General features: G+C 43.4%; 6 protein-coding genes, 1 long non-coding RNA gene and 1 pseudogene across 9 annotated transcripts; 5 read left to right on the top strand and 3 right to left on the bottom strand.

Annotated features, from left to right (window-relative positions):
• Nucleotides 1-17494: 17494 nt before the first annotated feature.
• On the bottom strand, nt 17495-24890 carry LOC106580025 (probable peptidyl-tRNA hydrolase). Its single transcript, XM_045703014.1, has 5 exons — nt 24358-24890; nt 20961-21180; nt 18468-18567; nt 18319-18364; nt 17495-18199 (listed from the first exon to the last, which is right to left on the bottom strand). The coding sequence occupies exons 1-5, from the start codon at nt 24463-24465 to the stop codon at nt 17930-17932; spliced, it is 744 nt and encodes a 247-aa protein (XP_045558970.1). The 5' UTR covers nt 24466-24890; the 3' UTR covers nt 17495-17929.
• Nucleotides 24891-37315: 12425 nt separating this feature from the next.
• Nucleotides 37316-41107, top strand: LOC106580260 (natterin-3). Its single transcript, XM_014161080.2, has 3 exons — nt 37316-37420; nt 37601-37724; nt 39813-41107. The coding sequence occupies exons 2-3, from the start codon at nt 37601-37603 to the stop codon at nt 40895-40897; spliced, it is 1209 nt and encodes a 402-aa protein (XP_014016555.1). The 5' UTR covers nt 37316-37420; the 3' UTR covers nt 40898-41107.
• Nucleotides 41108-55258: 14151 nt separating this feature from the next.
• On the top strand, nt 55259-62401 carry LOC106580026 (protein FAM163B-like). Its single transcript, XM_014160581.2, has 3 exons — nt 55259-55349; nt 58018-58133; nt 58234-62401. The coding sequence occupies exons 2-3, from the start codon at nt 58041-58043 to the stop codon at nt 58651-58653; spliced, it is 513 nt and encodes a 170-aa protein (XP_014016056.1). The 5' UTR covers nt 55259-55349; nt 58018-58040; the 3' UTR covers nt 58654-62401.
• Nucleotides 62402-66567: 4166 nt separating this feature from the next.
• On the bottom strand, nt 66568-85634 carry adamtsl2 (ADAMTS-like 2). 2 transcript variants are annotated; one of them, XM_014160582.2, is made up of 19 exons: nt 85502-85634; nt 82631-82733; nt 82092-82234; nt 81852-81927; nt 81425-81527; nt 81164-81309; nt 80822-80945; nt 80444-80524; nt 78236-78411; nt 77247-77574; nt 76166-76520; nt 72646-72749; nt 72359-72485; nt 71943-72156; nt 71495-71650; nt 71194-71364; nt 70756-70932; nt 67374-67518; nt 66568-66966 (listed from the first exon to the last, which is right to left on the bottom strand). In XM_014160582.2, exons 2-19 carry the CDS (start codon nt 82730-82732, stop codon nt 66845-66847), a joined length of 2850 nt encoding a protein of 949 aa, XP_014016057.1. In that variant the 5' UTR covers nt 82733; nt 85502-85634; the 3' UTR covers nt 66568-66844. The 2 variants fall into 2 exon arrangements, with proteins under 2 accessions (XP_014016057.1, XP_014016058.1); XM_014160583.2 differs by lacking the exon at nt 85502-85634 and having other exon boundaries at nt 82631-82849.
• A 5712-nt stretch (nt 85635-91346) lies between these two features.
• Nucleotides 91347-95249, top strand: LOC106580028 (uncharacterized). Its single transcript, XM_014160586.2, has 6 exons — nt 91347-91777; nt 92315-92429; nt 92633-92781; nt 93006-93122; nt 93309-93449; nt 93770-95249. Exons 1-6 carry the CDS (start codon nt 91643-91645, stop codon nt 94481-94483), a joined length of 1371 nt encoding a protein of 456 aa, XP_014016061.1. The 5' UTR covers nt 91347-91642; the 3' UTR covers nt 94484-95249.
• A 6936-nt stretch (nt 95250-102185) lies between these two features.
• Nucleotides 102186-107600, bottom strand: LOC106580031 (uncharacterized). Of its 2 annotated transcripts, XR_006760869.1 has the most exons (5): nt 107247-107600; nt 106223-106641; nt 105826-105955; nt 103265-103611; nt 102186-102727 (listed from the first exon to the last, which is right to left on the bottom strand). It is a non-coding gene; the product is annotated as an uncharacterized lncRNA (long non-coding RNA). The 2 variants fall into 2 exon arrangements; XR_001322787.2 differs by having other exon boundaries at nt 106223-107600.
• Nucleotides 107601-107648: 48 nt separating this feature from the next.
• Nucleotides 107649-127653, top strand: LOC106580030 (solute carrier family 2, facilitated glucose transporter member 8). The gene is made up of 10 exons (XM_014160587.2): nt 107649-108017; nt 121039-121201; nt 121397-121603; nt 121832-121931; nt 123691-123902; nt 124813-124962; nt 125194-125302; nt 125578-125745; nt 126002-126147; nt 126523-127653. The coding sequence occupies exons 1-10, from the start codon at nt 107923-107925 to the stop codon at nt 126688-126690; spliced, it is 1518 nt and encodes a 505-aa protein (XP_014016062.1). The 5' UTR covers nt 107649-107922; the 3' UTR covers nt 126691-127653.
• Nucleotides 127654-136249: 8596 nt separating this feature from the next.
• Nucleotides 136250-137404, top strand: LOC106580224 (monocarboxylate transporter 12-like; annotated as a pseudogene).
• Nucleotides 137405-144179: the final 6775 nt, after the last annotated feature.

Here is a 144179-nt window from a genome sequence, read left to right as displayed (position 1 = left end):
CCAATACTTTACATGTATACTGAACAAAAATATAAACGCAACATCAGGTAGTGGGCTGGCTGATGAAGATAAAGTTGTTTTCTGAATATCTATCTCACTGTTACTGTAAAGTTTGAAGGCTTGGACGTTGAACTATCATTGTGCTTTTCAGTAGATCCCATGTAGTATTCCTGTGACTGTAGTTCTAGTTAATGTCTGGTCGGGTAGCTAATGCAGATGGCCTGCCAGTAATTGGTTCTTCATCATCTTCTGGCTGACCTGTGACTCTGTCTCACTGTAGTAGATATCCTTTTTATCAAGGCTTGGATGTTGAAACATCAATGTGCTTTTTAGTAGCTCCCCTGTGCGGTATTCCTTGTTATTGTCCAGTGAAATACTACTGCCGTTCAGTCTAGTAGTGCTCACTTTGTGCCCTGAGAGGGTGATTCTGTGTGATGGCTTCTGGCTATTTTTCTGAAACTACAGGGGCATATCATGGACTATTTGTAAAAATGATTTGTAGCACAAAGCCCCTGCTATGAGGTTATGAGTTAGCATTCACTGTGGTTCTGAAATGGAAGTGCTTATATTGTGTGTGTGTGTGTATTTGTATTGCATTTTGAGTCTAATTTTACTGTTTGCATGAGTTACTTGATGTGGAATAGAGTTCCATGTAGTCATGGCTCTGTGTAGTACTGTGTGCCTCCCATAGTCTGTTCTGGACTTGGGAACTGTAAAGAGACCTTTGGTGGCATGTCTTGTGCCAGTAGTTCAAACAGACAGCTTGGTGCATTCAACACCTCTCACAAATACAAGTAGTGATGAAGTCAATCTCTCCTCCACTTTGAGCCAGGAGAGATTGACATGCATATTATTAATGTTAGCTCTCTGTGTATAACTAAGGGACAGCCGTGCGGCCCTGTTCTGAGACAAGTGCAATTTTCCTAAGTCCCTCTGTGGTACCTGACCACACGACTAAACAGTAGTCCAGGTGCGACAGAACTAGGGCCTGTGGGACCTGCCTTGTTGAAAGTGCTGTTAAGAAGGCAGAAAAGCGCTTAATTATGGACAAACTTCTCCCCATCTTGGCAACTGTTGTATCAATATATTTAGACCATGACAGTGTACAATCCAGGGTTATTCCAAGCAGTTGAGTCACCTCAACTTGCTCAATTTCCACATTATTCATTACAAGATTTAGTTGAGGTTTATGGTTTAGTGAAAGATTTGTCCCAAATACAATGCTTTTAGTTTTTTAAATATTTAAGACTAACTTATTCCTTGCCACCCATTCTGAAATGAACTGCAGCTCTTTAAGTTTTTCAGTAATTTCAGTCACTGTAGTAGCTGATGTGTATAGTGTTTAGTCATCCGCATATATAGACACACTGGCTTTACTCAAAGCCAACAGCATGTCGTTAGTAAAGATTGAAAAAAGTAAGGGGCCTAGACAGCTGCCCTGGGGAATTCCTGATTCTACCTGGATTATGTTGGAAAGGTCTCCATTAAAGAACTCCCTCTGTGTTTTGTTAGATAGGTAATTCTTTATCCACCACATAGCAGGGAGTGTAAAGCCATAACACATGCGTTTTTCCAGCAGCAGACTATGATCGATAATGTCAAAAGCCACACTGAAGTCTCCAAAAACAGCCCCCACAATCGTTTTATCATCAGTTCTCTCAACCAATCATCAGTCATTTGTGTAAGTGCTGTGCTTGTTGAATGTCCTTCCCTATAAGCGTGCTGAAAGTGTGTGGTTTTACCTCATCAGGATTAAGGTGGATATTTTATTTATCAATATATCACTTACCCTATCCATCAGAACTCGTGTCTTTATCTGGGACATGAGCTTGCATGCTATTTGCTGGTGGATACTATTAAGCAATGTGTCTGTTTGTTGCTTTTGTGATGAAAGTGTGACTGACTCCTGGCTATATTTTGTGGTTGAAGCACCATTGGGGAGGAGATGATTAACCACGAGGGTCTGGAGACTCGGCAGGCTGGCAGGAAGAGCAAGGAGATCAGGCTGGTGGATCTGGAGGACACCATCTCACAGGCCATGTTCAACAACAGCAGAAGTAAGAACCTAATTCACTTAGCAATCGACAGCCCATTAATTTAGAATACAACCGTTCTAAAGTTTTAACAGTTCTAAACAGTCCTGCCCTTCTCCCAGAGATTGATTCTTCCATTCCAGTATAATCCAGGAGAAGTTGTTCACCAGCTATGTGTCCTTCCTGAGCCGGCGCCACGTGGCGTGCTGTGCCCACAGGGAGCTCTGCAAGTTGAGTGAGTGTCAGCGCACTGATGTTGTGGAGGCAGTAGGGGGAGCCATTGTCTACATGCCCGAGCAGGGACAACACTTTTGTTGCACCGGCTTCAAGTCTGCCAGCCAAAGTCAACCTCTTCCCATGAGATAAGCTGAAAGCCATTGTAATTGCTAAAGTTAGAATTGTGGCCAACAAGAAGAAGGGGAAGGATGGAAGGGAACCTCAAAGTCTAATTGATTGGGTTGGATTTTATCAGATGGTAAACTGTGCTTCTGACTGATGATCATCTCTATATCCACACTACAAACAGAGGAGAAGATTGATTGTATTCAAACAGAACCTTTAAGGTGATCTGCACTGAGCAGGTCAGAGTTAACTGTGTGTCTCTAGAGAGGTATCCCCACGAACAATGTGCATAAACTTGGCCATCATTCAGTTCAAAAACAGTGGGAAAGATTTCCTGGAGTGTCCGTCCCTTCATTGTGCTCAGGAACCGAGAGCCCGCCTCTACCTCCAATCCAATAACCTTTGCTTTTAACAGCAAATTGCATTATTGAGTTCTGAGTGTGGCCGTAGGGTAAGGCAACATGGTTTCAGAATGTTGATTATTGCTGTTAGCTAAACCCAGGTTGAAAGGAGACTGGTCACTACATCTTGTCAAAATGGAACAGTGATCTATGCCCATTCAGTGTGGTGCTCTTCCTCCAATAGGGAAGTGTAATGCTGACCAAAAGTCAGGTCATCTTTTAAGGGGAAAGTCAGAGGTAATGTTAATGTAAGCATTGCAGAGGATGTATCATTTCATTAACGACCAGGTTTTGTTAAATTGAAACATAATCTGTTATTGCTTGGAAGTCAAATGATCAAGCCTTATCGTGATGAGATGACCACAACCAGTAGAAGCAGTTTGCTCCTCTTGCCAGAATGTAGCAGTAAAGGCTCTTTTAATAGCCAAGAGGAGGGATGCATCTCAAGAGTCGGTGCTTTTGAATTATTTAAGATCCATTGTTATTATTTAAATCACTATGTTTTTAAGAATATGTTTGATTATTTGTTGATGAAAAGAGAAACAAAGATGAACGAGAAGTTGGTTGATAAATGATGATATCCATACATGTATTGTAAATCTATCAATGTGTTATTTACTTTACAAGACTATTATTGGACAGAGGGAGTCTGTCCTTTCATAGTAATTTCTGAACAGCAGGCTGTGTAGTGTGTAGGTCGTCAATAATTGTTTGCTATATGAAGCGGGATAGTCAAAGCGTTGCCATTTCTATACTTGAACTATTGATTATATAATTTTTTACTGTATTAAGAACAAAACGGAACATATCATAACCCTGGCTTCTCTGTATACTTATCAGGAAATGAAACTGTTTCCAAGTTTTAGTTTTTGAGGGTCCACCAAATACATTTGTCAAAGTTAATAGCCTAAGTTTATTTTTGCTTTCATCAAGTTTTATAGAAATTCACAGAGCAATGTCCTTTCCTAATGTCCCTCCAGAGAAGGCTTTACGCCAACATTGGGTAGATTATGACTGTTTAACCAACATTAGGTTGATTATGACTGTTTAACTAACATTAGGTAGATTATGACTGTTTAACCAACATTTATCAAAAATAAGCTTTCTATCTGGATATTTGTGCCAGGCAGATATTTAAATAAAATACTGTTTGTCTAATCCTACATGGACATTATGCTCCAAAATAAACACATGTCCAGAAATGCGAAAAAGCAAGTTTTGACAAAGACCGATTGAGGTCGAAACATGTCAGCATTTAAATAAATAAAAGAGCACCTATGCGTTAGAAAATACTTTTGTTGTTGTGGTCTTTTTGGGAGATACTTTGATCAAAGAAGTGTCTTGTGTCAGCCAGCCTCAACGTTTGTCTCTTACATATTTGATTGAATTATGGGTGGGATTCTAAAATGTTCCTCCAATTTTCGCAGGCTAGCGTTTTTCGTCATGAATCTTGTTCTGAAGGCAGCTCTGCAGAGTGGTCACTAGCTGGCACAGCCACAGTCATAAAAATCTGATTTTTAACATAACCTTAACCACACTGCTAACCCTAATGCCTAACTGTAAGCTTAAATTAATACCAAAAAGCTAATATCTGGTTTCATGAATTTTTACAATAAAGCCAAGTTTGACTTGAATTGCTCAGCTCTGCCTCCAGGACAAAACTCATCCCAATAAATGTAAACTTGCTAAACGTTCATTCATTCCATTAACCATGACTCTGTCTTTATCAACTAAGTATGATGCGTTTCTGGACACGGTTCCAGGATGTAATGACGAGACCAGGTCCAGTATTCACAGTGAGTCTCAGAGCAGGAGTGCTTATCTAGGAGCAGTTTTGCGTTTTGGTTCATAATGAATCAGATTATATTGTAACGACCCTGGGTTACAATATGTACGGGGGCAACCTGAACCTAGATCAGCAATCTTACTCTGGGACGCTTTATGAATACTACCCCATAGTGATAGGAATGGCTTGATCTGGCTAGCATTTCAAATAGAAACTGACTTGCTGACATGTCATGTTGCGTTCTAAAGTACTCATTGCACCGTGTGTGGATTCGTCTGCCGATCGTTCAACACTACATGTAAAATCGATGCGTGCTCCGTTCGCAAATTACGGCCGGTGTTGTGCCCAAAATCTCCCCCCTGCCAGAATCCCCCCTCCCTTCATTCATTCTTTCTTCATTGCTGCGACTTGCTTGCTAGTTGAGATTTCTGCTCTTCGCTCCGTTGTTAGTTTAGCCTGAATTTCACGGATTTTAGTAGCAGAAAGCATTATTATTTGTGTCCTTCAAGGCAGCTGTCAATGATCACGTTAGGCTGCGGTTAATTGTATTTTTTATGTCGGTTTGATAGAGGGCGAGGCACTAATAATGTCTACAGTTTTCGGTTTGGTTATTTGTTTCAAGTCTATTAGTCTATAAATAAATCTATTTGGCAAAATTCGTCATCTCCCATGTCTTATTCGACAAGTAGTTGTTCTGAAACGTTTATTGCTTGCCTACATTTTACTCCCTCTGTGTTTAAAAAATGTCGGTTGCCTATCCTGACGTGAAGTTTGTTCTATATAAAGTATTTGACTCTGATGTGTGTCGAAATTAATAATTAATGCACGTGAGTTATATTAAATACAGAGGGAGTAAAATGTAGGCAAGCAATAAACATTTCAGAACAACTACTAGTCCAATAAGACATCGGAGAGATGACACATTTTGTCAAAGAGATTTATTTATAGACTAATAGACTTGAAACAAATTGCCAAACTGAAAACTGTAGACATTATTAGTGCCTCCCCCGCGATCAAACCGACATAAAAAATGAACCGCAGCCTAACGTGATCATTGACAGCTGCCTTGAAGGACACAAATAATAATGCTTTCAGCTACTAAGATCAGTGAAATGTAGGCTAAACTGACAACGGAGTGAAGAGCAGAAATCTCAACTAGCAAGCAACTGGGGCGGCAGGTAGCCTAGTGATTAGAGCGTTGGGCCAGTTACCGAAAGGTTGCTAGATCAAATCCCTGAGCTGGCAAGGTAAACATCTGTTGTTCTGCCCCTGAACAAGGCAGTTAACCCACTGTTCCCCAATAGGCTGCCATTGTAAATAAGAATTTGTTCTTAACTGAAATGTCTAGTTAAATATATATGTATTTTAATAAACTTGCAGCAATGAAAAATGTAGTGTTTGCGCGTTCACGCAAGTGGTGGTGGTGGGGGGATTCTGGCAGAGGGGAGATTTTCGGCACAACACCGCACAATTCAGAGGTGCTAAGTGCTCTAGGTCAGCAAATTCTATTTGGTGTGTCTGAGCCCTAACACTGTTTGCTCAGAATGCATTGGGGTTATTTCACATGTTTCCCAATATCCCCCCCTCCTATCACCATGCAACACATTAGACTGGGACCCACATTGGATGCCTTATTACAGTATACCCAAACTAGAATGCCAAGCTAGCGCTTGTGGTCTTCGTCTCTGTTGTATGGACACATTGTTGCTTTCAAAAAAAATAATGTTTTCGAAAAGATTCTCTCCATGTAATCAAAAGGGTTCTGACTGATTCAGGGCCCCAGTTTGTAGATCACTTATTGAGGATAATGTAGCACTGAGTATCTTTTAGTTAAAGTCTGTTATACAGAAATATATGTTCTTGAAAACTGATATCAAGAAATTCTAGTCTTTAAAAACGACCCTTACATTCATGGTTCTGTCTTTGTCTCCAGTGGGACTAGTCCATTTCATTGTCCGTTTGTCCACACACTGAGTGGCACGGTCCTTAGTCTGTGTAGAGAATGAATGAGAGTGAGAGCACATAGCCTGAGAGCCAGTCTGTTTCAACTCTCTTGCCAACTCCTTATGTCATGCCAAACATGACATGATAATCCCATAAGGAGCTGGCAAGAGAGCAGAAATAGACTGGTCCTCAGGCAAGAGAGAGCACATTGCTGCTGGTCACCTTTATCTAATGAATCAAAAGGAACAAGAAATGAATAGGTTGTCTACAGGAAATGAACAGGTGTCAAAGGTTCTGTTGGGGTTTGTGTGTGTGTGTGTGTGTGTGTGTGTGTGTGTGTGTGTGTGTGTGTGTGTGTGTGTGTGTGTGTGTGTGTGTGTGTGTGTGTGTGTGTGTGTGTGTGTGTGTGTGTGTGTGTGTGTGTGTGTGTGTGTGTGTGTGTGTGTGTGTGTGTGTGTGTGTGTGTGTGTGTGTGTGTGTGCATGGTGTGAATGAGAAAAGCCAGAGAAGAATACAAGCACTGCCACTAGACTCGACTAGAGTTACTCTTGTCGAGGCCAACTCTTCGCCGCTAAGACCAGCAACTTGTGTCTATGTACAACATTTGGAGACCCTTGTCTTAAGACTCTTCAGACTTCCTCACACATATATGCCAATTCTCTCCACCCAGCCCTACTGTGATGACTTCATTACCCCCTCCACCCCCAGCCCCCTGTCAGTGATGAAGATGAGGGGCCTAAAGGGTCACTGCTCTGAGTGGCCTCTTCACCCCAGCTGGAGTAAAGGACAGGCTTTTCTGTATCACCATCCCTGGACAAAAAGACGCACAGATAATTCCAGGATGACCCGTCCCCCGTCCCGTCCCATCCCGTCCCCCGTCCCTCTCCAACACTCCTGGCCTGACCTCTGGGCATGTTAGGGCCTGCGTTCACACGCTCCCCCTAGGACAGCTGGACGAGCCTGGGTCCCAGCCTTCATCCAGACCCTCTGTATGGCTATCTCTCCCTTCCGCTCCTCCATCACAAATCGGGTTTAAAAAGGCACTGCACCACCTCCCTCACTCCCCCCCTTCCTTGGGCAACAATGGGCCGCCCCAACCCCAACCCCTCTCCTCCCCCTCCTCCTCCACCACATCTGTGAGTGCCCCTCTGTCTCCTTATTCTTCCCCTAACCGCTCCATTATAGTCCCTCTTTCACTTGTAAATGTGGCCAGCGATACTTCTGATGGGTCTTTTATCCACACGGCCGGGGTCAGAGGAAAGGTAGGGGTTGGGGAAGGGAGGAGAGGAGAGGGATGCAGTGGGTAGGAGGGTGGGCCAGAGTGGAGGGACAATTGCAACAAAGAGTTAAATCCTTTTTTTGTGTGCAATCATTTGGGACGATTGGCAAACCAAACTCTTGCCTGCATTCCTGTAAGCTTCCTAGCAAGATATTGCAGAGGCAGCAGAGACAAGACACAGGACAAGCATTTGGTTTGGTTTTCATGGACACTTGCTATATCACTCCCATTGAAACCAATGGAGTGTGAGTGTAACATTATCCCGAGTGGCGCAGTGGTCTAAGTGTATCTCAGTGCTAGAGGTGTCACTGCAGACACCCTGGTTTGAATCCAGTCTGTATCACAATCAGCTGTGATTGGGAGTCCCATAGGGGGCGCAAAATTGGCCCAGCATCGTCCGGGTTTGGCAGGTGTAGGCCGTCATTGACTTGCCTAGTTAAATAAAAAAAACATGTAATTTAAAAAATCCCATTGGCCTTATTTCAAACTATTGGGATGATACTGTTGTGACTTCGTACTAATTTAACTATTCAATCATGATATAGTGATTGTTTTTTTCTGTTGATAGACTTAATTTGGGAGTAAAACTTAGTGTTGAAATATCCTGCTCAACTTGTTGATAGAAAATGTCTCACAGATTTTTCCTGTGTGGGTGCATGTTACACGTGACTGCAAGGGAGGAAGAGAAGAAGGGTGGTGGCCGTTCATGGTGTCATGTCTTGGTCAGTGTAGAGTTTATATGTTATTTTAGCTTCTGTTCTGACCTCAACAAAAACCCTCACACACAACAAAGGCGTGGTCTCTGTGGTTATAGTCTCCACGACAACAGGTGGACAAAGGGGGAGCAGTGGGGGGAATGTGGGGCGCAGGGTAAAAGGGGGTGACGGGGGGAGGACGGAGGGGGACGGGGGGCTGACCTTGGCCTCTATGTGGTCAGATGGGGTGTGAGGGCCACAGGCCTGGTGGGTTTAGGGATAAGGAGGAGTGAAGAGGAATAATATCATGATGCCTCTCATTCTCTTCAAACTTGGAATGATTAATGACAACACAAACCCCTCACCCCCTCTTTCTCCACACCAACCCCCCACCGCACCACACACCATCCCATCTGATCTCTATAGGCCTGCTGCTGCTCAAACACTACCCTGTCCTTTGACATGGTCACTTTCCCAACACTGTTGATTGATGAGTGACTCCATTCCCACCGACATGTCATGGTAATGCTGCAAGGAACGTGCAACTGTGGACCTGCCATGTCTGTGGACTAATGCCACCCAAAGTAGAAACATCTGCATCACACTTTAGGGTTTAAATCCTCTCTGCTAAAGTGTTAAAGGTTTTATACATGTTGACTAAAGTTCATTGTAGTATTTACAATGTCCTTTAGTAATAATATTGAAACAATTCTGAAGATTAGATGGGATATTGATGACACAGGCAATAAAAACTGATTGCTTCACTTTCTGTCCCTAAATATAAAATCTCTCCCCTGGTTGGGGAAATGGTTTCGCTCAACAACAAAAAAGAGCATCATGGCTGTTATTGGCTCTAATCAATGATGTCATCCCTCTCCTATACAGTCAGAGCTGTACTATAAACAGAGTATGTCTGTAACTGTGACTCCATGGACAGGTGGAACAATGGTGGAGTGTGAAGAGAGAGAAAGCGACAGGGAGAGTAGATAGTCACTGTTCTCAGAGACAACAAAGCAGGGTTCCTCTTTGGTACCAAAGGGTGGTGATGGTGGTGGTGAGGACAAAGGGGACGTAGGGGACACTGAGAGTGCTCTGGCTCTGTCAGTGGTCAGTCAGCCTCAGTGATGGCTCCAGACATCTCAGACATCTCTCCCTCAGACTCACACGCCTGCCTGCTGCCACGGACGGAAGACCAAGAAAGAGCTAGTGGCGCTTGCCTGCACAGCTGCACCGCACAATGACACATGTATATGGATGGACACAACCACACATGCATACGATAGCTGCATATTACAAACCACACGCAAGACAAGCTTACTAAAGACTTATTTATCATTTCTCTGAGAACAACAGCGTACCACCACAGAGAGAACTGGCTGGATCCAGCATAGGCGGCTAGTGATGACATATCCGGGGGGGGTATGGCGGAGGGAGGGATGGTGAGGGGGAAGGGGGTGGTACATCATCATATGGATATCTGCAGTCCCTGTCTCCCTCAGCTCTGCCATCACTAGGTAGCTGTGGTGGTATGCAACTCAGACTACGTTAGGATGTAAGGGGATATATGAAGACAACAGGCAGGGGGGAATGTACACACACAGTGTTATTACCAGGTGGTCTCTCTCAAGATATGTTACTGTGTCACTATCTATGTGAAGTATAACTGAGGATCTAAGAACAGCCTGGAGGGGTTTTCAGGTTAACCCTGGCGTTGCCGCACCATGCCCAGCACAGGAGTTAGTCCATGTGACCAGACAGTGGATAATGCTATTCGGCTGTAACGTCAGCTCAGCAGCCCTGTGATGCTCTTCCGCCTCTCCGCCATCCCCTGCTCTTACACAGTGGTGTTGTGTCACCCATCGCAATGACACAGAAGCCTGGTCACGTGACTGGGGTGTCCAAGGGACATGAGGAAGGAAGGAAAGAAGCGACTGACCCTGATCACAACGAAGGCTGCTATAGTGTCAGCCGTGTGTGTTGAATGTATATGGAACATGGTGATCCAGCAATGGAGGTCATGGTTTAAAGCAGTAGAACTGTGATAAAGATAAATAACACATTTACATTCCAACCTCATCTTTTATCATCTTATTTTCATTCACAATAATACTCTCTGTCCATATACATCGTCCTCTAAACGTACAACCAGCTTACGGAATACAAAGTCAAATTAGTGCTGTTTTCTGGCATATAAACCCTAGTTGGATATTGATAAAGGTGTTGAAAGACGAGTTTAATCAGAGCAGTTTGCAGCTGTTTCATGTTGAAGTGTCTTTCTATCATTACAAGAACGTGTTCAACAGAGAGGGCTGGGTTCAGACATCCGAAACACACTGCTGTTGAACTGTAGATCAAACAATTCACATCAAAAGACATGCTGATAGTGTACAGTATATCAGATAATAATCCCAGTCATTACATGATCTCATAAAGACTAATTGACTATTATCAATCCATTTGTTATCAATACACACTGATCACTAAGAATGCCTGTGCAATGTAATTAACTGGGCTCCCGAGTGTGCAGCGGTCTAAGGCACTGCATCGCAGTGCTTGAGGCGTCACTACAGACACCCTGGTTCGAATCCAGGCTGTATCACTACCGGCCGTGATTGGGAGTCCCATAAGGCGGCGCACAATTGGCCCAGCATCGTCTGGGTTTGGCCATGTAGGCCGTCATTGTAAATAAGAATTTCTTCTTAACTGACTTTCCTAGTTAAATACAGGTAAATAATAATAATAATAATAATAATAATAATAATAATAATGTGTCAAAATATGTACTTTAATGTTTCTATATCATCCTCTCTGTTGTAAAAGATTCAGATGGAGGAAGGTTTTTAGGCTTGCGTGTTGGGTGGGAATGAGAGGACCACACGCATGTCTGTCTCAAGCAATAATCCACTTTTTTATTATGTCATGTGCAAACTGAATAAAGAAATATCCTTGCTGAATCACACCCATTTAGCCGAGACACATTTCCAATAGATCCTCATATCTGCGTTCCATGCTTACAAGAGAAATAAGAAACGAGTTTGATGAATGAATTACTGAGAGCAGTAGTTACCCAAACTGTGATGATATTGGGATGTAAAAAGCAAATATATCACCAAGCTAGGAAGGCAAAAGCGTTTATCCCACACTGGAGACTTGGGACGAATTCCATACTGACATCTCTGATTAGAGCAACAATATTACATTTTCATGGATTTAGTTAATATTTAGTACTTTATTTCTGTTCATACTAATAATGCAGTTATTCATAACTTCCTATATGACCTTATCATGAGATGGTATAGAGATGAACGGTTGAAAAGGAAATGTCCAAAGAAGAATGGCAAAGAGTAGCCAAGAATGTTTTACAAAGCATTGACCAGCCTGCCTCATTAGCAACACTTATATCAACGATAGGCTGATATATTTTTGAGTTGATGAGTTGAAAGGCATAAACACAGGAGTTTACACATATCCATAAAAACATATTGGAATAATTGAATTAAGTAATTATTTGAAAGGTCTATGTGACTAAAACATTTGCCTGCTAAGTTAGGTCAAAACCAATGACTGGTCAAAGCAAGAAATAGTGAAATTATGTTTAAGTTTTAATGAATTAATTTGTTATTTTTCAATATCACAAATGTGCAACTCAAGCATACATGCAGTATGAAATCAACAACACATAAACAATGATATTTCCAAAAAGATCAACAAAAACACAAACAAAAAAATGAATAAACCTGGATTAATAATTGTATAAAACTATCTATACCTTGAAATAAAAGTACAAACGAATTCCCTCTTAATTGGCTTGTAATGGTGTTTTAAAACGATAAAGAGGTTGCAAAGGTCACGGTTTGTTAAACAAAATTCAAATGATACATTCCTTAAGAATTATGCAAATTGTAATCCTAAAACAGCACTAGGAGCCACAACAAAAGCTCACCAGTAGAGCAGCAATAAACCCATCCTTGCCTAGGGGCAATCGAAAGTAGGAAGAGGTAAATGGAAAACATTGAAAGCTTCTCTTCGGGGGATTGGACCGAGCTCTTCTCAAAATATACTGTAGACCTAGTTGTCTCATTTGAACAACTTGCAAAAGAAAATATGAACGTTTTTAGGCTACTATATATATTCACCAGCTTGCTCCTCCAAGAGTTATGTAGACTTAGACCTACTTAGTTCTAAATAAAGCATTGTTGATGTATAATGTTATAATGCAATGAATGTACACGTGTAGGCTATACTGTGGGCTATACAATGGCTTTTAGTTTAACATAATCGTCTAAAGCTTTTGACCGATAGTGACTCGTTTTGGATAATTGGTGGTATTATGAATACATCGAATAATCAAGACTTTAAGGCAGATTTCTAAAAAGAAATATCACGACTATGAGGACAAGACTAAGAACTTGTATTTTACGACACTGATGTGAAAGGAACCTCCAGCAACAGATGTCCAGATACAATTCTCGGGTTGTGTTTTAAATTTCACAAGAATTGCGTTTGGACAATCAACTGCAAGGGCTCAAAGTGTGTCTCTAAACGAATTGCTCTCATCATTCAAAACAGTTCTCAATTGATCAATTTAAATTCATCATACAAATGATCTTTGGATCTGTAGAATATATAGACCTATAGAAAATATGGAGGCACTATCACTAATGTCATTCCAATCATGCACCTGACCAAGGATCCTCGCCTAATTTGGTAAAATGAAATATAATCAATTGCAGGATACAGAAAAATTATGTAATCTGGATATGTGCAAGTTAAACTAATACAGTTTAAAAAGCAGTAGCCTATTGTTTTCTTATATAGCAAAACTTTTGTTTTCTCCTTTAAACATTTTATAAGTCAGCAGGTCTAGTAAGAAACATGCACATTTCAAATTCATAATATCTGCGATTTTCGATACTCTGATCTTTGATAGTCTATACCAATGGCATGATTTACCAGAAGATGTTTAAGTCGACGAAGGCCTCAACGATTATACAATTTCCCCTTCGAAAACATCGAAAACACTGTAAAAACTTCTTAATTCAATACCATAATATGACAACATGAAAACGGTTTGCTCTAATCATCAGCATCGGAATCAGAAGAAACGAGTCGTTCAAACTCCATTACGACTGCGTTTCGACATATCTGCACCTGTAAGACGCATCTCCTTGCACATATAGTTCCCACATCATTATAGAGCAGAACACAAGCATTTTAACTCGACTTCAAATTCTTCCAATCATACAAAAAAAAAACTCGATGGTTATATTAACGTTAAAACGTTATAAGGCGACAAAGCAGAACATTGCTGATGCGAGAAAGCCGAGGGGAAAATTGTTAAAACGCGAATGCACCTGCTCCTCCGCCGTCCCCAAGCAGCATTTCTTGTATACTCCAGCTTGTAGAAAAATTATAAGACGCGAAAAAAGGGTTATATGAGTCAACTCGTGGCGCTCCTTTAACTGGCTATTACTTAATATGACGACTGCACGGGAATGGCACTGCGTGCTCGCTATTCTGTTATCCAAAGGCTTTTCTTGAGCTTCACTAACAATAACGGTGTTACCCGAGATGGACGGCGAGAGGGAGTGGGGATGGTCTTCGCTTGGTACTGAATTTGAATAACACCACGGGGTGATAAATGTCCATTGTGCTGAAGAAGTAATGCATCTGCACTAGCTCTGATAGCACACACAAGCAGCTGCGAATGAAGGACCAGTAACATTTTAAAGATACAACAGACCTATTTTGACTCTCCAGGGCAATTACAATCAAAACACTGTTATCCTTGTAAAACGTATTGTCAATACGAAATGAACTCTCTATTGTTTCACAAGAATAAACCAGGGGTATTCGTACAATGTAGCCTACTAACCAGGCACTAACAAATATCAACTTGTTTATTCATTAGTTTATTAAAAAATATTAATGAATGGCCTATTGGCAAATGTATTGGCTGTTAATAACATGTTAATTACATATTAATTAGTAGAGCCTATACGACCATGAGGTCAATATGATTACCATAAATTGAATAAATGCTCGTGTAGTTTAGGTATATGCCTCATTTATCAGATAATGACATTGTAGTCGTTTTCAGGAAAATCTTCAAGACATATACTAAAGATTTCTTTACATCTGTATGACACAGGTGATTGACAGGTGAACCACAAAGCGCGCGAGGGTGATGTTGTGCTTATGGGTCTAAAATTGTGACCTCATTCTGAAACAAACTTACCAGTAACTGTCCAGATCCTCAGAAGACCTGCAACTATTCTGACTAGCCTACTATTCTTCACATTTGTTGACACAAACATCTCTTTCAAAAGGCAATTAGATCGACTGGATCAAATGATTTGCTACGTTCAATTGCTATATCGAATCACTTCCCTTATCGAATTTGCATCGCATGGTGTCGAGGAAGGTAAACCTTGCCCAAAAAGGCGTGCTACTTGCGCTTCCCACACTCCAGATGCTTTAGGCCCATCATAGCTCGGGTTAAAAGCCTACTTCTCCCTGATACATTATTAAACAGTGGTCGCCTTCGGGGTCGGACTCTTCTCCCCTTTTCCTTTAAAGACATCTCAGTTGGTTTCATCCATCGCATCGCACTCCTACAGGGGAGTGAGTTAACATTTCCTTTGCTGGGAACATCTTCTCACTGTCGATGCTCATTTGCCTCTTAAAGGGCCTGCCCGCTGCTGCCTTTTCACGGCCATGTCAGAATAATTTATTGCGGGAGGCGCGAGATCACTGGAGATTATAGCTAAAGGGAGGGAAAAGACGCATTATTAATGCTTACTTATCGGGAATGCAGGCAGGGACTTCACTGATTCACTAAACTAAACCCATTCAGTTCATTGGAGAGAAAAAAAAACTATATTAGGCCTACATTATGAACCCACTTTTTGAAAGTCATTGAATAGATATCTGTATTGGGAAGAACGATTATTATATTTCTCAGATAAATCTGTACATTTTCTTCTGTAGTTTAGTACATCATTGAAATAGCTTGAGAGCGTAACTTTTTTTTTTCTTCTTTTTTTTCAGAGATTAATACTCCTTTCATATATGTTTTGTTATTGTATGAAGTCAACTTCGGCATTTCAAAAGTTTCAATGATAGCTGATGCTTCCTAGTTCGTCACCACTAAAATGAAAAAACACATAAGCCTCTTAATTTGATCACTGTTGTCCCAGAGAATTTTGAAGCAGCAGAAAATGCAAATTGTAATTTATTCAAGGTTTAAAAATGCTTCTAAAGTTTGTAATTCCCACTTTAAAATATCAGACTTGATTTGCCCTAACGAAAAATGTATCAACCCTCCAAAAAATCTCCATTAATTTTAATCCACAAAGTAATTCATATTTCCTGTTGCTGCAGGATTATTTTCCTGCTGTGATTAACATGGTCAAATTAAGATAGTAGGTCTGTAAGGACACTCTTTCCCCAGTGCAGTGCGGATTTGAGTAGGCCTAGCCAATTTTTCAAGGTCTGAATATATAATAATATAATTTATTGTAACAATTTTTGTAAACCTGAGCAGTATATTCTAGGCCCAAAGCTTTGCCCCTTTTATTGGAAATACATTCTCTTTAGTTTTCCTTACTTTGACATAAATTCATCCCGTTTTGTAGGCTTATAACAGATACAACAATACAAACCAGGACCATAGCCCATGTGTAAATCTTAGTGTAGCGCATCAAGTTATCATATATATTTTCTGAGACCGACTGTGTTCATTTGTGGATATAGGGGAAAAAAACCTTTGCAGTCTTTAAGTGAATGGGGAAATACATTTCAGTCTCCAAGCCTCAATGTGAGCCAGTAGAACAGCATGCCAATACTGCACGGTTCCTAGGTAAAGAGAGTATAAGGTCCCCAATAAGCTAGGTGAAGGTGGCTGGCTGTGACATATGGCATCACTAAACCGGAGCCTCAATATAAGATCCTGCACTAAACCATGAGGATTAGTTTGACGGTCTTATCCCAAAGAGAGGGAAGGAAGACAGTACCCTGCTTGATAATTACAAAGGACTACATTGAGATAGTTCACCTTTACAACCAGTGAAATCGATCCACATTCCTGTACTGATAATGCCCATATTATCGTTCCCAGGTCATCTGTTGGGGATCATGGTGAATAACAAATCCACTTTAAACTCAAAGCTTAAAAAGCCTCAACCTCAAGAAATCTCTGAGGGTCCGCAATTTGAGTGACAATAATGCAGTTTGTTTGTGTGTATCCATCCCCCATCCCTGTCTTTTTGTGTATCCCTGGTCTTAGCACATCTGTGAGCTTAGGGGAAGACCCCCCACTAGGCTTTGGGCTAGTGCAGCTCAGCCTATAACTGCTGAGGGGAAGCCATTCCTGAATATATTAGCCCAGTGTCCAGCCTTATTAGTGACCTCTGACCTTTCAGAGAAAAGTTAGAGGCCACCACTGCACTCTCCCAGGCTGACCACTCAGAGGGGCTGGGAAAGTGCCCTGGTAGGTGAGATGGCTAGCTGAAGGGGGTCACAAGACAGAAAGCGAAAGGGGTAGAGAGGTGGGGGTCTGTCAGGAGTGGAGAGATTCCCTTTGAGTCCCATTCCCCACATCCACAAGTGTGGCCCTGATGCTTTGTTGTGACTCTGAGCTATGTCCAAACAGAAGGCTTCAAACAGCCCTATCCTACAATGTTTGGCCCCCATTGTTTTCTCCCCCGCCCTTTCTTTCGCCCTGCATCGCAATCTATTTGGCCCATTCTATCAGTTTTCCATTCTCTCACTGCCTCTTTCTGTACTTTTTATATGGTCCTTTCTCAGTTTTTGTGGGCTGGTATTCACTTTGGTGAGAATCCTACACTTATTGACTGTTTGCTACTACTCAGTAAGAACGCTCGTTGATTAAGAGTGTGGTTATAGGCTGACAATTAAAGGATGGAATCAATATGTTGTATCAGTAAATACACCAAAGACAATGAGTTTAGAGAATGTGAGACTTTGGGTGGCTGAAACATGAATGAACCATGTTCTCTTAACAGGAAAACCCTCAGTTTATTCACGATTAGTTCCATTTCTTCTCAATGCCATTGGTAAGATGGTTGTTTAATCATTTTAATATCAAGTATTGGTCTCTCCTTAGACCTTGCACATAATTAGACCACCAAATGCCATACACATGGTAGTTTGGGAAACTTAAAAATAAATGCATACTGCATACCAATCTAGATCTATGCGTTGATTATCTTATACATATGTAAATTCTTTATCCTTGAAACGAAGTGTGCTTACTCGGCATTCATTTCACATACATCCTAAACCAGAGCAAAAACAAAGTCATAATAAATAAAAACATGTACACACTTTCATATTTCTGCAATAGGCAGCTTTGTTTCAGCAGCAACAAAGCTACTATCCCAGAGTAGTCATAGTTTCACTGGATCTGTCAAAGTCTCTCGTCAGTCTCAGGTCTGGCCAGTGGTCGTGTCCTTTAGTGGCGCGCTTAAACGCTCCCTTTGTTTCCCAGTCTGTGATGCTGGTCTGCCTCCAGGTGGCGACAGTGGGGACTGCACATTCTCCTTGTCAGTGAGCTGGGAGAGGAGAATGTCCACACTCTCTTCTAAAACCCCACTCAGAACCTTCTGCTCCTCCTGAGAGAAGCGGCCCAGAACATGCCGGTCCACTGATGTTTTACCTGATGGTCTGCCAATCCCAACACGCAGTCTGGGCATCACCTGGGGGGGCACAAGAATGGAATAGTACTTTATTGTCTGTCTTTTTGCTCTGCCCCCTCCACCCCTCAATTCCTCCCAATGTGGGAAGGGAGAGTATGTCTGTGTGGAAAATTACTTACATCAGTCTGCAGACACTCAACACAGGACCGCACACCATTGTGACCCCTGTCAATCAACAACATATAGAATGAGCACAAAGTTGGGAAGATCACATTGTTGTCAGATAGCGTCATTACTCATGCTGATATCTGTCTGGGAATCAACTCACCTGGCGCTCCCTCCTTGTTTCATAGCAAGCTTTCCAAGAGGCTTATCCAACTCATCATGAACCAGCAGTATGTGCTCAGGCTTGATGCTGTATTTACCCGCTTGATTCAAGGTAATTAAAAACAAAATATCATTAACAATGATATCATTAATATCATCAAATATCATTAACAAACAGGAAAGCAAAGGCTAGCTTTTTCAAACAGAAATTTGCATCCTGTAGCACAAACTCCAAAAAGTTCTGGGACACTGTAAAGTCCATGGAGAATAAGAGCACCTCCCCCCAGCTGCCCACTGCACTGAGGCTAGGAAACACTGTCACCATCAATAAATCTGCCATAATTGAAAATTTCAATAAGCATTTTTCTACGGCTGGCCATGCTTTCCACCTGGCTACCCCTACCCCGGTCAACAGCCCTGCGCACCCCACAGCAACTTGCCCAAGCCTCCCCATTTCTCCTTCACCCAAATCCAGATAGCTGATGTTCTGAAAGAGCTGCAAAATCTGGACCCCTACAAATCAGCCGGGCTAGACAATCTGGACCCTCTCTTTCTAAAATTATCCGCCGAAATTGTTGCAACCCCTATTACTAGCCTGTTCAACCCGTCTTTCATATCGTCTGAGATCCTCAAAGATTGGAAAGCTGCCGCGGTCATCCCCCTCTTCAAAGGGGGAGACACTCTAGACCCAAACTGCTACAGACCTATATCTATCCTACCCTGCCTTTCTAAATTCTTCGAAAGCGAAGTTAACAAACAGATCACTGACCATTTCGAATCCCACCGTACCTTCTCCGCTATGCAATCTGGTTTCCGAGCTGGTCATGGGTGCACCTCAGCCACGCTCAAGGTCCTAAATGATATCATAACCGCCATCGATAAGAGACAATACTGTGCAGCTGTATTCATCGACCTGGCCAAGGCTTTCGATTCTGTCAATCACCACATTCTTATCGGCAGACTCAACAGCCTTGGTTTCTCAAATGACTGCCTAACCTGGTTCACCAACTACTTCTCAGACAGAGTTCAGTGTGTCAAATCGGAGGGCCTGTTGTCCGGACCTCTTGCAGTCTCTATGGGGGTGCCACAGGGTACAACCCTCGGGCCTATTCTTTTCTCTGTATACATCAATGATGACGCTCTTGCTGCTGGTGATTCTCTGATCCACCTCTACGCAGACAACACCATTCTGTATACTTCTGGCCCTTCTTTGGACACTGTGTTAACTAACTTCCAGACAAGCTTCAATGCCATACAACTCTCCTTCCATGGCCTCCAACTGCTCTTAAATGTAAGTAAAACTAAATGCATGCTCTTCAACCGATTGCTGCCCACATCTGCCCGCCCGTCCAGCATCACTACTCTGGACGGTTCTGACTTAGAATATGTGGACAACTACAAATACCTAGGTGTCTGGTTAGACTGTAAACTCTCCTTCCAGACTCACATTAAGCATCTCCAATCCAAAATTAAATCTAGAATCGGCTTCCTATTTAACAACAAAGCATCCTTCACTCATGCTGCCAAACATACCCTTATAAAACTGACTATCCTACCGATCCTTGACTTCGGCGATGTCATTTACAAAATATCCTCCAACACTCTACTGAAAATTAGATGCAGTCTATCACAGTGCCATCCGTTTTGTCACCAAAGCCCCATATACTACCCACCGCTGCGACCTGTATGCTCTCGTTGGCTGGCCCTCGGTTCATATTCGTCGCAAAACCCACTGGCTCCAGGTCATCTACAAGTCTCTGCTAGGTAAAGCCCCGCTTTATCTCAGCTCACTGGTCACCATTGCAGCACCCACCCGTAGCACGCGCTCCAGCAGGTATATTTCACTGGTCACCCCGAAAGCCAATTCCTCCTTCGGCCGCCTTTCCTTCCAGTTCTCTGCTGCCAATGACTGGAACGAACTGCAAACATCACTGAAGCTGGAGACTCATCTCCCTCACTAGCTTTAAGCACCAGCTGTCAGAGTAGCTCACAGATCACTGCACCTGTACATAGCCCATCTGTAAAACAGCCCATCCAACTACCTCATCCCCATACTGTTATTTTTAGTTTGCTCCTTTGCACCCCAGTATCTCTACTTGCACACTCATCTTCTGCACATTTATCACCCCAATGTTTAATTGCTATATTGTAATTATTTAGCCACTATGGCCTATTCATTGCCTTACCTCCCTTATCCTACCTCATTTGCACACACTGTATATAGACTTTTTCTACTGTATTATTGACTGTATGTTTGTTATTCCATGTGTAACTGTGTTGTTGTTTGTGTCGCACTGCCTTGCTTTATCTTGCCAGGTCTCAGTTGTAAATGAGAACATGTTTGCAACTAGCCTACCTGGTTAAATAAAGTTGAAATACAATTTAAAAAATGAAAAATTCATAGTACACATAGCCTACTTTTGTACAAATTCCTCAGTCAACACTTAAAATGCATAAAACGTAAAAAAGACATCAAGAAGACAAGATTCCTCACCTGCTTTGGCCACGGATACACCGTTTATGTTCATCAGTAGTCGTGGTCGGAGAAGCACGATTTGGGTGTCCTGGATGTCAGATACGATGACCTCACCGGACACATGCCTATCACCACGCCAGCTGTCAGCTACCCCAAGCCGGGAAGCAAGTGCTTCCAGCACTGCCATGCCTACGCTGTGACGTGAACTGTTCATTCCAGGGTTTCCCAGTCCCACAACCTGCACAACGACAATAAATACATATTTTCCATCTTTGCATTTATATTTCTCTAAAACGCCACTGGTGAGCACAGTGGTTCTCCTTCCACAAGAACATACTGATTTGTGTCATGTTAGTCACACATTTTTAACTAACAATAACACAAAGTCTTGTTTCAAATCTATGATCAAAATCAGTTTTTGGCTCATAATTGTGCCAGGGAGCCTTGTTTTTAGAGCTCTTCATGTCTAACTTATAATTATGAAGAATAAAAATGTAGAAGCCCCAGGTAGCCTACATTGCTGCTACCCCACGTAGCAAACTTTAAAGACATAACCCGCCTGCGAGAATCCCTTGATGTGTCCTAATACATGTGCATAAAATTCAGCAAAATGGACAGCGTGAACTAAATCAAAGGACTGATCGCTGGCGAAGCGAGCCCTTCATCACGGCTTATTGTGAAATAGACACGTAGGCCTTAGCGGAATAAACTCCACTCAGTGGTGTAGGAAGTTTCTGATGACTCCACCAACGCAGTGGAGCGGAGACCAGGCTTTGTGGAATCTGGCTCTGACTACATCAACTCGCCCAAGGTCAGTGGTTCAAAAACTGTAAATTATGAAACCCCGTCTGGTACTTGTTTGTCCTTTGTAGTTGCGTGCTTTTCTTTGTTTGCTGAAATCCATACTTTTTCAATAAACATGAATCAAATACAACCAACGACTGTTTCCCTGCTGAGATTCAATTGGCACATTCGAATTAGAGCTGATTTTCCATCTTAGAGCAACAGCCATGAACAAAGAGTTGGTGGTTGCATTTGGTTAATGTTTATTGAAAAATTATGGATTTCAGCAAACAAAAAAAGGCACCTAACTACAGAGGACAAACATAGGTACAAGGTAGGCTTTTCATAATAATAATTAAAAAAAAACAAGTATTGAACTTAGGTGAATCGATGTAGTCGGAGCCAGATTCCACAAAGCCTGGTATCTGCTCCACTCCGTTGGTGGAGTCATCAGAAACTTTCTTCATCAAATCAAATTTGATTTGTCACATACACATGGTTAGCAGATGTTAATGCAAGTGTAGCGAAATGCTTGTGCTTCTAGTTCCGGCCATGCAGTAATATCTAACAAGTAATCTAACCTATAAATTTCACAACAACTACCTTATACACACACACACAAAGTGTAAAGGAATGAATAAGAATATGTACATAAAAATATATGAATGAGCGATGGCCGAACGGCATAGGCAAGATGCAGTAGATGGTATAGAGTACAGTATATACATATGAGATAAGTAATGTAGGGTATGTAAACATTATATAAAGTGGCATTGTTTAAAGTGGCTAGTGATACATTTATTACATCAATTCTTTCATTATTAAAGTGGCTAGAGAGGAGTCAGTATGTTGGCAGCAGCCACTCAATGTTAGGGATGGCTGTTAAACAGTCTGATGGCTTTGAGATAGAAGCTGTATTCCAGTCTCTCGGTCCCCGCTTTGATGCACCTGTACTGACCTCGCCTTCTGGATGATAGCAGGGTGAACAGGCAGTGGCTCGAGTGGTGTAGGTGTCCTGGCGGGCAGGTAGTTTGCCCCCGGTGATGCGTTGTGCAGACCTCACTACCCTCTGGAGAGCCTTACGGTTGTGGGCGGAGCAGTTGCGGTGATACAGCCCGACAGGATGCTCTCGATTGTGCATCTGTAAAAGTTTGTGAGTGGTTTTGGTGACAAGCCGAATTTCTTCAGCCTCCTGAGGTTGAAGAGGCGCTGCTGCGCCTTCTTCACCACGCTGTCTGTGTGGGTGGACCATTTCAGTTTGTCTGTGATGTGTACGACGTGGAACTTAAAACTTTCCACCTTCTCCACTACTGTCCTGTCGATGTGGATAGGGGGCTGCTCCCTCTGCTGTTTCCTGAAGTCCACGATCATCTCCTTTGTTTTGTTGACATTGAGTGTGAGGTTATTTTCCTGACACCACACTCCGAGGGCTCTCACCTCCACCCTGTAGGCCGTCTCGTCGTTGTTGGTAATCAAGCCTACCACTGTAGTGTTGTCTGCAAACTTGATGATTGAGTTGGAGGCGTGCATGGCCACGCAGTCATGGGTGAACAGGGAGTACAGGAGAGGGCTAAGAACGCACCCTTGTGGGGCCTCAGTGTTGAGGATCAGCGGGGTGGAGATGTTGTTACCTACCCTCATCACCTGGGAGTGGCCCATTAGAAAGTCCAGGACCCAGTTGCACAGGGCGGCGTCGAGACCAAGGGTCTCGAGCTTAATGACGAGTTTGGAGGGTACTATGGTGTTAAATGCTGAGCTGTAGTCGATGAACAGCATTCTTACATAGGTATTCCTCTTGTCCAGATGGGTTAGGGCAGTGTGCAGTGTGATTGCGTCATCTGTGGACCTATTGGGGCGGTAAGCAAATTGGAGTGGGTCTAGGGTGTCAGGTAGGGCGGAGGTGATATGGTCCTTGACTAGTCTCTCAAAGCACTTCATGATGACGGAAGTGAGTGCTACGGGGCGATAGTCATTTACCTTCGCTTTCTTGGGAACAGGAACAATGGTGGCCCTCTTGAAGCATGTGGGAACAGCAGACTGGGATAAGGATTGATTGAGTCGGCTCAAAACAAGTGAGTTAGCCAAGGCTAGATTAAGCACGTGGAGTAATGAGTATGATTCTGTGTTTTCACATGCAAAAGTCATTACTTTTGATTTAAAAAAATGTTTTATCTGCCTTCCCAATGAAAACTAATTTGAAATTTTAACATCTATTTTATGGAAAAGAGATGTTGTATGTTTCTGGACGAGGCACCATGCTACATTGTTGACAGCATGATTTCAAAAGGGCGCTCCTCCCTCACCAAGTTTGTCCGTTAACGTCACAGGTCATAGTCCGGTGCACCGTAGCTCAGGTTAATATTGACAATAACACACAGGAGCAATTTTTTTGTATTTCACTTTTATAACGTAAACACATAGATACAGTTTGTCAAATGTACGTCAAACGTTTAAAGTGTTGGCATTTTAGCTAACCTTAACCTAATTATCCGAACCTGCTACATTAATTCTCCTAACCTGCTTGAAAAGTCAATTCTGACAAACTGTATCCAATCTAGTCAAAACAGTGTCTGCGGTGCCCTGACTACAACATATTTGGGTAGCAATAGTTTTTCTTTAATAATTAACTTACCAGTCTCCGGCGAGAATTTGTGTGGACTCCTGCTTCACTGCCCATCATTGGTCCAACGGATCCAGTCAGCAAAGCTCGATTTATCAGTTTTAATAAAAGTCGTCTCATTGTGACAAAGTTCAGCAGAGTCTTGAAAAACGGTGACACACAAAGCCAAAGTTTAGACCTACCGACAACAGTGACGTTTCCCAGGTTTTAATGTCTCTGAACGTTTCTCATAAGCACAGAAAAGGCAACGTTACAAACACTTTTACGTTCATAACTTCATGTTCTCTTGCAGTGACATTGTGAGTAGTGTCAAAAGCTTACTGTCTGTGACCACCATCAAGAGTTTAGATCCAATAACGTGCTCCTGACGTTTCAATTCAGTAATAAACTAATATATTTGAAATGTCTATAGTTTAAAAATGTCGGATCTCGCTATAAAATTGAGAACACAAAAAAAGAAACATTGGAAAAGGATATCTATATAGTTCTTTTGGTAAAAAACAGACCTGCCGTACCATGCAACTTTGACATCAGTCAAAGAGACTGGTGGACAGAAAACGGAGAGGGTTCATTGTGACCAACTTCTGATCTTTTAAACCATACCGCCACCTAGCTTGGAGGTTTATATATTCACTTACGGTGTCTTCAGAAACAATTCACACCCCTTGACTTTTGCCACATTTTGTGGTGTTACAGCCTGAATTTAAATTTTTTTAATGATCTCCACACAACACCCCATTAGTCAAAGTGGAACATGTGTTTAGAAATGTTTACAAATTAATTAAAATGAAAAGCTGAAATGCCTTGTGTCAATAAATATCCAAGCCTAAATGAGTTCAGGAGTAAACATGTGCTTAGCAAGTCACATAATACCTTGCAAGGACTCACTCTGTATGCAATTATAGTGTTTAACAGGATTTGTAAATGACTACCCCATCTCTGTACCCTACACATACAATTATCTGTAAGGTCCCTCAGTCGAGCAGATAACTATAGCACAGATTCAACCACAAAGACCAGGGAGGTTTTCCAATGGTTCGCAAAGAGGGCACCTATTGGTAGATTAGCATGCTGCAGTTATTAATTACACTTCGGATGGTGTATCAACACTAGCTCAGTTGCAGGAGGAGAAGGAAACCGTTCAGGGATTTCACCATGAGGCCAATGGTGATTTTAAAACAGTTACAGAGTTTAAGGGCTCTGATAGGAAATAACTGAGGATGGATCAACAGCACTGTAGTTACTCCACAATACTAATCTAAATAACAGAGTGAAAAGAAGGAAGCCTGTACACAATAAAAATATTCCAAAACATGCATCCTGTTTGCAATAAGGCACTGAAGTAACACTGCAAGAAAAGTGGCAAAAAATGATATTTTTGTCTTGAATACAAAGCATTATGTTTTGGGCAAATACAACACAAACATCACTGAGCACTACTCCTCATATTTTCAAGCATGGCGGTGGCTGCATCATGTTCTGGGTATGCTTGTCATCGGCAAGGACTAGGCAGTTTTTTAGGATAAAAATAAACGGAGTAGTCTGCTTTCCAACAGATTCACTTTTCAGCAGGACAATTACCTAAAACACAAGGCCAAATATACACTGGAGTTGCTTACCAAGATAACATTGAATGTTCCTAACTGTCATAGCTACAGTTTTGACTTAAATCGACTTGAAAATCTATAGCAAGACTTGAAAATGGCTGTCTAGCAATGATCAACAACCAACTTGACAGAGATTGACACATTTTTTAAAGAATAATTGCCAAATATTGTACAATCCAGGTGTGCAAAGCTCTTAGATACTTACCCCGAAAGACTCACAGCTGTAATCACTGCCAAAGGTGATTCTAACATGTATCAATTCAGGGTGTTGAATATTTTTCAAATTAAGATATATTAGTGTTTTATTTTCCGTTTTGATTCTTTTTTATCATTTTCTTCCACTTTGACATTACGGAGTATTTTGTGTATATCGTTGACAAAAAAAAATACATTTAAATCCATTTTAATCCCACTTTGTAACACAAGATGTGGGAGAAGTCAAGGGGTGTGAATACTTCCAAATGCACTGTATACACGCCTTAACACTCATAGCAAATGCACAGTGTAATATACATAGGCTACTGGTTTGGAAAAGGGATTTTGGACCTTTCAACATTGTGCAACTTTATGTGTTTTGAAATTATATTTCACTTCAATAGGCCATTGAAACGAATGATGATGATACAGCATTAGGTGCATGTACCTCAATCAGCCTGACTAACCGGTGTCTGTATGTTCCTGTAATCAAATGGATACCCAGACTATTTGCATTGTCTATGTGAGTTGTCTATGTGAAAATGATTGAGACTGTACAATACAGTACCTCATGACACACAGTATTCTACCAGTAATAATTTGTCATGTTTGCTTTCATAAAAGTTTGACTTGTGTATGTGATTAAAACTGCTATAGCGTCCTCCGTACACTTCCTGAAATAGGCTACGCTAAGCGGTGGTACTGGTAACAACCCTGTTCAATCAAAAGAGACCATGGAATAACAGTGCACTTGCACCACGCCCATTTCTTTTGACACACCCACTTATTTCAGCATGCCCACTGCTCCGAGACCAGTCCGGGAAGCAGCTACCTGTACTAGCATATGCCGCCAATGGCGATTACGTTCGTTTTACTGCTAGCCAAAATGAAGGTGATCAGGACGGCTAATATATTACATCTGAAACCGTTATCAAAGTTGTATTTCCTAGCGAAACAGGGGGTGATAAGTGATGGAAGACCAACACCTGAGCTTATGGACCTAAATCAAAGGAAGGGACAGAAAATCACACCACCATTTAAATCTGAGTGGTATCAACGGAACGACTGGCTGTGAGCCTGCGCTGCTAGCAGCCGACCCTACTGCTTCTCATGCCTGCTGTTCTACACCAGCGACAACGTGTGGACAAGAGCCAGTTACTGAAACTTGAACAACTTGCCTATAGTGCTCAACAAGCATGAAAAGTCTGTCTCATATCCAAAGCCAGATAGCTCTTAAGACATTTGGCAGCTCACTGATAGATCTGGCATTGAATGAACAACGGAGATTGAATATCAGCATGCACAATGCAAAGGCAAAAGATACAAGATTTTGAAAGACCTAATAAATGCTAGGCCACGTGCTACCAAGGTAAACAGGAGTCTGTACATCATGGCAACAATGAGAGTGCCAGATCAAGAAACGGGCAACTCTGGAACAATTATATGCCTTTGTTTCTATGAGCGATTCGAGCAGAAATGCAATGAACTGGGCCTGACTGAAAGCGAAACTCATAGAAACAGCCAATCCGACTATCTACTACAACATCCTGGACAATATCAATGTTCAGATGAGAGCCAGGTTTGACCACTGAAAAAGAACCGGTCTCCAGTTGGGTAGAGTAATAAGGCAACCTCACAGAGAGTTACTCACACTAAACAACTTTATTTCCAGAGGACATATGAGATGGATGTGGTTCTGTACAGAGAATAGTTATGAATGAATATGCTAATAAATGAATATACTAATAAACATGATAATGAATGAGTAATAAATAACACAAGAGCAATAATAATATTGATTGAATAAGGAGATAGTGACGTAAGCAAAGGACTGTATAATACATAGCATCAACTACTATTAGCAAACAGCAATAGTAACAACCAACAGTAAATGCACAAGTTTCAGTAACAACATCACTCTTGTCCACTTGGAGAGACTGAGGAGGATCTGGGATGAGCAGGCAGAACAACCCTGTCTTAGAGCATTTTGTATTAGTCTGTATGTAAATATGAAATTCTTCATGTAGTATGATACAGTATGTTACGTTTGGTATGGTTGCATAAGACAGATGGTTACTTAAGGCAAAAACAAAAGTTGGATGATGGGTGGGTGTATAATGCGAATGTCTAGCAACCCAAAGTTTGCAAGTTCAAATCTCATCATAGACAATTTTAGCTAATTTGCCACTTTTCAACTGCATACTACTTTTTAGCTACTTTGCAACTGCTTAGCATGTTAGCTTACCCTAACCTTTTTAGCTAACCCTTCACCTAACCTTAAATTAGCAAGCTAGCTAGAATTTGTAACATATCAAACATTTTTGCAAATTCGTAACGTATTGTAAGTTTTGCAAAGTCGTAACATATAATACAAATTGTAAAATGTAACATATCATACAAAATGGGTGATGGACATCCACAAATGAATACATACCATACCATACGGAACGTAACATATACTAAATAGAGTAACTCAGATTTACGCACAGAATAATATGAAATGCTCTGAGACCAGGTTGGGTAGAAGGCAGGTGTCTGGCCCCCCTAGCAACCTATCGGTGGCCCGGAAGCTGAGGTCACTTTGGGGAAACAGTTTATGATGCCCTAGTCTCTCTGGAACCGCCGGGATGGGTGGAGTGAGCTGCATGAAGTTATAAAACTCACAGTCAGGGAAATCCATAACAACCACTCTGGTGATTTTAAGTTCCTTGGCTAGTGGACTGCAAAAACATCGAAACAATGTCACAGAAGTTTGACAGCTGCAAACTGGAGAGTCTGTCAAAATATGCAAAGTACTTCGATTTTGAGGGAGTTAAGGCTGATCTTGTCTATTGTACAGTTCACAAATGGTATGAGACAAATCGCCTAGACAGCTCCTCAGCTTTTTGTTCAATCATGACCTGACACTGACTGTCCCCGAGGTGACAAAGTTACTGCAGCTGGTCCTCACTATACCAGCTACAACAGCATCCGTTGAGAGGTCATTTTCTGCGCTGAAATGGATTAAGACATACAGTCGAATCCGGGCCGATCAAGGACGACTCTCATCCCTTGCCATCATCTCTATCGAGACCGAGAGACTTTTAAAACTGAGGGCCAACAGGGAGGAGTTTTACAGTTCAGTCACTGATGTCTTTATCCAGCAGGATAAAATGATGGACTTCGTTTACAAGTAAATATAAGTGCAAGTGTTTATTTACAGTAGAGGGGTTTACTATTATTAAATTACGTGTCTATGTAAGTATATATCTCAACAGGCGCAGTTTAATGCAGGGGCTTACCAGGGCTGAAGCCCTGTGGCCCAGGCCCGTGGGGGGCCCAAGAGGCAGCAAAATAAAATAAAAAGTAAAACAATTGTAAAAAAATAATACATATTTATACACTGAGTGTACAAAACATTAAGGACACCTGCTCTTTCCATGACACCAGGTGAATCCTGGTGAAATCTATGATCCCTTATTGATGTCACTTTTTAAATTCACTTCAATCAGCGTAGATGAAGGGGAGGAGATGTGTCAAGAACTTCAACGCTGCTGGGTTTTTCATGCTCAACAGTTCCCTGTGTGTATCAAGAATGGTCCACCACCCAAAGGACATCCAGCCAACTTGACACAACAGTGGGAAGCATTGGAGTCAACATGGACCAGCATCCCTGTGGAACGCTTTCGACACCTTGTAGAGTCCATGTCCCAACTAATTGAGGCTGTTCTGGGGGTGCAACTCAATATTAGGAAGGAGTCCTTAATGTTTTGTACACTCAGTATACATATATACAGTACATATTAGATATGTACTACCGTTCAAACGTTTGGGGTCACTTAGAAATGTCCTTGTTTTTGAAAGAAAATAAAACATTTTGTCCATTAAAATAACATGAAATTGATCAGAAATACAGTGTAGACATTATTAATGTTGTAAATGACTGTCACGTCCTGACCATAGAAAGCTGTTATTTTCTATGGTAGAGTAGGTCAGGGCGTGACAGGTATTTTTTTTCTAGTTTAGATTTTCTCTGTTGTTATGTTCTAGTTTTGTATCTCTATGTCTTTTTTGGGGGGGATGATCTCCAATTAGAGGCAGCTGGTCATCGTTGTCTCTAATTGGAGATCATACTTAAGTAGTTGTTTTTCCCACCTGGGTTTGTGGGAGATTGTTTTTGAGTAAGTGTATGTTGTAACGCTTCGTCACGGTTTGTTGTTTTGTTCATTCAGTTTATTTGTATGTATTGCATAGTTTCACAGTTTAATAAAGAAAATGTGGAATGATACACACGCTACGCTTTGGTCCGCTCCTTCATCCTACGACAACCATGACAATGACTATTGTAGCTGGAAACGGCAGATTTTTTATGGAATATCTACATAGGCGTAGAGAGGCCTATTATAAGCAACCATCACTCCTGTGTTCCAATGGCACGTTGTGTTAGCTAATTAAAGTTTATCAATTTAAAAGGGTAATTGATCATTAGAAAACCCTTTTATAATTATGTTAGCACAGCTGAAAACTGTTGTTTGGATTAAAGAAGCAATAAAACTGGCCTTCTTTGGACTAGTTGAGTATCTATTCCATGCAAGATATTGCCAAGAAATGGAAGATCTTGTACAATGCTGTGTACTACTCCCTTCACAGAACAGCACAAACTGGCTCTAGCCAGAATAGAAAGAGGAGTGGGAGGCCCCGGTGCACAATGAGCATAATGACAAGTACATTAGAGTGTCTAGTTTGAGAAACAGATGCCTCACAAGTCCATTAAATAGTACCCGCAAAACACCACTCTCAATGTCAACAGTGAAGAGGCGACTCCAGGATGCTGGCCTTCTAGGCAGAGTTCCTCTGTCCAGTGTCTGTGTTCTTTTGCCCATCTTAATCTCTTCTTTTTTTGAGTCAGTCTGAGATATGGCTTTTTCTTTGCAACTCTGCCTAAAAGGGCAGCATCCCGGAGTCGCCTCCTCACTGTTGACATTGAGACTCAAATGTTTCCTTTATTTTGGCAATTTCGACCTGTTGCCTACAGTCAGGAAGGCCGCAATTTGGCCAGCATGCAGGCCAAATATACAGCTTGTTGTGTTGTAGCCATAGACATACAGTGAGGGAAAAAAGTATTTGATCCCCTGCTGATTTTGTATGTTTGCCCACTGACAAAGAAATGATCAGTTTATAGTTTTAATGGTAGGTGTATTTGAACAGTGAGAGACAGAATAACAACAACAAAAATCCAGAAAAACGCATGTCAAAAATGTTATAAAATGATTTGCATTTTAATGAGGGAAATAAGTATTTGACCCCTCTGCAAAACATGACTTAGTACTTGGTGGCAAAACCCTTGTTGGCAATCACAGATGTCAGACGTTTCTTGTAGTTGGCCACCAGGTTTGCACACATCTCAGGAGGGATTTTGGCCCACTCCTCTTTGCAGATCTTCTCCAAGTCATTTAGGTTTCGAGGCTGACGTTTGGCAACTCGAACCTTCAGCTGCCTCCACAGATTTTCTATGGGATTAAGGTCTGGAGACTGGCTAGGCCACTCCAGGACCCTAATGTGCTTCTTCTTGGCCACTCCTTTGTTGCCTTGGCCGTGTGTTTTGGGTCATTGTCATGCTGGAATACCCATCCACGACCCATTTTCAATGCCCTGGCTGAGGGAAGGAAGTTCTCACCCAAGATTTGACGGTACATGGCCCCGTCCATCGTCCCTTTGATGCAGTGAAGTTGTCCTGTCCCCTTAGCAGAAAAACACCCCCAAAGCATAATGTTTCCACCTCCATGTTTGACGGTGGGGATGGTGTTCTTGGGGTCATAGGCAGCATTCCTCCTCCTCCAAACACGGCGAGTTGAGTTGATGCCAAAGAGCTCCATTTTGGTATCATCTGACCACAACACTTTCACTCAGTTGTCCTCTGAATCATTCAGATGTTCATTGGCAAACTTCAGACTTCACGGCGTAGTGTGTTACCAATTGTTTTCTTGGTGACTATGGTCCCAGCTGCCTTGAGATCATTGACAAGATCCTCCCGTGTAGTTCTGGGCTGATTTCTCACCATTTTCATGATCATTGCAACTCCATGAGGTGAGATCTTGCATGGAACCCCAGGCCGAGGGAGATTGACAGTTCTTTTGTTTTTCTTCCATTAGTGAATAATCGCACCAACTGTTGTCACCTTCTCACCAAGCTGCTTGGCGATGGTCTTGTAGCCCATTCCAGCCTTGTGTAGGTCTACAATCTTGTCCATGACATCCTTGGAGAGCTCTTTGGTTTTGGCCATGGTGGAGAGTTTGGAATCTGATTGATTGATTGCTTCTGTGGACAGGTGTCTTTTATACAGGAAACAAGCTGAGATTAGGAGCGCTCCCTTTAAGAGTGTGCTCCTAATCTCAGCTCGTTACCTGTATAAAAGACACCTGGGAGCCAGAAATCTTTCTGATTGAGAGGGGGTCAAATACTTATTTCCCTCATTAAAATGCAAATCAATTTATAACATTTTTGACATGTGTTTTTCAGGATTTTTTTGTTGTTATTCTGTCTCTCACTGTTCAAATAAACCTACCATTAAAATTATAGACTGATCATTTCTTTGTCAGTGGGCAAACGTACAAAATCAGCAGGGATCAAATACTTTTTTCCCTCACTGTATAATCCATAGATAGGTTTTGGAACCTCTTACCTTGGCTTTTTTAGTGTTAAACTCATGGGTACACTAGCAATGGCTGTCAGTCCTGACTTGAATGTGAACTGCCATCTATGGATTATATTTCTATGGTTGGTGGTGGCTGTCTGTTTTCCTTTTGCAGATTTCAAAATACAATTGTGGGAAAACCATACAGTTGGGAAAGCAAATGCTTACTGCTGAAAAGAGAAGACTAATCGGTCTATAGAAACAATTATTTCTTAACAACTTCCAATTTTTAGCGAACAGCAGCACAGTTTTTCAAAGTACAAATGTTCCCCGTCTGTGGATATCCTATAAATGCCACTGCTCAACTGTAGCCTAAGCCACATCGCAAACGTTATTATAGGTTATTATAGGCCTACTCGTTGGCATTTGGGTTGCTGTCTGTGGTGTTGAAAGTTGTCTGTTCGTGCGGGCCTGTTGCGTGTGGCACAAGCTATTAGGGCCTGTGAATGTGTGTCTACTGGTTGCGCTGCATACCTGCTGCTGTTTGATGGTTGGTTGTTGTTGTTGTTTGATGGTTACTTTGTGATCGTGTCATACTGATGACTACCATAACAAAAATCCGCTTTTTGACTGTGCGTGTGTGAGTGAGAGATGGGGACGTGGGGGGCAGGGTGGTCATTAGAAAGGGCCTACCCGGCCTCAGACCTCACCGCACGTCACTGACACACACACACACACACAGAGCTTAGATCTGAACTGCTACACTTTTAATATTTTTTTAAATAATTTATTTTGTGAAGATTTAGCACTTTCAATTTTGTAAAATTCTCTGTCTTCTTCTTTGCAGGCATTTCAACATTAATATCAATATGCAGTCCCCATCTACAGTATTTCATACTCTTCATTCATTGCAAATAGTTCAGCATATTGCTGATGGACTGAATACATTGATATGTCCATTTGTAGGGCTTGCCTATCGTTTACTTCAGAGAATTGTGTTCTGAAATCACAAAAACTGTCTCTCCAGCTTAGAACATTTGAAATGACATTGATCGAAGCATTAGTCACTGTATTTTTATGTTCCATGAAGCAGATGAACAATAGAGGGAATCGTGATATTGGTATTCAGCACAGAGTTAACAGTGATGGTATGTGTTATACAGTAGGTAGATGTAAGAAGGCTGTTTTACCTTGACAGGTTCCTCCTCCAGTGGCTTGATCTGCAGGCCCCTGCAGCTTTTTAAACCTCCCTGCAGGATAATTGCCCCTAATAAAGCAGCCAGTGTTACGGTGGCCCCATGCCTTTTGGACTAGTACTCTTACTGTATATGAGTCTCTTGCTGCTGCTTCCTCACAATTTCTTTTAGTTATACTGTACAGTTACAATGTACATTGCTTATTGTTTTAGTGATGAAAAAAGTGAATTAAAGATGTGACTTGTGCCCATGTGTGCATAATCATCTTATGCCGTTTTGGTGCCCTTGCAGTGGTTGTCTAAGACAAGTCATGCACTGGGCTTAACTTGTTCACAAACATAATCATAGGTTGAGAGGATACCTTTCTATCCCATTACAACAGTGAACATGAGCTTTTTATATTAGTGTACACGATCTAAAGGAAATCACATATCATGTAAAATAACAGAATCACATTGCATAAGTAAGGCTTTGTCATTATGAAAAAAAACTTTGTGTGATGGTGGTGCTATTCTGATCAAATCAAATGTTATTTGTCACATGCGCCAAATACAACAGTGAAATGCTTACTTATAAGCCCTTAACCAACAATGCAGTTTTAAGAAAAGACCTAAGAATAACAAATAATTAAAGAGCAGCAGTAAATAACAATAGTGGGGCTATATACAGGGGGTACTGGTACAGAGTCAATGTGCAGGGGCACCGGTGTCGAGGTAATTGAGGTATTATGTACATGTAGGTAGAGTTATTAAAGTGACTATGCATAGATAGTAACAGAGGGTAGCAGCAGTGTCGAAGGGGGGGGGGGGGGCAATGCAAATAGTCTGGGTAGCCATTTGATTAGCTGTTTGGGAGTCTTATGGCTTGGGGGTAGAAGCTGTTTAGAAGCCTCTTGGACCTAGACTTGTCGCTCCAGTACCGCTTTCCATTTCTATTTCAGAGAGAACAGTCTATGACTAGGGTGGCTGGAGTCTTTGACAATTTTTAGGGCCTTCCTCTGACACCGCCTGGTATAGAGGTCCTGGATGGCAGGAAGATTGGCCCCGGTGATGTACTGGGCCGTACGCACTACCCTCTGTAGTGCTTTGCGGTCAGAGGCCAAGCAGTTGCCATACCAGGCAGAGATGCAACTGGTCAGGATGCTCTCGACGGTGCAGCTGTACAACCTTTTGAGGATCTGAGGACCCATGCCAAATCTTTTCAGTCTCCTGAGGGGGAATAGGTTTTGTCCTGCCCTCTTCACGACTGTCTTGGTGTGCTTGGACCATGTTGGCTTGTTGGTGATGTGAACAACAAGGAACTAGAAACTCTCAACCTGCTCCACTACAGCCCAGTCGATCAGAATGGGGGCGTGTTCAGTCCACCTTTTCCTGTAGTCCACAATCATCTCCTTTGTCTTGATCAGGTTGAGGGAGAGATTGTTGTCCTTGCACCACATGGTCAGGTCTCTGACCTCTCTATAGGCTGTCTCATTATTGTCGGTGATCAAGCCTACCACTGTTGTGTCATCAGCAAACTTAATGATGATGTTGGAGTCGTGCCTGGCCATGCAATCATGAGTGAACAAGGAGTAACGAGGGAGACTAAGCACACACCCCTGAGGGGCCCCAGTGTTGAGGATTAGCGTGGCAGATGTGTTGTTACCTATCCTTACCACCTGGGGGTGGCCCGTGAGGAAGTCCAGGATCCAGTTGCAGAGGGAGGTGTTTAGTCCCAGGGTCCTTAGCTTAGTGATGAGCTTTGAGGGCACTATGGTGTTGAACGCTGAGCTGTAGTCGATGAATAGCATTCTCACATAGGTGTTCCTTTTGTACAGGTGTAAAAAGTCAGTGTGGAGTGCAATTGAGATTGCGTCATCTGTGGATCTGTTGGTACGGTATGCAAATTGGAGTGGGTCTAGGGTCTCTGGGATAATGGTGTTGATGTGAGCCATGACAAGCCTTTCAAAGCATTTCATGGCTACAGTCGTGAGTGCTACGGGTCGGTAGTCATTTAGGCAGGTTACCTTAGTGTTCTTGGGTACAGGGACTATGGTGGTCTGCTTGGTATTACAGACTCCGACAGGGAGAGGTTGAAAATGTCAGTGAAGACACTTGCCAGTTGGTCAGCGCGTGCTCGGAGTACACGTCCTGGTAATCCATCTGTCCCTGCGACCTTGTGAATGTTGACCTGTTTAAAGGTCTTACTCACATCGGCTGCGGACAGCGTGATCACACAGTCGTCCGGAACAGCTGATGCTCTCATGCATGTTTCAGTGTTACTTGCCTCAAAGTTATTTAGCTTGTCTGGTAGGCTCGTGTCACTGGGCAGCTCTCGGCTGTGCTTCCCTTTGTAATCTGTAATAGTTTGCAAGCCCTGCCACATCCGTCGAGCGTCGGAGCCAGTGTAGTACGATTCGATCTTAGTCCTGTATTGAAGCTTTGCCTGACTAGCAAGTGAGGTTGTTCTTTGAGATATCACATGCCTTCCTTTGATAAGCAAAGACAAGAACCTCCTTCAGAATCCCCCAGATGTAATGTTATTGACCCTATTGGTCGAAGGCCAAAAACCTGGATTTGTACTGATTGGCCAAATCTACTGATGATCCCAAGTGTCAAGGCCATCTCTATAAGTCCTTGACACAGATAGCATTTATCAATTTCTTTATCACGCTAGTTCAATGTTCCTCCGCAGATAATGAAATAGGACAGGCAGTATAAAGGTCTTTACATTGATAGAATCTGTATTTGATCGTTATTTATCACCCCACTTGTCGTCTTTTTGGCCATTCAACTGTATATCAATAATGCACAAGTTACCCTTCAGAAACAATAAAGATCCATTGAATTGAATCATGCTATTATGCCCACAACTAAATTCTCCTTCCTAACCAACTTTGAAGAAAGGTATGGGAACACCGATAAGGCTGTCTGATATTTCAGGACAGTCAGCTCTGTCCTAGAAGCCTTTTACCTTTATCTCTGTTATCACTCTGTTTGCGTAATCATGTTAATAATCCCGCGTCTTCAATGTGTCTGTTCTTCCCTTCTCATAGCTGGTGTGAAAAGTGAGAGGACAGGGCAATTTGTCTTCCAAAGAAAACTGCACATCAACAAGACGGCAAAAAAAAATATTCTGAAGTGTCTAAGCTAACTCCAATTTACATTATTTTGTCAAGCACAAATATTGTCATTGTCATGGTGTGGTGCTGTCAGGGGCGTAAGAGAGAGGGGGCTGGAGAGAGAGAAGAGAGAGATTAGCTCATACGTTTCAGATGATTATGATAATGAAACCAATAATACAAATAAAACAAAAAGAAGAGAGTGTAGCATTTTACCCTCTTTCCTAATGTTTGTCCTGTCATACTATTCCATGTCAAAGCCCTGAGAGAGTGAGTGTTGTAATTTATGAGTGTCATAAAGGAGCTATCTATAAAACCCTGGAGAAACAACAGGTTCACTGCTCACTGAGGGAAGACTGTGAGGGTGAGTGCACTGGCTCTTCCACTTGTGCATTTAGGGCACTATTTCAATGGAGCTAATGGAAGAAAGAATCGATAACACAACGTTTCAAATGCAACGTCATGTTGATTTAACGTGAATCTGTGTAACACTATATTGTTATAACTATTTTACTTTTTCCTCCTCTTTCCTGGTCTTCCTCAGATGAAGCTGTTCGTCTTGGTGGTCATTTCCCTGCTGCACCTGGGGCTCTCCTGTGCCCAGGATGCAGGCTCCCCTCCAGGCAGCCTGCTGGACATAGTGAGGAAGAGCTCACTGAGACAGAAGGGTAAATCATATACCCCTTTTATTCAATCAATCCCAGCGTTCAACCTCTTAGAAAGTAAAATAGAAAACATTCAGAAAGTCAGTTGTTTCAACACAACAGTAATGGGTGTATGTTGTGACAGTGGCCGTGTCCGAATACCCATACCAGCGTACTACATACTTAAACTGCATACTATGTACCTATCGTCACATACTATTTAGCATTAACTGTTTAGTAAAAAGTATGCAGTATGCCACGGCCTCAACGCAGTACTGGCTCCTGACTGGCTGAGTTGGTGGGGAGGGGCGGGGCGGGGCCATGTGCGGGTGGATTTTTAAAAATTTTAAATAAAAATGCAGCACATTAACCAGCCTGATAATAGCTAATTTCCATAGGAGCATGCAACAGAACAGTGTCCTGTCGGTTTGTTGTTTTTATGTAATAGTTTTTATTAAATCGTTTTTAATCATAGCTTAGGTTTGTATTGCTACTGGTTCTGCGAACCAGTCAGCCTTTATGGCTGGGATCGCAATTTTTTTGTCCCGGATTCCTGTTGAGTAGCAGCTGCTAGACATCATAAAAATGGAGCAGGGTAACACTAGCAGTACTAGCCCATTGGTGTTTTATCCATGGCTGGGCACAAATGCTTCAGGTGTGAGATGATTTCCACACAATCACAAGATGAAGATAAGGTGGAACTGGAAAATGGACAGGGATTTGTCTGCCCTAAATGCACCACCATCAAGCATCTTAGGGAAGAGATTCTCCGACTGTTAGCTCAGCTGCAAGGAAAAAGGACAACCTGCTTTCTATGTACACCGACCTTGCTGTAACCAAGGGCAAACCGAATATCAGTTAATATCATATCCTGTAGCAAAGCTGTTGATGAGTCAGGTGTCGTTGATCTGTCCTAATCCAACGGACAGATGTTCAGCTCAACTGGGAGACTGGACACTCGCAAGGCGTAGATCGGAGAGGCGGTCTGGCCACCCATCTATCCGAGAAGGTCTGATCCAGCTATCAAACAGCTTTTCCCCGCTTAAGACGGACATACCAGGCCCGGGGGTCATTACGGATCCTGGGTGTATACCAATAGCCGGCGGCCGCCCAGTGGCACCCTCCCCCATGGCCACCACAGTTCAGTAGGTTGTTTACCCATCGGATTCCATCACGACCACCATCATTGTGGGCAGCTCGGTGGCGAGAGATTTTGGCCTGCCTACAGTCTGTGGACCGACCAAGGTCCACTGTCACACAGGAGCCCGTGTCCATGACATCAACTCTCTCCTGCCTTCGGTTCTGGCCAACTACTCCAATATTGACACCATCGTCACTCACGTATATTTTAACGACAAACCATATGTTCAAATCAAAAGGCCTGGTTAACTTGACATCAATAATGCAGCCACATCCCGAGTCCCTGGTGCTGACACATTCACAAATCAAAAGGTGGTTTAGTATTTACTTTAAAAGCCCTGATGAAGGCCAAAGATGACAAGAAGCACTTTTCAATTGGAGAACAGAAATCCACTTTGGGTAAAAACAAAAAAGATGTAGCCTACGATGCAATACTTGTGATCATATTAAGGAGAACAAAAACTACTTGTCCTACATTTGAACACCACCGCAGCAGCTTCGCTATTTGTCGTCTTCCCATTTAAGAAGCTTAATTTTGTTGTTTGGCTACTTGAAGAGAACTAGGGCCTATCACCCCCAGCCCACCTCTTCCAATGCATTATGGAAATGTGTGCATCAAATTCTACTAGATGAAGAGCCAAAAGGAGTAGGCCTATAACATCCTGACATTTAAACCATACTCGATTTAAAAAAAAAGTTCACATAGGCTACTATAAAATATCATTTTTTTCGCATACTGAGAATGTTTCATGCGCGATTGCGTTGTTTCCTGCTATTCGTTGATTTCAATAGCGCATCCCCATATCTCATTGATCAAAGCCAAAACGAGTATGACATGCGGGCATTTAAAGTATACTCGATTTTTCAAATGTTGCATACTATTAAACAAAAAAAATGTCCATACTCAAGGCCTACTATTTAGGACTAAAATATTGGTATTCTGACATGTCCAGTGTATTCTTTGTCTTCCAGTGTCCCTGTTAAACCCAGTGCTGGAAGGAAAGGTCCCCCCACTGTCCAGTAATGGTCCCATCCAGGGTCCAAAGAACCCGCCTGAGTTTGAGGACCAACAGAAGCCTGCTCCATTCATGTTTGGGGACAATGTCAACCTGCAGTGGCTGAGCTGGAACGGTTCTCTCCCCACCGCAGCTATGGGCATCTACAATGGCTACACCGAACGCACCGACTACATCTGCAAATACAACTGCGAAGCCGGCTTCTACACTCCTAGCAAGGGCCCGTACTGCCAATACCCCTATGGTGAGAGAGAGTACAAAGCCTCAGAGTTTGAGATCCTGGCCAACAGAGACAACTTTGAGTTTGTTGAGTGGAAGGAGGACTCATATGGCTCGGTGCCCAAACACTCAGTTAGAACGTGCTCTGGAGTGGGCATCTACGTTGGGAAGAACAAGTATGGCTTGGGGAAGGTGGTCCCTCAGTTCGAGGCTTTCTTCTTGCCCTGGGAGGGCGATGAGTACTGGTACAAGAGCTACCAGGTCCTGGCCATCAACAGAGACGCCTACACCCAGCATATCTCCCACGTCAAGTATGGCATTGATGAGGTGGAAATGTTCCACTATCCCCCTGAGACCATGCGCCTCTCTGGCGTCACCAACAACGAGTGCCAGACGGTAGTGAAGACGGTGACCATCTCCAAGACGTCAGAGGTGGAGAGCACCTGGAACATCGGACGCACCACCATGCTGGGCATCACCGCCGGCATCACAGCCAAGATCCCCCTGATCGGCTCCGCAGGGGTTGAGTTCAGTGGGGAGAAGACCCTGCAGTTCAACAGGGGCACCACCATGGTGGAAGCCCTCAGCCACTCTGTGTCTGTGGAGCTCAAGGTGCCACCCAACCACTCCTGTAGCGTGCGCATGGAGGGCCGCAAGATCACCGCAGACATCCCCTTCACAGCCAGGCTGAGCCGTACATACCGCAACGGAGAGACCCAGTGGACCTCCATCTCTGGGGTGTACGATGGCATTCAGATCGGCGAGATCCGGGCCGTGGTGGACCGCTGTGAGCCTGTCGTAGACGCCAAACCCTGTCCTTAAGACTGATCTCATCCAAACTAACTCATTACTATAAACCTAATAAGTCTATCTACACTCATAAGTGTACAGTATATGTTCCAATGTATATGGTCCGGATTTCCTGTAACTTCCAAGGCTATACCAACACTGATTAATGTGATGTAAATTTTGCACAAGTATTGTACAGTTTGTGGTTCCTGACCAACTGTAAACTACAATGCAATGGCAAAACTGACTCCTGTGATTCTTCTGTTCTAAAGCTTTTTCACAATTTATGTTTGAGAAAGGAAATGACAGCAAATACACACACGTGCCTTTATCTGTTTCATAACTTTGCCTCCATTACAATTACTATAATGGAGCAGCAGAGGGCAGCAACAGCTAATGGATTTTGGAGAGCAGGAGTAGTAGACAGCTGGCCCAAGATGGAAGTTGGGATCAGATTACACAACGTGTGTGTGTGCGTGCGTGCATGCGTGTGCGTGTGTGTGCTTGCTTGCCCGCGTCCTTGCGTGGACATCTGTGTGTGTGTGTGTGTGTGTGTGTGTGTGTGTGTGTGTGTGTGTGTGTGTGTGTGTGTGTGTGTGTGTGTGTGTGTGTGTGTGTGTGTGTGTGTGTGTGTGTGTGTGTGTGTGTGTGTTTGTGTGCATGTCCTCTCCACAGTGTCAATAAGCACTTACTGCTTACTGCAACTATACACCTGTCTAAGAAAAGAGGTGTATCATGGTTCTACATGAAAGCTGTGTACTCAGCTGCGCCCCATCCCAGAGTTGCTGTTGACAGATATTGACAGCTATACAAGTGCTTTCTTGGAGATGGTCTGTACAGTAGAGAAGACCATGATGTGGTTGATGTGGCGGCCAGTCAGGAGTGGACCTGCAGCCTCCTCCCTCCACTGTGACTGCACTTACCAGTGGGATGAATAAAATATGTCTCATGCCCTCTGTTCTCCCTCTCTCTCATGGCTGAGATGAAATGCTCCAGTAATTTTCCTTCATGTGGAATAATGGCCAAGGTGTGCTCTGTATCACTCTGAATCCTCTCCCCTTATCGATTGCGTCAGGGCTGGGTCTGGTGTCTGTAGCCGTTGGAATGGGAATGATGCTTGGACTCAGATGTGAGCTGCTTGTATGATGTAATGTTACCACAGTAACTCAGAACTATAGATTTTAGATTATTCCAGAAAATAGGACACTCTCAATCCTGAAACGTATGCTTTTTAAAATCTTCTATAAAAACAAAACACCAGAATGTAGATACGAGAATTGTTATGGCATTGACTTGATCTAACACTGTTTTTGTTTGTTTGTTGTGAAAGCCCATCCGCTAGTACAGTGGGGTCTGATAGGCTTAGCCCTCAAAGGCGCTAAAAGGCTCCAGTATGGGTGAGTGAACAGTTCCGCTGGGTGGCCAGATATTTGTGTGCATGGTGGCAGGGACAAGGCAGAGGGCTTCTTCAAACTTCACATTTCTGTATAACTTATGTTAGACATGTTAGTTTTAATGAGATCCTAACAGTATCCCTGAATGATCCAAGTGCCCATGGCATTCCTTTAGCTTGAAGTATTGCAAGGATGAAGTTTGTGTGTGTTGATTGTTTGTGTAGTCGGTAGGATCACAGCTGTGTAACCAGAAAGCAAACTGCACACTGAACACCAGCCTTTGTGTCCCGCTAAATACACACACACACACGAATGTGCACAAACACACATACACACACATGCACATGTGCGGCACCTCAGAGGAGGAAGGGAGGACTATCCTCCTCAGTGAATTTCATAAACATAGAAATAGTGAAACATTAATAAAGATTTGATAAAACTATGCTAGATGTCACCAAATAATGTATGAAAACACACTGTTTTGCAGTGAAGGTCTGGAGCATCCTCAGCAGCACTCTGTAGAGTAGCACCATAGTGTAGACGGAGGACAGTTAGCTTCTGTCCTCCTCTGGGTACATTGACTTCAATATATGGTTTTCACCCCCTTCCATAGACTTACAGAGTAAGTTTGACAACTTCCGGTGGACGTCCTCCAACCTATCAGAGCTCTTGCAGCATGAACTGACACGCTGTCCACTCAATCAAAGGATCAGAGATAGAATCTAGTACTGAAAGCATAAGCTACAGCTAGCTAGCACTGCAGTGCATTAAATGTGGTGAGGAGTTGACTCAAAAAGAGAAAAAAACGATAGTTGAACAGTTTGGAACAAATGCATTTCTTCCAAAATTAAGAAGAGAGAGATTGATATATTTACTTGGTTGTATTTTTTTTTTTACTTTCACTTAACTAGTGAATGCAGCCAGCTAGCTAGTTTAGCCTACTTAACACCCGCCTCAAACACAGCGGGATGCTATGTGAGCAAGCTGAATTTGTCCAATATCAACTCTCATTTAAAACAGTTGGACTAATGACTACACCCTAGATTAGCTGGATGCAGGCACGGGTGTGCAAGACGGTATTGAATGTGTCACTGTCTGTCACCTTGATTACTTAAAATTATCTTGACCTGTGCACCTACGTTGTAAGCTTTCATTCATAGGCTAGGTTGAAGCAACCTCATGATGGGTACGGGGAAATTTTGAGTATAGTGTAGTAGCCTAAACCTACAGATGTTACATTGAGCTGGGTGAATGAAATATGAATGACAGTCATCCAATATGCTGCAATAGACATAAGGCAGTTCATAAATTGTTTTATCATCCTCTCTCATCTTAAACGGCACCGACATGCACAGAAACACACACACAAGCTGTTTCCTGGGCCAACAGCTTCATAATCAAATCCACAAACAAGTAACTTCACTGAGACTAAATATTGCGTCTCGCTGCAACAAACTCTGTGACCTGAAATGATCTGTTACGTTTTGATCCTTACAGAATCTTACATGAATTAAACCATGAAATGCTGCATCTGAATTGTTCTCTGCTCGCCAGTGGTGCAGCTGGATATCTTCAAGAGAGAGGTGGCATCTGTGCCCGCTACGGCTACAGCCAGGGATCGGCAAAAATGGCAAAATACAATTACAAAATACAGATACAAAATAGCATAAAGATCATGTATTTTGTAATGTATTGTATTTTGTAATGTATTTCATTAAAATACATTAATTTTGTATTTTATTATACAAAAATACATTTGTATTTAGCTAGCCCGAACAGCAACAACGGTTACAAAAGCATTTTTTTGCAATGACTGTGAAATGTTGTTTATCTACCATAGATGAGTAATTCACTCTGGATAAGAGTGTCTGCTAAAAGAACAAAATGTAAATGTATCTATGAAAATGAACATACCAAAATGAACCGCAAAGCACACTGGGTATTATTATTATTGGCCTTGCTTTGGGGCGGAGCTCATTAGAACAATACTCAGCATGCTTTGCAATTTTTCATATTTACATTTGTCATTTAGCAGACACTCTTATCCAGACCGACATACAATTAGTGCATTCATCTTAAGATAGCTAGATGAGCCAACAACACATCACAATCGAATCAAGTACATTTCCCTCAATAAAGTATTTATCAACATTTTTACATATACATTTATATTTAGTTCATTTAGCAGATGCTCTTTTAACAACAGTGCTATCAGACTTCTGATACAAATGCAGGGTGAAAGCGGTCCACAAAATGTGAATCACTATAAAAAAAAATTGTATAAGAAAACCATTTTGAAAATACAAAATACAGTATTTAGAAATACAAAATACATTGCAGTGTAGTTCAGCCCAGTGTAATTCAAATGACCAAATTCGTATTTCAAATACTTGTAATATAAGTACTGCCCATCTCTGGCTACAGCACATCCCAGTGAGTACACACAAGTGGTCACTGTCACACAGCAGAAACTAAGCTGCCTTGTTTCCCATTAAATATGCATTGACTTTGTCTTTCAGCACATTGGCATTTCAAGGCCTCAATGTTTCCTGGTAACCTCCATCAGAGCTGTGTGTGTGTGTGTGTGTGTGTGTGTGTGTGTGTGTGTGTGTGTGTGTGTGTGTGTGTGTGTGTGTGTGTGTGTGTGTGTGTGTGTGTGTGTGTGTGTGTGTGTGTGTGTGTGTGTGTGTGCTACTGTACATGCATGTGAATGTGTGCGTGACGCATGAGTGTGTGTGATAGTTGCAGATCTAAACCATGAGCCTCATCATCTCAGATAAGCAATACAACTCTAATGAACTTTCTCTGCCACCTCTCTTCCCACTCCCCAGCTCAGGCAAGTAACGAATGCTGACCTGTCCTCCCTTTGAGCCAGTTCAGCCCACACTCCCCATGCCATCTGATTCATCTGCTCCCTCTCTCTTGATGCCTTTGTTTGTGTCGGAGGAAATGTTAATCTATCTGAGGAAAATGCTAATGTCATGAATGCATATGAATGAGTTTATCATTGGCGTAAGGAGTAAGGACAGTGGAGCCAGAGAGTGATGTCATAGAGACACTCTAAGGGGGTGTCAGGAGGACATGTGTCTGAGCCTGCTGGACAGAATTATCGTCTAACAACAGCTGCAGCATAACTTACCACTGTACTCCAATAGTAGCGTAACAATAACTAACATACTAGGAATGCTTTGATTCGTGGATAATACGGTCCACCATTTTGAAAGTCCAAGTTGAACCCACCCCTGACTATAACGAAATAATATAAGTACACAATGAAGCATAGTATGGTGTATGTAAGTCACAGAATGCATGTTATTGGTGCTGAGATGTATGTAGTGGTAATTGTGTACTACAGGCCAGGTGCTCTTAAGCGCTGTATACTTTAATAGCCTTCCAGTTCCTCTCCTCCAACGAGAAGTTCCTCCTGGGATGCTTTCCCATGCGCTTCAATGGATACGGGCCTGAATTCTTTGAAAAGCCTCTTCTCAAAGTAGGGGTCGCAGAACAGCTCGTAAGAGTACAACATCAAAACGGAAACATTTTGATTCATTATTTATCTCCTGTTGGTTCCTAGTTATGTGCTCTGAGTGGGTTTGGGGAGTTTGTAATCAGTTGGGACATGGATGGTCTGGGAGATTAACTGAAGTGATGTAGCTTGGATTCACAAGCTGTACTGGTGTTTGTGTTTGAGAAAAGTACTTTTTTTGTAGTTTTTTTTACATATAAAGCATGCATTTCCTCCATTTCTGAGTAACTGCTCCAGTTATGTCATAGATCATACAGTGAATAACTACAACCAACATACACACTGTATTCAGTGCTGCTTTCTTATTATGTATACTCAAAGCAAGTGAGGGTCAAATGTCAGCATTCTGCTCTGAGTAATGTTCTCCAGGGGAATTCAGGTGGAAGTCAGAGACAGCACACTTGCGGTGTTGAATTTACTCCAGTCAGTGCATTGAAACTCTTGACCCAAAACAGAAAACCATGTTGAGTGGTTCCAAAAGATATAGATCTAGCAAATTACTGGAAACAAATAAAAAGAGAGGAAAAACACCCTGAACCGCAAAGACAGGTGGAAGACAGGTTCTTACTTTGTTTTGTCTACAGGTGAGGGTGTTTTTCTAATGTCCGGGAGCTGAAAGATGTTTGAATGAATCCAGACTCTGAACCCTCATACCCAGACCCATTGGTGACGCATGGAGAGGGCGCTAAGTGGTAACCTCTCGTGCATTCTGACATCAGAGACAGTAACTCGAGGCTAACTCTATATATTTTATAAACATTGGGGTTTGGGGTTTTGGGGGCAGCTATGAGGTCTGGTATTTCCTTGCCCACAGCACTTTTGGCGATTTCAACTAAAGCCTTTTACACCCACAAAACTGAAACCTTCACACTAAAGTCACTGTCTAGCCAGGAGCCTGACCTTTAGTGGACTACCACCTATACCCCTGAAGTTAACAAAAATATAATAAAGACACACAAGTATGTGGACACCCCTTTAAATTAGTGGATTCGGCTATTTCAGCCACACCCGTTGCTGATAGGTGTATAAAATAGAGCACACAGCCATGCAATATCCATAGACAAACATTGTCAGGAAGATGGCCTTACTGAAGAGCTCAGTGACTTTGAACGTGGCACCGTCATAGGGTGTCACCTTTCCAACAAGTCAGTTCATCAAATTTCTGTCCTGCTAGAGCTGCCCTGGTCAACTGTAAGTGCTGATATTGTGAAGTGAAACGTCTAGGAGCAACAACGCCTCAGAAGCGAAGTGGTAGGCCACACACGCTCACAGAACGGGACCACCAACTTCTGAAGTGCGTAGAGTGTAAAAAAGATTGGCTGTCCTTGGCTGCAACACTCACCACCGAGTTTCAAACTGCCTCTGGAAGCAAAGTCAGCACAAGAACTGCTCGTCGGGAGCTTCATGAAACGGGTTTCCATGGCCGAACAGCCGCACACAAGCCTAAGATCACCATGCGCAATGCCAAGCGTCGGTTGGAATGGTGTAAATCTCGCCGCCATTGGACTCAGTGGAAATGCGTTGTCTGGAGTGAGGAATCACGCTTCACCATCTGGCAGTCCGACGGACTAATCTGGGTTTGGTGGATGCCAGGAGAACGCTACCTGCTCCAAAGCATCGCACCAACTGTAAAGTTTGGTGGAGGAGGAATTATGGTCTAGGGATGTTTTTCATGGTTCTGGCTAGGCCCCTTAATTTCAGTGAAGGGAAATCTTAAGGCTACAGCATATAGTGCCTTCGGAAAATATTCAGACCCCTTGACTTTTTTCACATTTTGTTATGTTACAGTCTTATTCTAAAATTGATTAAATCTGTTTTTTTCCCATCATCAACTACACACAATACCCCATAATGACAAAGCAAAAACAGTTTTTTGAGTTTTTTGCTAATTTATAAAAATACAAAATAAATGAAATATCACATTTCCGTAAGTTTTCAGACCCATTACTCAGTACTTTGTTGAAGCACTTTGGTGCTACAAGTTTGGCACACCTGTATTTTGGGAGTTTCTCCCATTCTTCATTCAGAGCCTTGTCCCAAAGCCACTCCTGCATTGTCTTGGCTGTGTGCTTAGGGTTGTCCTATTGGAAGGTGAACCTTCACCTCAGTCTGAGGTCCTGAGCGCTCTGGAGTAGGTTTTCATCAAGGATCTCTCTGTACTTTGCTCCGTTCATCTTTCCCTCGATCCAGTCCCTGCCACTGAAGAACATCCCCACAGCATGATGCTGCCAAGTTTCCTCCAGACGTGACGCTTTGCATTCAGGCCAAAGAGTTCAATCTTGGTTTCATCAGACCAGAGAATCTTATTTATCTTGGTCTGAGAGTATTAGGTGCCTTTTGGCAAAGTCCTAGCGGGCTGTCATTTGCCTTTTACTGAGGAGTGGCTTCCATCTGGCCACTGTACCATAAATGCCTGATTGCTGGAGTGCTGCAGAGATGGTTGTCCTTCTGGAAGGTTCTCCCATCTCCACAGAGGAACTCTAGAGTTTTGTCAGAGTGACCATTGGGTTCTTCGTCAGCTCCCTGACCAAGGCCCTCCTCCGCCGATTGCTCAGTTTGGCCGGGTGGCCAGCTTTAGGAAGTCTTAGTGGTTCCAAACTTCTTCCATTTAAGAATGATGGATCTGTGCCTCGACACAGTCCTGTCTCGGAGCTCTACGGACAATTCCTTCGACCTCATGGTTGGTTTTTGCTCTGACATGCACTGTCAACTGTGGGACCTTAAATAGACAGGTGTGTGCCTTTCCAAATCATGTCCAATCAATTGAATTTATCACAGGTGGACTCCAATCAAGCTGTAGAAACATCTCAAGGATGATCAATGGAAACAGGATGCACCTGAGCTCAATTTCGAGTCTCGTAGCAAAGAGTCTGAATACTTATGTAAATAAGGTATTTCTGTTTTTATTTGTAATACTTTTGCAAAAAATCTAAAAACCTGTTTTCACTTTGTCATTATGGGGTATTGTGTGTAGATTGCTGAGTTTTTTTTAATCCATTTTTGAATAAGGCTGCAACATAACAAAATGTGGAAAAAGTCATGGGGTCTGAATACTTTCCGAAGGCACTGTACAATGACATTCTAGACGATTCTGTGATTCCAACTTTGTGGCAACAGTTTGGGGAAGGCCCTTTCCTGTTTCAGCGTGACAATGCTTCTGTGCACAAAGCGAGGTCCATACCGAAATGGTTTGTCAAGATCGTTGTGGAAGAACTTGACTGGCTTGCACAGAGCCCTGACCTCAACCCCATCGAACACCTTTGGGATGATTTGGAACGTCAACTGTGAGCCAGGCCTAATTGCCCAACATCAGTGCCCGACCTCACTAATGCTCTTGTGGCTGAATGGAAGCAAGTCCCTGCAGCAATGTTCCAACATCTAGTGGAAAGACTTCCCAGAAGAGTGGAGGCTGTTACTGCAGCAAAGGGGGGACCAACTCCATATTAATGCCCATGATTTTGGAAAGAGGTGTTGGATGTGCCGGTGTCCACATACTTTTGGTCATGTAGTGTATCCAAGAGCTTCCAACAAGCAGTGTTGGGGAAGCACTCTGAAAATATAGTTTACCAAGCTACAATTACTTCACACTGGAAGAAGTTAAGCTACACTAAACCGACCCTTAAGAAAAATATAGTTTACTTTTCTAAAGTTACATTGAAAAAGTAGTTCACTACATTCAAACTACTAAGTGATGCATTATCGTATCTCATCTGATATTTCAAAGACTACAAATTATAAGACAGATCCCTCTGGAGTCAGATGTTACCATAATGTGTAATTTAGCCTATTAAACACACGTTTCAAGTGAGAATTAGGCAGGTCGGATCCCGAAAAATAAAGGAAATTCTTCCCTACTTCACACATATCTTTGCTTTTTGCAAAAAAAGTAGTATGTAGTTCCAGTAGTTAGCTACACTGCTAAATGGCAAAAAAAATTGTAATTAACTACTGAAAACACTACCAAGATTTGATTTTAGTTCAACTATCACCAAGCTACTGCAAATATGTTGTTAAATGACTAGTTGACTACATGTAGTTCACTACTCCCCAACATGGCCAAGAGGTCACTGAACTTCTCATATTGAACCTTTTACACTACTAGTTGTATGGATCTGTATCGTTTCAATCAATCAGGGAAATGGACATTGCAAACAAACAATGAAACATGTGTTCCCCAATTCTATACATCAATATGCCAGTACACTCTACCCAGACAGGTTTCAGATAGGAGTACATGACTAAGGCCAATTGGTCTGGTTGCTCATGCGATGTGACCTCTATAAAGACCTATAAGTTCATTGTAGGTTGGGAAACTGGCAAACAAAGGAGTCAACCACAGCAACCCTTCTTCTCAATAACTCTTTGGCTTCTGCGTCTCTAGTCTGAACTCTGTGAAGAACTCCCTCAAACTTGCCTCGTACCTCGTGCGTGGGTTATCTGGATGTGAATCTTTCCCAAAACTGCAGTTCATTAGAGCCTGCCTTGGGCTTGTTAGTCAAAATCTGATTGGGCAAAGCTGGAGCTGGATGCCACAAGCAAGAGGACTCATCTTGTCAGCCTTGTTATTTTGGCATTAACAAACTGCAATGTGTGCTGAAGAACTGTCAGTAACTATCATCATAACTGTGAAATGCAGCGTTGTCCATATGCCAAAAGTAATTGGTTATAAACATAGGACTATTTCTACCCCAATCTTATTCGGACAGTCACGGTACACTACCAAAATTCACAAACGATCCTTAACATTCAAATGACTTCTGACTGGTTGATGTTTGAGATAGACTCCTCAGCAGCTGTATCAATCTGTATATCTGCCAGTCGCAGGAGCTCCTCTCGTTCAGTCATTCAGTATGAGTGATCTGATGGGATGGGCAGTGCCCAGAGGGAAGTTTTATGGGCCCCGGGTGTCCATAGACTCAGCACTGCAGCACTACAAATCAATACCAGCAGCAGGGAGATAGTGTAGGGTTCTGTCAAGCCCATATCGAGCTCCGTTTTTTGTATGGCTATCTCTTATGATGGATTCTGCATAAATGGTTATTGCTATAATTATGGAAAATAAGCCTCAAGTGCAGCAGAAGAGTTACACAAGGAGGTAATGTAGTGGAGCTGCAGGAGCATCCTGCTTGCAGCTGTGTTTGTAGGCTACTGTACTGCAGTGGAGGCTGGTGGGAGGAGCTGTAGGAGGATGGGCTCATTATAATGGCTGGAATGGAATCAATGGAACGGAGTCTATCATGTGGTTTCCATGTGATGTTTGATGTGTTTGATACCGTTCTATTATTTCCATTCCAGCCGTTACAATGAGCCCATCCTCCTACGGCTCCTCCCACCAGCCTCCACTGCTGTAGTGTTGCAAGCCCGCTGTTGCGCTTGAGGTCTCTTGTATAAGGAGTCAGACATGCTTTGGGTTTAAAATCATGTTCTCCGTATCCCTCTGAATGAGTCCATGCGTGTACAACACATCAGTTCTTCGGAACAGGGGACTTGTCAGAATGAGAGACACAGGATGCGCAATAACAGTTGGTGGGTATCATTATGCCAGGCCACATTAAACATTCACCAGCTTGTTCATGCCTTTGTGTCTTTTTCTCAGTTCTAGTCAGTTAGGTAAGTCATGCATACATCTGAGCTTTGGAATGACACAAACCCAGATGGAGGGATCTTTTTTGAACCTCACATTTTCATAGACAGCAAAGAAAGAAAATCAGAAGGAAACATTCTAGTCAGAGAAAAGAGTAATGGAGAAATAGTGAACCAATATGATGGATTTTATTGAACAATTTAAACAGTTCTACCAACCCTCGAAAAAAGGCATTTATAAGTCAAAATGGTCAAATCGACTTTGTATAGAGATTACATTTATTAGAAGCACGCCACAAGCAATTCCAAAGACTCATGTTTCAGATGAGTGAACATCCATTGAAACCTATACTGTGAATCGATTCAATTCAGAGGATACAAAGGGTTAGTTAGTGCACCACATATTAAACAGGGTTGGTATCTGTGGACTGGACTGAATAAGTGTCCGTACCCTAATGTACGACATTACCGATTGAATCAATGCTAAGTAGATGACAACACTGGATCCATGTTTGTTGTATTGAACTGTGAACAGCACAGCCAACGTTATCGGACATGCAATCAAATGAAAGGGGGGGAGGGAGGGGTATGGGGTGGATAGAGCCCAGGCAGACGCCAGAGCAGGGAGGGATATTGGCAAGTACACACAGATGAGGTGGAGAGGATTAAAGAAGGGAAAGAAAGTCAAGTAAGCAGCAGGAGACTGTAGTTTATTTCTTTGCAGTTGAGTTTCAATTCAATAAGGCAGGAGCAGAAAAGCATTCCTTCACTAGAAATTGCTGAGAACTTCTGAACACAGGATGTATACTTGCCCGGAACCCTGCCTCAAAGAAGTGTTTTATTTGTTTATTTAGACATGGACCATGTTCACCTGATTTTTGTATCTGCAGTCCCTGCAGGCCTACGATGTTCTATCATATTGCTGAAACCAAAGCATCAGACACTATATACAGTTATACATACCATGTGGTGGGGATACATCTCCAAAACACTTGTATCCCAGTAAACAGGGGACATCCTAGGGATGTTCAGGGACATTCCCATTAGGTCCCTTCAAGGTTTTCAGCGAGACGTTATTCATAGAACATTCAATGACCACAAGTGGACATATCATGATGGTCCCAAGGGAACGTTCTCTGGAGGACCTTTATGAGGTTACCTGTAAGTTCCCAGGACGTCACTGAGGACAATGTCAGAACCTTTTTAGGATGATATACGGACTTTCGCTTTACAAGTCCTTAGGACATCGCATGATAGGGTGGCAGGTAGCCTAGAGGTTAAAGCATTGGGCCAGTAACTGAAAGGTTGCTTGTTTGAATACCTAAGCCGACAAGTGGGAAAATCTGTCTATGTGCCCTTGAGCAAGGCACTTAAACCCTATTTGCTCCAGTGGTGCTGTACTACAATGGCTGACCCTGTAAAACAACACATTTCACTGCACCCATCCGATGTGTGACAATAAAACACACACACAGTTCCCTGTAAGTTCCCAGGACGTTGTCTCATGGTCCCTTGGAGGTTTTTGTCCCAGGTGTCCCAAATTTTAAGGTAAGTGGTATGCTGGTCAGCTAAAATAGTCCAAAAATCTTCAATCAATTACATTTGACATGATCACTTAGCACTGACTTTTCAATATGACCCAACCTGGGATTTGAACTCCCAAACTCTGGATTTGGGGTAAGCTGATCATTCTGCTGCACCACAAAGTCTGTAGAATTCTGGAAGTCCCTACACATACATTACCTATAATACATCTCTGCACTTAGAAGAATAGTGCCATCTGCACTGCTATATTTCTTTGCGACCATTAGGAACAAGCTAGGTGCTAGACCAAAACCTCCAGGCGACCATGACACAACGTCCCAAGAACCAGGAACTAGACCAAAACCTCCAGGCGACCATGACACAACGTCCCAAGAACCAGGAACTAGACAAAACCTCCAGGCGACCATGACACAACGTCCCAAGAACCAGGAACTAGACAAAACCTTCAGGGGACCATGACACAACGTCCCAAAAATGTACTAAAAACGTCCCCGGGACAAACTGGGAACTAGACAACACCTCCAGGGGACCATGACACAACGTCCTGACGACTTTAGACAACCATTTTGTGACTTTCCGGGATGTCCTAACAACTCATTTTTGTTTGCAGAGATGTTGTGACATTATGGTTCAGGTTATTTGAGCGTGTTCAGGCCATCTTACACTGATCATAGTCAATATACAGTACACCACCAGTGCTTCATGGGCTCCTGATGGGGTGATGGGGATAACGCAAGCAAACCTGAATGGAAGAGGAACCAGAAAAGGACAACCATCATCACACCACATCTCTACTCATAAATATTACATGTCCTTGTCTGTACAATACAGTGGAATCTCAGCCTCCTTTAACATCTAAATAATTCATGCAATAAAATCTGTTTTTTTAAACTTCCCTCAAACTATCTTCTTTTCTTGGCCATTCTCAAAGTGGTAGCAGTGGGGAACAAGACTGCAGGGCCAGGCAAAGTGCTGGGAGAGAGTAGAGGTGAAGGGGAGTGTGTGTGTGTGTGTGTGTGTGTGTGTGTGTGTGTGTGTGTGTGTGTGTGTGTGTGTGTGTGTGTGTGTGTGTGTGTGTGTGTGTGTGTGTGTGTGTGTGTGTGTGTGTGTGTGTGTGTGTGTGTGCGTGCGTGCGTGCGTGTGCGAGAGAGAGAGAGAGAGAGAGAGAAAGGTTGTTAGATAATAGGTAAATGTTAGATAATACTTCTGGAAACTAAGTCCACGATTCTGACTAAGTGCTCCTCCCAGCTGACAGTTTGATTCTTTGCATAGTCCATATCAGACTCATTGACGGCAATGTTTGATGATTTCTCTACTACTGAGATCAGAAGTTCAAGCTCAAATCATGACAGATATTTAAGGGTTTCTATGAAAATTGTTAGTGCTAAACTGATATGATAAGGGATTCAGCATTTCTATTCTATCTTTTTTGTAAATGTTGTATTTCCTTCTGAAGAAATACCATCACATTGTAATCAGTAGGTCCGATCCCACACAGCTCATCCAGTGGTCCGAATAACTGTCAACTCTTGGCAATTCTTCAAGGAAACCGACCAAGGATGCTTTAATCAATTACATCCTACTCCATATCGCTGTGTGGCAACTGGAAAGAACGATGACCCTGTAGCTGCACAGTTATTCTATCATGAAAGTCAACTGTATGCCCTTTAGTAAAAGTGCGTCAATGAAAAACAACGCACCGCTGCTTTGCCGCATGGCCACATTTCGTCAGATCAGCAGAGGAAACTAATGCGCGCGTGGTCCGATGTCCTGCTAAGGTGCAATACATAGGGGACGGCACAGGACCACGCACGCGGAAAAGATAATACATTTCATGGTATCCGCTGTGCAATCAGCAACCTTTTTTCTCTTTTTGGGTCGTCATCTTTATTTATTTTTAGCAGTTTATTTAAAACATTTTAGTAATGTGTTTTGCATCATTAGTGCCATTCTTCAGCGTTCCCCTATCAAATGTCCCTGATAAAATTGCGCGGTAAGGAGAAAATGTACTTGGGAGCGCGGGAAATAATTCAGTTGCGCATAACCATTCTTGCATAAGCATCCAAATAAACAGGGCAACTTGTAGGCCTACTTCAGTTATCTTTCAATATTGCTTGCAAGCACCCATCTCTTCAACCCTTGCAAATGAAGACATATGGCGATAAACCTGGGAAATTGTAATGGGAATTTCCTTATGTTTGGTATCTTTTAGATTCGACTCGTTCTTCCCAAGGAAATAAGTGCTTTACCACAGAAGATCCACAGGGATAGTCTAGCTTATGAGAGGTCCATTCCTCTCTGTTGAAACTCTATCAATCACCTTCAGGCGCAGCTGCCTTTGAGCGTCACGTGGCTGCCACACGGATGCCCAGAACCGGTGTTGCAGGAGCCGTAGGCGCCGGAGAAGCAACATGGGACGATTCAAATACTTATAGAGGTAAGATTATAGCCTGCGTGTGAGTATTTTATTCATGAAGTAGTTTGATTGGTCTAGTGTCTTTGTTTTAACAAAATTAATTGACCGTCTTGCTTGTGCTCATGGAGTTGGCTAAGCGTGGCTAATTTGGGCATATTATAAAAACCTTTGCTTTTTGCAATTGGTTTATTGTATATTGAGAAAAGTTTGTGTTTCATTGTTCTTTCATATTCTGGTGATTATGGCCTTTTTAACTAACTGTACGTGGACTAAGGGATATCTTTCAGACAGAAGTTTGGATCATGAAACTGGATAGATAAAGAGATCCGATGAGACAGAGATAGAAAGTGAAACGTGTCATGAGAGTGAAAGAGACTATCATGATCATTTAATACGACATGTATTTTATCAATCCAGTTCACTGGTCGCGTGCTCTGGGCACTGAGCGGCTGTCCATGGTGCTGATATGCTCTCCATGCAGCCGTGCGGTTAAAACCTAAAGCAACTCTGTGCAGACTTGTAGATTGGCTGAAGTGCGTAGCCTGTGGGGGATATTTTTCACTCGTGGCCCGGATATGCATCTCTGTCTTGGACCAAGCGATTATTTAATGTTATAGCCTATATCTGTAATGTGCTGTGGAGGTTTTAGCAATTTTGTTATCAATGGTTCAACACTGCAATTATTTATTGTGGTTAGATGCCTTGTACAAATCTGTTAAACAAATAAATAATTGAACTTTCTCCAACGAAATAGCATTTTGTCAGTCTTAGGGAAACGTTCATGGTTAGTTGATGATAGAATACCAAGTCTAAAAGCCTGTCCATTGACTTAGAGAGTCGGTTGAATGTCTTTAGAGTCTCTAGAGGTCATGTCAGAGATTGTTCTCAGAAATATCTATTTCAATAGATTCCAATCTGAGAGCCATGGTCAATACAATAATGCCAGCTCTACTGTGAAAGTAATTGTGTGTTCTACAGTGTGGATCATGATTACCTTTTGAGTCTTGGCCGCATGTCTTTGGCCAGTGATTTGTGTTTGATGGTGAATCTATGGGTGAAAAATGACTCCCTACGCTCAGGGACACTGATGTCCATGCCAGGTCGTCATGAGAACAGAATGCAATATGTTGGGTTGATTCTGGACCCTGGGGCTGATGAGGTGCTTAGGTCTGAGAGACGTGGCAAGCTGAGCTGCCACACTCAGGGAGGATAGGAGAAGTAATGGTCTGAGCGTTTGTGGTGGCCACCATTTTCCTTATCTGTCACAAGATATCTTCAGCTCGGTTAGCCATTTTTCTGTTCGAGAATACAGTATCTGTGTGGTCATCGCGAGAAATTGTGTAGCTCTACATACAAGCTAGTCTTTCATAGCTATTCAGATGAGATACCAGCTGAGTTTGACTATCAAACCTATCACATATCACTTCTAACTGCTTTAGAAGTGACCATTCCATTAACGTTTGCTTGAGCAGGGGACACTCAATAGAACAGTCCAGACATCTACAGAATCAAGCATCTTCAACTGTGGTCCATAACTACTTTGGTCTGATGAAATTTTCTACAATATTCCTGATTATTATTGTGTGAGTGGTTGTTTTGGGCTTTGATTGCTTTTATTTAGTAAGAGGTGAGAATCAGGTGGAAAACGAGCATCTTATTGAAATTCACATGGGAGCCTTTCTCTGTCTCTGCCTTAGTGTTGAGGCTATTTCTGGGTTTGATGTCATTTCTGCTGTGTAACTCCCATGCATTATTCCATGATGGTCCCAATAACACGTTCCAAGAACCTTTCCCACAGTATCTAACAGTATCAGCAGTAGGGAAAGCAAACTAAGATGGACTCAGGATATCAGGAGGATATGATTTAATTTAAGAATCATACAACTGTGTGTATTTATAGTATATGCCACAGTTCTTTTACCATGTCTCTGCGTAAACCATTGGATTTGAGCTTGATTTTCTCTCTAAAACTAGTAAATCGATGGCTTTTCAATATCCCCTCTAATGTACATACTGTATTTCCGTGAAATAGCTTAAAGCACTCATGCGGTCTTTTCAATTTAATTTTTAAATCATCACTGTATCTCTAATACATCACTGTGGGTTTATTTCATGAAAATAACTTAAAACATATTTTTTATCATTTATTTCCCTGAGCCTCCTTTTGCCTTTTGTAATGCTCAGTGTGATCGTTCAGGCGTGTTGATGTACATTTAAATATATTAACATAAACAGCCTTGATTGGTGGATAGGATCTTCTAGACTCTAGAGCCAACCCCATTTACCCCTTCAAAGTAGGACACATATGCAAATAAAACATGACTGGTCATTGGTCAGAATAATCAGATCAGATTGTGATGTCATGCTGTGGGCCAAAACTCCATCCCACCTGAACAGGCTGAAATTCCAGGTGTTTTTTTCCCCCAAAAGGTTCTTACACTAAAATGGCAATATCACCATTTTGACTCTTTAAGTTGACCAGATGATCTGAAGGAATGTGCAATTACTGCACTATGCCCAGTCCTTTGATTCAAAGAGTGGAAGTGATCACTAAAAGCAGCAGCATCAGATTCCCAATGAGGGCTGTTGGCAAGGATACAAATCTACAGTACATAACTGACAGATGATGTAAGTTTAAGCACCGCACCCCCTTTCAATCTATCTCTCCTCCTATCCTCTTCTCCTGCAGAGTGTTGATGGAGAGGATTTCGAATGTCAGCCGGGACAGTGGTTATCTGTGGTGGAATTCTAGCTACAGTCATCTTACTGACTATCGTTGCAGTACTGTGCTACTGTAGGTTGCAGGTAGGTTATAGTTTTGTCTAACTTAGCTATGATAAGTGCATGTATGCTCAGGGTTTACGGCGTCCAGCTTGTTCACTCTTTCATATGTTTCTCTCTGCAGTATTATTGCTGTAAGAGGGAGGAGCCAGAGAGGGAGGAGGAGGAGCAACCGGACCTCACCACCATGTCCTCTCTCCCCACACCAGTACACACGGCTGGGGACCTCGACGTGATGACCACGCCCCCCTCCGAGCCTAACGGGCCCGCCTTTGTCTACACTCCGCCCCTGGTCCGCAAACCAGTGACACGCTCCCATACATTCTGCCCCTCCTGCACGCCTTACTCCCTGCCCTTCTACATGCAGCACCCCTCCGAGAGGCTGCGTAACGGCGGCGGGCGCATCAGCTACAGGACTGTGCAGCAGCAGGAGCTGGACCTGCCCATGGACCTGGCCAGCTTCAACCACAAGCTCAACCTTATCCGCTCTGTCACCATGAGGGAGGTGGTCACCCACAGCCACAGTGTCAGCACTGACGTGTAGCCCCCTGGTGGCTGGGAGGACCAATGTCAGGGACCTGACCTGGCTGGAGGGAATTTGATTTAACTCTTACATAGTGTAGATATTTTCCACCTCACCAAATCGATGGGTACGTTCACACACTCACACGATGTAAAGAGTTTTTTTGGGGGTCTCACGTGTAACTATATGGACACCTAGTCCTGAATTCACCTTTTTTTTCTCTCACGTCGTGCTTTCACTTCACAGGTTAATTTGTCAGTACGTTGATGGCAATGTGTCAATCTGCTCGTCTTTCTTTAGAGAATTATGATTCAGACAGCAAGAACACAGCAAGGACATGGTGTGTGTGTGTGTGTAGGTGTGTGTGTTTGTGTGTGGGGAAGCACATGAACAGTATTTTAAAAAGGGCTTAATATCAAACAGGATCTGTGATTGTGAGGGAGACATTTTTTCTCAAGAGAAGCTTAAGCTGGCAGAACAGGGCCGCTGGAAAACGTGTGGCGAGCTGGCATTTGCACCAGCATTTTTTAATCAGATGTGGCAGGGCTCCACAACTTTGGATTTAGTTTACAAAAAAATATTGACGAGAAATATTGACGAGGCAAAGTGCAGTTTTTTTTGACCGATTTGCCTCATGCTTTGTCAACTCGCTCACAATTTTTCTGTCCTTCACATCGCGGTGCTGCTGCAGTGTCTTGACAAAAAAAGATGAACGGAAATCACAGGTCGCGCTGACCTGGCACACCTTCAGCTGAGTTGCCAACAACCGGATGCACCCAGTTTTCGGGGATACAGCTAACTCAACCTAGCTTCCTTTTCCGCTGAAAACTGGAGCGCCGCTCAGGCATTTCTTTTACACCTGCTACATTAGGTTAGGCCAGGCACAAAGCTCAAGGCACGCTTCACTTTCCTCAGTATTTAATTAGCAAATGTTACAACATATCATTCCCAACAGACACAAGCAAAAAGTCTTTACATAAATGTTGTAGCAGCCTACACCTGAACATTAGCAATCTGACATGCTGTATTGCATGGAAACGAGACGATTCTTCAGTCTGATCAACTGTAGGCTACTAACAACAGCAGCTGCAAACAGTCTACTACACCCTGTCCCTCTAGTCTAGCTCAACCTGCCGGCAAATTGTGCTATTATTCCTTTTACTTAATTTGTCCTCCATTCAGGCTGCAAGGGCGTTGATTGCCTCCTTAACAAGCTTTAATGGTGAGCCGCCTGAAGGAAAAAAAAACAGGAAAAATATATACGTACTGCCTCAATAAAAGGGAAACACTCTTTTCACGCCTCTTCAATAACGAATTGATGTTTTCCTAGTAGGTTAGGAGAACATACACAGCAGGTTAGGAGAATTACCATAGAAAGTTATGAGACTGAGATAAAGGTTAGGAAAAGGGTTAGCGTAAATTCTCTCCTATCCTGCTATGACAATCACTTTGTATCGAAGGAGCGTGGAAAGTGTGTCCCCTTAACCTCCTCGAGTCAATTTCCACGGCAAAATTGTAATTAGCATAATATCAAAATCCCCATCAAAATCCGTCTGTTAAAGCTAGATAGATTTGTTTGGATGCTTTGGATGCGTTTCAATCCACCACATTCGCCGATGTCGCCCTTCCGCATCTGCGGTGAAAGGTGGCAGAGCTACAGCAATGTTTGGTGTTTGACCATGAGACATCCCGAAAATTGGTCTTCTCACGAAAACGTCTTTAGGGGTTTGGCCTACACAATAATATGACCCCTTCTTGTTTTGCTCTAGGACGAACACAAGCCTCGCATGAAGGTACCCCAGTACAAGTTTAAAAAATGAATGGAAGTATATATGGAAGTAGTTTAGTGCCTAAAATCTGGGGTTAAATATAGTTTCCTGATCTTTCTTATATCTCTCAGATATACTTCAGAACAAACTTTCTTTAGATTTTTTGGGGACTATCTGTTGTTCCATGCAGTGAATCTGTTTCTATAAGCTAATAGCAGTAAGGCCAAATTCAATGTTTCATCAAATATTCTTTTTAATATATATTTTGGATACCTTAAGAGGTCTTAAAATTCTAAATCAAATAGCTAAATGATCATTGGTATGGCCGTATTAAAACAACTCCATATGCTAGCTTAATAACCCTCCACCCTGTTAATAAAACACAATTTTCCACCACCATGCTAGTGGCTGATGCTACTTCCTGATGTTCAGCCAATCAGGTTGCAACAGTCGGTTGTGTACCCCTGGCTGAACGCTGTGTACAACATCAGGAAGTAGCATTAGCCATTCGAAAATGTTTTATTAAGGCAGTACATATTTTCCCCATATTTTCTTTTTTGCCGGCTCGGCATTAAAGCTAGTTAACGAGGAAACTGACGCCTTTGCAGCCTGAAAAAATAGGTTTTATGTACGAGCCAATGGCCATGGGACACAAGTGTATAGCCGGCTGAATACATTCCTGTGGGACGCAGATGACAAACGACGTACAAGGAATAATAACGCCATCTGCCAGCCGGTTGGTCTACCTCTGGCCGGGGTAAACGAAGTGGAAACGTTCTGTATTTATTGCTCCATTCGTTTGTGTTAGGAGAACATGTGAACGGGATCATATTTGGTTTATATTCAAACTTGGGCTGCCTAGACCTTTTCTATCCAAAATGATTAACCGGAATTAATAAATAAAAACAACAGCTGACATAGGTTGTGAGTTAAATGTTGTATTAGGCCTCCAGTTGCAGAGGGCAGGCCTCCACAATGCAAACTTGCATAAAGCAAGCTAAGCCCTGTGAGTTCTATTATCCAATCATATTGCTGTATCTATGTCTGTGTAGAGAAAAACCCTGTTAGTCTAGCTTTAAAATATAACTCATATGAACAGGTTGCTGCAGTTTGACAGGGTTTTCATCCTCCCCATGGTCAGGTTCTTTTTCTCCTGTTATTAAAAACATGTGACCTGATTAGCAAAACGCTGCTCTCATCATAGCCCATATTAAAGCTTTTTTTTTTTTTACAACTGATGAATCATGTCATGTCATACCATATAAGGTCCAGAGTTTTACCTCGTTAGGTTACCAGATCAGGAAAAACTACGGGCCCCAGGAAAAAAAGAATCACCCCACCACTCTGGGACCTCTGGGACCTCCGAGGCATAGTAATAACTGTGTATGTTGTGTGATATCTGTCCTGTCCATTTTCTTGGGGTTTGTGTATAGGTGATGACACATAAGGTACTGTAAGCTGCTAAAATAAGGACAGAACCCTAATATCTTAGTCTCATTAGCCTGACTCTCAAATCCTCTGAAGTGTTTCTGTTTCCGTTTTGAGTGTCCTCTCAATATATTCTTAATAGAGAGGAAACACAACTATTTTAAGAGCTCATTTGGTTCAAACTTAAAGGGAAAATATGTTTAAATATATATTTGAAGTGATTTTCATGTAGCTCATTGTCAAGTCATATACTTCAAGTCCCACAATGAAGTTAGTGTGTGTCAGTTGAGTTGGTTGCTCCAGTAATGTGTGCACTGTGTACTTGGCAAGTATGGGTTGCCAAACCCTTTTTGTTTTCCCCCCAAAAATGTAACATGGCATGTCTTGTTTGATTTAACAGTGTTTTGTCTTCTTGATGTAAAGGATATTTGTGTTTTATTTCAGCAGTAAATGTGAGAGGGAGAGCCCTATACAGAAACCAGCAGGTGGCATCAGGTCCTGGTACATGCATTTCCCATCAACTACTATGGATGAACCATATGAGGAATACAGCGTTTTACATTGTACAAATAGCGTCAACAATAAACAGATAGAACAATTTGTGCATGTTTTTTTGTATGCTGAACACAACAAATCAATCGAAGAAACAGCTATAATTTACAGTTTTTAATCGAAATACAGGTAAATACATTGAGGATTTCAGTTAACAACAGTACAAAAGCTCAATGATTACTTCTTTGTACAAAGAGGTATCAGTTACACAAAAACAGTACACTTAGATATATATTGTAAAAAATGAGACACATACTCTTCAATGTAATTCAACCTTTTCAAGTGTCAAGAATATTTCAGTCCATGAATGGGATTACTGTATGGCCATACCATATGCCTTTAGTCTTAACCTCTAAATTCACTCTCTCATTCACACTTAACTACCTGGCATTTAGTAACGTCATGAAGTATATGCCATGACTGATAAAATCATGTGTGATGAGCAATAAATAAATTGTATGTTCTGCAAAAAATAGCAGTATGGGCCCAATAATAACAACTAAAATGGGGCAGTTACATTGTATTGTACTATTTCTCATATCATAGTTAAGGATAACACTCAGAATGAACACCTTTCCTGTGCCACACACTCATTTAAAAGATTGTTCAATAATATTCATAGTCAATATTTATCTTAAATTCAGACTAGACATGCAGTATAGTCAACCAGGAAATAATTTCATATATCTTTCCACATCAGTGTGGACCCTTCTCTTAATAGGTTGTTCATATTTGGAGTAATGACAGCGAGGGTTTACGAGATTTCTGGGGTAGGATTCTCTCTTCAAAAAGACACAAATAGACACACCAGTTCACTCTTCGCTCTCTCATCTATCCCCCTTGACTCTTAGTACTTCAGGGTGGCATTCTTTGCATGACATCCTCTCTGAAAGAAAGGTAGGTGGTTGTGGTTACGACTGAAGCCTTTATCATATTCTACTGTTCCTTCTCATTTGGATCAGGCCCTTCAGATATACTGTAGCCTACTGGGTGGTAGTAGAGTAAACTACTGGGGGGTTAGTAGTAGTAGAGTAACCTATTGGAGGGTGGGGGTAGTAGAGTAAACTACTGGGGGGTTAGTAGTAGTAGAGTAACCTATTGGAGGGTGGGGGTAGTAGAGTAAACTACTGGGGGGTTAGTAGTAGTAGAGTAACCTATTGGAGGGTGGGGGTAGTAGAGTAAACTACTGGGGGGTTAGTAGTAGAGTAACCTATTGGAGGGTGGGGGTAGTAGAGTAAACTACTGGGGGTTAGCAGTAGTAGAGTAACCTATTGGGGGGGGGTAGTGTTAGAGTAACCTACTGGAGGGTAATAGAGTAACCTATTGGGGGGTAGTAGTAGAGTAACCTATTGGGGGTTAGTAGTAGAGTAACCTATTGGGGGGTAGTAGAGTAACCTATTTGGGGGGTAGTAGTAGTAGAGTAACCTACTTGGGGGGTAGTAGAGTAACCTATTGGGGAGGTAGTAGAGTAACCTATTGAGGGGGTAGTAGTAGTAGAGTAACCTACTTGGGGGGTAGTGGTAGAGTAACCTACTGGAGGGTAATAGAGTAACCTATTGGGGGGTAGTAGAGTAACCTATTGGGGGGTGGTAGTAGAGTAACCTATTGGGGGGTAGTAGTAGAGTAACCTATTGGGGGGGTAGTAGTAGAGTAACCTACTGAGGGGGTAGTAGTAGAGTAACCTACTGGGGGGGTAGTAGAGTAACCTATTGGGGGGGTAGTAGTAGAGTAACCTATTGGGGGGTAGTAGAGTAACCTATTGGGGGGGTAGTAGAGTAACCTATTGCGGGGTAGTAGAGTAAACTACTGGGGGGTAGTAGTAGAGTAACCTATTGAGGGGGTAGTAGTAGAGTAACCTATTGGGGGGGTAGTAGAGTAACCTATTGGGGGGGTAGTAGTAGAGTAACCTATTGGGGGGGTAGTAGAGTAACCTATTGGGGGTGTAGTAGAGTAACCTATTGGGGGGTAGTAGTAGAGTAACCTATTGGGGGGGTAGTAGAGTAACCTATTGGGGGGGGGTAGTAGTAGAGTAACCTACTTGGGGGGTAGTAGAGTAACCTATTGGGGAGGTAGTAGAGTAACCTATTGAGGGGGTAGTAGTAGTAGAGTAACCTACTTGGGGGGGTAGTGGTAGAGTAACCTACTGGAGGGTAATAGAGTAACCTATTGGGGGGGTAGTAGAGTAACCTATTGGGGGGTGGTAGTAGAGTAACCTATTGGGGGGTAGTAGTAGAGTAACCTATTGGGGGGGTAGTAGTAGAGTAACCTACTGAGGGGGTAGTAGTAGAGTAACCTACTGGGGGGTAGTAGAGTAACCTATTGGGGGGTAGTAGTAGAGTAACCTATTGGGGGGTAGTAGAGTAACCTATTGGGGGGGTAGTAGAGTAACCTATTGCGGGGGTAGTAGAGTAAACTACTGGGGGGTAGTAGTAGAGTAACCTATTGAGGGGGTAGTAGTAGAGTAACCTATTGGGGGGTAGTAGAGTAACCTATTGGGGGGGGTAGTAGTAGAGTAACCTATTGGGGGGTAGTAGAGTAACCTATTGGGGGGTAGTAGTAGAGTAACCTATTGGGGGTAGTAGTAGAGTAACCTATTGGGGGGTAGTAGAGTAACCTATTGGGGGGGGTAGTAGTAGAGTAACCTATTGGGGTAGTAGTAGAGTAACCTATTGGGGGGGGTAGTAGTAGAGTAACCTATTGGGGGGGTAGTAGTAGAGTAACCTACTCGGGGGTGGTAGTAGAGTAACCTATTGAGGGGTTAGTAGAGTAACCTATTGGGGGGGTAGTAGAGTAACCTATTGGGGGGTAGTAGTAGAGTAACCTATTGGGGGGTAGTAGAGTAACCTATTGAGGGGGTAGTAGTAGAGTAACCTATTGGGGGGGGGTAGTAGAGTAACCTATTGGGGGGATAGTAGAGTAACCTATTTGGGGGTAGTAGAGTAACCTATTGGGGGTAGTAGTAGAGTAACCTATTGGGGGGTAGTAGAGTAACCTATTGGGGGGGTAGTAGTAGAGTAACCTATTGGGGGGGTAGTAGAGTAACCTATTGGGGGGTAGTAGTAGAGTAACCTATTGGGGGGTAGTAGAGTAACCTATTGGGGGGGTAGTAGTAGAGTAACCTATTGGGGGGTAGTAGTAGAGTAACCTATTGGGGGGGTAGTAGTAGAGTAACCTATTGGGGGGTAGTAGTAGAGTAACCTATTGGGGGTAGTAGTAGAGTAACCTATTGGGGGGGTAGTAGTAGAGTAACCTATTGGGGGGGTAGTAGTAGAGTAACCTACTCGGGGGTGGTAGTAGAGTAACCTATTGGGGGTAGTAGTAGAGTAACCTATTGGGGGGTAGTAGTAGAGTAACCTATTGGGGGGGTAGTAGAGTAACCTACTCGGGGGTGGTAGTAGAGTAACCTATTGGGGGGTAGTAGAGTAACCTATTGGGGGTAGTAGTAGAGTAACCTATTGGGGGGTAGTAGAGTAACCTATTGGGGGGGTAGTAGTAGAGTAACCTATTGGGGGGTAGTAGAGTAACCTTTTGAGGGGGTAGTAGTAGAGTAACCTATTGGGGGTAGTAGTAGAGTAACCTATTGGGGGGTAGTAGAGTAACCTATTGGGGGGGGTAGTAGTAGAGTAACCTATTGGGGGGGTAGTAGAGTAACCTATTGGGGGGTAGTAGTAGAGTAACCTATTGGGGGGTAGTAGTAGAGTAACCTATTGGGGGGGTAGTAGTAGAGTAACCTATAGGGGGGGTTTAGAGTAACCTATTGGGAGGGGTAGTAGTAGAGTAACCTATTGGGGGTAGTAGTAGAGTAACCTATTGGGGGGGTAGTAGTAGAGTAACCTATTGGGGGGGGGTAGTTGTAGAGTAACCTATTGGGGGGTAGTAGAGTAACCTATTGGGGGTAGTAGTAGAGTAACCTATTGGGGGGGTAGTAGTAGAGTAACCTATTGGGGGGTAGTAGTAGAGTAACCTATTGGGGGGGGTAGTAGTAGAGTAACCTATTGGGGGGTAGTAGAGTAACCTATTGGGGGGGTAGTAGAGTAACCTATTGGGGGTAGTAGTAGAGTAACCTATTGGGGGTAGTAGTAGAGTAACCTATTGGGGGGGTAGTAGTAGAGTAACCTATTGGGGGGGTAGTAGTAGAGTAACCTATTGGGGGGGTAGTAGTAGAGTAACCTATTGGGAGGGGTAGTAGTAGTAGTAGTAGTAGTAGAGTAACCTACTGGGGGGTAGTAGTAGAGTAACCTATGGGGGGGTAATAGAGTAACATACTGGGGGTAGTAGAGTAACCTACTGGGGGGTAGTTTGTCGACTAGTAGTCTGGGGTAGAGGGCTCTTTGGCTGGAAGTAAGTGGGTTGCGGGTATGGGTTTGCAGTGGTTGGAGGTAAGGGGTTTGTGGGGGTCTGCTGGAGGTAGGGAGTGGGGGTTGGAGAGCTGCAGGGTAAGGTTTTGTAGGTGTCAGGCAATACTAAGAGGCGTGCTGGGCCCTGCAGGAGTGGCAGCAGGCCTTGCTGTAGTACCAGTGACTGCACAGGTTCACCTTCAGAGCCAGAGAGCAGTTGGTGGTGGGACGGTCCTGACAGCTCTCATCTGCATGGCAGAGAGACATATATGGTATGTTCAATGATATGGAAAAAGTAGCCTCATCACGATCCGAAAATACTGTAATGATAAACCTATCAATGAATGAATGAATGAATGAATTAATCAATCAATGCCTTTTTACCTCCACAATCTAAATGCTCAGGACCTTAGGCTGTTATGAAAGAAAGAGGTGTACTTAAATAATACAATAAAAAAAGGTGCTTTAAACATGCTGTACTCCGCGGTTGACTTTTGCCTGTGACTAGACTGTAACTCTCCTAAAGTTGCCAGAGTAATTTACTGCTTACATAGCCTGATCCCAGATCTGTTTGTGTTGTCTTGCTAACTCCTATGGTCATTGGAGTTGGCAAGGCATCTCAAACAGATTTGGGACCAGGCTTTTGCTTACGTACCTGGGGGTTCAGTGGGACAAGGTTGCAGGGCGCAGGTCTGCTTGGCCACAGGCTTGGTCAGGGGGTCACAACCTCTCACGATCTCCCTGCCCTGGTAGCACTTCACATCTCTCATCCGGACACCCACACCACATGTCTTAGTGCACTGGGGAGTGAACACACCACACATCAGCACTATACCAGGGTTATACCAGGGTTATTCCAGGGTTATACCAGAGTTATACCAGGGTTATACCAGAGTGGGGGGGGGGGTCAATATCAAAAGTAACAGTCAGTATCTGGTGTGGCCACCAGCTGCATTAAGTACTGAAGTGCATCTCCTCCTCATGGACTGCACCAGATTTGACAGTTCTTGCTGTGAGATGTTACCCCACTCTTCCACCAAGGCACCTGCAAGTTCCCGGACATTTCTGGGGGGAATGGCCCTAGCCCTCACCCTCCGATCCAACAGGTCCCAGGCGTGCTCAATGAGATTGAGATCCGGGCTCTTCGCTGGCCATGGCAGAATATTGACATTCCGGTCTTGCAGGAAATCACACACAGAATGAGCAGTATGGCTGGTGGCATTGTCATGCTGGAGGGTTATGTCAGGATGAGCCTGCAGGAAGGGTAGCACATGAGGGAGGAGGATGTCTTCCCTGTAACGCACAGCGTTGAGATTGCCTGCAATGACAACATGCTCAGTCCGATGATGCTGTGACACACCGCCCCAGACCATGATGGACCCTCCACCTCCAAATTAATCCCGCTCCAGAGTACAGGCCTCGGTGTAACGTTCATTCCTTTGTCTCACCCCTGGTGCTCTTCACTCGTCAGTGAAGAGCACTTTTTGCCAGTCCTGTCTGGTCCAGCGACGGTGGATTTGTGCCCATAGTCGACGTTGCCGGTGATGTCTGGTGAGGACCTACCTTACAACAGGCCTACAAGCCCTCAGTCCAGCCTCTCTCAGCCTATTGCGGACAGTCTGAGCACTGATGGAGGGATTGTGCGTTCCTGGTGTAACTCAGGCAGTTGTTGTTGAAATCCTGTACCTATCCAGCAGGTGTGATGTTCAGATGTACCAATCCTGTGCAGGTGTTGTTACACATGCACTGCCACTGTGAGGACGATCAGCTGTCCGTCCTGTCTCCCTGTAGCGCTGTCTTGGGCGTCTCACAGTACGGACATTGCAATTTATTGCCCTGGCCACATCTACAGTCCTCATGCCTCCTTGCAGCAGGCCTAAGGCACATTCACGCAGACTCAGGGACCCTGAGCATCTTTCTTTTGGTGTTTTTCAGAGTCAGTAGAAAGGCCTCTTTAGAGTCCTAAGTTTTCGTAACTGTGACCTTAATTGCCTACCGTCTGTAAGCTGTTAGTGTCTTAACGACCGTTCCACAGGTGCATGTTCATTAATTGTTTATGGTTCATTGAACAAGCTTGGGAAACAGTGTTTAACCTGTTGGGGATAGGGGGCAGTATTTGCACGGCGGGATAAAAAACGTACCCGATTTAATCTGGTTACTACTCCTGCCCAGTAACTAGAATATGCATATAATTATTGGCTTTGGATAGAAAACACCCTAAAGTTTCTAAAACTGTTTGAATGGTGTCTGTGAGTATAACAGAACTCATATGGCAGGCAAAAACCTGAGAAGATTCCTTACAGGAAGTGGCCTGTCTGACCATTTCTTGCCCTCCTTGATCATCTCTATCCAAAACAGGGGATCTCTGCTGTTACGTGACACTTCCTACGGCTCCCATAGGCTCTCAGAAGGCGGGAAAAAGCTGAATGATGTAATTCCAGCCCCAGGCTGAAACACATTAGCGCTTTTGGCAAGTGGCCGATCAGAGGACAATGGGCTTAGGCGCGTGCACGAGTCGACCCCATGCTTTATTTTCTTTCGTCTTTTTACCTAAACGCAGTTTCCCAGTCGGAATATTATCGCTTTTTTACGAGAAAAATTGCATAAAAATTGATTTTAAACAGCGGTTGACATGCTTCGAAGTACGGTAATGGAATATTTATACATTTTTTGTCACGAAATGCGTTGTGCTCGTCACCCATCTTTACCATTCGGATAGTGTCTTGAACGCACAAACAAAACAGAGGATATTTGGATATAACTATGGATTATTTGGGACCAAACCAACATTTGTTATTGAAGTAGAAGTCCTGGGAGTGCATTCTGACGAAGAACACCAAAGGTAATAACATTTTTCTTATAGTAACTCTGACTTTGGTGAGTGCTAAACTTGCTGGGTGTCTAAATAGCTAGCCCTGTGATGCCGGGCTATCTACTCAGAATATTGCAAAATGTGCTTTCACCGAAAAGCTATTTTAAAATCGGACATATCGAGTGCATAGAGGAGTTCTGTATCTATAATTCTTAAAATAATTGTTATGCTTTTTGTTAACGTTTATCGTGAGTAATTTAGTAAATTTTTTGTAAATTCACCGGAAGTTTACTAGTATGCTAGTTCTGAACGTCACATGCTAATGTAAAAAGCTGTTTTTTGATATAAATATGAACTTGATTGAACAAAACATGCATGCATTGTATAACATAATGTCCTAGGTGTGTCATCTGATGAAGATCATCAAAGGTTAGTGCTGCATTTAGCTGTGGTTTGGATTTATGTGACATTATATGCTAGCTTGAAAAATGGGTGTCTGATTATTTCTGGCTGGGTACTCTGCTGACATAATCTAATGTTTTGCTTTCATTGTAAAGCCTTTTTGAAATCGGACAGTGTGGTTAGATTAACAAGAGTCTTGTCTTTAAAATGGTGTAAAATAGTCATATGTTTGAGAAATTGAAGTAATAGCATTTCTATGGTATTTGAATAACGCACCACAGGATTCCACTGGCTGTTACGTAGGTGGGACGATTTCGTCCCGCCGACCCTAGAGAGGTTAAACCCTTTACAATGAAGATCTGTGAAGTTATTTGGATTTTTACGAATTACCTTTGAAAGGCAGGGTCCTGAAAAAGGGACGTTTCTTTTTTGTGTATTAAATTTGTCAAACGTTTAGTATTCGGTCCATATTCCTAGGATGCAATGATAACATCAAGCTTGTAAAAGAATATAATTTGTTTCTAAACAATTCTACAGTAATGTGGATGTTACTGTAGAATGGATGGATAGTTCTGAATTAATTGTGAATAATGATCAGTTAGAAAGTTACAGCAGCATCAATATCATCCCCCCCAAAATGCTAACCTCCCCTGTTATTGTAATGGTCAGAGGTTAGCATATCTTGGGGGTATGATATAAAATGCTAACCTCCCCTGTTATTGTAATGGTCAGAGGTTAGCATATCTTGGGGGTATGATATTTGTAGCAGGTGAGTGTGACCGACTGCCTTTGTGAACAATGTCATGGTTGAAATGGTATTCACCTCAGACCAGGGCGTGGTGTACCACTTGAAACAGGGCCTCTCGAAGCAGGTGTTCTCGTCCTCTGGCCTCTTACTGGCACCACAAGCCTCGTCGTCGTGGGTCTGGAACTTCCCAGCAGTGATGCCGGCGCACTGCACAATTCTCCACTTCACACCGCGGCCACATGTCGTGTTACACTGAGAGGAAAAAAAGACTGCTTTCAACTAATGAATCTCTAACCAAGAGAACATAAAGAAAACATCTATAGAACATCAACAGAACGTTGGGATAACATTGTCAAAACATTAAGAGAACACCAACAGAACATCAAGAGAACATCAAGTAAACATTGTCAAAATAGGACAGAAACAGGGCATTAAGAGACCATATATAGAATATCAATAAAACATCCGACAGAAGATCAACAGAACATTAACAAAACGACCCAGTTGCCTTACACTCTCCCAATCCTGAGTGAGCCAGTGTGGGGCACAGTCCTTCTCCCCACAGGGGTGGATTGCCAGGGGCTTATTCTCCGGAGAGCACTGGGATTCAGGCACCACACGGCCCTCTGGTGTCTTACAGTACACGTGACGTACCATCTTCCCCTGGCCGCATGACCCAGAGCACTGCAGAGGTCACAGTTTCAACGGGGATGACACGGCAATAACACATAGTATTACTCATCCAGAGAAACAGCCAGTATCAGTCATCGACGTACCATAGAAATGTAGTAGTGAGCGGAAGCAGTGTACTCACCGGCCCCCACTCTGACACAGTCCACTGGCGCTCGCAGGGCGGGCCTGTGCAGTTCTTGGTGTTATGGGGGCGGGTCAGGGGATCACATGACTTGGTTTCATCTGAACACCTGACCTCCCGGGTCACCTGGGCCCTGCGGCCACACTTCGCTGGACACTGTACAGGAAAGAGGAGAGAGGACACACTCACCTTCAATATCACCTACAGCTGCTCAAACAGTTGGATGCAACAATCTACCTACTATAGTGTTCCTACTCAGTCATTTCTTTACCTGCCATTGGAACTACCATGGCAAATACCACACACACACACACACACACACACACACACACACACACACACACACACACACACACACACACACACACACACACACACACACACACACACACACACACACACACAACCCCTGTCCCACCATCCACTCCCACAGTATAGCTCCACCCACCTCAGTCCACTCGGCCACCTCCCATTGGGGGCCACAGGTTGGGCTCTTACAGGCGCGGCGCTCCAGGGGCCTCTCCAGCTCTGCCAGGGTGCAGAGGTCACTGTACACAGAGCTGTCCAGCCCAGGGGACAGCATCTTCCAGCAGCGCACCAGACGGAACTGGAAGCCCTCACCACAGGTACGAGAACACTCACTCCAGCTGCTCGCCTCCCACCTAAGGGTGAGGGGATGCAAATAGAGCAGAGTTCAGGCACAATTAGATATCTTCTGAAGTAAATTAAATCAAATCTTAAATAAAATGGTAATGGCCAAGAGGCAAACATTGTTCTCAAAGAAATTTGCATCACTTCAAGAATCGTCCGACTGGTAAACAGTCCTTTAAGTACTTTCTCAGTGTGTTGTTTTCTGGTGCATACCTGGGCTGACACTCCCTCCCAATGCAGAAGTCATGAACAGGCTCAGGTCGGGTCATAGTGTCACAGTGCATGTCATTCACCTCAGCGCCGTCGTAGCGAACACACATGGCAAAGGACTTTGACACTCCTGCAGCAGAAATTATAACTTACAATTTCATAAACTAATCCATACATACTGTGTGTGTGTGTGTGTGTGTGTGTGTGTGTGTGTGTGTGTGTGTGTGTGTGTGTGTGTGTGTGTGTGTGTGTGTGTGTGTGTGTGTGTGTGTGTGTGTGTGTGTGTTTACCTATAGAGCAGGTGGAGGAGCAGGGTTCCTGAGAAGACAGTTTCCAGCGGTACATGTCTGCAGGGCTCAGCTTGAAGTTCTTCTGCAGGAACCTCTGATTAGTCCTGTCAAACACAACATGACAATATGGTTTTCACAAGGTTTCACACAGTCAAACAAGACATGTCCAGGCCTTCCCAGTAAACCCACTGAACCCCAGCTCTCTCTCTCTCACACAGACACACACACACACACACACACACACACACACACACACACACACACACACACACACACACACACACACACACACACACACACACACACACACACACACACACACACACACACACACACACACACACACACACACACACACACACACACACACACACGGCTGATTCACCTCACCCTCCAAATCATAACAGCCAGCGACATTCTGTTTTTCATTAATTCACATAAAAGTGACATGAACATTCTTGTCATATCACTGGCTGTTTTTTTTATAGCCAGAGCAGAGATGTTTATTTGAAAATACACAGGAACTTTGAATCATTCTTAACCGGCATATCTCAGTGTAACTGTGACTAATTCCTGCACATTTATCCCTAGAGGTGACTATAGTCTGACAGTATGTTTCTTCCCAGTCATATTTTTCACTTTGCCGCAAATACCTTGAATTATTTGCTTTTAAGTGGACCGTATCCCATTTTTTCTCCTCCTCCTCCTCCTCCTTCCCTTCCTCCTTTCCTCTCATCTGTCCCCCTCCTCCTCCTACTCATCCTCCTCCTCTTTTCCTCTCCTCCCCCCCTCATCCTCCTCTTCTTCTTCTCCTCCAATCCATTCTTCTCCCCAGGGCAGGGGAAGACGGTGTGTCATGTGATGTGTTTTATGGGGCTCTGGCAGGAGAACTGGCAAAGCGGTGTTTGGACACAGTGCAGGGAAGCCAACATGAATTATAAATATGATGGAATGCTACCCCAGCCAGCCCTGCGCTTTGGCTGTCTCCTCTCCATGCGATTCTTTGGCTGTCTCCTCTCCATGCGATTCTTTGGCTGTCTCCTCTCCATGCGATTCTTTGGCTGTCTCCTCTCCATGTGATTCTTTGGCTGTCTCCTCTCCATGTGATTCTTTGGCTGTCTCCTCTCCATGTGATTCTTTGGCTGTCTCCTCTCCATGTGATTCTTTGGCTGTCTCCTCTCCATGTGATTCTTTGGCTGTCTCCTCTCCATGTGATTCTTTGGCTGTCTCCTCTCCATGTGATTCTTTGGCTGTCTCCTCTCCATGTGATTCTTTGGCTGTCTCCTCTCCATGCGATTCTTTGGCTGTCTCCTCTCCATGCGATTCTTTGGCTGTCTCCTCTCCATGCGATTCTTTGGCTGTCTCCTCTCCATGTGATTCTTTGGCTGTCTCCTCTCCATGCGATTCTTTGGCTGTCTCCTCTCCATGTGATTCTTTGGCTGTCTCCTCTCCATGTGATTCTTTGACTGTCTCCTCTCCATGCGATTCTTTGGCTGTCTCCTCCTCTCCATGCGATTCTTTGGCTGTCTCCTCCTCTCCATGTGATTCTTTGGCTGTCTCCTCTCCATGTGATTCTTTGGCTGTCTCCTCCTCTCCATGTGATTCTTTGGCTGTCTCCTCTCCATGCGATTCTTTGGCTGTCTCCTCTCCATGTGATTCTTTGGCTGTCTCCTCTCCAGGTGATAATTTGGCTGTCTCCTCTCCATGCGATTCTTTGGCTGTCTCCTCTCCATGCGATTCTTTGGCTGTCTCCTCTCCATGCGATTCTTTGGCTGTCTCCTCTCCATGCGATTCTTTGGCTGTCTCCTCTCCATGTGATTCTTTGGCTGTCTCCTCTCCATGCGATTCTTTGGCTGTCTCCTCTCCATGCGATTCTTTGGCAGTCTTCTCTCCATGTGATTCTTTGGCTGTCTCCTCTCCATGCGATTCTTTGGCTGTCTCCTCTCCATGTGATTCTTTGGCAGTCTTCTCTCCATGTGATTCTTTGGCAGTCTTCTCTCCATGTGATTCTTTGGCTGTCTCCTCTCCATGCGATTCTTTGGCTGTCTCCTCTCCATGTGATTCTTTGGCAGTCTTCTCTCCATGTGATTCTTTGGCTGTCTCCTCTCCATGCGATTCTTTGGCTGTCTCCTCTCCATGTGATTCTTTGGCAGTCTTCTCTCCATGTGATTCTTTGGCAGTCTTCTCTCCATGTGATTCTTTGGCTGTCTCCTCTCCATGCGATTCTTTGGCTGTCTCCTCTCCATGTGATTCTTTGGCAGTCTTCTCTCCATGTGATTCTTTGGCAGTCTTCTCTCCATGTGATTCTTTGGCTGTCTCCTCTCCATGCGATTCTTTGGCTGTTTCCTCTCCATGTGATTCTTTGGCTGTCTCCTCTCCATGCGATTCTTTGGCTGTCTCCTCTCCATGCGATTCTTTGGCTGTCTCCTCTCCATGTGATTCTTTGGCAGTCTTCTCTCCATGTGATTCTTTGGCAGTCTTCTCTCCATGTGATTCTTTGGCTGTCTCCTCTCCATGCGATTCTTTGGCTGTCTCCTCTCCATGTGATTCTTTGGCAGTCTTCTCTCCATGTGATTCTTTGGCAGTCTTCTCTCCAGGTGATAATTTGGCTGTCTCCTCTCCATGTGATTCTTTGGCTGTCTCCTCTCCATGCGATTCTTTGGCTGTCTCCTCTCCATGTGATTCTTTGGCAGTCTTCTCTCCATGTGATTCTTTGGCTGTCTCCTCTCCATGCGATTCTTTGGAAGTCTCAAAAAGAAAAAAGAAGTAAGGGATGGATGGGGCCAGAAGCCAGCCTGGAGCACATTCCATTCCCCCAGCCAGCCCAGCCAGCAGCATGGGCCCTTTTCCTGATGAGAATATCCAGCCCTTTTACATGCCCCTCTGCTCCGGGCCTTGAAATGACTCACTCCAGTAGGGCCGGGACGATACCAATATCGCGATACGCGTCAGTATCGTGGTAAGGAAACAAAACACGAAGCGTATTTAACTTCTTTAGGAAAACAGCCTTAATGTTGGAAACAAACATCATTATGTTGTCATCCACAGTCACATGTAAATATTTTCCAAGCTATATTTTACAAAGCAGGCTTTTAAAGGACCAAATAGTTTGGTCTGCTTCGTGTTTTCATTTTTTTCCATGGAAAACATATTGCGATACTGGTATCGTCACAGCCCTTCACTTCAGTCCTTACTTAGAGAGAGAAGGACTCCCCACTTCGCACAGACGTCAATTCAACATCTATTCCACGTTGGTTCAACGTAATTTCATTGAAATGACATGGACGTTGATTCAACCAGTGTGTATCCAGTGGGTCTGTAGTGTTCACTCTAACCCCTCAGCTGCAGCATCACTAAGTGAAGAGTATTAGAGGTGGAAGAGGAAGACCAGAGGGGTTGTGGACGTGATTCTGAAGTGATATTGTTTGGACGGGTTCCTATACCAGATAGCAAGCTGACGTTGGGCCAACATTGCCTCTTTACTTCTGCTCAACATTGTGTGGATCCCTCCTTACTCTACCTGGTTCTGTTGGTGCGATTGTTGCTCCTCATCCCTGTCAGTAGCGTCCTGTTGGGGTACAGCAGGTCTCCAGAATCATTCCTCCGCGGGCCCAGACTGAACTCCCCCAGAGAGCTGTTGAGGGGGAACAAGCCTCCCTGCTCCACACTGCTATAGTCCACCTCCAATGAGAACACACCCTCTCCCTCCGTCAGGAGCTGATTGGTTGAGATGTTGGTGAGCAGCTCATCTGGACCAATCTGCTCGCCCAGCAAGACTCTCCAGATGAGGTTCTCTGAGTCTGGCCCCTCCTCTAAAGGCCTGCTGGCTGCCGGGGCAGGGACTGCTACGCTGCCTGTGTGACTGCTGTTGCCGTCTGTTGGGATAACAAGAAGGGTGTGGAAAGATAGAGAAATGATTAAAGTGGGAGAAAGTCTTATACTAAGTCGCACCAGACGTGTTTCCTGGTCAGGTGGTCAGGAAAAACTGTTGGTGCTTCTTTAATTAAAGAGGAATTTTATGTGCAGTTTGTGCACTACAACAAAACAGCACACAAAGCCTTTCAACATATTCCATAAGGCAGTCGAGAGGGCCTCGGTCTCACCCGATGGCCAAACTCCCTGCATAACTGTCCCACAGTCTAAGTGGAAGGGCTGTCTGAGAGCTTGGTACAGGCAGGTCGGCCTGCACTCATTACCACTCATGTTTGTGATGCAGCCATTTAAAAAAAGGAGAAAATGCCAGAGCTCTCTGAATTTTTAATCTCCCCAGCTCCTCTTTGTATATATGCCTGTGAATAATGCAGGACTCCAAAGGGCCAGCAGCGAGGACTCTCTTTTTTTTTTAAAACAACATTTTATCTCATCTGATATCTGAGTGGTGAACTGATTTATATGGTGATACATACAGTAGTTCAGGGGGAGAACTGCACAGTCTGCAAGTCGAGAACTACTCTCTCTCCCTCCCTCTCTCCCTCTCTCCCTCCCACCCTCCCTCCCAGTTACCTGCGTTAATCACTTGTGCATTGGGGTTATGTATAATTAGGATTATTTGTGTTATGGTTATTGTATTGGTTTTTTGGTTTGTAGTATACTGGTGTTACCTGTGTATTGTGGTGGGGTTGGGCTGTCCTGGTGACAGCCGATGGCACCTGTCTCCTCATACACCTCGTTGGTCTCCTGGCCTTTCTGGTCCTCTGCCCCTGCCGCCTTGGACCCCTTTTTCAGCACCTGGTTCCTCTGGGTCTCAGGGGCCACCTTGTCATACGTGCTCCCGTTGGGGGCCACCATACTGCCCATCTCCATGGAAACCCCTGGGGCGGTGCTGTCGGGGCCAGTGTAGACGGGAGGTTGAGGGACGGGGGACAGAGACTCTCTCAGGACGGTGTACTCGTACGTGATGTAAGGAATACGACCATTCTGGTTCCACACCTATGAGGAGAAATAGTGGTTGAGGGAGGGTGGGGGTCAGACGGATTCTTTGGATTAAAGGATGTTAGTTATACTTCTCTTTTACAGTGCCTTACACCAGCGGTAATGCTCTACGTAATAAACTACATCGGGCACAAATACAGCACAGTCAAACAGAATTATTACTGACCAGGTATTTGCCAAGGTCTTTTTTTGGATGACTTAAGAGAGAACATGCAAGCAGCAGAGACAGACCAGCATAGCACCAGAGACCGAGAGCTCACCCATTCCCTCCTCCCTCCTATCAAACTCAGTCAATTGCACATATACAGTAAATACTGTACAGTACACGACTGCTGTTAGAGTCAGCCATCTAGCCTGCCTGCACTCATTCAGACATGGGGCTTGATTGCCAGTGAGTGAGGCCATGAAAGAAAATATAAGATACATGTACACTATTGTTAAGTTTTACTGTGTAACGCTTTAACACGAAAAGATGCGCAATGAAACTGAAGGAGCATTATCAGTTTGCAGGTATCTATCTTGCAGAACTTTTCCTTCTTTTACCCTGCACCTGCAAGCTACTGGATACGTGTACACTACTTCTAAACTAGACATTACCAGAGGCCCTGGCTGCCAGATGAGGGGAGGGAGCAGAGCAGACCTCAGCAGGATACAGTACCAGAACATTGATGGCCTGGTCGATGGGCCCTTTGGCTACGATGTACTCGATCCCCGTCTCATACACATCCATGGGCCGCCGGTATTTGAAGACGGTCCCCGCCGCATGGAAGTTCTGGGGGCTGTCCACCTTGTAGTTCCCATTGAAGAAGAAGTTCCCCGCCTGATCGGTCACAGCTGTGGAGGGATAGGATAGAACATAGTCTCATGGAGGGGATGGAGGACCATTGGAGGAGGACCGGTTGGTTGACTCTACAGAAAGGTCATATCTCTGATGTACACTGGAATTTCTCCTCCCCATACATGACCATAAATGGATACAGTCAATTCAAGAGATCGCAAAGGAAATTAAAGTATATACAGTTGAAGTGGGAAGTTTACATACACTCAGGTTGGAGTCATTAAAACTCGTTTTTCAACCACTCCACTAATTTCTTGTTAAAAAACTATAGTTTTGGCAAGTCGGTTAGGACATCTACTTTGTGCATGACACAAATAATTTTTCCAACAATTGTTTACAGGAAGATTATTTCACTTATCATTTACTGTATCACAATTCCAGTGGGTCAGAAGTTTACATACACTAAGTTGACTGTGCCTTTAAACGGCTTGGAAAATTCCAGAAAATTATGTCATGGCTTTAGAAGCTTCTGATAGGCTAATTGACATCATTTGAGTCAATTGGAGGTGTACCTGTGGATGTATTTCAAGGCCTACCTTCAAACTCAGTGCCTCTTTGCTTGACATGGGAAAATCAAAAGAAATCAGCCAAGACCTCAGAAAAATAATTGTAGACCTCCGCAAGTCTGGTTCATCCTTGGGAGCAATTTCCAAATGCCTGAAGGTACCACGTTCATCTGTACAAATAATAGTATGCAAGTATAAACACCATTGGACCACGCAGCCATCATACCACTCAGGAAGGAGACCTGTTCTGTCTCCTAGAGATGAACGTACTTTGGTGTGAAAAGTACAAATCAATCCCAGAACAACAGCAAAGGACCTTGTGAAGATGCTGGAGGAAACAGGTACAAAATTATCTATATCCACAGTCCTATATTGACATAACCTGAAAGGCCGCTCAGCAAGGAAGAAGTGACTGCCATAAAAAAGCCAGACTACAGTTTGCAACTGCATGTGGGGACAAAGATCTTACTTTTTGGAGAAATGTCCTCTGGTCTGATGAAACAAAAATAGAACTGTTTGGCCATAATGAACATCGTTATGTTTGTAGGAAAAAGGGGGAGGCTTGCAAGCCAAAGAACACCATCCCAACCGTGAAGCACGCGGGTGGCAGCATCATGTTGTGAGGGTGCTTTTCTGCAGGAGGGACTGGTGCACTTCCCAAAATAGTTGGCATCATGAGGAAGGAAAATTATGTGGATATATTGAAGCAACATCTCAAGACATCAGTCAGGAAGTTAAAGTTTGGTCACAAATGGGTCTTCCAAATGGACAATGACCCCAAGCATACTTCCAAAGTTGTGGCAAAATGGCTTAAGGACAACAAAGTCAAGGTGTTGGAGTGGCCATCACAAAGCTTTGACCTCAATCCCATAGAAAATATGTGGGCAGAACTGAAAAAGCGTGTGTGAGCAAGGAGGCCTACAAACCTGACTCGGTTACTCCAGCTTTGTCAGGAGGAGTGGGACAGAATTCACCCAACTTATTGTGGGAAGCTTGTGGAAGGATACCCGAAATGTTTGACCCAAGTTAAACAATTTAAAGGCAATGCTATCAAATACTAATTCAGTGTATGTAAACTTCTGACCCACTGGGAATGTGATGAAAGAAATAAAAGCTGAAATAAATCATTCTCTCTACTATTATTTTGACATTTCACTTTCTTAAAATAAACTGGTGATCCTAACTAACCTAAGACAGGGAATTTTTACTAGGATTAAATGTCAGGAATTGTGAAAAACTGAGTTTAAATGTATTTGGCTAAGGTGTATGTAAACTACCGACTTCAACTGTAGATCATCAGAGATTCATTTCAGTTGATTAATGTACTTCCTTTACTGGCTTCCCACTGTCAAGATTAATAGGGATCCCATTGCTGGGGAGAAAATATCCTTTGTATTTTCTGAAAATCTTGAATAAATGTTTTGCACCTTATATGCAACATAACAACATCACACCGTGCCAACAGGGAACATTAGAGACATGTGTATACATGGCATGGTGAGCAGGATAAGGAAGTACCCACCCAAAACATCAGCTGACTTCTTCCTCTCAATGATCTGAATGTCCCAGGAGCCCTCAGGGATTGATGTGATGAAGGAGTAACCTTGGAGACAGGAAACATCATGATGACTCCATTTTACCTGCAACTAAATAGCCTGAAAATCAGAAGAGTTGGCTAAAGAAACACATATTGAGCTTGTTGTCAGACTAACCGGCTATCGTTCTCTTTCAGAGACATATTTGTGGGGCTCGTCCCAGATAGGTGTGTTCAAGGTTTGGAATAGATGGAGAGACATATCTCCTCCATCACTACCCTCTATCCATGCCACCCACCCACCCATCCATCCCTCCACACACCCAAACTATCTCAGTTTGTGGTTGAGGTTGAACACACTCCTACCCAAAGTGGTGGCCCCGCGGCGGAAATTTCCATTGACCTTGGTGCAGCTGCTGCCATCCCCCTGACACACACCACACTTATCCAGCATGTTGGGCGAGAAAAGTACTCCATCACACCCGATTGGCTGCAGAAACGATGTTAAGACAAACAGGATGATGATCATTTTGAATCATTTCGGCACATGCAAAGCAAGTTGAACGTATGACACACACGGAATATAGCAAGTAAACTGAATTATTCTATTGACACTATCGTGTGACCAGGATAATAAGCATTTCGGCCATTCTCACAGAATATGCAAAGCAATCTCCTCAGCAGATGAAGAAACAAGCGTTCCCTGACCTCACATCTGCCGTCCACACAGACCCCTCTGTAGTTGCTGTACTTGCAGGACGTTCCGTCCCGAGCAGGAACCATCAGTTGTCTCTGGCCGTCGGCCGTGGTGCAGTGCAGGTCACATGGGTTACTGGAGATATGGACATAGTCATCTGTGGATGGATGGATACAAAGGTCAGAGGTCACAGTGTAATAACGAGCTTCGAAGGACAGGCCACACAGGAGAGAATGACACAGAGCTGAGTGGGTTTATTATGGGTGTCTTACCCGGATACAGGGGTTTCCAGTGGTAGTTCCTGCCATTGTAGACCTGTGAGTTGAATGACCAGCACTGCTCTTCCCTGAAGCTTCTCCCAGAGGAAGGGCAGTCCTGCACAAGAAAGAAAATATACACACACTTTTCTGTCTGCTCCATGTATTTTTAATTTTAAAATAGTTTTACAATGTATTATGAAAGGGTGTGACAACGTGTGACAACTCTAGGACAAAAGGCTGTTCACTCTGTACCTCTCCAGGACCAGGGTTTGTGGCCGCTGTACTAAACCTTAAGCAATTTGTATCTCAATTGATTACAAAAAGAGCTGTGTGGTCTACATTGACTTCTGCATCATAGGCTTCGGGTTGTGGGGTGTTGTGTCAACATGTATTTTGCTAACGGCAGGAAACGGGGTGGCAGTAATAGATGCATGCTAACCTTGGTGTTACAGAGGAGGTATTTCTTCGAAGTGCCAGTGCAGGTCATGTTGTCTCTAGCAGCAGCTGCTTTCTTTCTTTAGATAGAAAATGAATGGATTTAGTATATCTGCATGTTGAGATTTGAAGATAAATAACACATTTATTGAGTAAAATAGAATACAACGGAATAGAACAGGTTAGAATAGAATGTAATAGAACAGAACAGTATAGAATAGAAACTGTCTGTCAGCGGACTGACCTCTGTTTGAGACAGTGCCTCTCCTGGGACATGACCCCCCCTCCGCAGGTGCGCGTGCAGGCGGTCCACTTGGCCCACTCCCCCCACCAGTATGTGGTGGACTCCAGCTCGTCCTCCAGACTGTTGGAGGCTGCCCCTTCCTCCTAGACACAACACAGAACCCTTAGAGAGAAGCAGCAGAACCAGGCCCTGTACACACTGTGACTAATTATAAGCATGTCTAGTCACTCTGCCAATCTGGGTTGAGTGGAGACAAGTGATATGTACTGTGCTCTCCTTGTAAAAGGTGTGAGAGAAAACAGCTGTTGGTTTTTATAAGAACACATGTAACAAAGAAAAGTCTGGAGATGCGAGGGCCAGAAAGAGGGAGAAAGAGTGAGTGAGGGAACAACTGGGAAAAAGAGAAAGACAGACAAACAGACAAGCAGTGTGACTGACTGAAATGATGCCAGTGATAGAGAGTGTGTGTAAGAGAGAGGCCTGAGTTGGGCGAGCATGTACCATGTAGAGAAAGAGAGAGAGAGAGCGGGACAGCGTACCTGTCCCCTGGTTGAGAGGTTTCCTACAGACAGAGCCAGGGTGAGGAACCCCAGTAACACCAGGCTGGTCTCCCCACATTGTTCCCACGACCAGATCCTCATCCTGACACGATCAAATATACAGAAACACCTCAATGGGACAGAAAGGTAGGAGCTGACGACTCACACCGATAAACCTGAACTAGGTACAGACAAACAGGATGGGAAGAACACTGTGAAAATGAAAAGACATCTTCAATGAACTTACATTGGTATATCTGATACAGTAGACTCCTACAGTAGACTCCATCACTGTACGATTAGTGCGAAGTAAACAGTTCACAGATCACCAGTCCCAATTCGAATACAACACTTAAATATCTGTATGCTGTGATATAAAACAGGCTTTTATAACAGTCCTCAGCTTTTGCGTATATCAGGGATCTACTGTCCTTGCAGTGAGAGCACTTAAAAGTGTTTCCGAGGAAACATATTCGTTCCACATCTGTGTGGGCTTCAATGTAAATGTCTTCAGACTTTTTAGTGCACTGGCAATCACTGTATACTTGGATGAAAACCGTCAGACGCAGTCAGGTGGTGACAAAGACAGGCTGTTGAGTGAGCACAGGTGTTGGAGACAGGATTTGGAACATGGAAGCAGCATGTAAAACAAGTCTCAGTGCTGGAGTGACTAAGGTAAGTTTCCTAACTGAAGGCCTAGCCTTCCACACAGGTAGGTCTTTGTTTCTTCCACCTTAGTGTGAATGCTGCCCCAGACGTTTACTGTAAGGTAACACACACACACACACGTTCATGCAAGCACACGCACGCACGCACGCACGCACACACACACACACACACGCGCGTGATACACACATCCAGTCAGTGACATACACACGCTCTGACACTAGAAAAGGCCCTCTTGCACATCCCCCTGTCCCACCTCTCCTCCTCATCAGGCCCACAACTCCAGTTAGGTAGGCTTCTTAAAATAAGCAAACAGATCGTCTAGCCCTGTTTGCAGTCTGGCTTTTTCTGGCACTAAATATTGGTGACAGGTGTCTTAAACTACCCGCTGGAACACCTGGAGTTCATTATCCTCCCAGACACAGCTGGAACGTGTCCAGCTGCCAAACTCTCTCGCTCTCTTTTTCTCTCTCTCCATCTCTCTCCCTCTCCCATGCTCTCGTTCTCGCTCTCCATTTCTCTCTCTCCCACAGACCACGCAGTCTGTCGCCGTCGAGACAGGCCTTCCTCCTCACATGGCTTCACAGGGCCACAGAGGAGAGTAAACACAGCCCCGCGAGTCTCCCCCTAGCCACACCCCCCTGCGTCCCCCTTTCCCCTCCCGGCCCTCTGCCCCCCTGGGGCCCCCTGTTCAGGGGAGGAGGGGTGTTTTTCTTTCGCAGGCAGCAGACAGACAGCAGGCTATCCCTGGGGAGGCTGTGGGGAGCTGGGGCCGGTCAGATCGGGGCTGTCTGGTCTGGATGGAAGGCCCAGGCAGACTCATCCTTTCTGGAGGAGCTGTTTAACCAGACTGGGGCTCCTTCCTCCTTCGTCCTTTTCGTAGCAGCCTTCTCACGTTCATATGTGAAGTGGAAAATTGATGTTGCTCCCACTCAATCGCCCGTTGCTCTCCACGAGTCCTTGACCTTGCTCTGCTTATACAAAGTGCACACAGAGGCATGGCTGAGGGAAGGAGAGGAGAGGATACGGGTGTTTTGGAGTGGAGAGAGAGAGTGCATGTGGTATGTATTTGCAGAATGAGTGACATTTTAGACATTGTTTCTAGTACACACCACTTTGGGGACTCAGTCCTCTTTGTGATAGAGTGCCTTCTACGAGTTTGTTCCACACCTCATTCTGCGTACATTGTTTTCCCTCAGTGACCATAACAGCAATTGATGTGTCCTTTGTGAGTAATGGTCTAGCTACCAAATACTTCTCCTTCACACTGAGGCACTTCCAAACAGCCTACCTTCCTCGGAGCAGCTGGTGGGAATTCCTCCTTTACCAGGGAAACTTCCTGGAGCTTTGTCATTAACAGTAAAAAGCAACAGGTGGATCATCTCACTAGTGCCACTCTATTCATTTCCCTATGTATCTGTTGCTCTGATATGGTACATTTCCATGTACTTTTTTTCCCCCCAAAAAAACAATCACCACTCCTTTAACTCCAAGCAATTCACTCATTTCACTCTTGTAAAACATAATATTAAAGAATGTACACGGACTCGCTCTTAGACTGGTGCTTGTTGCTGTACTGGTGCCACAATCATGGTGTCATCAATTGTGTACATTTTCTACCCAAGGTTCTAATTCTGCTGCCGTCGCCTCTCTGAGAACAAAAACCTGATCATCTTCACACTTTTAACTGGATACGTATGACCTGGACATGACTGAACACTTGTCTTTCTTAAATAGAACAACTTACATCATCCGAACACAATGCAGAACACATTATCACCTTTCCAAATCACAGTTTCATTGTGGAGCACCAAATTATTACATCACTTTCAGAAATTGAATTAGCATGAAACTGAGCCTTCACCTCATCAGTCTCTCCCACAGCAACAGAGAGCTCTCCAGACAGAGTCTGGCATCAGCACACACACTCACACACACACACACACACACACACACACACACACACACACACACACGCACGCACACACACACGCACACACGCACACCGCTGTAGGAAAGTAAACATCATTGTGAGAATTTGTTTTGGTCTGGAACAGGAGACAAGTCCCATTGGCTCGACCTGCCACCTCACAAAACGCCAGACTCACACACAGAATCACATATGAACACACACACATGCACACACACTTATGCACACTTAAACACACAGACAGGCTGGAGGAGTGTAAATATTTACCCACTCACCTAGCTGCAGTCCAGGGGCCGCCGAGCTGTGTGATGCCGGGTCAGAGTGGGTGGTGTGGTGGTGGTGGTGCTGTAGAGATGTGTGTGCAGAGGGAGAGAGAGGGAGAGAGGTAAGGTGTGTGCCTTGCATCCCTCTACCCCTCCCTCCCTCAGCCCCTCTCCTCCTCCTCCTCCCCCCCACCCCTCCTCCTCCTCCGAGCAGCAGGAAGAGAGTGGCAGTAGGGAGGAACGCCTAGAAAAACAGGAGGCTCCTGCCCAGTGCCAAGCACTGGGGTCTGCCTCTCCTGCCTCTGCTGCTGCTGCTGTATGTGGTGGGGACTCTGTCCCATTGACAGCCCAAAGCCAAGCCTGGCAGCTCAACTCTCTCTCTCTGCTCTCCCCCTCCACTCCACTTCGCTCCACTGGCAGACAGACAGAGGAAGTCGCTGTTTCCCACAGTGCGACCCCCCCATACCCTCTACCCTACCCCCCCACATCCCCTCCCATCACCCCATCTTATCCGTCCCCCTCATGTCCTTTGTTCCATCTCCTCCTCAGATGCTGGTGTCTTGCACTGTGTGCTCCCCTCTTTCATCTCATATGTTTCTATATGGAGAGAACACACCTGGAAATGGCCTACCTATGTCATGAGTTTCAGAGCAGGCCTTTACCTATCTCCGAGGTGAATCCAGAATATCTCAACAAATATTTCCAGTAGAAAGCATATGCATATCGAAAGCTACATGAACCAAGAGTGAACGAAAAAGAGAAAAAAAATCTATGGTGAAAGTGAGAGAGTTTTGAGTCTCTAGAATGTATTGAGCAGCACAGAGAGAAAGAGAGAGAGAGAGACATACACAGAGGTTGAGTCTCTAGAATGTCTCGAGCAGCAGGGAGAGAGAGAGTGACGGATGCTGGGACAGGGAGGACCACCATGCCTGCCCACGACGTCTGCACCCAGCAGCCACATGTTCTCTCTGCTGCGCTGCCTCGGTGTCTGCTACGTGCATTAGGCCTGCTCTGCTACACTACACTGCTAGGCTTCAATCACATCCTCCATGCCATCACAGATTTATATGGTGATAGACATACAGTAGTTCAGGGGGAGAACTGCACAGTTTGCAAGTCAAGAAGCATGCTCTCTCTCTCTCTCCCTCTCTCTCTGTGTGTCTCTCTCTGTGTGTCTCTCTCTCTCTCTCTGTCTCTCTCCCTCTCTCTCTGTATCTCTCTCTGCGTCTCTCTCTCTCTCTGTGTCTCTCTCTCTCTCTGTGTCTCGCTCTCTCTCTGTCTCTCTCTCTCTCTGTGTGTGTCTCTCTCTGTGTGTCTCTCTCTGTGTGTCTCTCTTTCCCCATCTCTCTCTCTCTCTCTCTAAGTAGAGGAGGAAAACAGAGGAAATGCGTCGTGGAGGGCTAACAATAGTCCCTAGGTATTGTGTTGTGTGGAGAAACATTTTGGAGACATTGTGGTTAGTAGGCTACACACAGACAAGAAAAAACAGAGTGTTTTTTTCCCCTCCACAGATGTTGGAAAAGAAATATACACTGTTTAAGTAGATGACACTCTTTCAGTGAGAGAAAGGTTCTAGAATAAAAAGGTGTATTCTCAAACTGAGATATAACAATCCACGACAAAACGTAATTACTGTGTATTATAATTTATATGTCTAAAATTGGAATTATAAAACCTATCTGAATTGTTTAGTGATAAACCTCTATTCATTTGTGAGATGTCTTTTACACATTTTATTTTAAACGGTTTTATTTCTCTTAAATGTATATCAGCTATCTAGGTACCTGGTAAATTGATTTCAGTCCATTTCAAAGGTTATAGTCTTATATTTTCAAATTCCAACCTATTTCTTCTGAGTTTAGAAGCACAGAGACTGCTCTTCTTCAGCAGGAGAGGAGAGGAGCTGTCATAAAATTCTCTGATGTTCTCTTGGCTCACAGCCCAGGTTTATTCAGGCTTGTACTGCACTTTAGACAGACACATTCATGCTCACAGACAGACAGACAAACAGGCAGGCAGCAAGTCAGACAGCCAGACAGATTGGCAGACCTACACATCATCAAGCAGATGACACAGACTGACACACACACAAAATACAACTACATACCTACATACCTACGTACACACACACACACACACACACACACACACACACACACACACACACACACACACACACACACACACACACACACACACACACACACACACACACACACACACACACACACACACGTATGCACGTGCCCTGGAAATCATTTCTCAATAGGGAGTAGAGCACAATGCACTCGCAATAACAGTTTATACACAAAACTATTCTATACTATTCTATATACTATACTATACTATTCTATAAGTATATCTATGTTATTTTCCAAATATACAGTGCATTCGAAAAATATTCAGACCCCATGACTTTTTCCACATTTTGTTACGTTACAGCCTTATTCAAAAATTGATAAAAAAATGTAAAAGTCCTCATCAATCTACACACAATACCACATACTGATGAAGCAAAAACTGGTTTTTAGAAATGTTGGAAAATTTATAACAAATAAAAAACAGAAGTACCTTATCTACATAAGTATTCAGACCCTTTGATATGAGACTCGAAATTGAGCCCAGATGCATCTTTTTTTCCATTGATCATCCTTGAGATGTTTCTACAACTTGATTGGAGTCCACCTGTGGTAAATTCAATTGATTGGACATGATTTGGAAAGGCACACAGCTGTCTGAGCAATCGGGGGAGAAGGGCCTTGGTCAGGGAGGTGACCAAGAACCCGATGGTCACTCTGACAGAACTCCAGAGTTCCTCTGTTAAGATGGGAGAACCTTCCAGAAGGACAACCATCTCTGCAGCACTCAACCAATCAGGCCTTTATGGTAGAGTGGCCAGACGGAAACCACTCCTCAGTAAAAGGCACACAACAGCCCGCTTGGATTTTGCCAAAAAGGCACCTAAAGGACTCTCAGACCATGAGAAACAAGAATCTCTGGTCTGATAAAACCAAGCTTGAACACTTTGGCCTGAATGCCAAGAGTCATGTCTGGAGGAAACCTGGCACCATCACTACGGTGAAGCATGGTGGTGGCAGCATCATGCTGTGGGTATGTTTTTCAGCAGCAGGGACTGGGAAACTAGTCAGGATTGAGGGAAAGATGAAGGGAGAGAAGTACAGAGAGATCTTTGATGAAAACCTGCTCCAGAGCGCTCAGGACCTCAGACTGGGGCAAAGGTTCACCTTCCAACAGGACAACGACCCTAAGCACACAGCCAAGACAACGCAGGAGTGGCTTCGGGACAAGTCTCTGAATGTCCAGAGAGGCCCAGCCAGAGCCTGGACTTGAAGGCGATCAAACATCTCTGGAGAGACCTGAAAATAGCTGTGCAGCGACGCTCCCCATCCAACCTGACAGAGCTTGAGAGGATCTGCAGAGAAGAATGGGAGAAACTCCCCAAATACATGTGTGCCAAGCTTATAGGGTCATACCCAAGAAGTCTCGAGGCTGTAATCGCTGCCAAAGATGCTTCAACAAAGTACTGAGTAAAGGGTCTGAATACTTATGTAAATGTAATATTTCCGTTTTTTATATATTTGTAAACATTTCAAAAAAACTGTTTTTGCTTTGTTATTATGAGATATTATGTGTAAATTAATGAGGGAAAAAAATATTTAATCAATTTTAGAATAAGGCTGTAACGTAACAAAATGTAGAAAAAGTCAAGCGGTCTGAATACTGAATGCACCGTACTTTGGATACATTCCCACAGCTTTAAAACTAATATATTTTTTGTAATTATGCGCTCAAAGAGAAGACTAACTAAAACATCAACTTTTCAATTATTTATAAAAGAACTAGAGGGCAGAGGGCAGAACTATTTATGAGAAAATCAAAAGGAAGCCCAGTGTTTTCTCAGATGCTTACAGGAAGTTACTGGCTGCCACATTCCCACACTACCGTCCATGCCCATGTTTAGACAGGGACTGAGCAGGGGCATGGGCCTGCTGGGGTGAAAGTAACAATGACACACTTTCATTTTGTTAGCTATCCCCCTGCTCTCACATTGTACTCTCAACAAACTCAGCCCACGAACTTCAACCTCAGAATCCTGGGGCCAGCCCACCCCATTCCAGAGGTCATTCCAAATCCCAAAGGCTGTACAATGTATTGTTGTCTCCATCTTCTTGCCCTTTGTGCTGTTGTCTGTGCCCAATAATGTTTGTACCTTGTTTTGTGCTGCTACCATGTTGTGCTGCTGCCATGTTGTGTTGCTACCATGTTGTTGTCATGTTGTGTTGCTGCCATGCTATGTTGTTGTCTTAGGTCTCTCTTTATGTAGTGATGTGTGTTTTGTCCTATATTTTTATTTATTTTAAATTTTTAATACCAGCCTCTATCCACGCAGGAGGCCTTTTGCTTTTTGGTAGGCTGTCATTTTAAATAAGAATTTGTTCTTAACTGACTTTAAAAAAAAATTTAAAAAAAAATATGGGCTGGTATGGAGAGGACACTGACAGAGCGCAGGGTCAAGCCAATAGGGGTCCCCAAGCCGAGCCTGAGAGTGCCGTTTTGACCATGTCCCGAGTGCTCATGTTACGGAGTCCCTCCAAGAATCTGAGGCGTGGGGTGTGTTCCCAACTACACTGCACCCTTTGTGTTCCCCCCGTCAGCCCCACAGGGCAGGTGCAACAGCTGAGCTGAGAGGAGAGGAGAGGAGAGGAGAGGAGAGGAGAGGAGAGGAGGAGAGAAGAGAAGAGGAGAGGAGAGGAGAGGAGAGGAGAGGAGAGGAGAGGAGAGGAGAGGAGAGGAGAGAGGAGAGGAGAGGAGAGGAGAGGAGAGGAGAGGAGAGGAGAGGAGAGGAGAGGAGAGGAGAGAAGGAACGGAGGAGAAGGAGAGGAGAGAAGTAACGGAGGAGAGAAGGAGAGGAGAGGAGAGAAGGAGAGGGCAACTGCTGCACCACCAGCTACTTCTAAAGGCTTAAAGAGCTCCCTCTCTACCCCGACCTCCTAATTTAATTAGATCCATGCGAGTTTTACATTTACTACTTCACAATTGGCTCTGGAAAAACATTGATCCAATGTACAACATACTCGTAGATGTACTTTATGAGTGCTGCCTGGGGTGGACTGGTATTGCATGGTCACCATTGGCAAATTCAGACGAGCAGTGTTTCTCTGTATGGGACACTAACAGAGCCACTGCTAAAAAGTTGACCTGTCTGGAGTGACTGCCACAATAGATTGAAGTTCTCAATAACAATCATACAACCACAACAAAACCCATGGCAGCGCTTTGAATCTAACGTATGCCTCACCATTGACCATGATAGGTTTGGTTTCTGAGCTTGAACTATTACTAATTGTTATAAAAGAGACGTGAGGGGTGCCATAGTGAAGCTTGGGAGGGGCTGAGTGCAGGGAACACGGTCACACGTGGCAGTACTGATAAGGGGAGGAACCGTTTCAGGCCCATATCACTCAGCTCCCTGCTTAGCAATAAGGATGCAATGTTTAGCAATAAGGAGGAGACTCCACCCAAAGTGGGGTTTGTATACTACCACGGGTGAAACCATGTCTTTGTCTGAATGCAGCTGTACTGACCCTCTGGGCAGAATTATCTTGGTTTTAAAGCTTTCATTGTATCCGTTGAGTTTGTACTCTGAAAATTAGAACCTAACAACCTGAAACACGACACTTCACAAACATGCCACAATGTCATGGCATGCGACCACTCTCCCCTCCCAGCCGTGCCTGCCAGACCTGGTATGCAGACAGCTGTCCTACGATGACAGCGCACATGCACGCCTTCCTGGGGCAAATTAAAACTTTAAAGAGCTCCAACAGGACAGCTGTGTGTGAGAGTGTGTGTCTGTGGTGTGGTGTACATTTCCCTGTCCACTTACCAGCTCTCTCATTTCACTGGTAGAGGACTAAAGGACTCAAGGACATCTTCCCATCCAGAGCTGCCAGATAGCCACCATCCAGCGCTGCCAGATAGCCACAGAGCAGTACTACTGTAGACAGCCTGTATCAATATCAATTCAGCTGAGGTGTGATTCTTGCTGGTTGAAAACTCGGATCAGATCAACCTATCATCTGCACCAGATACCCAACACCCAGTGAGTTGGTGTGGCTGTAGTTAGCCACCATGGGAGCCTACATTGCCAAGATGCTGCTGCCCACCGTTAGTAGCCTGGTGTTCCTGCCTGCAGCCAGCGTGGCCACCAAGCGAGGCTTCCACATGGAGGCCATGGTCTACTTCTTCACCATGTTCTTCACCACGGTAAGAACCATGGCATGACGCTGAGATGTTGACAACGTGCATTACTGTATTATGGAGGCTGTCTGTGTGTTACTGACACTGCTTGTCAGTGGGGCTGTGTGTGTGTACTGTACTTGTGAGCGATTGTGTAGACAACTTCAAACAAGCTATGATTAGTACTGTAATACTGAAGAAAATGCATTGCACGGTGACCAGTGGAGGCTGCTGAGGGGAGGACGGCTCATAATAACAGCTGGAACGGAGCAGATGGAACGGCATCAAACCATGTGTTTGATGTATTTGATACCATTACATCATTAAGCTCCAGCCATTACCACGAGCCCATCCTCCCCAATTAAGGTGCCACCAACCTCCTGTGGTACAGTCCCTTGTACAGTCATTTGAGTCATTTCTTAGGGGTGCTTCTGATTACAACCTAAAGTGTGTCTCTGCTAACCCACCAGAGACAGTATGTCCTATCAGAACTGAAACGAACAGAAAGGAAGTGACTGTGTAATACTGTTGTACTTGAAACCCATGGGATGTGTTTAACCCTAGATTTACCATGCGTGTGATGGGCCGGGCCTCTCCATCATATGTTTCATGAAGTATGAGATCCTGGAGTACTTCAGCGTGTACGGAACAGCCATCTCGATCTGGGTCACGCTGATAGGTGAGTGTAAACAGCACGCTGTTGTATCATGACATGGCTTACCCTCAGTGTGTGTTAAGTGGCCTAAAACTATGTTCAGAGAGCTCGTGAGTTCTGCATTCAGTACCACTGAACAGTTGTTCGGAAGCATGTGCTGTGTCTGTCTCTCACTCTCCTGTACGCACACGCACACGCACACGCACACACACACTCTCTTTCTCCAGCTTTAGGGGATTTTGATGAGCCAAAGCGTTCTACTCTGACCATGTTTGGGGTTTTGACCTGTGCTGTGAGGATCTACCAGGACCGCTGGGGCTATGGGATCTACTCTGGACCAATAGGATCAGCAGTATTCATAATCACTGTCAAATGGGTGTGTGAAGACAACTTACAATATGGCTATGACAAACACTGAGAACGATATGCCCTAATATGGTCATGTTTACAGTCATTTGATAAGATATTTCATAATCTCACCAATGTGAAATGTATACTTAAGTTCATACTTAGTTGAGGTACTGCCTAGCAACATTGCATTGATTATCTCTTCAACTAAACCTATTTTGTTCTAAATACATCCTGTGTATCATATTTCAGTTGCAGAAAATGAAAGAGATAAGAGGCCTCTACCCTGAGAAGAGCGTATACACCCAACAGGTGGGACCAGGATGCTGCTTCGGTGCCCTGGCTCTGATGCTCCGCTTCTACTTTGAGGTATCAGAACAACTCCATCTCCCTCCTTCCCCTCGCCATTCACAATCAAGGCAATAACTAGATGGTCAACTGCAAAACACTTTGTTGAGATCTGTGTTTGTGGGAACTGTTCTGTGGGAACAACATTGACATAAAAAAAAAGTACATTTATGGTGGGGGACCAATTGATTTCAATTTGTTTTTCAGGAGTGGGACTACGCCTATGTCCACAGTTTCTACCACCTGTCTATGGCTGTGTCCTTCGTGTTGCTGCTACCCAAAAAGAACCGCTATGCAGGAACAGATGGCAACCCTGCCAAGCTCAGCTGCTACACCCTCCTCTGCTGTGTATGTCACCCTTTTTATCTCAGCAATGCACAGGCGTTCAGTGCTATGAACATGTTGCATGAAGTACAGAACAAGTTCATTTAAGCTTGTTCAATGAAAAGTTGGATTCTGCCTATAACTTAGATAATCAGTCACAGCGACTACAATGGTGCTTGTACCAGAGCTGCCATGTCTTTTACAGTTGAACAAACATACTTGCTGAATTGCTAGTCAGAGAAGGTGCTGTAAGCTCCTATAGTCACATTTGTTTCAAAAAATGTTTGTTGTCTCTCCAACTCTCCTTACCAAGGTTTGTCAAACTTTTCTCTCTGTACTATCAGACACCTTTTCCTGCTTCTACGAAGGAGAAGAAGGACAAGAAGAAGACCCCGTCTCGAACCATTTGGACATTTCCCACTGAGCGTCCTTGGACACGGGCCTGCAGCTCACCAACTCTCCCTCTGTACAACCCACCTAGTACACCTGTTAAGAAAGCACTGGACATCACTACACCTGTTAAGAAAGGATGGGAGATCATCAGTACTACACCTGTTAAGAAAGGATGGGAGATCATCAGTACTACACCTGATAAGAAAGCACTGGACATCAACACTACACCTGTTAAGAAAGCACTGGACATCAACACTACACCTGTTAAGAAAGCACTGGACATCAACACTACACCTGTTAAGAAAGCACTGGACATCAACACTACACCTGTTAAGAAAGCACTGGATTTCACTACGCCTGTTAAGAAAGGATGGGAGATCATCAGTACTACACCTGATAAGAAAGCACTGGACATCAACACTACACCTTATAAGAAAGCACTGGATTTCACTACGCCTGTTAAGAAAGGATGGGAGATCATCAGTACTACACCTGTTAAGAAAGGACTGGACAACAGCACTAAAACTGTTAAGAGAGCACTGGACTTCAGCAGCACTAAACCAGTTGAGAAGGGACTGGACATCAGACTAGATATTAGCAGCACTAAACCTGTTCACAAAGGACTGGACATCAGCAAGCTCAAAGAACAGAATGGGTGGAAGTGACCCCACAAGACAGATAAACTTTTATGAGTCAGTTGGTCTTGGTGATGTCCAGAGAGAAAGCAAATAGAGAGAGAACGATGTCATACAATACAGGGTTACAGGAACACAGACATCATCCATGAAGGTCAAGCCCTGGCCTGTGCCCTCAGGGAGACAAAGAGTATGGCTGTCTCTTCTGTCTGTACAGAAAACAGGAGAGAAGCCCTTTACTTCAAAACATGAGGAGAGTGACAGGGAGAAGGGTTCCTGAGGCAAGCCAGTAAAACTGACTGGAAAATTTGTGAGTAGCACAGGCGGCAGACATTTTTTCTCTCCAAGATGAATAAATTGTCTTTCAAATGTTTCTCAGGAGGGACCTTTCGTCTGCTGCTCTCTCTCTCTGAGAAAGGAACTATGCAGTTAAATTCAGTTATGAAAATTACAAGATTGTAAAAGCACATTTTACTTGCTTTATATATCCCCTAGGTGCCAAACATGTCATCTGGTGCATCAGACTTTTGAGTGCAGCAGAATCCGGTCCAGACACTAGACTGTAAACCAATTGCAGCGTTTTAGAATGTTTACAATGAGGCGGCAGGTATTTATTCCACTATATTGAGTGACCAAGCAACTTTGACTTTGTATCCTTACTTTTCAGCCTCACTTTCGCTTTTTATGATGAACTTTACATAATGCTTATTTATTGCAATGGGAAGGGCTTTATTTAACCGTGATGGTTTCACTATAATGTATGTAATTCTTTTGAAAATAAATATCTGAAAATAAATGGTTGATGTTTCCTTTGATCTGATTGTGCATCCTTGTTTTAGGTATGGAATTGAGCAGACACCCCTCATGTGAAAAATAACTAACTGTATCAGTGTCATTTTCTTTTGCACAAGAACAGCTCTTTCACCATTGATACACACCCTGACTGGCACATACTTAATTCAAGCAGCACTAATCCACTTAAAGCCCTTCACATCATAAAACTGCAAGAATTCTACATTTCCCTTCAGGAGGAAAAAGCGGCGTGCGTTAGCTGCACGTCACCTGTTCCGAACACTACCCAAAGATTACAAACGTGTTCTGCAAGTCTTAGACAAAACAGTCTCTAGCCAAACGTGAATGAAACTCCTCCGGTCCACCAATCATTTTTTGACTGGGGGCAAAGCCACCAGCTCCTGTGCCCAGAGAAAGGTGTTTTTGTCTGGGGTAGAACCTGGCGGCCACTGGGCTCTCCTGGCTGCATTTCCCATTCCTGACAGGACGGTAACCTTAAACTTTTATTGCGTGGGGGTGAAACACTTTTCTGCTCCTTTATGACCACTGTCTGTCCCAGACCACTTTGTTCAAGGGCTGCAGCCCACACATACTGTCTGAGGGAGCTGAACCAAGCACCAAGCCCCATCCCCACGTCGACATCGCATTGTGAGGCGGCGATCGACCACGCTTTCCAAACGGAGCCACAACATCATCACCACATCTAATGATTGACATCAGTCTGGGCATGGGCTCCGTGGTCGTCTGCACAAACATTGGACAGAGACCATTGAGAAGATTTGGGTGGTACCGGGCGTACTGTATGAACATGTACTTTTAAACTAGCTTCTCTGCTACGCCACACTCCGCATGTGATTTTGCCACTGCTCTCAATGACGTCTTATACATGCAAGGGGGGAGCTTGAGTAGAATTGGTACTGTATGTTCATTCTGATCACAAATGAATCCAAATGAAGTATGGTATGTTCAGTAATTGAAACGATAGCTGGTGTGGATGGAGTGCATGTGATCAGATGCTGCTGGGGTGTTTCCTACAGGGTTGAATGTCACAATCTCCTTATCAGCTGTTACTATAGCTGCTGTCAGAGCAGGGAGGGGGCAGCTGCTTCTCTCTCAAAACAACCCCCTCTCTTCTCCAGTCTCCACCACGCACAGTATGCTACAATACCCAACTGGTACACACTGTAAACCACTTTATTGCCACACATATTCAAATCTTTTAAACTCTAGATACATTTACAGTTTCAGGGTGAATTCAATCTATACACTTGTCTATAATCTTGATGCATATCTTTATTTTATTTGGCAGGGGGAAGAAAAAAACTCATTTTCAGGCAAATTTACATAGCTAAATAATCTTGTTAAAAATAAAGATTTACTGTAATGTTGAGAGAAAAAAACGGTCCATGGCACAATACCTTTGCCATTCAACTAAATTCTCAAGGGAATAGAACGTATACAATAGAGCTACAGCTTCTCCATCATTTCTATCTGTCATATCATTGAACTGCCTTCATCTAACTGGTCCACCTTTTCCTTTTTGTCATACGGCCTTTACATGTCTCCATTTGCCTGTCAATCATAGTTATGGACATAAACAATACAAAACAATCCCAGTAGAAAATCCTTGAGCCCTGACAATCTAGACTAATGGATAAATTACTGTAAAACCAAACAGGTGAGGTGGAACTAAGGAAAACTGGGCCTCTACTGACACCTGTTGGATTTGAGAACAGTATTGTGCCATGACAACCTCAAGCTACAGTACTATGGCCACACTCCACCATGTCACGCTAAGAGTAGTAAACACCATAGTGTTGCTGCTTATGTGGAATTCACTCCAAACCCCCCCAAACTTCCTACAGTGGTACAGCCTGTCCTTAGAGACCAGTGCAGACTGCTCCTGTTCCACTGTGCGGGTGGGGGCCATCATACTGCAGAGGCTATCGCCGTTCAAGGGCCAATCGCACTGCTCGCTTCACCTGGCACAGCCAACAGAGGAAGTGCACCTCTGCTTAGTATGAGAGAACTAAAACAAATACGGATTAATGGTGAAGCATAAGTTGAGTGTTTTATGTGATTTTGTGAATAAGAGGTATGGAAAGAGAGTTTGAACTGAAGGGCTTTATTAAGTGACCTCACTACATGAGGGTAGATGAGTTTGTCTGTCCCAGTGTCTGGGTGTTTTCCTGGTCTAGTACCTGCTGGTTGATCCTGATGATCTGCTTGTACACGTACTGCAGTGCCACACAGGCTTTAAGCGGCTCCGCCACCTAGTCAGACTGTTCCTCTGAGGATTGGCTGTCAGACTGGGTGTCTGTGTCATGTGACAGGGTCATCTTGTCAAGCCCACTGCAGATTCTGGGGAAACACATCTGAAATTAGCATCAACCACTGTTAGTTAGTACACTTTGGGACTGGTGTACACACCCATATTTGGCCTATGTAAGGAAGGACTACAAAGCACTTCCAATTGAGACTCTCTATTGAACAGGCTTCTTTTTAGTCCAGGAGAAGTGTTCATCTGTATCTGTGCAACTGCCCTTTTGACCATTTTCAGTTAAATAAATATGTAAAAAAAAAAACATAAAAGTAGATGTGCTTGATTTAGCTTTGATTCTGTACTTTGGGGGTTATTCCATTCTATTGTACCTGGAAAACTAAACCAGGTATTTATTTATCTTTCTGATTCAGGTCTGACCAGTTTTAGCCGTGGCAGGGAGGGGTTGTGGACAAAGAGTGTTAGCCTAACCTAACTTTAGCACGGAGGATGCAGTGTTTGTAGGCCTGGATGTTGTCCATCAGCTGGGCTTTAACCATTCTGGCCGTCTCACTGGACAGCACATCTGACACTGAGCAGCCTGGGAACAGACTCAGCAGCAGAGGGGCCACCTACACACACACACAAAATGGCTACACGGACTCAGAGTTGACCACAATCAGAGTTGACCACAATCAGAGTTGACCACACTCAGAGCCCTTCACACTTACACACACTGACACTCCAACACATACAAACAAACACTCACTCCATCATTTGCTCACACATAACATGCACACACATTTACAGTGCATTCGGAAAGTATTTAGACCCCTTGACTTTTTCCACATTTTGTTACGTTACAGACTTATTCTAAAATGGATTAAATTGTATTTTAATCCTCATCAATCTACACACAGTACCCCATAATGAAATATCAAATTAACATAAGTATTCAAACCCTTAACTCAGTACTTGGTTGAATTACCTTTGGCAGAGGTTACAGCCTTGAGTCATCTTGAGTATGACGCTACAAGCTTGGCACACCTGTATTTGGGGAGTTTCTCCCATTCTTCTCTGCAGATCCTCTGAAGCTCTGACAGGTTGGATGGGGAGCGTTGCTGCACAGCTATTTTCAGAGATGTTCGATCCGGACTCTGGCTGGGCCCCTCAAGGACATTCAGAGACTTGTCCCGAAGCCACTCCTGGTTTGTCTTGGCAGTGTGCTTACGGTCGTTGTCCTGTTGGAAGACTTCGGCCCAGTCTGAGGTCCTGAGCGCTCCGGAGCAGGTTTTCATCAAGGATCTCTCTGTACTTTGCTCCGTTCATCTTTCCTCGATCCTGACTAGTCTCCCAATCCCTGCCGTTGAAAAACATCCCCACAGCATGATGCTGTCACCACTATGCTTCACCGTAGGGATGGTGCCAGGTTTCTTCCAGATGTGACGCTTGGCATTCAGGCCAAAGAGTTCAATCTTGGTTTCATCAGACCAGAGAAATTTGTTTTGCTAGCGTAGACTGGAATATGTTCCGGGATTCATCCAATGGCATTGAGGAGTATACCACCTCAGTCACCGGCTTCAACAATAAGTGCATCGACGACGTCCTCCCCACAGTGACCGTAAGTACATTTCCCAACCAGAAGCCATGGATTACAGGCAACATCTGCACCAAGCTAAATTATAGAGCTGCCGATTTCAAGGAGCGGGACACGAATCCGGACGCATATAAGAAATCCTGCTATGCCCTCAGATGAACCATCAAACAGGCAAAGCGTCAATACAGGACTAAGATTGAATCCTACTACACCGGCTCTGACGCTCGTCAGACGTAGTCCCCTCCTGTACTCCCCTGTTCACCCACGGCTGCGTGACCAAGCACGATTCCAACACCATCATTAAGTTTGCTGACGACAAGAGTGGTAGGCCTGATCACCAACAACGATGAGACAGCCTATAGGGAGGTCAGAGACCTGGCAGTGTGGTGCCAGGACAACAACCTCTCCCTCAATGTGAGCAAGACAAAGGAGCTGATAGTGGACTATAGGAAAAGGAGGGCTGAGAGTCTTTAGGTGCCTTTTGGCAAACTCCAAGCGGGCTGTCATGTGCCTTTTACTGAGGAGTGGCTTCCATCTGGCCACTCTACCATAAAGGCCTGATTGGTTGTGTGCTGCAGAGATGGTTGTCCATCTGGAAGGTTCTCCCATCTCCACAGAAGAACTCTGGAGTTCTGTCAGAGTGACCATCGGGTTCTTGGTCACCTCCCTCACCAAGGCCCTTCTCCCCCGATTGCTCAGATTGACCAGGCGGCCAGCTCTAGGAAGAGTCTTGGTGGTTCCAAACTTCTTCCATTTAAGAATGATGGAGGCCACTGTGTTCTTGGGGACTTTCAATGCTATAAATGTTTTGGTACACTTCCCCAGATCTGTGCCTCGACACAATCCTGTCTCGGATCTCTACGGACAATTCCTTCGACCTCATGGCTTTGTTTTTGCCCTGACATGCACTGTCAACTGTGGGACCTTATATAGAATCATGTCCAATCAATTGAATTTACCACAGGTGGACTCCAATCAAGTTGAAGAAACATCTCAAAGATGATCAATGGAAACAGGATGAACCTGAGCTCAATTTCACGTCTCATAGCAAAGGGTGTGAAAACTTATGTAAATAAGGTATTTCTGTTTTTCTTTTTTATACATTTTCAAACATTTCTAATAACCTGTTTTTGTTTTGTCATTATGGGGTATTGAGTGTAGATTGATGAGGATTTTTTTTAATCAATTTTAGAATAAGGCTATAATGTAACAAAATGTGGAAATGTCTGAATACTTTCGGAATGCACTGTACATACAGTTCCAGTCCAAAGTTTGGACACACCTACTCATTCAAGGGTTTTTCTTCATTTTTTGCTATTTTCTACAATGTAGAATAATAGTGAAGACATCAAAACTATGAAATAAGTTTAACAAATAAGTAAACAAATCAGAATAGTTTTTTATATTTTAGATTCTTCAAAGTAGCCACCCTTTGCATTGATGACAGCTTTGCACACTCTTGGCATTCTCTCAACCAGCTTTGTGAGGAATGCTTTCCAACAGTCTCGAAGGAGTTCCCACATATGCTGATGCAGCACTCAATCACTATCCTTGGTCAAATAGCCCTTTCACACCCTGGAGGTGTGTTTTGGGTCATTGTCCTATTGAAAAACAAATGATAGTCCCACTAAGCGCAAACCAGATGGGATGGCGTATCGCTGCAGAATGCTTTGGTAGCCGTGCTGGTTAAGTGTGCCTTGTATTCTAAATAAATCACAGACAGTGTCACCAGCAAACCACACATGCAGAGATCATCCGTTCATCTACTCTGCGTCTCACAAAGACACGGCGGTTGGAACCACAAATCTCACATTTTGACTCATCAGACCAAAAGGACAGATGTCCACCGTTCTAATGTCCATTGCTCGTGTTTCTTGGCCCAAGCAAGTCTCTTCTTCTTATTGGTGTCCTTTAGTAGGGGTTTCTTTGCAGCAATTCGACCACGAAGGCCTGATTCACGCAATCTCCTCTGAACAGTTGATGTTGAGATGTGTCTGTTACTTGAACTCTGAAGCATGTATTTGGGCTGCAATCTGAGGTGCAGTTAACTGTAATGAACTTATCCTCTGCAGCAAAAAAAAAGTAATGATGGCCTGTCGTTTCTCTTTGCTTATTTCAGCTGTTCTTGACATAATAGAAACTTGGTCATTTACCAAATAGGGCTACGTTCTGTATACCCCCACTACCTTGTCACAACACAACTGATTGGCTCAAACACATTAAGAAGGAAAGAAATTCCACAAATTAACTTTTAATAAGGCACACCTGTTCATTGAAATGCATTCCAGGTGACCACCTCATGAAGCTGGTTGAGAGAATGCCAAGAGTGTGCAAAGCTGTCATTAAGGCAAAGGGTGGCTACTTTGAAGAATCTCAAGTATAAAATATATTATGATTTGTTTAACACTTTTTTGGTTACTACATGATTCCATATGTGTTATTTAATAGTTTTGTTGTCTTCACTATTATTCTACAATGTAGAAAATAGTAAAAATAAAGAAAAACCCTGGAATGAGTAGGTGTGTGTAACGCCCTGGTCATAGAGAGGGGTTTTTGTTCTTTATTTTGGTTAGGCCAGGGTGTTACATTGGGTGGGCGTTCTATGTTCATTTTTCTATGTTTTTGTATTTCTTTGTTTTGGGCCGTGTGTGGCTCCCAATCAGGCACAGCTGTAGTTCGTTGTTGCTGATTGGGAGTCACACATAAGGAGCCTGTTTTTCCTTTGGGTTTTGTGGGGGGATTGTTTCTGTTTAGTGTGTTGCACATGACAGTATTGTTTGGCTGTCGGTTTTCTTGTTTTATGTGTATAGTGTTCTTAAGGAAAATTAAAACTGAAGATGAACACTAACTCCACTGCACCTTGGTCTACTTCCACAGACAGCCGTTACAGTGTGTCCAAACTTTTGAATGGTACTGTATATATCTACCTATATCAATCCAGTATCCCTGCACATTGTTAATATGGTATTGGCACTGACCCTTTATATAGTATGCTTACTTACTTTATTGTGTTCTTCTTATTTTTTATGTTTATCTCGTTTCTTTTTGTTCTACCATGTTATTTGTTGTATTACATTGTTAATGATTACTGCTTTGTTGGTTGCAAGAAAGACATTTCACTGTACCTGTCCATGTGACATTAAAACTGGAAACACACACGTGCAGACAGAGGGACAGATTTACTACAGTAGTCAGTTCTGCACCAAGTGGGAGTTTCACACCACTTTATGAAACATGTATTACATAAAATGAAATGTGTGTTAAAAGAAAGAATAACCTGTTCACATACTTAGAAAAATCATGTTTTTTTCCCCCCCAATCTGCATTGGAAACAAGTGGTGAGAGCTTAGTACTTGCATAACTAGGGTCCTTGGTCCACATTAGGCCCTAGCTATAACAGCTCAGTATTATGGATAGAGTGGATGAGACAAACAGTACAGGCGTTGAGGGTCTTGCATGATCATTAGTGGGGTCCAGGAGAAGGGTACTGATGGCATCCTGCTTGGCCCCCTCCACGTTGGGCACTTTACGGTGGGGCTTTGGCCCAGTTCTCATAGTACTGGCTGACTCCAGGGTTCTACTTGATGGCCTCAGAGAACTTGTCAGAGCTGCCTCATGGTACTTCCTGCGGTGAAGACAATACACAGTGTTATGGATGACAGACTCAGACTCACCAGTCCTGGTAGCAGTGTGTGCCCAGGGTGTTGTGGATGACAGCGAGGCGGATCCAGATGGCCTGGTCATCAGGCGACATCTCCTCCGCCTGCTGGTTGTCAGCCAGGGCAAACTCCCACTCGTCCTGCTGGAAGAAACAGTCTGCACAAAGCACAACCACCTCTGTAAATATCAGAGGTGATATCTACTGTCGACTCAGATGCACTCCTTCCTGAAATTGGATATAATGGATATAGGTACTGACTTTATGCATTGATGTATTCAAGCTCTGTAAGGTGATATGAAATCAAATCTCCAGCAACTTTAAACACATCCTCTCTTGATCTCAGAGACTCCTGCCCACCGTCCATATTCACACACTATTTCCTTTTCACAGAGCCAGACATCAATTGCACCTTCTTCAAGAGGGAGCCCACAACCTCTCTCATTTTACCTCAGCCAAACTCACCCCTTTCGCCTCCACTTCCTCACACCCCCTTAAACATACCTCCCTTCCCTCATCTCTCCTCTTCTTTTGTCTCCCGTCCTCTTCTTTCCCCTCCCCTCACCTCCTCTGTTAATGTGGAGACCGCTTTCCTCCTTCTGCTCCTGGACGGCCTTGCTGAGCAGCATGGCTTCCTCGGCGTAGAAGCTATGGGAAGAAGCACGGCACGGCAAAGTCGTTAAAGGTGAGCACCAGCTGGGGCTGGGCCGCCTCCTGCACGGCCCTCGGTTTTTCCTGGGTGTGTCCGCTCGGCTCCGCCCCCTGGACTCAAGCCCTCACTCAGCTCCACAGCCAGGACCAGGTCCTCAATGACAGAAGTGAAGTCGTTCAGCCTACGGTACAGAATACCCCTATGGTGCAAAATACTACATATTAGTGGATAATAGACAGTATGGAGCATATCACAGCAACACAATGTAGATTATGTATCCTCATTTGTTTTCTGTAGATTGGTAGATGAGAATCAGTCTGAAAACGTGTCAACATTATCAAGCTTCTAACAAGAACATTATGAACACCTGCTCTTTCCATGACCTAGACTGACCAGGTGAATCCAGGTGAAAGCTATGATCCCTTATTGATGTCACTTGTTAAATCCACTTCAATCAGTGTAGATGAAGGGGAGGAGACAGGTTAAAGAAGGATTGCTAAGCCTTGAGACAATTCAGACATGGATTATGTATGTGTGCCATTCAGACGGTGAATGGGCAAGACAAAATATTTAAGTGCCTTTGAACGGGGTATGGAAGTAGGTGGCTTTTCACGCCCAAAGGTTTCCCCATGTGTATCAAGAATGGTCCACCACCCAAAGGACATCCAGCCAACTTGACACAACTGTGGGAAGCATTGGAGTCAACGTGGGCAGCGTCCCTGTGGAACGCTTTCGACACGTTGTAGTCCATTCCCTGACGAATTGAGGCTGTTCTGAGGGAAAAAGGGAGAGGGGGGGGGGGTGGTTCAACTCAATATTATGATTGTGTTCTTAATGTTTTGTGCACTCAGTGTATATCTCTTCATTGGAAGAGGAGAATGGTCTGGTAAAATGGGATCAACCAGGCATGTATCCCCTAAACCACAGGCCTAATCAACACTCTTGCTTGCTGTATCAGAACCTTGACACGTACAGATAAATACTCTGTCAACAATATCAAGATTCTAGCTTCTAACAATAACAATATGACCACCTGCTGTACCAGTACCCCCCTGTATATAGTCTCACTATTGTTATTTTACTGCTGCTCTTTAATTACTTGGTACTTCTATTTCTTATTCATATATTTTTTTTTATATTAAACTGCATTGTTGGTTAGGGGCTTGTAAGTAAGAATTTCACTGTAAGGTTGTATTCGGCGCATGAGACTAATAAAATTTGATTTGATTTGATTTGCCGTCAACACCTGAAGAGGTAGTGCTGCTCAAATCAAATATATTTATAACGCTCTTTTAACTTCAGCAAAGTGCCTATACAGAAACCCAGCCTAAAACCCCAAGCAATGCAGATTTAAAGGTGCAGTGGCTAGGAAAAACTCTAGAAAGGCAAGCATCTAGGAAAAAACCTAGAGAGGAACCAGACTATGAGGGGTGGCCAGTCCTCTTCTGGCTGTGCAAGGTGGAGATTATAAGAGTGCATCGCTATTAAGGCCAGATCGTTCTTCAGTCTCAGTGCAATGCTCCAGGGCCATGTTGACCTTGGAGAGGGCCTCCGTGAGCTTCCCTGCCAGGGCCCTGCTGATGGCCTGCTGCCTGGCCCTCTCACTGGCCTCCTCTAGCCCAGCAGGGCACCTGCCTCTAGGCACGATGGACTGAGGGCCAAGGCTGACCTCAGGTCACAGTAGCACAGTGTTACCTGTATGGAGAAGAGTGCTGGTAATTGCCAGGGACCTTACGATACGATATTATCACGATACTTAGTGTCGATAAGGTATGTATTGCGATTTTCACGATTCTATATGTATTGCGATTCCATACTGACATTCTATTGCGATTTTATGTTCCAAACATTTTGCTCACTTTATGTCTGCTGCAGAGAGACAAGAGAAAACAAGTTTTGATCAGTCAGAGAAATAAAAGTGCTGAAAACATGTTGGCTCACTATTTAAAAAGAAGATGGAGAACATGCTATAGGATGAAAAACACTTGTTTTGGAAGAGGTACAGCTGACTAGCGCTAGTTAACGCTACCTATGGTAGCAATTTTTGGGAGCCAAATATCTATATATATTGTCCAAAAATAATATTGCGATATGTAACTGTATTGATTTTTTCCCCAGATCACTAATGAAGAATGGTCCTGTCATTACATTAGAATGCATGTAAATTTGACTTTTTAAATAATTTTTATAGGTAGTCACTAGATGGTCTGAGAGGACAAAAGTGGAAATGATGTCACAAGTATTGAGCTAGTACATAAGCTATTATTCCCAATGGTTACAGTTCATAAGGTTAGTGGTTGAAATTGCATTTGGTGCTATAAATCGTCACACCTGCGTTCTTCATAGCATGGCATTGTCATATATTGCCAAGCGTTAACGCCGAGGTAACGGAGTGTGAGAGTGTACTACTGACCTGGTTGAGCTGTTTGTGGAGCCGTGCTCTGAGGGTGAGCAGATCTGCGGTCTCAGAGTCTACCTCTAGCCAGTTACTGACAAGCCTCAGACAGTCAGTATAACGGCCCAGGGCCGTCAGACATGCCAGGCTACAACAGCAACAAAGGGAGACACTTCAGTGGTTCACACCCGTGAAACATTTTTTTTTAAATCTTAGGTGAATAGCACCATCTGTTGGCTGTGCAAGGAATGTCTGTCTGTAGAAATGGCTGAGGTCAAAGGATTTCACATGCCCTCAGGCTGATAACATTTGGATAAAGCCAAAGAAAGTGTTTGTATATAGTGGAAACAGTAACAACTATATTCATTTTCATGCACATAGGTCTCTATGTGAATACCTCAAATTTCACACTGACCTCCTCATATGATATGACCAGCAGTAAGGCCTTGGCAAACAACTCCAGAGCATCCAGGAACATCCCCTGTGGAGTGGACATAACTCAATATTATCTCTATTCTCTAAACAAGACAATTACAACAGTTTTCAGATGAGATCTATAAAAAGGGTGCTATCAGATAGGCCTACATCATTTTACAAAGTGGAAGCAAGAGGTACTTCAATGGTGCTGGGTGCGTGCTTGACTGTGTAGGGATGATCATTATGTCTGAATTGTTTCCCAGACTGTTGTAAGAAAATCACAGCCATAACACAGCAGGACAGAGGTTTGTGGAGGGCCTTAGCCTGAGGCTCCAGGAGGCAGGCATGTCTGCAGCTGATGGCTGTAGACAGGAAGTCACACATCTGTAGATAAGCCTCCACCTGGTTCACATAGAGCTGGAAGTCAGAACACATGAAAACTTCAGACAATTATTTTATACAAATTAGACTATATTTATGTGGTTCTGTACCTGTTTCAGCTGAATATATATATATATATATATATATTTTAACCAGGCAAGTCAGTTAGAACAAATTCTTATTTACAATGACGGCCTACACCGGCCAAACCCAGACGACAATAGGCCAATTGTGCACCGCCCTACAGCACTCCCAATCACATCCAGTTGTGATACAGCCTGGACTTGAACCAGGGTGTCTGTAGTGACGCCTCTAGCATTGAGATGCCGTGCCTTAGACGGCGCCACTCAGGAGCCCAAATATTGATGGCTTTGGCGAAGCAAGTCACAGGCTTTGAAAATGTATACTGCTATTGGCATTGCCTCTTCTCCATAGCTGCAAATTGCTAAATCAAGGTGAGTGCCCCTTAAGGTAAACTCAACTCATCTTCAGAAATCATATTGTGATTAAAGTAGCTAATATACATTCATGTCAAAGCCACATCATCCTGTTGACATGTCAAACTCAATGTTCAATGGCAGCCTTTCAACTTAACCCAATAAGCATTTTCTTTTTATGCCGTATTTCCAAAGGTATCTCACCTGCCTCCACTAGTAAGGCACATACAGATGTTGATAATTTTTAAAATATTTTTTATTTAACCTTTATTTAACTAGGCAAGTCGGTTAAAGTCTTATTTTACAATGACGGCCTAAATGCACCAATATACATCCTTAAAGCTATATACTGGATTCCTCTGTCCAGCCTCTGAAGCAGTCTTCGGCGCTGTTCCATAAACTATACACCCGTAATCAAGTGTTGTCCTGATCAAAGCTCTATAAATATCCATCAACGATTGTCTATCAGCACCCCATTCACCAACTTCTTGTACTTTGTTTCAAAATATGATTACATTATCTTTATACGGAACGGCAACAACTTTAATTTCGGTTCCATAAACGGAACCGGAAATATGAATTTATGGCGAGAATGCGAATCAGCTGATTCTGTAAAAGCATATGACCCAATTTGACAATAACCGTCCGGTCTGTCAGTTGACAACAGTGAAACGGATATATTTTGCTTACAAAAATATTAATATCATCATTATGATTTTCAGAATTTCCTGATAATGTTCTTGTTGAATTGAGGGTTTGTAGTCACTCGTGCGGAGGTTTTCCTTTCGCGAAGAGTTTTTGGCAAAGATTTTCTCTGGCTCTGCATGTCCAGCATTCATGGTCTTTGTTTTTAAAGTGACCGCAAACAACAGGACAAAACATGATGGAAATCCAAAATCATGAATCAAGACGATTGCTTGATGCAGAATATGGAGAAGAGACAGGAGTGAGGTCGGAGCAGGACGAATATCTTGAGTAAGTTTGTGTTATGATTATGGCAAGAAAAGTTTTAACCCAATATCTTTGGTGGCCCTATACCACCCAGCATGATCAAATCAAACTTTATTTGTCACATGCGCCGAATACAACAGGTGTAGACCATACCGGGAAATGCTTACTTACAAGTCCTTAGCCAATAATGCAGTTCAAGAAAGATTTAAGAGAATATTAAAGAAATAAACTAAAGTCAAACATTATAAAAAAGTAACACAAATAAATAACAATAACGAGGCTATATACAAGGGGTACCGGTACCGAGTCAATGTGCGGGGGGGCTACGTTACATGTTTGTCGAGGCAATTTGTACATGTAGGTAGGGGTAAAGTGACTATGCATGGATACTAAATAGCGAGTAGCAGCAGTGTAAAAACAAATGAGTTGGGGGTTCAATGTAAATAGTCTGGGTGGCCATTTGATTAATTGTTCAGCAGTGTTATGGCTTGGGGGTAGAAGCTGTTAAGGAGTCTTTTGGTTCTAGACTTGGCGCTCTGGCACCGCATGCCGTGCGGTAGCAGAGAGAACAGTTTATGACTTGGGTGACTGGAGTCTTTGGCAATTCTTTGGGCTTCCATCTGACACTGCCTAGTATATAGGTCCTGGGTGGCAGGAAGCTTTGCCCCAGTGATGTACTGGGCCACATGCACTACCCTCTGTAGTGCCTTATGGTCAGATGCCGAGCAGTTGCCATATCAAGCGGTGATGCAATCGGTCAGGATGTTCTCAATGGTGCAGCTGTAGAACTTTTTGAAGATCTGGGGACACATGCCAAATCTTTTCAGTCTCCTGAGGGGGAAAAGGTGTTGTCATGCCCTCTTCACGACTGTCTTGGTATGTTTGGACCATGATAGTTTGTTTGTGATGTGGACACCAAGGAACTTGAAACTCCCAACCCACTCCACTACAGCCCCGTCGATGTTAATGGGGGCCTGTTCGGCCCGCTTTTTCCTGCAGTCCACGATCAGCTCCTTTGTCTTGCTCACATTGAGGGAGAGGTTGTTGTCCTGGCACCACACTGCCAGGTCTCTGACCTCCTCCCTATAGGCTGTCTCATCGTTGTTGGTAATCAGACCTACCACTGTTGTGTTGTCAGCAAACTTAATGATGGTGTTGGAGTTGTTTGCCCACACAGTCGTGGGTGGACAGGGAGTATAGGAGGGGACTAAGTACACACCCCTGAGGGTCCCCAGTGTTGAGGATCAGCATTGCAGATGTGTTGTTGCCCAGTGGCGGTTCTAGACCATTTCAACTGGGGGGGCCAAGCTGGGGCCAGTTACATTAGACGTTATTGTTGTCATATCGTTTTATTCACTGCATTGCAGGTATTAGCAGGCAAAAGACCATGTTCATAATCATTCAACAATTTATTTGCATTGCCAGTATAATTTTAATTTGCATTACATATTCAGTATCAGGTAACATCAACTGTATTCTCAGATTTTTTTGTGGTTTTTTGCAAAAAGATCAAATTCATCTAGACTCAAGGCCTTTGCCCTCCTTGACTCAATACTTATTAATACACCTAAATGGCTTAATCTGTCATCTGACATTGTGGACCTGAGATACGTTTTCACCAGCTTTAGTGCAGAAAAACTCAGTTCACAAGAAGCAGTACTAACAGGGATTGAAACACCTATCTGGCACAGTTTAAAGAGCTCAAAGAAAACTTCTTTATAAGGCTCAATGAATAATGCCAGCTCTACTACACTGGAGGGTCTCTGCATGCCACTCTGTATTCTCCTTTCTAAAAGTCTTCTGAACTGATGTAGTTCATGCCCCAAGTCCTCAATATCTGATTCATACATTCTAGCAAATGGAAACAGGGACTTCTCTTTGAGAAACACATCACTTGTAGGGTTTAGAGTTTGGATGCCATTCATTATGTCACAGTTTTTGCTAGGGAACCTTCTGTTAAACTCATTGAGCATATGATCTAAAACAGGGTAGAAAAGGGTTGTACGAAAACTGCCTTTTTCTTGTACTGAATCTGACCTCTGACCCACTGTACTGAGTACACTGTCTCCATTCAATTGAGACCTTAGCTTTTTTGGTCGTTTTGCAGGGGGGTGTATTGCAGTATCACATTGCTCAGCTGTGTTCAGCACTTCATTCCATCGGTCGTCAAAAAATGACTCATCCCTGTAGTCATTCAAAGTTTGAACTGAGGCTTCAACTAAATCAACAGTCTTTGACAGGTCAAGTGACTGTAGCATATCTGATAGAAATCTTGCTTCTCCAAACACTTTATGGAGTGTAACAAGGCACACAATGAATTGTAAATCTATCTGTGCAAGCAGACCTCGTGCCTGAACAGATCTGTCACCATTGTGTTCTTGGACTATGTCTTGCAGGACTTGCTTAATGGCAGGTAATCTATCCATAATAGTATGTATAGTCATATATTGACATGCCCAGCGAGTGTCACTTAGTCTCCGAAGCTCTCTAGGTGCACCTGGGTACATCTCTTTTTGTATGCTAAGCCATTTTTGATGCACATATGACCCAGATGTGAAGATGAAAAGTATTTTCTAGTAAGGAGAACTGTCCTACCTCAGGGACAGCTTTGACTGAATCCACTAAAACTAAGTTTAGACAGTGTGCACTGCAGTGGATGTAAAAGGCATGCTTTGCTTGTTCTTTAATGCCTGCCTGGACGCCTGAATGCTTGCCAGTCATACGGAAGCACCGTCATATGCTTGGCCTACTAGGTTGTTTTTGTATTCAAAGACCATGACTTTCTAAAATGTGTATGATTTTGTCAGTAAGCCCTGCTGCATCTAGTTGATCAGCCGATTCAAAGTGGAGAAAGCTCTCATGGACAGCTCCTCTGAGATAGTACCTGAGTACTAGAGATATCTGCTCCTTTTTTTTGGTACATCTTTTGTTTCGTCTGCCATTATGCTAAAGACCTCACTGTCTTTCACTTCTTCTATCATTTTTGTTGGAACCATGTCTGACAAACAACTCAGAACCTCATTCTGAATCCCTTTGCTTGTATATTTTGCATTATGAATGGAAGTCAACCTTTTTTTCACTGTTGTGTCATGCTTAGCTATTGTTTCTAGGATTGCCATGAAGTTCCCTTTATCTGACACCGCAGACTCATCGTGTCCTCTTTGTGCAATGTTTTGTGTGGCTGTAAGTAGTAGTACTTCTATTGTTTTAATATAGTCCCGATTTTCTTGAACCTGTTTGTTGTGTTCCTTGTTTAGGGCATTTACCAGTGTTACATTACTTCTTACAGCTTTCTGATAGTCTCTCCATGTAATCATTGCTTGTTTGTGCCGCTCAGACCTTGCATGAATTGCAAATCCCCCCTCTTTGTAAGTTGCCTTCTTCCAGTTGTTAAAACCCAATTGTCAATCAAATACAGTCTCTGAGACTTTGGGAGGGCTAAAATGCCTGCAGGCGTAACAAAGCACAGTCTGATTTTTTTGAATATTCAAGCCATGGTACCAGGCCGCCTTGAAGCTCCTCCTCCGGTCCCCCATCAGAGTTCTTGGGTATATGTTCATCATTGGCTGCACCGGTGGTTCCTCCCGGGATTTGCTGGGACTTACTGTGCCCATTCACTGTGCCCAAACTGACTAATTGCACTGCTTTACAAGTAACCAAAGATTTATTCAACATCACAAACCTGATGGTTCACTGCTTGTGGACGCACGAGGCTCCTCTGTTGGTGTCTCACTCTCAGCCTCTACCTCAGCCTCAGTCTCTCCATCTGTCTCACTTTCCTGCTCTACTATGCCTTCACTCTGTCTCTCCAATGGACAAGTCTTCCTGCTCTCTCTCTGCAGCCTCTCTGCTCTCTCTACACGTGAACCATCTGGCTCTGTCTCACTGTCTGCCTTGTCTTTTCTTTGGTAGAAGGACATGATGTCCTTCTTTCTCTTCATTTTGGTGAAAACTAAAGAGCAAAAGCAATGGGGACCACGCTTATTAATTCATTTACTTAAAATAACTGACTTGCTAGGTAACTACCCTTTGTCTAACCGTTTTACGTTACAGTGCGTTTTACGGAGTGTGGTTTAAGTAAAAACACTCAGCACCATGAGTTTGTTGATCATATATTTTATCCTTTTTCATACTGCAACAAAGTAACAAACGTGGTCCATTCAGTTGCAGAGTGAAGTGTTTAGTCCCAGGGTCCTTAACTTAGTGATGAGCTTTGTGGGCACTATGGTGTTGAACACAGAGCTGTAATCAATGAACAGCATTCTCATATACAGTGGGGCAATAAAGTATTTAGTCAGCCACCAATTGTGCAAGTTCTCCCACTTAAAAAGATGAGAGAGGCCTGTAATTTTCATCATAGGTACACGTCAACTATGACAGACAAAATGAGAAAGAAAATCCTGAAAATCACATTGTAGGATTTTTTATGAATTTATTTGCAAATTATGGTGGAAAATAAGTATTTGGTCACCTACAAACAAGCAAGATTTCTGGCTCTCACAGACCTGTAACTTCTTCTTTAAGAGGCTCCTCTGTCCTCCACTTGTTACCTGTATTAATGGCACCTGAACTTGTTATCAGTATAAAAGACACCTGTCCACAACCTCAAACAGTCACACTCCAAACTCCACTATGGCCAAGACCAAAGAGCTGTCAAAGGACACCAGAAACAAAATTGTAGACCTGCACCAGGCTGGGAAGACTGAATCTGCAATAGGTAAGCAGCTTGGTTTGAAGAAATCAACTGTGGGAGCAATTATTAGGAAATGGAAGACATACAAGACCACTGATAATCTCCCTCGATCTGGGGCTCCACGCAAGATCTCACCCCGTGGGGTCAAAATGATCACAAGAACGGTGAGCAAAAATCCCAGAGCACACGGGGGGACCTAGTGAATGACCTGCAGAGAGCTGGGACCAAAGTAACAAAGCCTACCATCAGTAACACACTACGCCGCCAGGGACTCAAATCCTGCAGTGCCAGACGTGTCCCCCTGCTTAAGCCAGTACATGTCCAGGCCCGTCTGAAGTTTGCTAGAGAGCATTTGGATGATCCAGAAGAGGATTGGGAGAATGTCATATGGTCAGATGAAACCAAAATATAACATTTTGGTAAAAACTCAACTCGTCGTGTTTGGAGGACAAAGAATGCCGAGTTGCATCCAAATAACACCATACCTACTGTGAAGCATGGGGGTGGAAACATCATGCTTTGGGGCTGTTTTTCTGCAAAGGGACCAGGACGACTAATCCGTGTAAAGGAAAGAATGAATGGGGCCATGTATCGTTAGATTTTGAGTGAAAACCTCCTTCCATCAGCAAGGGCATTGAAGATGAAACGTGGCTGGGTCTTTCAGCATGACAATGATCCCAAACACACCGCCCCGGCCAACGAAGGAGTGGCTTCGTAAGAAGCATTTCAAGGTCCTGGAGTGGCCTAGCCAGTCTCCAGATCTCAACCTCATAGAAAATCTTTGGAGGGAGTTGAAAGTCTGTGTTGACCAGCGACAGCCCCAAAACATCACTGCTCTAGAGGAGATCTGCATGGAGGAATGGGCCAAAATACCAGCAACAGTGTGTGAAAACCTTGTGAAGACTTACAGAAAACGTTTGACCTGTGTCATTGCCAACAAAGGGTATATAACAAAGTATTGAGAAACTTTTGTTATTGACCAAATACTTATTTTCCACCATAATTTGCAAATAAATTCATTAAAAATCCTACAATGTGATTTTCTGGATTTTTTTTCTTCTCATTTTGTCTGTCATAGTTGACGTGTACCTATGACACAAATTACAGGCCTCTGTCATCTTTTTAAGTGGGAGAACTTGCACAATTGGTGGCTGACTAAATACTTTTTTGCCCCATTGTAGGTGTTCCTTTTGTCCAAGTGGGAATGGGCAGTGTGGAGTGCGATTTGAGATTGTGTCATCTGTGGATCTGTTTGGGCGGTATGGGGAATGGGTCTAGGGTTTCTGGGATGATGGTGTTGATGTGAGCCATGACCAGCCTTTCAAAGCACTTCATGGCTACCGTCGTGAGTGCTACGGGGCGGTAATCATTTAGCAGGTTACATTCGCTTCCTTGTGCACAGGGACTATGGTGGTCTGCTTAAAACATGTAGGTATTACAGACTCAGTCAGGGAGAGGTTGAAAATGTCAGTGAAGACACTTAGCAGTTGGTCCGCGCATGCTTTGAGTACACATCTTGGCAATCCGTCTGGCCCCGTGGCTTTGTGAATGTTGACCTGTTTAAAGGTCTTTCTCACATCGGTTACTGAGAGCGTTATCATACAGTCGTCCGGAACAGCTGGTGCTCTCATGAATGCTTCAGTGTTGCGAGCATAAAAGGCATTTAGCTCGTCTGGTAGGCTCGCATCACTGGGCAGCTCACGGCTGGGTTTCACTTTGTAGTCCGGAATTTTTTCAAGCCCTGCCACATCCGACAAGCGCCAAAGCCGGTGTAATGGGATGCAATCTTAATCCTGTATTGACGCTTTGCCAGTTTGATGGTTCGTCTTAGGGCGTAGCAGGATTTCTTAAAAGCGTCCAGATTAGTGTCCCGCTCCTTGAAAGCGGCAGCTTTAGCCTGATGCGGAGGTTGCCTGTATCCATGGCTTTTGGTTGGGACATGTACTTACGATCACTGTGGGGACAATGTCGTCAATGCACTTATTGATGAAGCCGATGACTGAGGTGGTATACTCTTCAATGCCATTGGATGAATCCCGGAACACATTCCAGTCTGTGCTAGCAAAACAGTCCCGTAGCATCTGCATCATCAAACCACTTCTGTATTGAGCAAGTCACTGGTACTTCCTGCTTTAGTTTTTGCTTGTAACCAGGAATCAGAATGATATAATTATGGTCAGATTTGCCAAATGGAGGGAGAGCTTTTTATGAGTCTCTGTGGAGTAAAGGTGGTCTAGAGTTTATTTATTTTTTTCCCCTCTGGTTGCACATGTGACATGCTGGTAGAAATGAGGTCGAACGGATTTAAGTTTGCCCGCATTAAAGTCCCCGGCCACTAGGAGCACCACTGCTGGATGAGCATTTTCTTTTTTGCTTATGGCCTTATACAGCTGGTTGAGTGCAGTCTTAATGCCAGCATCGGTTTGTGGTGGTAAATAGACGGCTATTAATAATAGTGCGGTCTACAGCTTATCATAAGGTATTCTACCTCAGGCAAGCAATACCTCGAGACTTCTTTAATATTAGACATCGTGCACCAGCTGTTATAGACAAATAGACACACACCCCCACCCCTAGCTTCTCTGTCCTGCCGATGCATGGAAAATCCCGGCAGCTCTATATTATGTGTTGTGGTTCAGCCACGACTCGGTGAAACATAAGATATTACTATTTTTAATGTCCCATTGGTAGAATAGTCTTGATCGTATATTATCCATTTTGTTTTCCAATGATTGCACGTTGGCCAATAGAACAGATGGTAGTGGAGGTTTACTCACTCACCTACAAATTCTCAGAAGGCAGCCCGACCTCCACCCCCTTTTTTTCACCGTCTTTCCTTTAGGAAAATGATGGGGTTTTGGGCCCGTTCCTGAGAAAGCAGTATATTCTTTGCGTCGGACTCGTTAAAGAAAAAAATCTTTGTCCAGTTCGAGGTGAGTAATCGCTGTTCTGATGTCCAGAAGTTATTTCTGGTCAAGAGACAGTAGCAGCAACATTATGTACAAAATAAGTAAAAAAATACAAACAATGCAAAAAAAGGACAAAATAGCACATATGGTTAGGAGCCCGTAAAACGGCAGCCATCCCCTCTGGCGCCATTTCCATGCTGCGGTCAAGTGAGCCAACACCAATGATGTACACTACTCAGCGGCTAGTTTATTAGGTACACCACCACCTTCACGAAAGTGGTTCGCTCTTACTGACAGTGAATCACTTGGCTGTGGCGTTCTATATAAAGCAACCAGAAGGCATCGAGGCATTCACTTACTTACTGTTCGATTGACCGTTAGAATGGGCAAAATGAGTGACATAAGCAATTTTGAGCGTGGTATGATCGTCCCTGCCAGGCGCATCGGTTCCAGTATCTCAGAAATGGCCGGCCTCCTGGGCTTTTCATTAGTGATGCACCGATATTACATTTTTGGCCGATACCGATATCCAATATTTTCCTTGCCAAAAAAACAGATACCGATATTTAACATTTTAGCGGCCTTGTAAGCATAGTACAGTTAAATAGTTAACACACACACACACACACATGGACGCCGCGGTCTAAGGCACTGCATCTCACTGCAAGAGGAGTCACTACTGTCCCTGGTTCGAATCCAGGCTGTATCACATCCGGCCGTGATTGGGAGTCCCATAGGGCAGCGCACAATTGGCCCAGCGTTGTCCGAGTTTGGCTGGGGTTGGCCATCATTGTAAATAAGAATTTGTTCTTAACTGACTTGCCTAGTTAAAGAAAGGTTACGCGCACACACACACACACAAACACCACACTGACCAAAAAGTTATTTTGTTGGCATTTTTACGTATGTCCCCATTACCAGTAAAACATAATCAAAACCTATTTCTTTTACTTACTTTCTGTGCTGTTTCATTTGTTCAGTCGTTTCATTCTCAACCAGGATTTGTAAGGAACGCCGTTTGGGTCTTTGCGTGTAAAAAATATACTATTTGACGTGTCATATAATACTATTTGACCAATCAAGACCTGAATATGACTGCATTTAACGCGTTCATTAATTTACGTAGTTATTACACATTGATTACACTGTCACTTGTATTTCATATGTCACAACGATTCATCGATACGTATGCTATGATGCTGGTAAAGTTGCAAACAATGTTCTTCCCCAAAAACATAGCAAAACAACAATCTGTTTCAGTAGCTATAGTTAGCTAGCTATGGCCCCATCCTGCCTGGTGTCAATGGTACTTGTTTCCATGCCCCGAAAAACATTCAAACTTCCTAGTAGTTAGCCATTGAGAGTACTTTCACATTTTAAGCATTTCTATCCAAAACCAACATTATGGGTGATATTTTAGTCACTCAAAGTGCTATTTTACATGGGGAAAGAGTGACCTGTTTGGGAACTTTTTTTTTTTTTAACTATTCCTCCATACATGATCTTTCCAGATCTTTGATATCCTTCATCTGCACTTATGGACTCCTCTCTTCAATTCAAACTACAGATTTTAAATGGGGATAAAGTCCAGAGACTCAATCAATCAAATTTATTTATGAAGTCCTTTTTACATCATTTTTACATCAGCAGTTGTCACAAAGTGCTTATACAGAAACCCAGCCTAACACCCCAAATAACAAGCAATGCAGATATAGAAGCACAGTGTTTAGGAAAAACTCCATAGAAAGACAGGAACCTAGGATAAAAACCTAGAGGAACCAGGCTCTGTAGGGTGGCCAGTCCTCTTCTGGCTGTGCCGGGTGGAGATTATAAGAGTACATGGCCAGGTCGTTCTTCAAGATGTTCATACATGACCAGCATGGTCAAATAATAATCACGGTGGTTATAGAAGGTGCAACAGGTCAACACGTCAGGAGTAGGGCTGGGCGATATGGCAAACAAATTATATACACTGCTCAAAAAAATAAAGGGAACACTTAAACAACACAATGTAACTCCAAGTCAATCACACTTCTGTGAAATCAAACTGTCCACTTAGGAAGCAACACTGATTGGCAATACATTTCACATGCTGTTGTGCAAATGGATTAGACAACAGGTGGAAATTATAGGCAATTAGCAAGACACCCCCAATAAAGGAGTGGTTCTGCAGGTGGTGACCACAGACCACTTATCAGTTCCTATGCTTCCTGGCTGATGTTTTGGTCACTTTTGAATGCTGGCGGTGCTTTCACTCTAGTGGTAGCATGAGACGGAGTCTACAACCCACACAAGTGGCTCAGGTAGGGCAGCTCATCCAGGATGGCACATCAATGCGAGCTGTGGCAAGAAGGTTTGCTGTGTCTGTCAGCGTAGTGTCCAGAGCATGGAGGCGCTACCAGGAGACAGGCCAGTACATCAGGAGACGTGGAGGAGGCCGTAGGAGGGCAACAACCCAGCAGCAGGACCGCTACCTCCACCTTTGTGCAAGGAGGAGCAGGAGAAGCACTGCCAGAGCCCTGCAAAATGACCTCCAGCAGGCCACAAATGTGCATGTGTCTGCTCAAACGGTCAGAAACAGACTCCATGAGGATGGTATGAGGGCCCGACGTCCACAGGTGGGGGTTGTGCTTACAGCCCAACACCGTGCAGGACGTTTGGCATTTGCCAGAGAACACCAAGATTGGCAAATTCGCCACTGGCGCCCTGTGCTCTTCACAGATGAAAGCAGGTTCACACTGAGCACGTGACAGACGTGACAGAGTCTGGAGACGCCGTGGAGAACGTTCTGCTGCCTGCAACATCCTCCAGCATGACCGGTTTGGCGGTGGGTCAGTCATGGTGTGGGGTGGCATTTCTTTGGGGGGCCGCACAGCCCTCCATGTGCTCGCCAGAGGTAGCCTGACTGCCATTAGGTACCGAGATGAGATCCTCAGACCCCTTGTGAGACCATATGCTGGTGCGGTTGGCCCTGGGTTCCTCCTAATGCAAGACAATGCTAGACCTCATGTGGCTGGAGTGTGTCAGCAGTTCCTGCAAGAGGAAGGCATTGATGCTATGGACTGGCCCACCCGTTCCCCAGACCTGAATCCAACTGAGCACATCTGGGACATCATGTCTCGCTCCATCCACCAACGCCATGTTGCACCACAGACTGTCCAGGAGTTGGCGGATGCTTTAGTCCAGGTCTGGGAGGAGATCCCTCAGGAGACCATCCGCCGCCTCATCAGCAGCATGCCCAGGTGTTGTAGGGAGGTCATACAGGCACGTGGAGGCCACACACACTACTGAGCCTCATTTTGACTTGTTTTAAGGACATTACATCAAAGTTGGATCAGCCTGTAGTGTGGTTTTCCACTTTAATTTTGAGTGTGACTCCAAATCCAGACCTCCATGGGTTGATAAATTGGATTTCCATTATTTTTGTGTGATTTAGTTGTCAGCACATTCAACTATGTAAAGAAAAAAGTATTTAATAAGATTATTTCTTTCATTCAGATCTAGGATGTGTTGTTTAAGTGTTCCCTTTATTTTTTTGAGCAGTATATATTTAGTGAAAACAATAGTGGTCCTAGAATGGAACACTGAAACGTACCATTGATTTGTCAGAGGACAAACCATCCACAGAGGTTAGCTGATGTCTTTCCAACAGATAAGATCTAAACCAGGCAAGAACTTGTCAGTGTAGACCAATTAAGGTTTCCAATCTCTCCAAAAGAATGTGGTGATCGATGGTGTCGAAAGCGGCACTATGGTCTAGGAGCACGAGGACAGAAGCAGGGCCTTGGTCTTATGCCATTAAAAGATAATTTACCACCTTTACGGGTGCGGTTTCAGTACTATGGATAGGTCTAAAACCAGACTGTTGCGTTTTGTAAACTTGATTTGTCTTCAGGAAGGCAGTGAGTTGCTGAGCAACAGCTTTTTCCCAAAGATTTGAGAGGAATGGGAGATTTGATGTAGGCCATTTTTATTTATTATTATTTTATTTTTCGAGTGGTCAAGGTTTGTCTTATTCAGGAGAGGCTTTATTACTGCCACTTTTAGTGAGTTTGGTACACATCCGGAGGATAGGGAGCTGTTTATTACACAGAGTTACACAAATTATGAGCATAAGAACATCAGAAGCCTTTTGAAATCCCCTATACTAATTTCTGGTGGAAAAATACATTGTTTTCACCTCCTCCATTCCTGCTCTACAGCACCACAGGGTTTCATGTTTTTCAAGCTATAACATATGAAATGATCTGACGTTAATGACAATTCTTTAAAAATATTGTAATTAAGTCAGTCAGTAAATATATCATATTCAAGCACAAATTATATCTTTCTTACATGATTCTGTATTTAGAAAGCAAGCATATAACGTCACAGGAAGGGTATAGCTGGCTCAAACGTGTGTGTCTGTGTCTGTGTCTGTCTGTGCTCTTAGATCAGGAGTGAGGGCTGGTTCAGGTGTGTCTCCCCTGAGCCAACACCTTCTCCGTTTTCCCTCCTCTCCATCCCCTCCCTCGCTTTTCTCCTGTCATCTGCCTCATCCCTCTCTCCTGTGTCCTCGCCTCATAGTTCCCCTGGGAACCCTGGAAGGGAGACAGAGACGGAACTGTTCCTAACATTAACCTCTCCCAAGGGGCAAGTATTGAAATGAACACCATTCAAGAGGCTGCATAGAGTTGGTGTGTGTCAGCTCCTTTTAAGATATGGCATAATATTGTCACTTTGTGGTATGCAATGGTCATCATACTGGATTAATTATCTACTGGTGACACGCAACAACAACAAAAAAGTCTACCAGACATTTTCACTGTGGATTTCTTAGGAGTCATCAAAGTACACTTTAATAAAAGTACTTAAAATAATGCTTAAGATAAAGAATGTGGGAATAGATCAAGTAAAATGTAGTTATTTAACACTTTAAAAAAATGTATAATCTCTCTCTAATGGAAAACCCATCAAGCTCACTTAGATCATAGGTTTGTGTTTGGATGTCATGGCTGTAAACACTTCTTGCTTTCACAATTTAATATTTGCTAAACAGCACCCCCCGGTAGGCTACTGCAGCCTCACTCTACCCGTGATAAAGTCATTTTCGATAAGGCGCGAAACTGAAATATACTATTTGGTATGATTTTTGTGGAATATTGAATGTGTGCTTCAAACTGTTTGCTTGGAATGATTTGTAGCTGTCGTCTCCAAATGTGCATCCGACTCAGTTTCTCTACCAGAAAACAAGCGACACCGGTAAAGTCTTGTGTATTCGAGCACCCAAATTCAGGGGGATGGCTTGACTGCGAGTGTCTGCTTACTTGACAGCAGTAGCATACTGTAGTTCTTTAATAAAAACATGGTCTAGTTTTGTTGGGTTGGTGAAGTCTTGAATGTAAATAGTGTTGTTACAATAAAGCTGATTTTTGTAACCCCACCTGTTCTATATTTTCAACAGCAAGGTGAAGAATGGAAAGCTGTACCTCGCCACTTTTGCAGCAGTCCTTGGCCCCCTGAGTTTTGGGTTCGTGTTAGGGTACAGTTCCCCTGCCATCCCTGAACTAAGCACAATCACTGACCCGAGATTACAACTAGACAAAGAAGAGGCTTCCTGGTTTGGGGTAAGATAACATTCTTGTCATGGGGCCCTGATTTCCCCCCCTCATAACCCAACCAGGATAAGCTTTGGATCATTGTCATGCTATAACACGGACTCAGTTTTTTTTCCTGGTCAGGTCAGGGCCCTAATCATTCCTGAGTAGATTAAAGTGGACATTATCCATTTCATTGACTCTGTTCTTTTTTCTGTTTTGCAGTCTATCGTGACGATAGGAGCTGCTATAGGGGGTCTACTCGGAGGTTGGATGGTGGACAAGATCGGGAGGAAGCTGAGTCTTATGTTCTGCTCCATACCTTATATCTTTGGTTTTACTATCATCATTGCTGCTCAGAATATCTGGATGCTGTATCTTGGAAGGGTCCTCACAGGACTGGCAAGTGGGGTTACGTCACTAGTGGTCCCAGTAAGTACCTTGGAATGTTTACTCTGATGCTATCTGCTTAAATTGATCAAGATTGATGACTAAGATGCATGACTGTATGAATGAATGCATGCATTCTAATTAGTATATATCCTCATATATTCCTATTTTACGCTGTACCTCTGTTTTATTGCTTCTAGCAATATGTCATGCTGCATACTCTTCCTGTGTGAACATCGTTTATCACTTTTCTCTTCCTCTGTGCTCTAGCTGTACATCTCAGAGATGGCCCATGAGCGTGTCCGTGGGGCAATGGGCTCCTGTGTTCAACTCATGGTGGTCACAGGAATCATGGGAGTATATATAGCAGGTACGCCACAGATGTCCATTTGTTGGCAACATTTGGATGTTATGATTTATTGGTTTGAATCTCATGAGAAATTCTATATGCCGTTTGTATACTGTATCTGGTCAGCAGACAGGATTTGACAAGCATCTGACCATGTCATTAAGGGTTTGTCAGTGTTGTACAATTTTATGACAGAGGTTACAACAGTAGTCATACGGGTAGAGGTAAATGTTTTAATGATGTGGGTGTTTTGTTCAAGGTACAAACCACCATCAAAAGCTATTCAGCTGCAATCGGTATTGTCATGTGATTATCATCACCAGGCATGATCAAGATTCCACCCTACTAACTGAGAGTGCTCTCATTTTTGCCGGCCTCACAAGCCACCGCTATGCCTAATCTAGTTACCGACATACCATGCGTGTTTCTCCATTTACTTCCTCAATAAACAGTACCATTGCAGGAGAGGTTGGCTGTTTTGTCTCCATCGTCTCTAGTATTTGGAGGCAATGGTCTTTGGCTGAGGAATGTTGAAAGGAAGAAACGTTTCATTAACTCATTGCCTGTATATGCTCTTCTAAATATGAATTTCAATTTAATCAACCGGGGTGATGGATTTGCCTAGTACGAACCATCCTGATCTTGTTCGTGCTAGGCTAGTGATGGATACTAATAATCAACATTCTGCATTTTCATTGTTCATGTTCTGGAGTTACCTTATTTTTTTTATACATAAAATTACGTAATATCAACAACACAGCTGTGGAATCCAGAACTTAGTTTTTTCACACGGAATGACTCTACTAGGGTCATTGCACTACTGCCTTCGCACATTCCATACTCTACTGTCTCTCTGCTTCCAGTGACCCGCTCCTACAGGTTCATGCTCTACAACATCCGTAGAGTACGACCCTACCTCACACAGGAAGCGGCGCAGGTCCTAGTCCAGGCACTTGTCATCTCACGTCTGGACTACTGCAACTCTATTTTGGCTGGGTGCCATGAAACCCCTGCTATTTATCTAGAATGCTGCAGCCTGCCTGGCGTTCAACCTTCCCATGTCACTCCGCTCCTCCGCACCCTCCACTGGTTTCCAATCGAAGCTCACATCCACTACAAGACCATGGTACTTGACTACAGAGTAGCAAGAGGAACTGCCCATCCCTACCTTCAAGCTATGCTCAATCCCTACACCCCAACCCGAGCACTCCATTCTTCCACCTTTGGTCTCATGGCCCTCCCACCCCTACGGGAGAGCAGCTCCCAGTCAGCCCAGTCCACGGTCTTCTCTGTCCTGGTACCCCAATGTTGAGTTTATTTTATTTTTGAGTTTATTTTATTTTTACAGGGACAGTGCACATTAATCAACGTTTCAGTAAAAGTGCCGGTTTTAGCCAGCCGGCTAATTTTCAACCGCAGTCCCTGTTGGAACCAGCTTTCCCCTGAAGCTAGGACAGCAAGTCCCTGCCAATCTTCCTGAAAACCCTACCTCTTCAAAGAGTCTTAAATAATCCCTCCATCACCCTCCCTCCTCGCACCCCCTACTCACCCCACCTTTCATGAACTAACACTCGCACTTGACTTCCCCCCCCTTTACTAGCTCTGACTTTGCTGATAGCTACTTTATTGAGGAAAATGTACTTACTATGACTGAGATATGTGTTTGTCCCACCTATGTGTTTGTCCCACCTACATGCAGCTATCTTAAGATGAATGCACTAACTGTAAGTTGCTCTAGATAAGGGCGTCTGCTAAATGACTTAAATGTAGATTTTCCCAGGGATGTCACTGGACTGGCGCTGGCTAGCGATCTGCTGCTCCATCCCTCCCACCCTGATGATGGTGTTCATGTGTTTCATGCCTGAGACACCCAGGTTCCTGCTGTCTCAGGGTAAACAAAGGGAAGCTGAGGAGGCACTGCGCTTTCTGAGGGGGCCAGACGCCCCTGCAGAGTGGGAGTGTGCCCGCATCGAGGATGCTTCTGACGACCAGGTGAGCTTTGCGTATTCCCTAGTAATCATGAAGTATAAGACTTGCTTTAAGAAAGGCATTATGCCATTTCACAATGTATGAGACAAAGGTATTTTTTATTAAAAAAATGTATTTCACCTTTATTTAACCAGGTAGGCAAGTTGAGAACAAGTTCTCATTTACAATTGCGACCTGGCCAAGATAAAGCAAAGCAGTTCGACACATACAACAACACAGAGTTACACATGGAGTAAAACAAACATACAGTCAATAATACAGTAGAAAAATAAGTCTATATACAAGGTGAGATAAGGGAGGTAAAGGCAAAAAAAGGCCATGGTGGCAAAGTATATACTATATAGCAAGTAAAACACTGGAATGGTAGATTTGTAGTGGAAGAAAGTGCAAAGTAGAAATAGAAATAATGGGGTGCAAAGGAGCTAAATAAATACAGTAGGGGAAGAGGTAGTTGTTTGGGCTAAATTATAGATGGGCTATGTGCAGTGATCTGTGAGCTGCTCTGACAGCTGGTGCTTAAAGCTAGTGAGGGAGATAAGTGTTTCCAGTTTCAGAGATTTTTGTAGTTCGTTCAAGTCATTGGCAGCAGAGAACTAGAATAATACTCAGGTAGGGAGAGAGAGTCGCACATCTGTGTTGCTCTGTTCCTTCTGATTTGGTTAAGTCTTACCATTTTTATCGTGGGACCTCTCTTCACTTGCACGGTTATGTGTCTGAGTAAGTATATTTAGGTCAGCCCCACTTGTGTAGGGAACCAGAGCAGAGAGAAACTTGACAGAGCTGAGAAACGGTTGTCCTCTATGTTGTGGATTTAGTCTGAGAAGAATCTGGAACAAAGAAGCATGCTAACACATCTGAACCATGTTAATTAGCATTAGAGGGTGTGATGACTGTGTGCTTTGTGTTAAACCAGGGAGGTAGTTTTGGGATGGCTGATCTTAAGGACCCTGGAGTATACAAGCCCCTTGGAGTGGGCATCATGTTGATGCTCTTCCAGCAGCTCACCGGTATTAACGCCATCATGTTCTATGCTGAGACTATCTTTGAGAAGGCCCATTTTAAGGTAAGAATTGTTAAGTGTTATCGGTATTTTAGCAGCTGGACCGACCAATGCTTTATTTATTGTAATCTTTTATGATTCAGTTTGTTTTAAGATTCATTGGTTTGATGTATTTTAAACTCATTACTATTCATAAGCTGTAATGTGATTATCTAAGTACTATAGATACTATGAATATTGACATACCATTGAGGTTATATGTAATAAAATGACAGGTGATTATTTGTTTTTCAGAACAGCGATGTTGCTACGGTGGTAGTAGCAGCAACCCAGGTAGTATTCACTGCAGTAGCAGCATTGGTCATGGACCGCGCCGGAAGGAAGCTTCTCCTCATCGTCTCTGGTGCTTATGTCTCACAAACGTGTGTGTCTGTCACTGTCTGCGTGTTATCAGTTACTTATCTTTCTTCCTCCACTGATTTTATAATGAATCAATCGAATCCTTTTTGGCAATCCCTCTCCAAAATTGTAGGGCTGAAATAAGGCACTGTCAAGCTTAACATCAAATTACCACACCCATCACCCAAACTGGGCCCCAACTACCTGAAAATCCATGTTCAATTGTGAAAATAAATGTCCTTTGTCTCTCTCTCTTCCTCCCTCTCTTTCTCTATTAAGGAGTTTTTATGTGTCTAAGCACTGCTGCCTTTGGTGTCTACTTCAAGTTGTCCAGTGAAAACCATGGTAACTCCTCAGGACTCTGCCTAGTAGAGAGTCCCCTTGCCCAGAACCCTGCGGCTGATCTGTCATGGCTCGCACTGTCCAGCATGGGCTTCTTCATCACAGGTGAACCCCACTCTTAAATTGTGACTATTGGGACCCAGCAAACTATCCTGGCTAGATAAAAACAAATTGAAATTAATTGTCTGCATTGCCTAGTAATGTTTCTTTTAGTGTATAGTTGGTTTAGTCACCTGTAAATTATTCCATGTGTTTTGAACTTACTATCAACCGTATAGCCATTTTTATATTTTAAGTTCAGATCTGACATTTTGCTTAGTGTGAAACTTATTCTAATCATCATACCTTGTGGTCAATTCAGGTTTCTCTCTTGGTTGGGGTCCCATCCCCTGGCTGGTGATGTCAGAGATCTTTCCCACGCGAGTAAAGGGGTTTGCCAGCTCTGTTTGTGTCCTCACCAACTGGGGCTCTGCCTTCATCATCACCAAGACCTTCCAGAACCTGATGGTGAGCTGGTGTTGATTTTGGGCATCCTATATGGCAGATGTGGGGGATAAAGAGATGTTGAGCGGGCAGATAAAGAGGGCTTGTGAGGAAGCCATTTTGCAGTTGTGGTTTTACTGGTTCGCATTTTCTTAGCCAAGCAGAGACACAAATGTCTATATGTGAACTTTAACAGCCTTTTTATTACAGATATACAAACATTGCTATGTATACAGATAGACACTTAATGCGCTGAACAAAGAAGTTTACTCTGCAGTTCATGTGTAGTGTCAGTCAATACATTTTAGAGGATCCGCTCAGAGGTCTATAAGGTAATACTGGTAACTGTAAGGATGTATTTGGGTATTGTAATAACAATCCATGATAAATGTATTTCAGGACCTTCTAACCAGTGCTGGAACCTTCTGGCTGTTCTCTGGGTGTTGTGCGCTCAACATAGTCTTCACCATCATCTTTGTCCCGGAGACCAAAGGCAAGACTCTAGAGCAGATCCAGGCACGTTTCAAAGGGACTCCAGAACAATTAAGCTACAATAGACAAACTTAACGCCAAATATAACCTCAACAGGGACAGAAGTACAGTTTGGAGGGTCTCATGATACCTTGTGATTGATAGTTCTCTGGATGATCCTTTAAGATGGGATAATCTATCACTTTCTCTTACTTGAAAAAGTATAATGGTTGTGGCTGAGTATTATGCTCTACTCTGACTTAGTAGCGGGTCCTGCAGTCTGGGTTTTTGGCCTGTTGGGCATCCTGAATGAATGCTGGACCTCTTAAACAACCTTTTTAATGGTACTTTTACAAAAGAAAATTCACTGGAGTAATTAAATTCACACATTCAAAAAATATTTATGAACCCGAGATATTTGTACATTTTACTTATAGATAATAATAACAACGATTACACAAACATAATGAAACACTTTTTGTATGTATTATTTTTTCCAATACACAAACGGTTATTGCATTATTCAAATGTGAGAACACAAATGTTTTGGCCCATAATGATAATTGAATAGTTCCAAAATAATATTTTGTTGTTGGCTGATTTTAATGTTCTGTTTATACCATGTGGGTATACTATGGGTTACTGATGCACTTGTAATACAGGTAAAGCTTTTAAAAACGAATGCACTGAGCACATCTACACAACACTGACACTTTCTATACAGGTGAACCTTTAAACATAAAGCACCAGGAGAAACAGGAACTGTAGTATGTTTTTAAATACATGTCGTTTTGATAACTCAAGTTGTACATTTGTAAGTGTGCACTAATGTCCTCTTGGAATTATAATTGTTCATGTATTTTCAAATAGTTATGTTAATAATCACTTTTCCACCTTTATAAAAAAAAATGTCATTTTGTTAAGAATGGTTGTGTGAATACAGTTTAAAGTATCAGTGTACACTGTAATATAATTGACAGTGCCAAACATTGGAACTCAAAGTGGTACACTAGTGAATGGTCATAATATCGTGTTAATAAAAGAGATTTGTCTATATCATATTAGCACCTCATTTTTTTCCTTGCGTATTCTATTAGTTTTTTTTTCCTGAATGGTTCTAGGGGTTATGGTGTTGTTCAGTGGGCCCTCTTAACTACAAGATTTTACTGAGTTACAGTTCATATAAGGAAATTGGGCAATTAAAAATTGTTTATGTAACCTTTTTTAACAGGGCAGACACATTAAGACCTAGGTCTCTTTTACAAATGTGCCCTGTATATACAACATAAATATACACGTGATACCCAATATACACTGACAAAAATATAAATGCAACATGTAAACTGTTGGTTTCATGAGCTGAAATGAAAGATCCCAGACATTTTACATATGCACAAAAGGCTTAATACTTTAAAATGATGTGCACAAATTTGTTTACATGCATGTTAGTGAGCATTACTCCTTTGCCAAGATAATCCATCCACCTGACAGGTGTGGCATATTAAGAAGCTGTTTAAACAGCATGATCATTACACAGGTGCACCTTGTGCTGGAAACAAAAGGCCACTCAAATGTGTAGTTATGTCACAACACGATGCCAAAGATGTCTCAAGTTTTGAGGGAGCATGCAATTGGCATGCTGACTGCAGAAATGTCCACCAGAGCTGTTGCCAGAGAATTGAATGTTAATTTCTCTACCATAAGCCGCCTCTATTGTTGTTTTAGAGAATTTGGCAGTATATACAACCAGTCTCATAACCCCAGACCACATGTACTATGTCGTCTGGGCGAGAGGTTTGCTGACATCAGTGTTGTGAACAGAGTACCCCATAGTGGCAATGGGGTTATGGTATGGGCAGGCATAAGCTACGGACAACGAACACAATTGCATTTTATCAATGTCAATTTGAATTGATGGAGATAACGTGAGATCCTGAGGCCCATTGTCGTGCCATTCATCCGTCGCCATCACATGTTTCAGCATGATAATGCACAGCCCCTCATGTTGCAAGGATCTGTACACAATTCCTGGAAGCTGAAAATGTCCCAGGTCTTCCATGGCCTGCATACTCACCAGACATGTCACCCATTGAGCATTTTTGGGATGCTCTGGTTTGATGTGCGATGTGTGACATTGTGTTCCAGTTCCCGCTAATGTTCAGCAACTTCACACGGCGATTGAAGAGAAGTGGGACAACATTCCACAGGCCACAATCAACAGCCTGATAAAGTCTATGCAAAGGAGATGTGTCACGCTGCATGACACTATGACCAATAGATGCATAGCTGTATTTCCAGTCATGTGAAATCCATAGATTAGTAAAAGGCACATGACAGCCCTCTTGGATTCTCTGGTCTGATGAAACTATGACTGAACTCTTTGGCCTGAATGCCACGCGTCATGTTTGGAGAAAACCTGGCACCATCCCTACTGTGAAGCGTGGTGGCAGCATCATGCTGTGGGGATGTTTTTCAACGGCAAGGACTGGGAGACTAGTCAGGATTGAGGAAAAGATGAACGGAGCAAAGTGCAGCGAGATCCTTGATGAAAACCTGCTCCAGAGTGCTCAGGACCTCAGACTGGGCCAAAGTTTCACGTTCCAACAGAACAATGACCCTAAGCACACAGCCAAGACAACGCAGGAGTGGCTTCGGGACAAGTAGGATACAAGCAAAGAGAATACAAACATATAATGGATTCAACCACAACTCCATTGGCTGTATTTTAGGCTAGTGGCAAGTCCCCAAAATGTTTTAGATACCCCTACCCGAGGTATAATTAAACAATAAGGCACGAGGAGGTATGGTATATGGCCATTTATACCACGGCTAACGGAATAATGACTGGCTGGAGAGGGGTTGGCCACAAGCTCATGTAACCCAATATTGCAAGCTCTGATATTGCTCAAATTTGGAATACAAGTTGTCCGTTGTCTGCCTAAAATACACAAATAAACAGCATTAAGATATCTTCATTATCTTGGAAATATAGACCTGTAAACAGACAGATACAATAGGCGGAAATATCAGCTTTAAGTATTTATGATGAACGTTAACCAGTACTGCATGGTCCTGCCTAACAAAAATGCATACAGTTAGACATGCTTTTTGATGTTTTGGCTATTGTATTGGTCTCTAAGGAAAACAAGTGGGCTCCGACATCGAAATGACCTTTTTCGGGGTCCAAGGTTCCTTAAAGAATTTTGTATCTTTAGCCCCTAGTCTTTCAATTAAATCATCACAGATTATGTCAGAAGAATTTTCTATCCCAATGATAACTAACAATCAATAAGCTTTGACTAATCCCCAAGGTTTGTAAGACACTGGGTTAAGAATAATTAGGCAAAGACTCAGCTTCTGCAAAAGGTTCGTACAGTTTATTCAGAGAACGTTCTGAAGTCCATTATACAAAGACATTCATTTTATGCTTGTTTATTTTATATAATGTTATTCTGTCTTTGAAAGTGTTTCATAAGAGTCTTGGTACATTATATCTAGGGAATGCCACTGCCATGCCTCTGTTGTGTTTGAATAGCCCAAGCCAACTAGTTTTTCAATGTACGTTCATGTTTTAATCTCATTCACACACTTACAGCATATAAACAATGGGCAATTCCACAAAATATAATAAAAAGCCTTTCACAACAGAAGCACATAGCAGCGTAACCAAGTTACAGGTAACCAACCGTAATACAACAGTCAGCTACTCTAGTAGCAGATATGCACAGCCCTCTTTTCCACACTAAAATTAAATATGCAATGTCTTTCAGGTGACCAGGACATGAGTCTGTCCTAACCGGATGAGGAGACAAAGTAGCCAGTGGTGGTATTTGTATTTATTAGGATCCCCATTGGCTGCTGCCAAGGCATACTCTTCCTGGGGTCCAGACAAGATTAAAACAATTACATCACAAAAATAAAACAATACATCATTCAACAAATTATTACACCACTACATTACAAAATGTGTTATACAACAATATTACTACCATGACAAGGCGAGACCCAGATGCAGACACAGGAAGCAGATGGTTGGAGTCTTACAATGTTTATTAATCCAAAGGGGTAGGCAAGAGAATGGTTGTGGACAGGTAAAAAGGTCAAACCAGATCAGAGAGACCTTATAGTGAAATGCTTACTTACAAGCCCCTAACCAACAGTGCAGTTTCAAAAAATATGGATAAGAATACGAGATAAAAGTAACAAGTAATTAAACAGCAGCAGTAAAAAAACAAAAAAACAATATATACAAGGGGGGGCCGGTACAGAGTCAATGTGCTGGGGCACCGGTTAGTTGAGGTAGTATTAATTGAGGTAGTTCATTAAAGTGACTATGCATAGACGACAGAGAGTGGCAGTGGTGAGGGGAGGGGCGGGGGGCAATGCGAATAGCCTGGGTAGCCATTTGACTAGATGTTCAGGAGTCTTATGGCTTGGGGGTAGAAGCTGTTTAGAAGCCTCTTGGACCTAGACTTGGCGCTCCGGTACCGCTTGCCGTGTGGCGAGAACAGTTAGGGCCTTCCTCTGACATTGCCTGGTGTAGAGGTCCTGGATGGCAGGAAGCTTCGCACTACCCTCTGTAGTGCCTTGCGGTCAGAGGCTGAGCAGCTGCCATACCAGGCAGTGATGCAACCAGTCAGGATGCTCTCGATGGTGCAGCTGTAGAACCTTTTGAGGATCTGAGGACCCATGCCAAATCCTTTCAGTCTACTGATGGGGAATAGGTTAAGTCGTGCCCGCTTCACAACTGTCATGGTGTGCTTGGACCATGTTAGTTTGTTGGTGATGTGGACACCAAGGAACTTGAGGCTCTCAACCTGCTCCACTGCAGCCCCGTCGATGAGAATGGGGGCGTGTTCGGTCTTCTTTTTCCTGTAATCCACAATCATCTCCTTTGTCTTGATCACCTTGAGGGAGAGGTTGTTGTCCTGGCACCACACGGCCAGGTCTCTGACCTCCTCCCTATAGGCTGTCTCGTTGTTGTCGGTGATCAGGCCTACCACTGTTGTGTCATCGGCAAATTTAATGATGGTGTTGGAGTCGTGCCTGGCCTTGCAGTCATGAGTGAACAAGGAGTACAGGAGGGGACTGAGCATGCACCCCTGAGGGGCCCCTGTGTTGAGGATCAGCGTGGTGGATGTGTTGTTACCTACCCTTACCACCTGGGGGTGGACCATCAAGAAGTCCAGGATCCAATTGTAGAGGGAAGAGTTTAGTCCCAGGCTGTCTCGTTGTTGTCTCATCAATAAGCTAAGGACCTTAGCTTATTGATGAGCTTTGAGGGCACTATGGTGTTGAACGCTGAGCTGTAGTCAGTGAATAGCATTCTCACATAGGTGTTTATTTTGTCCAAGTGGGAAAGGGCAGTGTGGAGTGCAATAGAGAATGTATCACCTGTGGATATGTTGGGGCGGTATGCAAATTGGAGTGTGTTTAGGGTTTCTGGGATGATGGTGTTGTGAGCCATGACTAGCCTTTCAAAGCACTTCATGGCTACCGATGTGAGTGCTACGGGTCGATAGTCATTTAGGCAGGTTACCTTAGTACAGCTGGTGCTCTCATGTATGTTTCAGTGCTATTTGCCTCGAAGAGAGCATAGAAGTAGTTTAGCTCGTCTGGTGCTTCCTGCTTTCATTTTTGCTTGTAAGCAGAAATCAGGAGGATGGAATTATGGTCAGATTTGCCAAATGGAGGGTGAGGGAGAGCTTTGTATGCATCTCTATGTGTGGAGTATAGGTGGTCCAGAGTTATTTTCTCTCTGGTTGCACATTTAACATGCTCATATAAATTTGGTTAAACTGATTTAAGTTTCTCTGCATTAAAGTCCCCGGCTACTAAGAGCGCCGCCTTTGGGTGAGCATTTTCATGTTTGCTTATGGTGGAATACACCTCATTCAATGCTATCTTAGTGCCAGCCTCTGACAGTGATGGTATGTAATCAGCTACAAAGAATATAGATGAAAATTCTCTGTAGGTAATGTGGTCTGCAGCTTATTATGAGAAACTCTACCTCAGGTGAGCAATAGCTCGAGACTTCCTTAAATATCGTGCACCAGCTGTTGTTTAAAAAAATACATAGACCGCCGCCCCTTGTCTTACCAGACGCCGGCTGTTCTATCCTGCCGGTACATCGTATAACCAGCCAGCTGTATGTTGATATTGTCATTGTTCAGCCACAACTCCGTGAAGCGTAAGATGTTACAGTCTTTAATGTCCCGTTGATAGTTTAATCTTCCCAATAACTCGTCCATTTTATTGTTTAAAGATTACATGTTTGCTAGCAGAATTTAGGGGAGTGGGGGATTATTCGATCGCCTCCGACTTCTCAGAAGGCAGCCTGCCCTCTGGCCTCTCTTTCTCCGCCTCCTCTTTGCGCAGATCACTGGGGTCGGGGCCTGTTCCCAAGGGAGCCGTTAATCCTCCGCCTCGGGCTCGTCAGAGTCGTGAAAGAAGAAAAAGGATTCTGCTAGTCCGCGGTGAGTAATCGCAGCCCTGATGTCTAGAAGTTATTTTCAGTCATAAGAGATGGTAGCGGCAACATTATGTACAAAAAGAGTAAAAAAATAAGTTACAAACAACGCAGATAAACGAACAAAAAAACACAATCAGTTGGGGGCAAGTAAAACGTCTGCCTTCTGCTCCGGCGCCATCTTACTTGTCTGGTTGTGAAGGAAAGTCTGTGAAAGGGCTGTCACAAACAGACTTGCCTTCAGATGCCTAATTGGCCTGTGTGTGAAGTTTTTTATGTTGAATATGGCAAAAGTCCTGCAGGTCATGTCCTACATTTTTCTTTATATTTCTTTTGGAAGTCGGGTAGGAGGATAATTTGGCCGATATTAACTGTGGGTGGTTGGCATTGATTAGGGACTGGTCCATCAGGAGATGTGGAGAGTGACAGAACCTGTAAGGGTGACTTAGAGGTTAGCTAGAGCAGTGGTTCTCAAACCTCTTCTCTGGGACTTCCAGAGGTTTCTAACTCACCTGATTCACCTAGTCAAGGGCTTGATGATTTGTTGACAATTATATCAGCTGTGCTTTGAGAGAAATGTTCTCATGATGCAGAAATGTTGCGATTTAGGGAGGGTCTTGATTTTACTTGCAGCATAGGGTCGATTTGGAGCTTTCTCAAACTTAGGATGTTGATTATTTAAGTGATAATGCCAGAGGAGACGGTGTTTGTAGGATATATTGGTATGGGTGTTGTTAAGCCCGAGATGAAGTCCTGTCCTCAACTTATATCCTCCAAACACCAGCTTCTCGGGCATTATCCCTTTTATACAACAGGTTACCAACATATTCAAATAATGATTGACATATTTTCATTAAAAATGTTATTTTGTTGAATTTATTCATACTATTTCATCCTTCCACAAGATATAGTCCCGACACAAATCTAAGGTTTCTGGAGACGTCCTAGTCATTCAGTCTTTTTGTTCTGTATCTATGGACGCGACCCAGACATTCATTCTAAGTGTTCCATTGGCATACTGGCTGGCAACGTTCTTATCCCTTGCTTGTTAGCTAGCCAACTACGGCTAACTTACAGTCATGTCAAATAGTGCAGTTAGAATAACAGCAAGGACACTGTTGTTCAGGGGAGTATATATATTTTATGTATATATCCATAAAAATGATGCCAGCTGATTCATGATTTCGACTGGCTGAGAAACACTGCCTGCCTGTCTGTCTGTCTCTTCCTGACTCCCAACACATTCATTACTATAGGACAGCTGGAGATCAAATTTGAATATTGAAGCAATGTTGCAAATGTCTGAGAGACAGACCGCAAGGTTTATACAAATCTCTGCTGTTAGAAATGTGAGATAATGTCTAGAGGCTTTTTATAGTGGAGATCAAGTTTATAAATTGCCTGGCTGGGCTGATGCGACAGTGGATTGTGCAGTCAGATGGAAAAGAGTAAATAGGCATTTTAATGTCATAGATTTAGCTTGGTGGTAACTTGTGGAATAGACACCGGCCGGAATGCGGTTTTAACTAATCAGCATTCAGGATTAGAGCCATCCTTTGCAACTCAATAGTTTCTATATCCATTTGTGATGCTACAGTATATAGGTTACTTTTGTGAATGTGCTTTTTTATGTGTACAGATAGACAAAATGTAATGGCTCCTGTTAAGACACAAAGAGTTTGTTTTCCTATGTGTAGTGCAGTGCATATGGCTAAGTCCATCTGAATGTATAGATGTGTGTGTGAAAAAGTAATTGCCTTGTTTCTCACAAATGTATCTTAGAACCTTCAATATTGGTACGCTAATGTTTGTTGCTGTAAACTGAGATGCTAATACACTTCATTTTCAAATTTCTTGTGAAACCAGTTGCTTGAAAGCTGTTTTGAAATTGTTCTTGAATATTTCAAATTTCTGGTTATTTTGTTTATTTTCTCATTTTCAAGGTGAATCTATTTTCTCTCAAAGGGAGGAGAGTTTTGGGAGTTTTGTTTGATGTTAAATACTCTGTATTTTATGAGGCAGTGATCTCTGATCATCTTTAATATTCATCTGACTGACTTGATCAAACTACATCTGAAGTTGACATTGACCAATCCAATCAGATTAACAGACTATTTTATGCCTGTTGAAATGTTGAATTAATCTGTGATGTTTCTCTGTGCTTTGCTTTTACAAGAAGAATGGAGCATTCCTTTATAGCTTGCTTGCAGGGAAGGTGTTACCTAGGCACATTTGCATGTCTAAAGAATGACAATGCTACCCGCCAAAAGGACACTCCTGAAGTGAAGCTACTATGACCATGAGATTGTCTACAGTGACTACCAGTGGCCATCCGGGAGGATTATGTAGGAAGGCCCCCGAGTTTTTACGCTCTATGCAAAAGGTTTTATTGTCTTCTCAGGAATTCAGCCTTCTGTGTTTCTCTCCAAACCCCATTATGTCACACCTCTGTGATGTGAAGCAGAGGTTCTGTTGTCTTTACATCCTGTAGGTCTGATATCTCATTGGAGATTCATTTTACAGTAATGCTATTGGTCAAGTACTCAGATTTTGAATCCCAAAAACTCAGATGTTATAAAAAGGACTCAGATTCATTCTCTTTCTCTTTGTTCCTGACCTGCATTGGTGAGATGCACACTCTCGCCCCCGCAGTGCATGCCTAGAATGCCTTGTCATGCTTGTTAATAAAATAAAATCAAATGTTATTTGTCACATGGGCCGAATACAACAGTACTCACCTTACAGTGAGATGCTTACTTACAAGCCCTTAACCAACAATGCAGTTTTAAGAAAAATACCTAAAAAATGAAATAAAAGTAACAAATAATTAAAGAGCAGCAGTAAAATAACAATAGCGAGGCTATATACAGGGGGTACCGGTACAGAGTCAATGTGCGGGGGCACTGGTTATTCGAGCTAATTGAGGTAATATGTACATGTAGGTATTAAAGTGACTATGCAGGAGGTAAGGGAGGCTGAGTGCAACTTGTCTTGTTTGTATTGCAGTATAACTTATTTTTCATCTGTATATAACTCTATATTGCATAGTTTTAGAGAGTTAAAGTTGGCCAAAGAAACAAAAATGGGTTTCATGCTCAAACAGCTAGAGACAATGTTGACATTTTGTCCTGAAGGGGAACTATTACCTAGTAGTACCCACTTGAACATTCCACTCTGGTTCTTGTAATGATTTGTCTCCTCACCTCATCTCACCTCACCGCAGCCGCAGTTGCCAGTGTTCTGAGCATGCACTGTACCCAGAGGGCAGTCATCATGATGGGAGAGCTCCTCACTGCTTCAGGGATGATCCTGGCTCCTCTCAACCTCAGACTTCCATGGATGTACCTCAGCGTCAGCATACTGCAAGGTAGGGTTGAGGGCTCCCTCTGCTTATGAAGCAAACAGAGTTCTCGAGTGACAATAAATAATATTTTAAAACTGTTTCAACCACCAGGACTCCAAAGCTGCTGCTGACCCGACACCAAAGAAGGAAACCAGAACTGCTGCTCTACATCCTGTTCGCTATTTCCGCTGCTGCAGGAATTTCATCCAACCACTGTTCCTGGTTCCCTATGCCACCAGCCTGGGATTGAAGAACTACTGGGCGGCACCCATCCTGTCTGTGCTGGCATTGGCTGATCTGTTTGGTCATCTGGCCTGTGGTTGGCTGGCCAACCTGAGGCTGGTGAGGAACCTACAGCTGCTGACGTTGGTGGTCACCATGTTGAGGGTGGTGCTACTGCTGCTGCCCATTAGAAAGGACCCTCCTGGTCTTCTCCTCGCTCTACGGTTTTCTGTTTGGCTGCGTGGTGGCCATCCATGTGATGTCCATCTTAGACATAGTGGGACTGGAGGGGTTTGACAGTGGCCTGGGACTTTTCATGCTTTTCAGAAGCACCGGGGGCTTCATTGGTCCACCTGCTGCAGGTGAGAATTGGGGCGTAATGACAATGTTAACATGAACTGTCTAAATACGGAACTAAAGGTTTGCATTAATTTGCACTTTGAATGAACTAAGCTTTCATTCAGTGAAGCTATTGGTTTATTCATCCAGGCCACTTGTTTGTGTGGTCTAATTTCTCCTCCTTCTCGTTGGCTGGTTGACTGGGCCAATGACTTCGGTGCAGGCTTCTACCTGTCTGGATTGGTTCTCATCATATCTGGTGTGTTTGTGGCGCTGGTAGACTGGCTTGTCGAGAGGAGGAAGGCAGCTCCCAGTGAAACAGACCCAGAGGTCACCCAGGCCTGCACTTACAAGATGGCAGTTAAGTAGGTGAAGGAGGTTGTTGTGAGAGCTACTGCAAATATTATTCATCTATTTCAGATGATATTGCAGTAACTGTGTTTGCAGTTTATGAGCTCTTGGGATTTCTCGAGTCAGAGCTTGTAGTGTGTAGCTAGGGTTTTACCCATATTAAGCTGCTTCACAGGAGTTACAGTAAGTAACAGAGGGTGTCGATATTATACCCGGTCAGTCACTATTTTAAAGTTGCCAGTTTACACACTCCAAAGGTTATTTGGACAGTGAATATTTTTTATCCAACACAAAACATCACTGAGTACCACTCTTAATATAAATAAGCATGGTGGTGGCTGCATCATGGTATGGGTATGTTCGTCATCGGCAATGATTAGGGAGATTCTTTTGAATAAAAATGAACAGAATAAAATTAAGCACAAAATCAAAAGGAAAACCTGGTTCAGTGTGCTTTCCAACAGACACTGGGAGACAAATTCCCCTTTCAGCAGGACAATTACCTAAAACCCAAGGCCAAATATTCACTGGAGTTGCTTACCAAGATGATATTCAATGTTCCTGAGTGGCCTACTTACAGTTTTGACTTTAATCGGCTTGGAAATCTATGGCAAGACTTGAAAATGCCTGTCAAGCAATGATCAACAACCAACTTGACAGAGCATGAAGAATTTTAAAAAGAATAATGTGCAAATATTGTACAATCCAGATGTGCAAAGCTCTTAGAGACTTACCCAGAAAATCTCACAGGTGTAGTCGCTGCCAAAGGTGATTCTAACATGTATTGAATCAGGGGTGTGAATACTTATGTAAATTAGTTATCTATATTTCATTTTCAATACATTTGCAAAAAATTCAAAAAACATGTTTTCACTTTGTCATTATGGGGTATTGTATGTAGATGTGTGAGGAAAAAAAATCTATTTGAGGGAGAGGTCAAAATTTACACAATTGCTACCTGGAGGAAAATGGGCGAGGGTCATGCTTTTTCAATTTCATTCAGGAGGAGGGTTTAGTATGATCTAGTCCAATGGAGGGTCATGTAATTTGTAATTGATTAAATGTCATATTGCTCAGTATTTGAGAATTAGTTGCTTATTATATCTCGATGGTTGCCCGATGCTGCCCCTCACCCCTGATTCTCTGCTGGGCGTGCAATATAAAGTGTGCCTAGTGTGGTCTCAATAAACTGATCCATAGCTTATACTATAGGTTATAGGCCTAGGTTATACGAAGAGCATAATCGGAGAAGCACAGCGCAAGAAAATATACTTCCTTCCCAAGTTTTTGCACTGCTGGAATGGTGTATATAAAACTAGGCTAGATTGCATTACACACTGCAATGGACAGGCTATCCCAATCATAAGCCCTGGCCTGCCCTGCTCTTGCTGATGCAAACCCTTTTGTGCTGCCTAACCAATGGCTGTGCTGTGTATGGTGGCACTTCAGGAGGCGAGTCAAAGGCTTCTTCAATAAATACTTTTTTAACAAACTATCTTATGAACTTCTTATTTTTTTCTTAAAAGAAGCTTCTAAAGTTTTTGTGTAAGAAGTGTTTTGTGAATCCGGCCCCTGGATTCAATGTAAGAACCTGTGTGCGTGGATCTCAGTTTGTCAGTTTCAGAGTAGCCTGCCATTTCGATCATTTGTGCGGTATTAAAAAAGTCTCCAGTTATGTAAAATAATTTGCATAAAATGTGTTTATAAAAGGCCACATTTTTCCCAGACGGCTACTAAAATGTTCCCCATATGTGCAACTTCTGTAACTGCCTCTACTCTACTGCTCTATGCCACCACACAAATGCGTTCAAGTAACTCAGAGCTCCCCAGGTCACCCTCCTCTCGTGCTCACTTTTTGTTTTGGCACCTCTCGATTTACAAATTAAGCACTGTTCGTCCGGAACAGCTGGTGCTCTCACGTATGGATCAGTGTTGCTTGCCTCGAAGCGAGCATAGAAGGCATTTAGCTCATCTGGCTCATCTTGCGTCACTGGGCAGCTCTCGGCTGGGTTTCCCTTTATAATCCATGATAGCATGTGTGACAGGTTAAAGGAAATACTCATAGCCTGTTATACATTAAAAAGTATTAGTAAGTTCATAGTATGTGAGGATCTTAAAACATCTAAGGTTAAAAAGATCATGCATTCTGTATTAGTTGATAGAGATTGATAACATTCATAATTGTGTTAAAGTTAAAATCCATCAAGCGTACAAAAGGTAAGAATTGTAAAAGGAATGTGTAAACGTTATATTGATTACTTTATTTTGTGGTGCCTAATTGAAGGGGAAAAGTGTTAATCTGTGATCTACTAAATGCTCTTTAATCTATGAGCCTGAGATCGATTGCTCTGGTCTCCACCCAAGTTCGCGGGGAAATCGCGGTCTTTTCCTCATTACAGTAAAAGTTCTCACTGAGGAAATAATACCGTATCACTCTCGTGATTATTTCTCCCCTTTTTCAGGTACGTTATTGATGAAAACAGAGTCATTTAAATGTAATAATTCGCTAACATGTCGAGAGTGTTTAAGGTGTGTCTTAGTAACATGTTGAGGAAGTTAGAGTTAAGTTTGCAGAGTAATATGAGCCCTGCTCGGTTGCAGCTAAAGCTAGCTTCGTACTGAGAGTAGCTGCCATTTTATGTCGATCGTGAATGAACATGTGCGTTGCTAATAAGATATTTTGCGGTGTTATTTGTGTAAGGGTTTTTCAAATACTTTATTGACTGTTGATAAATTAAGTTATGGTTTACTGAGTTAAAACGTTGTGCTTGACAGTTATATTGAAATGAGTGTATGTTTCAGTGAATTACAGAGTATACTGTTGTGACTTGAATAAGCCTTGTACCCTACAACACTAGCTCTTTCCTGTAGATCTGTTGTTTTGTAAAATGTGTTACTTTTGTAAAATGAGTTTACTTTGGTAAAATCATTACAGTAAAAGTTCTCACTGAGGAAATAATACCGTATCACTCTCGTGATTATTTCTCCCCTTTTTCAGGGGCGTAACATTTTTGGAGGCTCCGCTGAGATTGCTGCTCAGATGTCCAGTTTCCACATCCTGGTCGCTGAATTCCGAGCCAGCTAAATCTCCACATAACAACTCAGGCAGGCTGCAGTGAGGAAAGTGTTGCTGTTCAAGGGGAGCTGGAAGTTGGTGGTTAAGTACGTGTCAGCTGAGGCCATTGATCGACCATCAGAGACAGTAAGGACCATCTAATTCAGTCAACTCCTGCACAGTAAAAGTTCCTCCTGTTCTGTCAACATGACGACCGCCTTGGAAGAACTACAGGAAGAGGTAGTAGGAGAATTGCACACCCTGACTAAAGACAAGTTACTAGAGATATGTGATTTCCTTGACATCTCAGGCGAACAGAGAAGAGATGTTCAAGATAAATCCCGCATATCATTGATGACTCACATTATGAGGTTCCTTGAAAGAGAGGAAGCTGCAGAGTTAGAAGATGGCGGCATGTCGGAATTGTTGCTACTTAACCTCTCTAGGCTAGGCGGGACGAATTCGTCCCACCTACGTAACAGCCACTGCTATCCTGTGGCGCGATTTTCAAAACCTTAAAAATCCTATTACTTCAATTTCTCAAACATATGACAATTTTACAGCCATTTAAAGACAAGACTCTCGTTAATCTAACCACACTGTCCGATTTCAAAAAGGCTTTACAACGAAAGCAAAACATTAGATTATGTCAGCAGAGTACCAAGCCAGAAATAATCAGACACCCATTTTTTCAAGCCAGCATATAATGTCACCAAAACCCAGAAGACAGCTAAATGCAGCACTCACCTTTGATGATCTTCATCAGATGACAACCCTAGGACATTATGTTATACAATACATGCATGTTTTGTTCAATCAAGTTCATATTTATATCAAAAACCAGCTTTTTACATTAGCATGTGACGTTCAGAACTAGCAAACTTCCGGGGAATTCGCTAACATTTTACTAAATTACTCACGATAAACGTTCACAAAAAGCATAACAATTATTTTAAGAATTATAGATACAGACCTCCTCTATGCACTCGATATGTCCGATTTTAAAATAGCTTTTTGGTGAAAGCACATTTTGCAATATTCTAAGTACATAGCCCAGGCATCACGGGCTCGCTATTTAGACACCCGGCAAGTTTAGCACTCACCATAATCATATTTACTATTATAAAAGTTTCATTACCTTTTGTTGTCTTCGTCAGAATACACACCCAGGAATGCTACTTCAATAACAAATGTTGGTTTGGTCCAAAATAATCCATCGTTATATCCGAATAGCGGCGTTTTGTTCGTGCGTTCCAGACACTATCCGAAATAGTAAAGAAGTGTCACGCGCATGGCGCAATTCGTGACAATAAAATTCTAAGTATTCCATTACCGTACTTCGAAGCATGTCAACCGCTGTTTAAAATCAATTTTTACGACATTTTTCTCGTAGAAAAGCGATAATATTCTGACAGGGAATCTCCTTTTCGGCAAACAGAGGAAAAAATCCCAAAGGCGGGGGCGGTCGGGGTCACGCGCATAAGCCAGTGTCTCTTGATCGGCCACTTGAGAAAGGCGATAATGTGTTTCAGCCTGGGGCTGGAATGACGACATTCTGTTTTTTCCCGGGCTCTGAGCGCCTATGGACGACGTGGGAAGTGTCACGTTAGAGCAGAGATTCTTAGTAAATGATAGAGATGGAAAAGAAGTTCAACAAATGGTCAGACAGGCCACTTCCTGTAAAGGAATCTCTCAGGTTTTGACCTGCCATTTGAGTTCTGTTATACTCAGACACCATTCAAACAGTTTTAGAAAATGTAGGGTGTTTTCTATCCATATGTAATAAGTATATGCATATTCTAGTTACTGGGTAGGAGTGGTAACCAGATTAAATCGGGTATGTTTTTTATCCAGCCGTGTCAATGCTGCCCCCTAGCCCTAACAGGTTAAAGACAAAATGACAGAGATGATCAGTGGCATAGATAACAAAACAGGGCAAACTGACCAGGATATTGAAACAGCCGGAACACATCACAGAATAGAGGAACTGAGAACTGCAACCCCACAACAAGGGGTGGGAACTGAGCAGATTACTGCAGCCAAAGCCAGTGATTCTCTGCGTCAGCCCCAACCCCATGCTAATCTTCAGGTGAGCGTGCCGCTCTCACCCAGTGCACAGCCCAGCTCATACTGGCGCAAAGAGTTTAACATTTCTGGTCAGATAGGTGAACCGGGCCAGAAAGATAAACTGATTTTTTCCCAGCCTTGCCCATCAGATCGAGAATGGACTTAACAGAGGCTATCCTGAGGTAGAAATAGTAGACGCAGTAGTCAGGGCTATTTCTCCAGGCTCACAGCTACGCAGCTACTTGGAGGGTAAACCCCAGCTAACTCTTCCCACACTTAGATGTATCCTGCGTTCCCACTTCCAAGAGAAGAGTGCAACAGAGCTTTACAAACAGCTAGCTTCAGAAGCACAGCATAGCAAGGAGACCCCTCAAAGCTTCCTGATGCGCGTCTTAGATTTGAGGCAGAAAGTACTGTTTGCATCCCAGGAGTCAGAATCAGGGCTTAAGTATGACCCTGCTCTAGTCCAGCGCATGTGTTTACACACAGTCCTTACAGGTCTCCAGAGTGACAGTATCAGGATAGACATGCAGCCTCTCCTGCTAGATAGCGAAACATCAGATGAGGTTTTGCTAGAGAAGCTTAACATTGCTTGTGCTAATGAGATAGAAAGACGAAACAAAAGGCGGTTTAATTCCCCACAGCCTGCTACAACGGTAAGTGTAGTCCAGTTAGAAGATACGCCATCTGCAAAGTGCCCTGTGAAGGAAGCCAAAGCTAAGATACCCACAGAACTGTTAACAGAGTTAGCTGAACTTAAGACAGGTGTAGCTTCTCTAAAAGGTCTCAGTGCAGAGATTGCTCAGATTAAGGAGACATTACAGCAGCCTATGTTTCAGTCACCGCCTTGTGTCTATGCCCCACCTCCAGTTAGGAGGCCAGATAGGGACCCCCAGCCACCTGTTTCCCATCAGCAGTATTACAGCAACTACAGTCAACCCCAAGCACCTGACTCTGCTCAGCATCAATATGCACCTAACCTGTATACCAACCGCTCTGCTCAAGCTCCAAGGAGGTGTTTTGTCTGCCAGCAGGCCAGAACAGATGCACGCTGCACACACTGCTTCCGATGTGGGAGTGGAGAACATTTTCAAGCTGGATGTAAAATCCGGGGGAGTCAGACCATCAAGAGAGGCCCCTTTAAATGGGGAAGGGTTACCGCTGAGGGACGAGTGTTAACCGTAGCTACCAAAAAGTCCCAGAAATGTGCAAATTGTGCCCGAGAAGATTCATTTGAGAACCTGAAACAATGTTCATCATGTAAAGAGACACTGTACTGTTCCAAAGTATGTCAAAACCAACATTGGACTAAACATAGGGGAAAATGCACTCACCTGAATATTGACTCTACCAGGGAAAGGTTTTCCTGCACAGAAGAAAATGCCCACTCTTTACCATCCCTAGCTCAAGGTTGCCACCCCCGTAAGGTCACCTCGCTAGTCGGCAGACAGTGCCTTATTGAGTGTCACCTGAATCGCCACCACCTCCAAGCTCTATGGGACACAGGCTCTCAGGTATCGGTCATTGATGAACAATGGAAAGAGAAATCTCTCCCAAACGCAAGGCTGAGAGATGTTTCAGAAATCCTGGACTCACCTGATGGTCTAAGGTTGACTGCAGCAAATGGGACTGAAATGCCGTACCTGGGATGGATTGAAACAACTTTTCGGCTAGCCTCTGAAACTGACCAAACAAAGGAACTGATCATCCCAGTGCTGGTAATGAAAGGCTGTCACCTA

Source organism: Salmo salar, chromosome ssa20, assembly GCF_905237065.1.
Source record: "Salmo salar chromosome ssa20, Ssal_v3.1, whole genome shotgun sequence".
NCBI lineage: Eukaryota > Metazoa > Chordata > Actinopteri > Salmoniformes > Salmonidae > Salmo > Salmo salar.
Note: the sequence above shows the minus strand (reverse complement) of the source record. Positions and strands in the feature narration are given on the sequence as shown.

What these genes read in the sequence shown, in the direction of transcription:
- LOC106580025 (XM_045703014.1), bottom strand. Translation starts at nt 24,465, where the DNA reads ATGAGACGACTTTTATTAAAACTGATAAATCGAGCTTTGCTGACTGGA. An exon ending in TGTATCCGTGGCCAAAGCAG is followed by an intron (nt 18,568 to 20,960) that starts GTGAGGAATCTT and finishes CCTTGAATCAAG; the next exon opens with CGGGTAAATACAGCATCAAG. An exon ending in TTGAGTGTCTGCAGACTGAT is followed by an intron (nt 18,200 to 18,318) that starts GTAAGTAATTTT and finishes GTGCCCCCCCAG; the next exon opens with GTGATGCCCAGACTGCGTGT.
- adamtsl2 (XM_014160582.2), bottom strand. Translation starts at nt 82,732, where the DNA reads ATGAGGATCTGGTCGTGGGAACAATGTGGGGAGACCAGCCTGGTGTTA. An exon ending in ACCTCTCAACCAGGGGACAG is followed by an intron (nt 82,235 to 82,630) that starts GTACGCTGTCCC and finishes TGTTGTGTCTAG; the next exon opens with GAGGAAGGGGCAGCCTCCAA. An exon ending in AGGTGGCCGAGTGGACTGAG is followed by an intron (nt 71,651 to 71,942) that starts GTGGGTGGAGCT and finishes TTTCCTGTACAG; the next exon opens with TGTCCAGCGAAGTGTGGCCG.
- LOC106580026 (XM_014160581.2), top strand. Translation starts at nt 58,041, where the DNA reads ATGTCAGCCGGGACAGTGGTTATCTGTGGTGGAATTCTAGCTACAGTC. An exon ending in TGTGCTACTGTAGGTTGCAG is followed by an intron (nt 58,134 to 58,233) that starts GTAGGTTATAGT and finishes TTCTCTCTGCAG; the next exon opens with TATTATTGCTGTAAGAGGGA.
- LOC106580260 (XM_014161080.2), top strand. Translation starts at nt 37,601, where the DNA reads ATGAAGCTGTTCGTCTTGGTGGTCATTTCCCTGCTGCACCTGGGGCTC. An exon ending in GAGCTCACTGAGACAGAAGG is followed by an intron (nt 37,725 to 39,812) that starts GTAAATCATATA and finishes TTTGTCTTCCAG; the next exon opens with TGTCCCTGTTAAACCCAGTG.
- LOC106580030 (XM_014160587.2), top strand. Translation starts at nt 107,923, where the DNA reads ATGATGGAAATCCAAAATCATGAATCAAGACGATTGCTTGATGCAGAA. An exon ending in GAGCAGGACGAATATCTTGA is followed by an intron (nt 108,018 to 121,038) that starts GTAAGTTTGTGT and finishes TATTTTCAACAG; the next exon opens with CAAGGTGAAGAATGGAAAGC. An exon ending in CATGGGCTTCTTCATCACAG is followed by an intron (nt 125,746 to 126,001) that starts GTGAACCCCACT and finishes TGGTCAATTCAG; the next exon opens with GTTTCTCTCTTGGTTGGGGT.
- LOC106580028 (XM_014160586.2), top strand. Translation starts at nt 91,643, where the DNA reads ATGGGAGCCTACATTGCCAAGATGCTGCTGCCCACCGTTAGTAGCCTG. An exon ending in TCACCATGTTCTTCACCACG is followed by an intron (nt 91,778 to 92,314) that starts GTAAGAACCATG and finishes GTTTAACCCTAG; the next exon opens with ATTTACCATGCGTGTGATGG. An exon ending in TCATAATCACTGTCAAATGG is followed by an intron (nt 92,782 to 93,005) that starts GTGTGTGAAGAC and finishes ATCATATTTCAG; the next exon opens with TTGCAGAAAATGAAAGAGAT.